The sequence below is a fragment of the Haliotis cracherodii genome, unplaced genomic scaffold, assembly GCF_022045235.1.
Source record: "Haliotis cracherodii isolate W230 unplaced genomic scaffold, xgHalCrac1.p SCAF_20, whole genome shotgun sequence".
Lineage (NCBI taxonomy): Eukaryota > Metazoa > Mollusca > Gastropoda > Lepetellida > Haliotidae > Haliotis > Haliotis cracherodii.
In genome coordinates, this window is record NW_027266276.1 from 4,181,870 (window position 1) to 4,320,066 (window position 138,197).

At 39.7% G+C, this 138,197-nt stretch overlaps 1 protein-coding gene and 1 pseudogene across 1 annotated transcript; one reads left to right on the forward strand and one right to left on the reverse strand.

Annotated features, from left to right (window-relative positions):
• The first annotated feature begins 4,511 nt into the window (after window positions 1-4,511).
• On the forward strand, window positions 4,512-20,517 carry LOC139470303 (sodium- and chloride-dependent glycine transporter 1-like; annotated as a pseudogene).
• A 24,501-nt stretch (window positions 20,518-45,018) lies between these two features.
• LOC139470271 (sodium- and chloride-dependent glycine transporter 1-like) lies at window positions 45,019-59,457 on the reverse strand. Its single transcript, XM_071252618.1, has 13 exons — window positions 59,256-59,457; window positions 58,104-58,235; window positions 57,050-57,329; window positions 56,375-56,507; window positions 54,285-54,419; window positions 52,211-52,314; window positions 51,242-51,366; window positions 48,463-48,575; window positions 48,188-48,319; window positions 47,067-47,166; window positions 46,650-46,750; window positions 45,975-46,148; window positions 45,019-45,150 (listed from the first exon to the last, which is right to left on the reverse strand). Exons 1-13 carry the CDS (start codon window positions 59,455-59,457, stop codon window positions 45,019-45,021), a joined length of 1,863 nt encoding a protein of 620 aa, XP_071108719.1.
• Window positions 59,458-138,197: the final 78,740 nt, after the last annotated feature.

Below are 138,197 nucleotides of genomic sequence, written 5' to 3' on the forward strand. Positions count from 1 at the left end.
TGTCATAAGTGTTTCGTAATTGATTGTATTCGTGTTTATAAATTAGTGGATTTGTATCAGATTTCTTAAGTCTATTTAATGTGAGGTCTACATTTGGCCTACCATTTGCCAAGGAGGAGATGAAAAAAGTTGTGTGGGAGCTATATCTTGAAAGTTAATGTTCGCGTCAGAAACGACGGATTTAATTCTTATTCCAAGTAGTGTAACAAGAGATGTTTTCTTATTGTAAATATCTTCGTAAAGAGGATTAAATACGCAATTAAAAGCTGGATTTGACTGATTGGAATATAATTTAGTGAAGATAGTTTCAGACGGCGTAGTTTAAGAGAAGGTTCATCCGCTTCTACATACAGACTTTGAATCGGAGAAGTGCGAAAGGCTCCAAGGCAAAGCCTAGTCCTTGGTGATTGATAGTATTTAGTTTTTAAAAATTACTTTTACAGGCTCCATCATAGACCATCAAGTTTTGAACGGATCAGTGACCTGTATAAGTGTAAGAGGTTTGTCTGATCCCCTCCCAACTTTGAATTAGATACAACTTTCAACAAATCGAGTGCCTTCAGACATTTAATTTAGCTTTAAGTGATTTAACGTGTGGTAAGAAAGTTAAATGGCTATCAAAGATGAGTCCCAAGAATTTGGCCTCCTTTACAACTTTGATAGGGATACCATTCAAAAATAATTCAGGGTCTTTATGCGGCTTATATTTTCTGCAGAAGTGTATACAGTTGGTTTTAGGTTTAGAAAATGTAAACCCGTTTTCGAGAGACCACTTTAGATTTAGACTTTATTTAGATAGATTTGTAGTTGCCTCTCTATGGTATGCATATTTTTACCTTGACAAGATATATTAAAATCATCCATGAACAGTGATCACTCCACTGAATCACTTAAAACCTTCGACAGTCTATTTTAATACTTAACAAGGTAACAGATAAAATACTGCCTTGTGGGACACCTGGTTCTGATTATAATGGTCAGAAAGGGTTGAACCCACTCGGACTTGAAATTGTCTGTCTGTTAAAAATTGAGATATCAAATGAGGCAAACGGCCTCTCAAACCAAAATCATGTAAATCCTTTAGAATAACATGCTTCCAAGTAGTATCATAGGCCTTCTCAAGATCGATAAAGACTGACACTACATGTTGTTTGTTTACAATAGCATTTTTCACAAAGGATTCTAATCGTACTAAATGGCCGATAGTACTTCGATTTTTTTCGGAAACCACATTTGAATTTTGTAATTAGATTATTGGTTTCCAGATACCAAATTAATCTATTTTTCACCATTCGTTCCATGGTTTTACATACGCAAGTTGTTAAGGATATAGGTCGATAGTAAGAGGGATTTATGTGATCCAGGCCAGGCTTTGGTATTTGGACTACTATGGTACTATGCCAATAAGGAGGAGAAATCCCGGATGTCCATAATTGACCAAATATATCTAAAATGTCTCTAGACACGATTCAGGTAAATTGTTTTAAAAGCTGGTAGTGTATGTTATCAGCTCTCGTTGTTGTGTCATGAACTTTCCCAAGGGTGGTATGTAGCTCATGTAATGAGGAGACTTCAGTATAGTCTTCACCATTATATTGACCAAGCAATATTGACTTTTATCTTTTCCTGTTGTTTCTTAAATTTTTGAAACTCTGGGACATAATTAGATGTTGAAGAATGTTTTGCTAACGTTTCTCTAAGCATATTTGCAATATCAGTTTTATCCGTTAAAAACGTGTCACCTTCCTTAAGATGGTAAACAGATGATTTTGAACCTTTGCCTTTTATTTTTTGTATCATATTCCACACCTTGGATATGGGCGTGCGGGAATATATTTTAGAGACGCAGTTCCTCCAAGACTGATGCTTATTTTGTTTAAAAGCACGTCGTGCCTTGGCATTTGTAATTTTAACCTTATCTAGATTATGGATGGGGGGGGGGGGAAATATTTTTCTGCTCTCTTCCTATATTTTAGTACCTGTTTCCATTCGTTGTTTAACCATGGTTTAAGAATATGTGGAATTGCAGAGAACTTTGGAATTGCTTCATCAGCAATTTCATTCAGCATGTCCGAAAACAACTGTATCGGATCTTGAAGATGTTGAATAATGTCAGATGTTAATTTTTAAGTGGATAATAATTCCTATAATGACCAATCAACCTTTGTAAAATTCCACCGTGTTGTTGGTGGACGGATGGTAGGGAAATGGTCACTTCCACAAAGGTCATCATGAACTGACCAATCAAATTCGTTGTAAAGGTTTGAATCTGTGATTGGCAGATCCAGTGCTGAATATGTACCTGTAGCAGGATGTAAATAAGTGTTTGAATCGTCATTAAATATGCAGAGATTGAAGTCCGAAATAATGTCTTCAAGCACTTTTCCCTTACAGTTGTATTTGGACTTCCCCATAGAGGGTTATGTCCATCTAAATCACCCATGATGATAAAGGGCTTTGGTAGCTGATCAAGAGATTCTGAATATCAGCCTGCTGAAGTGTATTCGAAGGAGGAATATACAAGGAGCAGAAGTAAGTGCAATGAGCAAAGTAAGTCAGACAGCTACAGCTTGAAGATTTGTATTGAGGGAAACAGTGCTATAGATGATGCCTTGCCTGATCAATATATAGTAGAACCTCCAGTAGCTTTCTCACCTGGAGGTGAAAATGAATGATAGCAATTGTATTGCTGTAAATTAAATTCATCGCTGAATTAGCAATTGTATCTGATCAAAACTTTTCCTGAGTCCTCTGCAACTCCACTGAATCAAATGAGGGGTTTGAGTCATGGCGGCTCACACGTGAGCGTTAAGAAGATGAACTCCTGACAGTGGCCTTTGAAGATGGAGTCACCTCCATATCCAAAGGTCTAAAGGAGTTATGGACAGGCACCTCTGAAGGAGAGGGTGTCTTAAGATGTTGTCTATTTAGTTTGTTTTCTTTCTGTCTTTGACATGTGAACATTTCCTGGTTTTTCAATTACTGGTATACATGATGAATAAGTCTGTGATTCTGAAGATGATGTAGTGCGCTGACAATCTGATTTGTTGGGCTGAATGTTGTTTCTACTGGTTGATCCGAGTGTCAACGCAGTCTGACATTCGATTGATGAAGTGGAAACAGAGCGAGACAGTACTACAGAATAAGTAGTAGTTGATGGTAACTGGTTACTTTTTGTTTTTTGGCTTCCAGATACGAAATATTGTTGTTGTGTTTCAGTTTCAATATCTGTGACACATATAGTTTTCCATACAGGGCAGGACTTTGACCAGGATCATGTTGGCCATTACAGTTGACACACTTGGCAACTGCACTACATTCGTTGCTGTCATGTTTAGCACCACAACGCTGGCAAACCGCTGGGCGATCACAGAATTTGGAACCATGGCCAAACTTTTCACAAATATAACATCGGAGTGGATTTGGGACATACACCTCCACTCCAATGTTAACATAACCAGCTTTAATTGAATGAGGAATTGTTATTCGATCTAAAGTGAACAGGTGATAGGTGTTCAGGGGAGTGATAACACCATTTGTTTTTTTAAAAAACGTTTTACAGCTGTCACAGCTTGATCCTTCAACTCTGTAACAATTTCTTGTTCTGACATGTCAGAAAGGCATCGAGCTCTGTCACAAACAATGCCTCGATTGGAGTTTAGAGTCTTATGGCTGAAACAGATTCAGAGATTGCTGCTTCTTCATACATTCAACAAGAATGGAACCACCACGATTCAAGTTACATATTTCACTTCTCCACAATGTCCGTTAATAGCCTTTGAGATAGCTAATGGGCTCAGTTTTATAGGTTGTTTGTCAGCAGCCTCTATTACCAGGAATCCAGCCCATGAATCATATTTGTTGGGAATGTTCCCAGAATTATTATCTTCAAGAAACTGGAGACAAACAGAGTACTGGAGACATGCAGATGTTGAATACAGGTCAACATCACCAGATTGGACCATTAGCCAACGCCTTCTGGCATAAGAATCTAGCCAATTTATTCAATCAAAATTGTGAATTCATACAAGTTATGCATGACCAAGACAAAAATAAACATTCAAATACAACACAGGTGTGCATATACAATGTTACGCACAGGGCTTGGCATGACCAGCTGCTTGGCATGACCAGCTGATTGATAAGGCCGGGCTCATCCTACCACCCGTCTAGGCAAAGTAAGGGTCGAAGTAGTGTGTTAGGCAAAGGAACACAGTTCCAGGAACCAGTGCCCTCAACTGCCAGACTCCCTTCCTCTGCCAACATAGGGATGCAACCCACGGCATACAGGCTGCCCAATTTGGTCGCCTCTTAGGACCTGCGATGGGGTGCTGTGCACACATTCTACCCTGGTTCCACACGGGGGAAGAGCTATCAGCATTACCCACCACATCACGGGGAGGTTGCCCTTCACGAGTGCCTCAAAGCTAAAAAAAGAATGCCTGAATAAAATCTAGGAATATCAGTCTATCAGATTACTTGTACCGTTTCAGATATCACTCAGCCTGACCATGACCAGCCACGAGGAAGACATATCTGATCCAGGAATCCCTATGACAGGGATACACTATGAAGAAGGAGATAGACCTAAAGCACTAAAACAAAGAGAATCATGGGGCAGGCATCTAGATTACATGCTAACTATGGTGGGCTATTGTGTTGGATAAGGTAACCTGCTTAGGTTCCCCTACATCTGCAACAGGAACGGTGGAGGTAGGAATTCTATAAAGTAACGTACAAAAAATATACCTGAAAGATTCACTGAAGATGAACTAGTACAAAGAGTTCAACCGATACAAGCCCAAATTCTCATTAATTGATCAAGTAAATTGAGAGAACTTGATATTCATCTATCTTATCAGGTCACTTTAATGATAGCTTTGGAGGAGTAAATACATATCATATGGGTTGTTTTCATTAACTTTGACAATTTGATTTTGAGTTGTATTGCAATAATCACAATCATTTGTACAATTTGCGATAAACAGACTGAAGATGTCGTATTGACTGTAACATGACTAGTTTTGTAATAATCTCACTTCCCTTGAGATCCAATCAGTGTTGTTCAAGTATCCCAGTCTGTACTTAGACATTTCAAAGCAACAATATGAAACTGTTGTATTTACCCCTGAGATGTTTAGTTGCAACAATTTAATCTTCTTATGTAGGGTTGGGGTTGGGGATGGTAGATAATGCATTCCTGTATATTAAAGTGAGTGAGTGAGTTTGGTTTAAATCTGCTATGAACAGTATTCCAGTTATATCACAGCACTGGTTTGATTATCAAATCGTTTCTCTCTAAATACATGTTTGTGGGTAGGTGAGTTGGTTATATGGTATCTTAGGGTCTTCTATTTTATTAAAAACCCATGAACCCATAATCAGGTCGAATGTTGGATTCGAACCTATGATCAGAGGATCTGGTTTGCCATGCATGCCCCACAAAATGTACCATGTTTGACTGAACGTATCTTGTCAAAACTATAGCATCATTTCGCTATAGTGATTAATACACCATCCCACTGACACAAGTTCGGACTTACTTGAGCAAAGAGATCACTAAAATTAATTTGATGGTTTGACTCAGCTGATTGTTTGACGTTGCTCATGACACGAACTACTGGATTGTCTGGACCAGATTTAAGTTGGAATGGCGCTACATCATTAAATAAGAAATAGATATAACGAATTAAACAACACAAAGTCACTACTTCTTACTGCCAAAAATATGTCTACTTTCTTTCAGGAGCGTTTTTGATCCCTTTCATCCTTTGTCTTCTGATCACTGGGTTCCCAATGTTTTTCCTTGAGTCTTCAATCTCTCAGTTCTCGGGAAAGGCTGCCAAGCATGTCTGGAGCTTTTGTCCAATGTTTAAAGGTCAGAGGTCGATACTTTATTTCTAAATATACTCTTAAAAAAGAAACGCAAAGCCAGATTTATGTCAGGTAGGAAAATACATTTACCCGAGGAATCGTACCACATTTGGGCCAAAATGTTCAACTCAGTTATTGGTACATAGGAAAAGTCCAATGTGACGGTCAGCTACCATCAAAAACGCGTGTGTCCCCTTTGGAATCTATAGCGGTCTGACATTCCCTGCCTATGGAAGAGACAACTTTGTGAATCACATATTGGGGAATGGTAGCAACGCTAAAGGCAACTGCTGCAACGTCTGTGATTGGCGTAGCCATCTATCCAATTCATCCCACAGGTGCTCTTTTGGGTTCAAATCCGGGGATCTGAAGGGCCAGGGGAGAACCTCAACGTTGTTGTTGTGTAGACAGGCTCTTGTGATCCGTGCTGTATGTGGTATCATAACGCTACCCCTGAAAACCTGTCCACTTCCTGTAAGCAGTTTCCGGCGTAATATTCTCCCTGACGTTTGTAGACCCGTTCTCTTCAATTCCCTCGACGGAGGATAAATCTTGTCACCATAACTCATTAAACCTCCTCCTTTTGGACCTCTTGTTTCTTATAGCGTTTTGATCAAATTGACCACAATGATATGTTTATTTTCAAATCAAGGGTTAAAATGTTACATAATTAGGTAAATGATAATGTGTTTATTTGAACTAATTATTATAGAGTATACATAAATATATAAAGAAATATCACTAAAAACATAAAAAATACTCTCAATCATTATTGAGAAAAACATGTGAAACATGGTTGAAAAGTTTGACAAACATTTGATGTTATTTTATGTTACGTAACCATGAACATCTATCATCCTGTTTAAGAAGAATGTGACTGAGATATTGTCTGCCATTAATAAAAATATACGTTGATTGTTAACATGTTAAAATTTGTTTTTACAATGAGTAGGTATTGGTATTGGTAGCGTAATATTTACATCAATCTTCACGACCTATTACACCCTCTATCTGGCCTTGCCCATCTACTACATGGTGAAGTCCTGCTCCAGCGTCCTGCCCTGGACAACTTGTGGCAACAGCTGGAACTACGATCTGTGTGTGGAAGGTGTGACTACAGCCAACAACAGTAACATGACAGCCCTGTCAGTCAATAGTACAGATACAACCATGGCGGCTGAGTCGTGGGAAAATGTGACTTTGGCGCACACATCCGCAGAGGAATTCTGGCAGTAAGACATCAACCGTGTTACATTCAATTCAGACAAACATAGAAGACCCATTTTACTTTTAATATAAAAATTTCAATCAGGAAGATTCTTAAGTCAAGTCTGTGAGTATTGGCAGTAGCCTATCACCTATCACAGGACTCGCGAACAAAGCTTTTGGAATAGAGGCTGAGGGTGACGGGGACACTCACGTTTGTATTGCGGCAGTGCAGGTATCGTGATGTTTATATAAACTTTTAAAGCACCACTGATTAAATCGAATCATCACTAGAACATTTATCTCCACGTCTACATACGACAATGTATTGACATGAGAGTAGTCCCCCTTTGGCAAAGAAGACGTTATCTGGAACGTCAACTGTTGAAAGCTTATGCCGAAAGTACATTCATGCATTTCAATATGCTTTCGCTCGTTAGATACGTTATGATATAAACTCGTTGTTATAGAAATGCTATCAATACTGGACTCGAAATCTGTACAACTGTCACTTGAATAATATCTACATATAATATCCAGTGACATGTATTGTGGAAAATTAATTCACACTTTCAGCTATTTTGTTTGACTTTCAGGTACAACGTCCTGGGTGTATCGACCGGATTGGAGGACGTGGGGTCTGTGCAGTGGCCCATAGCTGGATGTCTGTTTGGCTCCATTGTAATTATCTTTCTGTGTCTTTTCCGTGGAATCAGGTCTTCCGGCAAAGTAAGTTGACATAACTAATTCCATGTAATATAGGAACTATGTTATCATCGTATTGTCCGAATCATGAAGATCCGGGTTAGAATAGTTCTTCAGCAATCCATGCTTGCCGTAAAAGGCTACTATCCTAACGGGATCGGATGGTCGGGCTCGCTGACTTGGTTGATGCACATCATCGATCCCAATTGCATGGATCGGTGTCCCCGATGTCAATCACTGGATTGTCTGGTCCAGACTCGATTATTTACAGACCGCCATCATATACCTGGAATATTGCTTAGTGTGGCGTTAAACGATAAACCAACCAAACCATTTGTGTTGTCCATACACACTTACTGTATTGTTATTACATGAAACGATAGTTAATGCATACATCGAACCTCTGCATAATGATCATACTCATAGGTAAAGACGATTCTTTGCCGTCCGACACACAAGTTAAATGTCAACTTTTTAAGTAAGAGTCCCTTGTCAGCTCGGCCGAACACCGAGCCATTCTCTGGCCATTCTGAACAACACAACTAAGATTTGTTAATCCAACTGGGTTTTCTTTACATACTTATGTAACAGTCGTAACATTGCCATTTATTCCTGGATAATCGGATACGTATATAGACTGGGTGTTAAATTTAGAAATGAACACACCTGTTTTGACCAAATTCCTTATCTACGCATTTTCATAGTCAATATACAGTTTCAAAAATGAAATCAATATGCCATACAGTCCCACAAATGGACACCTTCATGACGGGAGCCACCGATGGGAAATGATACGCTCACCTTTTCATGAACACCTGGTATGATCACTGTTTTACAGTGATTCATGAATACATGCCTATGACATAGTCAATATCGTACAATGTACGTTTCTCTTGTTATCATTATAGAAAGAGTTTTGACGGTTTTACTCCCATGGAACCACACAACATCTAAGTATATGTTGGCCACATTGAACACCTCAAAAGCGTTCATTGTACAAACTTCACTATACCACGCAAAACAGGTATGGGATAGTTTGTCTGAGATGATACTACAGAAAAATACAGTCTGGCAATGAAAGAAAGTTATATATTTGGCAAGAACATCTCCGAAGACATCAAGCTCCCTGACAACAACATTGTGACAGTTTTGAAGCACGTGATTTCGGACAGCACGGGCAAGGGGTGGTATGCCAGATTTACCATTGACACTCAAACTCGGTTGTGAGTAGATGCATGTTGTTTTATTCGAACCAGACACTTTATTCAACACATGTGGTCATTAAGGAAGCAGGATCATGCGACGTTTGCAAAGTGCTGAATCTTTAAGTGTCATGGCATGTTACAGGTGGGCGCACGTCAGAATATCATTGCCCAAACGCTGCATGTTTCTTAATCAGAAGATTGTGGGCCTGACACCAACAAACAAGCATCGTTGATGATCGACGCCGCTCTGGACGCCCAAGAGCAACATTTGGCGGCCAAGGGCAGATTATTCAGAACAATGGCATAAACAAATCGGTTGCAAACTGCAACTCAGATAAGGGGCCGGTTGCGACAGGCAACTGTTGTGAGAGTACATACCCAGATGGTGCGAAATAGTCTGCACAAGTGACAATTGCGTGCATGTGTCATCCCACAACGTGCTGCACGTCATTTGAATCACAGACGTCAGTGGTGCAAGGAACGTCAGCACTGGAATAATCGACGTTTGGCATATAATGACGTTTTCTGACGAATGGCGATTCACTCTCGACTTCCATGACCGACGGAATAGAGTTTGGAGAAGTCCTTATGAGCGTTTTATGGACGTTAACGTCCTACAGCATGATCGTGTTAGGGTTGAGTCCATGATGGTATGGGGTGGTATCACAATTGCTGGCTGAACTTAGCGCCATATTGTCCATGGTCAGAGTCACAGGTCAAGGCTGTCGGGAAAACTTACAACAGATGTACCCATGTTTTGATTATTGTAATACAAATGTATATGAAATGTTTTCACGCATTACCACCACAGTGTATTCTCCACAAATTCGAAATTTGGAAGCCAAAACATATATTCAAAATTCCAATATGATTGCCATCACATTACCCTCTTTACCGTATCATTTTTTGTTATGTAGCTCTCAGACTAAGTCCATAAAAAAAGCATGAGAGTTCCAGTTTGCGAAACGGTAAGCGGATCCTGCCCAACCGGTAGCACCCGTCACATACGCATTTAAAGGTGATTCAAGTGTTCACCTAAAAAAATATACAGGGACATTAGTCAAAATAGGGATTTGCAGCGGACATCAATTTTGTCATTTCAAATTTATTAATGTCCATCACGTGCATATCTACCACAAAAGGTTTTGAAAGATCTTCCGAGGCCTTGAATGTTGTGGCATTGAGCAAGAGTCGTATGACGCTGTTTGAATAACTTGCATTCAGGTCCAGTTACGTTTTTCTTCCATTTTCTATTCATTTAGAAAGTATGGGAGCCAGGGAATGATAAGATCACTTGATTACCATGCATTGCGCGACGTATTAATTACACTGATAGTGCGCACAGGTAACAAAGGAAAACCGTTGCATTAAATGATGATATTTGGTTTTGATATTGACAACAGGTTGTGTATCTGACTGCGCTTCTGCCGTACTTTCTCCTTACTTCAATCTTCATTGTGACACTGCTTCAACCAGGTGCTCTAAATGGCATAATCTACTACGTCGTACCTGATTTCTCAAAATTGCTTGACACAGAGGTGAGATACAAAAGATGACACTTCTTTCATTGATTTAAACATTTGCTTCTTTACATTCACTCCTTACATTCACGACTTTTCTCATTTTTACGTTAATTATCCTTAAAATATTACCACTGACTCATTGCAAGCATCATTCAATGTCACAAACCATTAAACAGAGAAACTCAAATAATGATTGTCTGAATCTACCTTAAAGGCGCTTTGGCATGAACTACGTCAGTGGTATCATGGAACTTAAGAATCTACACATCAGCAACAGCACAATCCCGAGAGACGAAACATTTATCACAATAACCATTTTTTAAACACCTTTTTTTCCATTTTGTTTCCCATGCCTCTTTTCTTTCAACACTAAGTACTCTTTTACTGGATGTCTGTGAGTGAGTTTGATGTGCTGGGGCTCTTCATAATATCATTGTTTTGTGCACTTTTGCACACATTTATTTGTCTGATGATCCTCTTGTGAAGGATGTCAAGACTCACGATGAAAACAAGGCATTCCACGCATTTTCTTAAACGAGCCATGGATTTTGGACATAATCTCAATATCAGTGTTGAATTTGTTGAATGTTCTGTACTGCTGGACGCTACAGAAATGAGTGTCAACCAAGCGAAGTGCCATATAAAGTCGGCCCAGATTTTCAAGGAGAGACTATCTTAACGACCACTGCATAGAGTTGATATGCAGTGTGTTGAGAAGATCAGCAACCCTGCAGAGTCCTTCACTTGGATGAGGTCGTCTTTCTGTTTGCTGCTCAGGATTGGTCACTTCCCAATCGAAACCGTCAATGTGTGATTTTGCATCAAAATGTTAAAATGAAATGTAGATTATGTAATGAATTTAATGAGACTGTCCAACATATTGTCAGTGGATGCCCAACTTTGCCACAAACACAGTATCTTAAGCGACATGATGGAGTGGCTCCAATTTTTTATTACCGTCTTCACCGTGCATGTGGTTTGGACACAGACGTCCACCCATGGTACGACCCGGATTTATGTAGAGGGCGTCATGTAAAATGATAAATACAAAGTTCATCATGTCATTTGTGATGGATCCAATGAAATCATTCATATAATTGATTTTTCTGTCCCTTTAGACAGTAATGTGATTGACAAGATTGAGGAAAAGCATGGCAAATATCCGACCTCGCTTTCGAAATGTCACGCTTGCATCCCAAGTACCAAGTTGTCCGAGTCCCTATTGCTCTCAGTGCCTTAGGTTTGATACCTCCCAATCTGTTGACTGACATTGGGAGAGTACCCGGGTTTTCCACCAGGAATACAGCCCTTCTGACAATCTGGGTAATGCAGAAGGCTGCAGTGTTGAGGACTCTTCACATTCTGGGTCGGTTTGACTAGTGACTGGACTGCGCTTCCTGGGAGAAGTTTCATTCAATGTCTTTGCTGCGTGTAGATGGCGCAAGGGCCCTGAGCTGATGATGAGCCTAACCAGCCTGACTGTGCCAGGATCACCCAAACCCTCTTTGCTTCATTTTGTTATTTTAATCTGTACATAATAATAATAATACATCCAATTGCTTCATGGGTGAGAAACAGCACAGGCGAAGCAAAGGTTACTTAGATAGGTTTAGACATCAAGTGCATTTGTGCTTACTTCTTTAATGCAAATAAAACAATTTCCAGAGTTGGTTATGCATATTTGATTCAGGTATGGCTAGAAGCGTGTCTGCAGGTGTTTTACTCACTGGGGCCTGGCTACGGAGCAGTTGGAACTGCTGCAAGCTACAATGCTTTCAATCAACCATGTATCAGGTGAGCATTGGAGTGCATAAAAATTCTGCATAAGAAACGCCACTTCAAACAGTTGTCATTTACATCATGGATGTAATACAAGTATGAAACGAGACCATCATATTGAGTACGTTGTTAACACAAATCATGGATCATCTTGAGAGGCAGCTATGCTCAGCCATTTGAGGTGTATAAGAATGGCTCACCCATGACCCTCACTGGAAATGAGTATTGTTAAAGCCGCTTCAAGTAACATTCCAGTAATTTCATGAATACCAGAAATGGGCTTCACACATTGTTCCCATGTGGGGAACCCTATCCGGTCCTTCGTATTGATGAGCAAACACTTTCACTACTAGACTACCAACACTCTCAGTGGAAATGAGGTACACTCAAGATGCATAATTGTTTATAATTACAACGTATATGTAGTATCGTATTTTCCGCGTTTCTAATAAAAATGATTGGATGGTGTGGAATCAAATTAAATGCTATGTTTCAATAACTGCATGAGAGACTTACGATCCATAACTTCTTTCTCAAAAGGGATTCCGTGACCTGGCGTTAATGCACCAACTTGCAACATCTAAAATAATAGCGAGAGCTCTGATGTATCAGTCTGCCAAAAGATTATGAGTGAGTGAGTGAGTATGATTTTACGCGGGGGACACCAGAAATGGCTTCACACATTGTATCCATGTCGGGAATTGAACCCGGGTCTTTGGCGTGACGAGCGAACACTTTGACCACAAGGCTACCCGACCGCCTCCAAAAGAGTATGAAGGCCCTGTTATGAAGTATCACGATATCAGTTGAACAAACGCTTCAACGGTGAATAATGTATTACAGTGAAACGATACACCGATATTCCGATGCATCGCGATACATGACCCACAATACGATACACAATACACGAGGGAGTTTATATCGACCCGCCACGATACGGAACGCAAATCTTAAGTAGAGTTCCCTTGCTTCCCTCGTAACGCATTTCTCCCAAAACGCACATACATTTTTAATAAACTCTGATACGATGTTTCCCTCCACTCCCCCTACACTAGGAAACATAAACAACTAATATTCTAATATTTTTTCAAACACTGAAACGTAGATCGTGTAAGGTAGGCAGAACATGTTGTGTTGTCTCTTCCGGGTTTACGTTACCTTGCGATTGACTGCTCCGTGTGCTCGCTGAGTGTATTAACCTATCAAACAGGTCGTATGCAAATCTGAATGTATCCTATTGTTTCATTGGTTGACATTCACTGAGCAGCCAACCAGAAGGCTTTAGCGCGTGTCACGATGACTGGCACGTGCTTCAAACGACTTGAAAACATGGCAGCAGCCGAGTTTATTAGCGAGAAATGCGAGTTGGAAAAGCCCCCCAGTTCATTTAAGTCATCTGTGTGGGACAATTTTGAATTTCCCGTATTATATCAGGATGGAGTGCAAACTGTCAATAAGGAAAAAACGGCTTGTCGCCATTGCTTCACTCGTTTGAAATACACGAGTAGTACCACAAACATGTCCACTCATCTTCGTAGTCATCACTCGGACATAGATAAATGCGGTCGCAAGGTTCCGTCTTCTATTCAAGGTACGCAGTCATGTGTTGTTGATTTCACCAAACCCTTGTCAGGCAGTCAACCTTATCTCAATGATGTAATTAAATCAAAATTACCGGCTGCATTGTCCCGCGCTGGGGCGATCACAAATAGCATTGGTGTTTTCATTGCTTTGTATATGCGACCGTATTCCGTTGTGGAGAATGTGGGATTTAGGCGTCTTGTCAACACACTCGAGTAAAGGTATCAGATTCCCTCCCGTACACATTTTACAAATACTGTTATGCCTAAACTGTACGAGAACACGAAACGTGAGGTCTTGAAACGAATTGAAAGTGCTTCGTCTGCTGCTATCACAACTGATGGATGGACGTCACGTGCGACCGAGGGTATGCTACCATAACTGCACATTTTGTTAGCGAAGAATGGCAAATAGAAAATCCTGTGTTGCAAACACGACCCCTTCACGAGATCCACACTGAAACTAACCTAGCTTTATCAGAATTGAAGACTGACAGGTTTGAAAATATTGCTATATCCAATGTCAATGGAAGCAACATTGTTAAAGCTGTCAAGCAGTCACCAAGTCTCAACCCACACATTAGGTGTGTTGCACACACTAAAAACTTAGCAAGTCAAAGGGCAATGCAAGTCAGAGTTAGAAGAGTCGTGTCCTTCTTTCACAGAAGCTCTCATGCTGCATCTGTTCTCAGAACCAAACAGTTGCTTCTTGAACTTCCCTATCACACACTCATACAAGATGATTCCACAAGATGGAATTCAAGCTATGACATGTTGGAACGTTATCTGGAGCATCAAGCCGCAATATTTGCTACAGTAACAGTCAAGGATGTCAGAAAAAATGCTGATTCACTTGTCACACTGTCGGATGAGGATGTGGGCTGTGTGGAGGACGCTACACGTGTCCTGAAGCCACTGAAAACAATCACAACTATCATGTGCAGTGAGAAGACACCAACAGTGTCACTGATTTTTCCACTCAAGGAACTGATTTTGAAAGCTATGGCTGATGTGGAATCTGATTCAGTTCTCATCAAAAGTGTGAAAGCTGCTCTTACAAAGGACCTAAAGGACAAATACACTGATCCTGATGTCAACCAGTTCCTGCAGGAGGCTACAGCCCTAGATCCCAGGTTCAGGTCCCTGCCTTACCATGATGAACTGGACTTCAGGTTTTTACTGGACTGACAGTGAAAGCAGTGGCATGTGTATCAAAGTTGAAGGTACTTATTTGTATATTAAATGTTTTGTCTGAAATTCTAAATATTAGTGCAGTAAACTAAATGTTTGAGAGCTTATATTTAGCCTAGGAAATGAAACAAGCATACATGTTTAGATTACAATTTCCTTCAAAACACTTCTTTAGAAGAAAAACAGCATTGATATTTTCTATGACTATTTTCTTCAGAAACAAAAAATTAAAAACTGACATTTAATATAGAAGATTTTTTATATCTGAATTCTGAAAACTTGTTTCAGACTGAGTGAAAGTGGAACCTGGTGAACCTCTCTACATGCTGAACCTGAAAGCCCACCACTACCAGCATTACTGTCTGTGTCTGACACTGAAAGGGAGGGGAAATCTGAGAGTGGGTCTCACGAACCTGACGAACCATGTAAAAAGAAAGTCAAAACTGCCATGGAGGACATTTTTTGAGAGGTGTTTATCACACATATTCAGGCGGCAAGACCACTATCAGCGTGTGTGGACAATGAGATACAACGATATGAAACCGAAGACTGTATTCCATTAACTGCAAATCCCCTGGAATTGTGGAAGGGCAATGAATGTCGCTTCCCTAACTTGGCTCTTATGGTCAGACATTATCTTGGAGTCCCAGCCACCTCTGTTCCCAGTGAGAGAGTGTTCTCCACTGCAGGAGACATTGTCAGTGGCCAGAGGGCATCACTGTCCCCCGACAATGTTGACATTTTGATATTTCTAAAGAAAACCCTCAAGCTGAACCATTCAGGCTAAACATTGATCATTTCTGGTGTTTGAACTCCATTGTTTGAACCAAATAAAAGTAATGTTTTCTGTTCATGTTTTTTTCAATAAAGTTGCGTATCGAGATATGTATCGTATCGTGACCAGAATATCGAGATTCTTATCGTATCTTGACCTTCCTGTATCGCTGCAGCCCTAGTGTATAGTACTATACAGTACATGCTTTCTTCATATAGCATCCGAACAGCGTTTCTGTTTGGCTGCAAGGTGTAAATCCGGAAAAAACATATACCGTGGTATAGTGTACACATTGACTATAATATCAGAGGGAACCAGCATCTTTTCTGGCCTGGTGACATTTGCTGTAAATAATTAAATGTCCCGAGCTACCGAAGGTAACCTGGCGAATTCTCATTTCTGGAAGTTTTTCAATTGCTGTTTCTCCTGAATTTGCAAAAGGATAAAGGGGTAATGGAATGTATAAAATTGAAGAACATGTGCAAGGCAACCCACCAATGTCAAACTTAACCTACATTTATAATTAATGAGGAAATAACTATACCACCAACAAGAAAAACAAGAGAACTGATGAAAGTGAAGGTGTCATGATTATAAATAAATGTGAAATAGATTTCAGCCGTGTAGATCAATATCAGTAAGGATAAGCTTCATGGATGACTCTTCTTTATTACAATTAGAAGCGACGTTTCGGTAACCTACACCGAAACATCGCTCCTAATTGTAATAAAGAAGTTGTTCATCTATGTATCTTATCCTTACTAAGTACTTCAACTTCTGAATGCCTCTCAAAGGCTGGTTCTCAATTCAAAAATGCTCAATGGGCCAGTCGAATTTCCATATGCCTTCATGTCGACGGTAATCAGTGACGACCTGGGCACGTCATTGTAATTGTCATCTTGCTATTAAAACTTTCTGCCAATAATTCTTGCAAATGGAACAGCATGACGCAATATTTCGTCAACACATTGCTGGTCAGTCAAATGTCCATTTAAAATGATCAAATCAGTTCGCATGTCAAGCGGGATATCGTCTTGCATATCGATCATGGTCTAGAATTGTTGCCCTGGCATGCCACTAGGTCGCCAACAACGTTTTCTGCCATCTGTCAATCGGAGGCAAATGTTGATTGACACAAAGCCGTTCCTGGTGTTGTCTAGCTCACCCTAGACTTTGGCAAGCTGTTGGTGGGGGTGGGGGGGTGGGGGGTGGTCACAGACTAGCTTTCAGGCGAGCTGCATTGAGCTGGTATTTAACCATAGATGTGGATATTCGCCTTCCCCTTATTGTACATAATTCTCTATTGATAAGTTGAGCAGATTTGAATCTAATGCAGCGTATTCCAGCGCCGTTTTATCTAAAGGTTAGGCAAATCTCGTATAAAATACGTTCATTCGTGATTTGAAATTTGAATAAACACTCGTCACCAGGACAGAACAAACTGTTTGCATCCGCTGTTTATAGTAGGACTCTCGCCATAAACGTCAAAAAAGTAACCGCGCCATTTCGCTAGGTACAGGCATAAAGCTTGATTGAATCGGATGTCAGTCCGGAAACAGACTTGTTTTCATGCAGTTGTACAACATTGGTGAGACATTAAAATATGGATGAATATATTAGCTGTTTCTGTTGAAGGTCCAGGTTTGGGATTTGTAACTTACCCAGAAGCTCTGGCCCAACTTCCGCTTCCTCAGCTTTGGTCATTCCTGTTCTTTCTGATGTTGTTGATGGTTGGTTTAGATTCACAGGTATGTCATGGCTTCATGTTTTCCTGAAGAATAATGGACTCGCCAATGTGAAAAAGCTATTATTAGGACAAAAGTAAATTAAATCGAGTGACAAACATGTATATATCACGTAATGCATATTAAAGAGGTTTTACTTCTTCTAGTTCCTGAATATGGAGGTAGTTGTTACTGCTCTGGTTGATCAGTATCCACGACAGCTGGGAAAGAGGAGGATGCTGGTAACAGGAAGCTGTTCTCTAATAGTGTTTCTTCTTGGAATTATTTTCTGTACACAGGTGATTTTTATTTATACAGCACTCAATTTTACAAGCCATGCCAAGCTTCATTTGTGTACTGGATATATAATATGCAGTAATATTATTGATAATAATGATAATATTAATCTCTATCAAATAGCAATGTTCAAAAATGATCAATGCCACTACCGTGGATAGCACGATTTAGCTCGATCTTGTTCCAATGTTGAAATCGAACAATGGACCTTGGTTCTATTAACACAAAACTTCAGCGATAGGTCTACTCCAACACGTCCGAATTGTTAGTAGACGATGGTCTGTAAATAATTGAGTGTGGATCAAACAACCCAGTGATTGACATCATGAGCATTGATCCCCGCAATTGGGATACGAAGACATGCGTCCACCAAAATTGTACTCCAAAACAAGAAGCAGTATTGTTAGTGGTAAGAGTAGTAGCAGATTTAGAAGAGGAAGTAATGATAGTAATAACAGTAGTGTTAGTAGTAGCACTAGCTGTTGTGGTATTCACATCAGTAGCGGCATCAACCATACCTGAGATGCAACAGCAGCAGCAGCAACAATTATAATATACAGTTTCACCCAGTCATCACACATGCCTCACTGTATTGCAGGGAGGGCCGTACATGTTCCAGCTGCTAGACTGGTATGTTGCCGCTTTGGGGCCCCTGTTGTTCTGCACACTGGAGTGTGTTGCTGTGATGTGGATATATGGTTAGTGTACATAGCATCAAACGATATTACTAATATTCCTGTCTTTGATAGGCATTTAAAAGGCATTGAGAAGTTGGGAGAACATGAATACATGATATTATAACGACGAAGCCAATGAGATTAACAGGAGAGGATTAATAAAGTACATTAAACATATCCAAGAAGTAAAGGTAAAGTTAAATATCATCGTGGCCAAGTCGGAGACAATCTAACCAAATATGGTCATAACATAACAAGGTCAATATGTTTCTTTCAGGGACAAAACAAATGAGTAGGGACGTAGAGATGATGACTGGAAAACCACTATGGCCACCAGTAAAGATCCTGTTGGCATTTGTGACACCAGCAATCTTGATGGTAAGTAATTAGTCATGTTTCACATTTGCCTCAATATGAGCCGACACAATAGTACCAATAACACTATACATTTTCCTCTTGTATTAATCCAAGAATATTGTGATAATAGATATGTACTATGAGAAAGAAGCATTCACAAGTTCTGGATGGTGACACGAAACTGAAGCAATGCATAAACAGTATACGTTTTGTATGATTTATTTTACACATAAGGTGCATTTTTTATTCATACATTTACAAATATTGAGATAGTTTTCTATTATCTCTGAAACTTCAATGCCAGAGGACAATCAGTCCACGGTCTCGATCATCCGCGTAAACAGATCCCACAGGACGTAAAAGGCAAATTAGTGGTGAAAAATATCAGGTTTGACCAGTGAAAATCAGTGAAGACATTTGACGTCTACGAACAAAACAATACAGGTGCTTACAATATACTTAACAATGTCACACGAGACAATAACAACCTGACTGAATTTGTTCTTGATATGTATGTTTCAGGCTGTGTTAATCCTTACACTTATAAGCTACCAGCCACCGACCTACGGCAAGTACGAGTTTCCCAGCTACGCCAGTATCATTGGCTGGTGTTTCGCTGCTATTCCACTTCTCACTCTTCCGGTCTACTCTATCATTGCTGTCAGAAAACACATGACAACACATTCTCTGAAGAAGGTAAACTTTGATTTCACTTTATCTGGACCGAAGGATGAACTATATTTCTGGGCTTATTTCAGAAGCAAACGCAGAATAGTCAAGATAAAATAAAAGAAGATCAGATAATTTTTCATAGGAAATTTTGGTTACATTAGAACAAGGTTTTAGCTTCTTGATGAACACATGTAGAATTATTTTTCTTGAAACTGATTACAGTAACTGGTACCAGTTTGTAAATTGCGTAAGCAGTACAGCTTCAGCTGACCCTTGTGAGTTTGGAATCAATGACAGTGCCCAGATATTGATAATGATCTTCAACTATAACCACGGGATTAAAACCTGACTTAATAAGTCTTAACTCTAAAACCATTTCTTTTGTTTTGGTTTGTTTTTACATTTTAACACAATAGTTATCTTTACACCGGAATTATTGTTTAGAAATCTCCTTCCAGTTGTGGAGTTCGGACTATTTGCTCGTACAACGTCATATGTACACTAAACAGTAAAACAATTAACAGTTAACAACTGAGATATAAAATGCGCGAGATGACACATCCAACACCCCAGCATAAAGCCAATGCATGAAGTCTGTTCTAGGAGTCCCTCTCATAAATTAATACATGTACAAAAGCAGCTTGAAACAAGATATGTACTGACTAACATTTCAATAAACGTATGGTTCGAACTATATATTTGATTAAGAATTACATGCACTTTGGAAATGAAACCATGCTAAGCAGGGAACAACCAACTGCTCTATCAATTTGCCTCGCCAAAGCCTCCATATTAGTAAAAACGTTTGTTTACCTTTCAGAGTGTAAAACTCGCCTTGAAGCCTGATGACGACTGGTATCCTGCAAATGACAGATACAGGGAGGCCTTCAGGAGGAATCAACAGACAGAAAGGCCCTCCCTCAAGGCCAACATCATGGACATGTTTAAATGATAAACCTGTAATGTTCTAACCTACACCGTAGAGTAGTCTACTGAGTATCATCTGCAAAAAACGAAACGCAATAGTGAATTTAGATGCATATTTTATATAAGTTATATAAATAATTAACATATGGTAATCAAATGTTCAAGATTGGCACACATCATTGTCATTTACCCAGGTTCCATATGGCATACATGAAACAGTAGATGTCCAAGGTGAAGGTCATCTGTTCTCGTGCATTGTCTTGTTGGAAAATGACGTTTGCTTGTTGCATTTTGTGATGCAATGAATCTAAATATGGGGTAGCAATAAGTTTGTTTGTTTGTTGTTGAACGCCGCACTCATCAATATTCCACCTGTGTATGACGGCGGTCTGTAAAGTATCGAGCCTGGGCCAGACAATCCAGTGATTGACATCATGAGATCATCCACGCACTTTGCATACGATGACATGCATCAACCGATCCCGTTAGTCACCTCTTACGACAAGCACTCATGTTTTATGGCAAACATGGTTAGCTGAAGACTTCTTCTGATCCCGATCATGGATGTCCAGTATTTGTCACACTGGAAAATGTTTAATGAAGCACGTGGTCCGTTCTTGAATCGAGGAATCATTATGATGTTTAAGGGAAAATTCCAATCCATCCAAAATATACAATCGTATGTTTGTATGTAATTAGTGACTGAATGATTTAATAAAATGTCATTCGGGATCACGTTATTCTATTTTTAGAGGGAAATCAGAATGTAAATTTTAATGCAGTGGATACCAGAGAGAAATAAATTTGAAACATTCCAGACACGTGACATCAGAATAAACTATTTGTCTTCTTTCTGGATTTTGAAACAATTTTTACATCATCCTTGTAAAATGACTTTTCAATATTTGTATTTATTCTTCAAGTGGCTGAAAAAAGGTTTCAATATAATTTTCGGGATAACAGTAAAAAAATTGTTAAACTTAAAAATAAATGATTGAAGAACTTAAGAAAGGGTCTGTTTCCTATATTTAGGCTAGACTATTCACAAACTGGAAAAAGCATACGTACATATTTATACAGCTATATTTACGTACTTGACACAAAGATTCACATCAAATCACAATTTTGTTTGTTAATTCATGCCATTCGTTGTTATCATTATCCTGAGGATACATTATGTATTTGAGATGCATTTATGTAACTGTTTGCGCTTCATTACCAAATCAAACGCTTGCTGTGAGAATGGGAGCAATTAATATTCCAGCATTATCACGTCGGGGACACAAGAAATGGGCTGCATATATTGAACCCATGTCGGGAATCGAGTCTGGGTCTTCGGCGTGACGAGCGAACGCTTCAACCACAAGACTACCCGACCGTCCCTCGTGCTCTGAATAAAAATATGTTTTAGCCATATACATATTGGGAGAGGTGGGGGAAATATTGCATATATCCTCAGCAAATTGGCGTCAGCGATTTTGCCTAATTGAAAAGAAGACTGCCAGTGACTAAACGGATTTGTGGGAAACACTAACCAGACAAATGTTAAATATAAACTGACAGCGTTCTTGTCATAGTCCTCGTCAAATTTGAAACAAGATTATTCATTCACGCGTAAGGTGCGGATGCATTAATGTAACGCCCGGTAATATGAATGGATCATATTTCAAAATACAGCTTCAATCAATGTTTCTTCTCACTTGTACATGACTCACAAGCAATATGCATAGTGTTACGTGTCGATTCCCAAATTTTGAAAAATATGTTTACCCAGAAAACTGTACGTAAAAGACCTTAGTGTGAAACCAACAAATAATCAACAAGTGGTATACAATAAACAAATGTATAAAAATTCACTAGGTGTACAAATCAATACAAATTGATCTTGTCCAACTATATATACAGCGTAACAAGCAACTGGAAATATGACACTCTCCCCTTCGGTGAAGGAAAGTCTGAAAACACAGTGAGACTTTCTGTGCTCATGAAAGTACAAAAACTACAAAGTACATTGTATAGTAAATAATCAACATTATGCATGATGATCAAGAGAAACGTTTAAAAAAATGGAAATCATGTTTGTCGTCAGAACTGATCCCTTTCAACCAACCTGAGACAATGCAACCGCAATAACGTTGTCTCTTTGCGTTTGATACGCTTGATGTCTCAATCAATTATAGCAAATCAGGCAAAGACAGGCATAAGACGTTGTTTTTTTCCTAATTTTATGAAGGAAAGACAGTGGAGTGTGATCAGTGAATAGGAAACAAAATAGTCCCTAAGTACACTTCAAATTGTTTCAAACCTAACAACAGAGTAAGAGTTTCTTTTTCAATGGTGGGATAACTGTACTGATGTTTGTGAAATTTTCGTGAACAATAACAAAACAGGATGATCAAAGCCTGATGCATCTTTATGCAACGGAAAAGCTCCAGAACCAATGTTCTGCCAATTTCTAAGATTTTGTACTTGGAGAACAAGAGAATTCATGAGAATGGCTTTGATTGTCTCAAATTGTCCCAAACAATGCCCAGAACATTAGTGAGAGGGGCTATCACGTGATTACGGTAGTAACAAGCCATACGTTTAGTTTATTTTGGTTTTGATGAACTTGGAAATAAATTCCACCTTTGCTTGTATAGGCTGTACCAGACTTTGGCATATTACATGACATAAACATTGTACATGTCCCTGTGCAAATTAACCTTTCACTAAATTTACTGTCAACATGAAGAAGGTACGGGTCGACTTCAGGTGTTCGTCCTACTCCATGGAATGATAGATGACATCGTCAACGTTGGCTTTGACACCCCCGAGATGTAATGTCATTAGGAAGGGAACTTATGTATGTCAACTTCTTTATTACGAGGAACACAACGTTTCGGAGTGAATGCTATGAGGCAGAATTACCCCCTACCTCCCGTTTGCCCATTGTCCAGTCAGTGATTATATAAGTCCTGGCTTCCAGTTGTTCATCACCATCAGCGCAAATTATCTGTCGGCTTCCCTTGTTAAGTTTCCACCATTTGTTATCTTATTATTTTTGTTGTTCTTACATGAACATATATGGCCAATGGGCAAACGGGAGGCCTAGGGTAGTTCTGCCTCACAACATTCATTCACCTGATGACAAAGGGCCGACATTAGCATCCAAGTTAGCTTAACTTCGGAAGCGTTCTGCTTAGGGCTAGCATAATCATGAAGGACATCTAACTTGACAAAGTCACATCAGTATCACAATCTGATTCACCGTGTATGAGAAATTAAAGAGTGGCAACACGCAGAGTAGGTACATTGTTATTTCTTTCATGATGCTCTCTTATCATATTGGCATGACAAAGATTTTTCTTTTTTGTATGGACTGGTGATTATTACAACAAGTCAGTATCGCTGATTTTTTTCTGTCAATCCCTTACTGACCATGGTACCTAGCAGGTAATGGTTGACCAGTGATTGACATAAACACTATAACTTTATCACCAGGACTGAATATTCTCTCTTACTTTCATTTTGTAATGGGATTCCTTCAAGTCGCCCCCAGCAACTTCACATGCTTTTGAAAGCATGTCCAAAAATGATGAGAACTAATCCAACGAACTCATTTCAAGATTCTCATGGATCCATCGGGTACATGGGCAAAGCTGCTATGATGACTTATCCTCGCCAATCATATTGGATTAAAGGAGTGGGAAAATCGTATTAAGCGGATTACTTCTAGATGTGTAAAATGTAGAAAGTGCAATGTTCAGAGAACATTGAACTGAAAACTTACCTGTAGAAAGGCTGACATCTGACGAACTACCCATCTCGAGGTAGTCTTCAGTGAATCGTCAGTTGGCTGCTTCCCTCCGTACAAGCTCTGGCATAAATGCATTCAGACGATTCTTTGCTGGAGGATAACATCCCAAGAAAGTCTAATCTGGCAGTGGAACGAATCCAGTAGGCTGTGAAAGAGGAATTCCAATCCTCCATCGGCCTCTCATCAATGGAGCACATGATACGTACCATAATGAGGATCTTGTACTCTCTTTTTCAGTCATGTTATACATTCAGATGATAATGGTCTCCAGACGCTCTTCTGCGAGGTGGGGGGCACAGGTGGCCCATTCGTCTAAGGCGCTGCATTCGCTGTGCAGAGTTGCGTCCCTTGGGCACGCCAGAAACCTATGATTGTGGGTTCGATTCCCGGTTCGCCCCAATTATGTTTCTAGGTTTATCAGCGCAATAATATATGGACTGAGCAGAGAAATGGGCCTGTTCATTCTAATTTTAGATGTACATCTAGACAATCAGCAGATAGGAAAACAGCGGGAACAAGTAGTTTATTTACCACTTCGCATCGGTTTCGGTGAGTCGGTCCCAAACATCGCAACTTGTCACTTTGGTCAAAACGGCTCTCATTCAGAGAGGCCCAATATCCAGGAGATATGAGGGGTAAGTTGTTCTTTGGACTAAGACTTCTGCATGAACAAGCTGACGAAGTAGTATATTCAATTTGAATTTTAGAAATCACCCTGACACTTTAAAAGATCTGAGATGATTATTATAATATATGAATATTTATGTATCTAGGCCTATATATTGTGAAAACAACATACACTTACCCATTGTACAGAAACAGGCCTATTAATTCTAATATTTCAACCAAACCAAGGTACCAGCTGTAGGTCTCAAAAGTTGGGTGCAAAATGTCCGCTTGGGAATTGTTTTACCAGAGCAAAAGCAAAAACTACCAAGATACACGCATAAAACGATCTGATCATGCATACACTAAAGTGGAGAGAAGCTTTAATAGTTACTCAAACATAAAAATTAGTAGGAATGTGTGCATTGTCTGAAGTGCGACCATTTAGCGCCTTGAAATGTAATCATGGAGTTTGATTGTTTTTTGTCAATGAACAAAATATCACGTGACTTAACAAAGGTTCGGGTAGATCTAGTACTGTGGAGTACTCGAGTCCTACTTATGACCCGCCCGAGTTGCCCATCCCAGCGCCAGTTAACATGTTGTGAGTTAGAAATATGAATATTTATTATTTAATTCAACATATTTAAAGCAGTCAAATATTTCATGATGTTTCACCAGACCATGTTGACAGACACACATTTTTGCAGACACACCTAGACATGTTATTGGAAGGCCAACTTGGACCCTTATCTCCACGCAGGGATATATTATTGGCATATAAAACTGTAATTCTGTTCAAATTGGGATTTTCTTACATTCCGTTCTCTCTTAAATACATCCAAAGCAAAAATGCAAACACTAAGCATTAAAGGGGCACTAATCTCTGGCTTCTTCCGGGCTGTCTAATACTACCTGCTAGTCGTTGTTAATACGCATTTCTGAACACTGACTTGTTACCTGTTATCTATGAAGATTCTGATGTTACAGAGGGCGCCTGTTAATGAAGATTCTGATGTTACAGAGGGCGCCTGTTAATTGATAACTTCAACCTAAAGAAACCGACAAAAAGAATGCTGGTGGCTCAAAAGATGTCGGTCGTATGGAAATACCCTTGATGGTTTTAGTTAACAAAAAAATGTATCCCTGCAGTGAAAGCATGTTTTTATTTTGGATTGTATGGATAATACAATTACTACTCTCTTGTCGGTAGCTCAACTCAGATTACCTGCCATGTTCCCATTTGGCCTTTCTTGTGTCGGGGGTAGTTATTCAATCTAAATCCAGGTTTGAAGTGGGGCGAAATGTATGTTATGTAATATGCACGCCCGGTACAGCGAAGCAAGAGGGGAATGATCAGCTGAGTTTTTAAAAAAAACAAACCCATCAAAGGATTAATGGAAAATAAGTTGATTATTCACTTTCATCTTTGTCAAAATTAAGTGTTAACATGTGAAGGTTTTCTAAATCAGAAGGATTACACCCATATGTGGGCATGAAGTGCCTCTGTATAATCAACATACATTTTTTAAAGGATTAGCCAATAATACGTTGATTGATTGATCATTGTTAAATATCTCAATAGATTTATTTCAAGAACGGTGGACATCATGAAAATAGCTGTCACGTGTACTATCTCAGCTGAGCAGTGAGACTGGACACCTTTGTGAAACACCAGAAACAAACGTAAGTGATCAGTTGTGTGAGACTATTCCTTACTTTTCCACTCAACAACAAACTTTGAACACATCTTCAAACTGTGGGAACTTCAAGATTATGTGCACATCCTCTTATGTTTTACAGCAAGATTTATGTAAAAATATTATGTCACCAGACACCAACGATGTACTTATTCAGTTATTCAATGTTTCATCTTTGGTAAATCAATAGGACAAGAGTACAACTTTATTTTGTATGGTGCAACTAGGTTTTCATGTCAACATGCACCTGGAGCAATTTAAGTGAAGTTCTTTAACTCCCATCAGGCTACCCTTCCTTGGCAATGAAGGTTTGCTCAGGCCTTAGAGGCCAGAGGATATGGTAAACATTTGATGCATATTGTTACGATTTTCCATGTGTCCTTTTCTCATAATATGTATATGAACGTTGCCTTGTTTTGTGGTCGACAAGAGGAGAACCCCCTCCAGGAATTCGAAGATTGTACCTCAAGTCAAGATCACTTGCCTTCTGAATTTGTTGAAACTGATGAATTTGACAACTAATTAGGATAAAGTCACCACTGCCACAACCATTTGTGTGTCTGTGTTAATCACCTGCTGGCCAAGTCACGTGATATTGATATCATGAGTATGGAGCGTGTACACTACTGACAGCAGAACATATCACAAACCCTTCTATATAGTGCAGGCAATATAGAATTCCGGCAAGTCTTTCTGCGAGGGGCTCAACATTCCTGATTCCCTGCCTAGCCCATCTTGGAAGCTTAACCACCGTCGACGCTAGGTGAATATGTATTACTATCACTGACTTTTGCTATCACCACTGTAATTTTGTATTTGATACTGACCACTGCCATCATATTATTTACTGCCATTGAATATTGTACTACCACTCTATTGTTTACTGCTTTTGTAATTGCTGTGTAGTAATTTGTTTTGATTTATACACTTAATGAATTTTGTAATACATTTGTTTATTGTATACCACTTGTTGGCTGTGTAATGTTTGTTGGTTTCACACTAAGGTCTTTTACGTACAGATTTCTGGGTTAACATGGGTTTCAATTTGGGAATTGACCTGTAACAATATACATATTGCTTCTTGCATGAAATATAATCCATTCATAATGACGGGCGTTACATTAATGAAACCGCACCTGACGCGTGAATGAATAATCCAAATGTTGTCCCCAACAATTGGGGGGGGGGGGGGGGGGGGGGGGGGGGGTGTTCAAATTTTTCAATTATTTATTTTTCAGTATTTATTTTAGTAATTTCACCCCCAAACAAAAGTTTTACTGCTATTCACAAAAGTATATACAAACATAAATCTTTAGACACTTGCTTAAATATGAATTACTAAAAGTTACGATACACAGATTATATATAAGTTGTTACAAAAGGCAAAGAGAAGACAAATGGAATTTTCCCTTGTGCGTCAGGATGATTCCTCGATGCAAGGACGGGCCACGTGTTTTATTCAGCATTTTCCAGTTTTGACAAATACTGGACATCCATGATCGGGGTCAGAAGGGGTCTTTAGCAACCCAGGCTTGCCGTAAAACATGACTATGCTTGTCGTAAGAGGCGACCAACGTGATCGGATGGTCAGGCTCGCTGACTTGGTTGATGCATGTCATCGTATCCCAATTGCGTGGATCGATGCTCATGATGTCAATAACTGGATTGTCTGGGTGTGGCGTTAAACAACAAACAAACACTGGCCCTATTGTTTTTGTCTATTATTGCTACCCCATATTTTGACTCACTGTTTCACATGTGCTAGTCATTGTATTGCCTTGTGTGTAAACAATAACCGGTGCATTTCAATATATACAATTGTTTTTATTATTCATTGGTCTCGTTTGGTTATTCAGTGATTTCACAATCTAGTTCTCTATGAACCGATTTCTGGTCCAATCTTCACGTTTGAAATTGGTGAATCTTCATATACCAATTGGAATGATTGTTATTTCAACCTGGGACGCAATTGTTAGCTTTTAAATGTACTGACAGTAATTTGAAGAAACAAATGCATGCCTTTAATAGAAATATGATTTGGTCATTGCATCGTGAATTTGTAAGGTCTTCAGGCCCACATAACCTGCAACATAGGTGTACGAATACGAAGACGTTTACTTGACAGAGACACGATTGCAATGGAAATCAGATCACGCGTCAGCCTGGCTCCACGTGCAGGCACACACACACACCACGGTCGGCGACCGTTGCGTTTGGGCAAAGCTGGCCAATACAGAGAACAACCTCACAAATTCAACATCAATGTACCTACATGTATGTATGTACATATTGATAATCATAATTATAAATAATCTGGTTGAGAAAAAGAATAATGGTAAAAACGATGCAATATCAGATTATCAATCACCCACACTTAAACACAAACACACATATCCGTACACACAATGTGCATTATAACAAACACACATAACATATACACACGGATGCATTATACACCATTAGAACCTAGTGATCTAAATAATAAACTCGTAACAAACTATATGTATACTCTGCAATAAATGAAGAAAAGAAAAGTATTAAAATCATAAATATCTGACAGAGTGATGCCGACATGCATAGATTTATAATACTAATCATGAATTTATCATTTCTGCATGGCTTGACTGCATGACTGATTTGTGTGGAGAGAATGAGGTACTGCAGAAATGTGAAAAGATGGAAAAATCGCAAAAGCACAACCACGTAAGAGCCTGTCGCCGAAACACACCAACATCACATGCACGTGCAACGTGCATAAAAACATTGGATCTTCATTTACATGTCAGATTATAAATAACCCACGCATAAACACAAACACACATATCCATACACACACATGTACACGTATGTGCATTATAGAATATTAGATCCCTTGTGATCAGAACAATATACTTGTGTAAACTCTGCAATACAAAAAAGCAAACGTGTTGAAATCATAAATAGCTGACAGAGTTTTGCGGACATACATAGAATTTTAATTGAATTGATTGCATAAAAACGTTGGATCTTCATTTACATGCCATCGCAGTCTTAGAGCAAGTGAACAACGACTGACAAAGCCCAACGACCACTTTTCACTACTTGAGCACGGGACAAATTCATACGGCTACGTCACTTACGTGAACGAACCACCACGGCCACTTCAACAACTACGGCAATAGCCTGATTCGTTGGCTGCTACGTCAGTGGTGTTAAGGTCACAGAGTATGGCCACAGCTTCGATGGAGACAAGTTTAGTTCAGGGCCGAGTCACGTCTTTGGCTTCGCCGTGCGGATGGTAGACGTCGTGATTACGTGTTTACAGGCATTATGTAAGAAACTGCATACAGGAAGGTGACAGATTTGTTGGTAGAAGAGTGATTATGTGTGCAGCCATCTCCTACACTGGTAGAACAGACTTGATGCACGTTCTGGAGAATAAACGGCACAACATTTCACGGATGAGATTCTTCGGCGAACGTCCTTTTCTGACAAGACAATGCCCGACCTTACACGTCAAGACTGACAACAGCCTTCTTCACAAATCCAAAATCCAAATCCTGCCATGGCCCACAAGGTTTCCAGATTTAAACCCAATAGGACATTTAAGGGATGAACTGGATCAACGACTGCGAGCACGTCAGCAACAACCACAGAACCTGCGACAGTTGGCACAAGAACAACATATAGAGTGGGAGAAGATTCCCCAGGCCACCTTTCGCGATCTGATTGCTTCCATGACACGACAATGCCAGTCAGTTATGCCTTACAAGATAGTGGGAACAGATTACCTTCACCTTGGAAATCTACTGTTCCATTTATGCCCTATGGAACTTCGGTCAATGACAATGATGTGTGCCAATCGTGAAATTAATGCGTCTCGAAAGGAATGCGACTGCTTTTCCCTAGCCAAATATGTGACTCAATGTGAATGCGACGCCCCCATCCTTTTACTTACTTATATTGGAGATTTAACGTGCGTTTTCCGACTGCAAGCGTATGTCGCACACAGGCCCGCCAGGCCATTTAATGTGTTTCCGAAAGGGGGAAAAGGAAGTGGTGGGTTGCTTGTATAGTAAACACTAAAAACCGCCCCAAACTAATAAATCAAATACTCAAAAGCTCAAACAACTTAACTAAGACAGGTAAACAAATAGAGTTCATTTGGATCCCCGTCCACGTAGGAATCTTTGGAAATGAAAACGCAGATAAAGCAGCAAAATTATCCCTTAATCTTCCAGAAATAAGCTAAAACGTACCCAGCTCAAAATCAGAAATCAAATCACTAAACAAAAAAATCATCAAAAAATGGCAAAATATATACCAAAACTCAAATAGCCAAATCAGGAAAGTACTCAAAAAAACCTAACTAAACCAAAAATACTACACCCATCCAAAACACTCGACAGAAAAATTACTTAACTACAAACAAGCCACACCATACTAAATAATCACCGTAAAATAGCTAATCTACACACAACAGGAAACTGCCCACATTGCAAACAAGAAACACCAGAACACATACTCATTCACTGCACACACTACCAAACACACCGAACAACACTACAGACCACCCTTAATCTTAAAACCGCACTTACACTAGAATCAATCCTAAATCCATAAAATAAATTAGAAAAATTCGAAGCCTTAGGCATATACCTAATTAAAACAGGACTAATTAGTCGCATTTAAACCCCAAATAAAATATTAAAACCAAAACTACCTAATCTAACAACCACCCAACACACACAGCTCCCTTAGTTCATCCTCCACACACTCTTGGCATTCATTCCAAATCTCAAAATTACTATATAAGCAACCCCTAAAGCCCCCCTCCTGGGTTGCACAAACTCACTTTTCCTCTTTTCGGAAACACATTAAATGTCCTGTCCGGGCCCGTGTGCGACATACGCTTGCAGTTGGAAAGCTCACGTTAAATCTCCAATATAAGTAAGTAAGTAAGTAAGTAAGTAACCTCAATAAACGGTGATGTGGAATACACAATTTGTTTGTTTTCAGCGTATGTCTAAGTTGGTATTTCTGCTATCCAAACTGTCTTATTGTTGATATAAATGCGATGTTTAATAATGCGAACAAAGACCACTCGCATTTTTCGCATTTAATTCACGCACGCGTTAATATTAAGATTTACACAGTATAACGTATACATCTAAAATCTCTTTTGCGGTCTATTTTGCAGATCATATTTAGTTAACTGTTCTACTGTGCAGGTTAGAACATTACAGGTTTATTATTTAAACATGTCCGTGATGTTGGCCTTCGGGGAAGGCCTTTCTGTCTGTTGATTCCTCTTGTAGGCTACCCTGAATCTGGCATTTGCAGGATACCAGTCGTCATCAGGCTTCAAGGCGAGTTTTACACTCTGAAAAGTGAACAAACGTATTTACTAATGTGGAGGCATGGATGAGGCCAATTGAAAGAGCAGTTGGTTGTCCCCTGCCTAGCATGGTTCCATTTCCTAATTAATTAATTATTTTTTAATCCAATAGTTCGTCAGCGCATATCTTGTTTTAAGCTGCTTTTGTACATATATTAATTTCTAGGAGGGACTCCGTGAACAGACTTCATGCCATGGCTTTATAATGGGGAGTCGCATGTGTCCTCTCGCCCATAAAATATGTGTTGTGCCCATATCACTGTCTCAGCTGTTTTGTTCATTGTTTCACTGTCAAGTGTACATACAGATGATGCTGTTCGATCAAATATTCCGAACTCGACTACAGGAACGAACTTTTTTTAAATATATTATTCTAATGTCAGGATAACTATTGTTTTGAAATGGTTATAGATTTTAGGAATGTTAAGTCATCTTTTAATCCAGTATTTTTTTTGATAATATAGAAAAAGAAGTTGTAGATCATTATCAATATCTGGGTAGTATCATTGATTCCAAACTCACAAGGGTCAGCTGAAGCTGTACTGCTTATGCAATTTACAAATTGGTACCAGTTTCTATAATCAGTTTCAAGACGAATAATTGTTAGTTCCACATGTGTTCATCAACTCTGAGCTGAAAACCTTGTTCTACTGTAACCCAAATTTCCAATGAAAAAGTCTTGTCTTATGTTTTCTAATCTGCATTTGCTCGGAAATAAGCCCAGAAATGTAGTTCATCCATCGGTCCCGATAAAGTGAAATTATATTTTACCTTCTTCAGAGAACGTGTTGCTGTGTGTTTTCCGATAGCAATAATCGAGTAGACTGGAAGAGGGAGAAGTGGAATTGCAGCGAAACACCAGCCAATGATACTGGCGTAGCTGGGAAACTCGTACTTGCCGTAGGTCGGTGGCTGGTAGCTGTAAGGATTAAAACTGAAACATAAATATCAAGAACAAATTCATTCAGGTAACATAATTGTCATATGTGACATTGTTTAGTATAATGTGAGCACTTGTATTGCTTTCTTCATGGACGCCCAGTGTATCCACTGATTTTCAGTGGTCCATTCATATATTTTTCACCACTACTTTGCTTTTTACGTCCTGTAGGATCTGTTTTCGCGGATGCTCAAGACTGATTGTTCTCTGGCATCGACGTTTTAGTGAACTAGAATATTATCCCAATGTTAGTAGATCTATACTTCAATAATGCACCTTAGCTTACGTGTAAAATAAATGTTAAAAACGTATACTGTTTATGCATTGCTACAGTTTCGTGTCACCAATCAGAACCTGTAAATTCTCCTCCATCTTAGTACATATCAGACAGACAGACAGACAGACAGATTTATTTCTATATGAATAATTAACAATTTAATTAAGTGATAATTACGACAACATACCGAGACCTCGTAGAAAAGCCAGTTTCTTGACAGTGTGTTTTCTTTGATGAGAAGTGTTTGGCTTGTGTTCATTCCGACTTGGCCCGGGCTGTCAAAATCGCAAATAGACATGTCAGATTTTTCCTCACCCGTTAAGCTGGCACACCGTAATATAACTGGAAGGGTTGCGGGGTAGCCCAGTGGTTAAAGTGTCCGTTCGTCATGCTGAAAGCCCGAATTCGATTACCCATTTGGGTAAAATGTGTGAAGTCCATTCCTGGGGGATTACGTGGGATGTAGTAAAGTAAATGCCTAAAACTAGTTTTATATCAGGTTCACGTACCAAGTTGGGGCGTGCACATATGTTCTAAATGTGCATATCGATGTATTTTGCAGGGATTCCGAGTTGGTGCCTATGTTGTTCGCAAGAGGCGATTGTAAAGAACGGGTGATCCTGGTTTGTTGCTCAGACTTCGCTGTCATAAGCTGCAATGTTGTTCAGTGCAGCATTTAACAACAAACAAACATGTTTGCAGGCAAGCAGGCAGGCAGGTTGTGGTTTGTGGCTCTGACAATGTTGTCGTGGTCCGTGGCTCTGACAGCTATGTTGTGGTCCGTGTCTCTGACAGCTATGTCGTGGTTCGTGGCTCTGACAACTATGTCGTGGTCCGTGTCTCTGACAGCTATGTCGTGGTTCGTGGCTCTGACAGCTATGTCGTGGTTCGTGGCTCTGACAACTATGTCGTGGTCCGTGTCTCTGACAGCTATGTCGTGGTTCGTGGCTCTGACAGCTATGTCGTGGTCCGTGTCTCTGACAGCTATGTCGTGGTTCGTGGCTCTGACAACTATGTCGTGGTTCGTGGCTCTGACAGCTATGTCGTGGTTCGTGGCTCTGACAACTATGTCGTGGTTCGTGGCTCTGACAGCTATGTCGTGGTCCGTGGCTCTGACAGCTATGTTGTGGTTCGTGGCTCTGACAACTATGTCGTGGTTCGTGGCTCTGACAGCTATGTCGTGGTTCGTGGCTCTGACAACTAAGTCGTGGTTCGTGGCTCTGACAGCTATGTCGTGGTCCGTGGCTCTGACAGCTATGTTGTGGTTCGTGGCTCTGACAACTATTTCGTGGTCCGTGGTTTTGACAATTTTGTCGTGGTCCATAGCTCTGACAGCTATGTTGTGGTTCGTGGCTCTGACAGCTAATACAGTAAGTGCCAAACCTATTTATATTCACACTATCGAAGAGATTCATACATGTCGGACATTGGAATAATAATGTCATAGCGGGCTGTTTACCAGTGATTTGGCGATTGCTCTGGCATGTAAGTGGGATCATCAGTCAGTCGGAAAGTAAAACCACAGGTACACGCAAGTGAAACACGGTAATTTAATGTAGGACTCATTCATGTCATTGTGTTTCATAATGAACTAAGTGACAATTGAGTACAGATAGACACTGTAAAACCTCTCACTGTTTACTATTTACATTGTTATTTGATTGGTACTGTGTTAGATGAAAATGAGAGCCCGAGTTCGGATCTCTACGCAGTGCTTCCTCACTTTGTAAAACACAAAACACAAAACAAACACAGTCATGTTAAAACATCTTTTCTAATTGAGCCAGTTTCCGTCTACTGACAAACGTTTGTGAAAGACACGTTCATGGTATGGTGAAGAGTCTGGTGACAAATGTTTGTGAAAGACACGTACATGGTTAGGTTCTGAGGCTGAAGACAAACGTTTGTGGAAGATACTTGTGCGGTTAGATACCGAGTCTGGAGACAAACGTTTGTAAAAAAACATGTACACTCTTAGGGACTGGTGATGAACGTATTTTTTTAATGTAGATGATAAATGTAATATTCATTTTACTTTCACAGTAATTGAATAACATATTCCAATACTCTAAGTATATGTTCTACCATGACACTGAAGAATGCTTGATTTTGATTGGTTACAAAGAGGTTTATTTTTTCTACGGAAACCCCTTTTAAATACAGTAAGCCTTTTCACACAAAAAAACGTTTGCATGAATATATCGATAGCCTACATATTCATAAAAAAAATGGCTCCCGATCGATCACCTTTAGGAACTGTAAAACGTATCGATATTTCCTCCATAACACGCTTGGTCTCTAATACAAGTCAGGTCTCTAGTACATGCCAATATCTTTTGCATACACAATGAAATGTTTATGAAACTGTCAGGGACATGTTTGAAGTGAACAGACTCAGGTCCTCATTGAAACAACAGACAATGAAAGTAAACTATAACATTACAAAAATGTTTTTGAAGAAACTTTATTTATGACAACCTGTTGTTTACAAACCTTTTTGAGCTTGATATTCATTGTCATCTCCATCGACCACCACCGTAAGGATTTGGCAGTATGGGATTTGAAAATCCGTCAGAAAACACTCCTCCCTTCGAACGGCCATGAAAACAATTTCACAGCTTATCAAACTTGATGAGTTACAGAGAATGTAAACACATGATTGTCAGCCATTGCCAGTTGTGAGGTGTGAGTAACTGTGATGTAGGTCAAGTTCGGCTACATCCAAGTTCGGGGATGAGAGGCATTTATTTTTATTCTTTATTATTTAGTGTGGGTAATTGCTAACTAACTGATAAGATTTACACATGTTAAATAAATATATAATGTTAATTCATCAAGTTTGTTTTGACATATATTTGTTTAGCATTTTAAAAACTATTTCTACAACCTGTCACCCCTAGAATGGAAATGGCATGTTCGATTTCCAAGAAATGACCTCTCTCGCATATCTCCAAAATATGACATGGCCAGTGCAAACAGTGCAGAACAGGTTGATAGAAATTAGAACATCTGTCTTTGGATTAAGTTTGGGGGATTATTTGACAACTTCTTTTTGAAAAAAACTATGTGTTTTGAACACTTATTTTGAACTAACTAAGACTATGGTGTTTTTAAACTTGAACTTTAGTAACATTTAGAAATATGTGTTACATGTATCACTACGTGTGACCACTTTTCTGAATGTTCTAAGATTGCAGACCTTTGTATCATTCTACCATTTATTGTAATTTGGAAACTTACGCTAAAGCGAGACAACATCAAATTTCAAAACACAGTAGGTTTATCTCCTAAACATCTTCTGTATGCCGAAGGGGCAGTGGGAAAGCCAGGCTGTTAAAGCTTTGACCGGTCAAATCGAGGGAGATTATGGGAACAATGTTTTATGTTCCCCATCGTGGTAAGACGGGAAAATGTTGATAACCATGTTAAACTAATATCACTCGCTCATTCACTTAGTACAAATAATGCAGCATCAGGATTAAATGTCTCTTGCAACAGTATAAATGTTGATGCTATAAAAAAAACGTTATGCCTTAATATTAGAGACATACTCCAACACAGACATTAATATTTCGCAGTGAAAATGAATTTAATCTCGTATTTCCTTCGCTAGTAATAAAATATAACTTGTCAATGCAAGAGAATAACCAATCTAGATTATCTGCCGAAACAGATGATCATATTAACGCTGGAATTAATTTACAGATCATCTGTGGAGCAGTCTGGGGTACAAATCATTGGAAGTTATATCATGAAACTAAACTTAAATCACTGTCTGCGAGATGAAAAGTTTTTAGATAAATAATGTTTTATAAAATTATGCATAACTTGGTACCAAATTACTTAAGGAAACTTATTCCTGAAACCGTTTGACAAACATCTTCCTATAATCTGAGAAACTAATATAACTTGCAAGACGACATTCTTCCACATACTTTAAGACTATTGAACTTATTACCCGATGAAACTAGATTTGCTCAATGGTTTCAGCCTTTAAGAAACTACAAATTCAAACGTTTGAACAAAGCTTTTACTGTGATGTTAATAATGAAACCCGTTTTGTCTAGTCATACATGCTCGTCTCAGACTCGGGTATAACAATTCAACTCGATATCTATTGCCTCAATCTAATTATCTCTGTGGTCAGCAGTGTGAAGATTCTGTCCACTGCTTTTTGTTTACCCTTTATATGAACATATCAGACAGAATATGTATTATTATCTGAATGGAAACGATCTAACTCGGTTTTGTATGGCAACCCACATAAATCTTAAGAAACTAACATACAATTATTCAATCTCTGCATGATATATTGTTTTCAGGCAGATTTAAACTACCATCATTTGATTTTTATTCACAGCACACACTGACTATTTCATTGTATTCCTTGACTTTATGGCATGCACCAAGCTAACCATGTTATCCGGAGAGGCATTGAAATACGCCACAAAGCTTGTTTGCCGATCCGTCCATGTATATTCTCATGGAATACATACGCTTAAACCAAACTGCTTTATGATGTGTATTTTTAATATATACTACCTGAATCAAATATTTATGAGAAAACGGACCTCATAAATTCAAACAAGTGCCACACATGCAAGGCCTATATTCTGTTAACCGCTGGCAGAATAAACATTGTTCTAACGTCCGTTCAGGTAAGAGGGAATGTGGACTTAAATTATATCTGTTTTTGACGAAAGGGTTACCAATTACTGCTCCACAGGCTGTGGTACATGTACATGATGTGTATGAATAATATGAATTGCCAATGTAAAAAACAGGTTTCTAGCCCGGTATTTCAAGACATGTAGATGAAGTACATGCCTGTAACATGCATTTGGCCCGTTGGGATTCGGAGTTGCTATCCATCAACCTATATATCTGTTGTTCGCAAGAGGCGACTGTAAGGAACGGTTGGTCTTGTTGGTTGCATGTTATATTGTCCCGGTTGCGTGGATCGTTGTTCAGACTTCGCCGCCATAAGCAGCCAAGCCAGCGGGTAATACTATAAATGGATTGCAGAATAATAAAACAAACGTGCATATCTAGTCACATCTCAAATGTCCACAAACGTATAATTTTGCTCAGTTGATTGAGTTTGAATCAATATGTATAATCAACAATTTGATACAGTGATAATTACGACAACATACCGAGCCAGTTTCTTGACTGTGTGTTTTCTTTTAAGAGACGGTTTCACACCTCGGCAGGAAATGACAGAGTTTTGACTACTAATTATTTAACGTGTTATGCCTCCCTACTTAACCTTTACTCATTCTTGTTGAACCAACAGAGGATGTTTTCTGGGAGGTTTCTAAAATTGCGAATAATACGTCACGTCTATTGACTAATATTATACCTACCCCATATACCCCTTTCAGATCACACTAGTTAAAAAACACGGTGCTCAAAATGAAGTCCTTTTCCCTCTACATTCTCAACATAGTCTCTGTCAGAAGTGTTTGGCTTTTGTTCGGTCCGACTAGATACATATAAATACCAGTTTGTTACATATTTCTGCCATAATAATATTGAAATGAATATTTGATTTATGATCAACTTGCACCGTGTCACTTGTCTTGTACAAATCCACATGTATACATTTATGTACTTATCTATGGTATTTACTTATTTATGGTTTGAGAAATACTTGTGCCACTTTGACACTGGTTAGATCAAAGCTGATGTATACACATGGACATGTACGTGGTTAAAAAAAACAAAAACACTTACACTATAATTATAACTTCAAAGAATTTTGATACAATGATCTTGATACAGTGTATATAGCATTTGGGGATATCATTACCAGTCTCCGTCTGTTAACCGTCAAAATTAGTTATGCATGGAGTTACTGCTGACATTATATACTGAACGGCATTGAAAACGCACCAGCAATAAATCTTGAAATATTACAAAAACAACTTTTGCAATGACCGATTTTGATTAGAACAGACATAGACGGATTATTAAGAAAGACGACAAAGGAAACAGGAATACCACACAGTAATTACAATTACGTCATCAGTGTATGGAAGACACATAGGGTTAAAATGAAAAGTCAGTATCTGGTATGTCCGCCATTGACAGCAACAGAGGCCATGCAACATCTTCTCATTGATCGAATAAGTCTGCGAATAGTGTTCTAGGGCATTCCACTCTTGACGTAGTGTATCTTCAAGTTCTCTCAGGTTCTGTACTTGCGGACGACGTGAGAGGCGTTGACCCAGGTAATCCCATAGATGTTCAATTGGCGATAATCGGGTGACATGGCTGGCCATGGAAGCAGAGGCACATTATTGTTCGCTAGGTACTGTGTGGAAACACGTGCTGTGTGCGCTCTTGCACTATCTTGCTGGAAGGTGTGCATATCCTGGTGCTGATGAAAGAATGGGATGACGTGATTTGCCAATATGTTATTCCTGTAGTAAAGGGCATTAACTCTTCCATGACAAACATGGAGCTCTGTTCGATGGTTTTGACTAATGCCGCCCCACGCCATGACACTCCCCCACCCCAGCCCTCCCCCCATCGATCTGTCTGTACAACGCAGTCATTGTGGTAACGTTCTCCACGTCGACGCCACACTTGCAGTCGACCATCAGCATTCCATAAATGAAAACGGGACTCGTCAGAGAACAGCATACCATGCCACTGCCGCAATCTCCAATGACGTTGCCTTTTGGCCCAACTCAGACGTTCATTTCGATGTCGATCAGTGAGTATGGGTCCAACATATGGACGTCGAGCACATAGCCCTGCTGAGCGGAGACGTCGACGTACGGTGTCAGCACTGAGCAATTCTGTCGGCCTTGTACGGTTGCTGCAGTCCTGGTAGCCGATCACGAAGATGCCAACGAACAATATGCGATCCTAACGTGGTATAGTTGCACGACGTTGACCCGATCTCTGTTGGTGCTTGTCTGCTGGTATCTGCTCAGTAGCCTGAGGACTGTTGAGTGATGGCATTGAAACCGTTGTGCAACGACTCTACTTGACGTACCATCTTGAAGCATGCCAAAGGCACGTTCAAGTTGCTCTGCTGTTAATCTTGGCATTTCTTGTGTCAGTACCCTTTACGTCTGCAGCAACAAGTGATGTGGCTTTTAAAAGTCTGTCTTTTATAGCCCTATTCTGCATGCTTTACGTGAAACAAAACACTTTTTCCATGATGTGCACCCAATTTGTTGCGTTTTGGCGATTTCGCTCACAAAAAAAATAGGAATGAGTTTAGACGAGCTGTTCTTCTTCATGCTTCGTCCAGAACGTCGTATATTACTCATTCACTTATATATTTTCATATGACTTACGCCCGGATAAAAATACATCCATTTTCATGGTGGTGCGTTTTCAATGCTGTTCAGTATATAATTGAGCTATATCCATATACAATGTCTACCGATGGATCGAGGGTCCCAATGAGCGTGACGCACCCGACCACTTTCGCCACTTTTAATTTGATTAAACCTAAAAGGCTAAAACAAGATAGACACAATTTTATGGATAACAACTTCTTTAATACTGTGAAAAGCGACGTTTCGGTATAGATCCTTATACCTTTGTCAAGCAAAAATGAATATATACATGTATAATACTTACTTACTTACTTTGGAGATTTAACGTGCGCTTCCCGACTGATGCGTATTTCGCATACGGGCCCGGCCAGGCCATTTAATGTGTTTCCGAAAGGGGCGGAAGTGGTCTGTGCAACTCAAGAGGGGGGTTTAGGGGCTGCTTATATAGAATTTGGGAATTCTGAGATTTGGAATAGATGCCGATGGGGTTGGGGAGGAGAACTAAGGGAGCTGGGTATGGTGGATGTTTGTTTGTTTATGTGATTTTGATTTGGTAGGTTATTGTGTTTTTAGATGCGTTTTATTAGTTCCGTTTTTGTTAGGAATACGCCTAAGGCCTTGAAGTTTTCTTGTTTATTTTGTGGGTTTAGTATTGCTTCTAGAGTGAGAGCCTTGTTTAGATTGAGGGTGGTTTGTAATGCGGTTTGATGTGTTAGGTAGTGTGTGCAGTGGATGAGTGCGTGTTCTGGGGTTTCTGGTTGTTTGCACTGTGGGCAGTTACCTGTAGTGCGTTTTTTTAATTTTTTAGGTGGTTATTTAGGTTGGTGTGTCCTGTTTGGAGTTTTGATTTGGCTATTTGAGTTTAGATATAGGTTATGCCATTTTTTGTTTGATTTTGTGCTTGTTTACACTTTTAATTTCTGATTTTTTGAGATGGGTAAGTTAAAGCTTATTTCTGGGATTTTGAGGGATAGTTTAGCTGCTTTATCGGCGTTTTCATTACCGTATATTCCTACGTGGGCGGGTATCCTCAAGAAGGTTATTTGTTTGCCTGCCTTAGTTAGGTCGTTGGAGCTTTTAAGTATTTGATTTATTAATTTAGGTCGGTTTTGGGTATTTTTGTTTTGGAGGGCTTGCAGTCCACTTAGGGAGTCGGTAAGTATTAGGATTTTTTTGTGTTTTTTTATTCTTGATTATGGAGGGCTGAGGCCATGCCCATTAGTTCTGTCGTGAATATTGATTGGTTGTTTGGGAGTCGGAAGGATTGTGTGGTTTTAGTTGGTTGTGTGGTATGGACTCCCAAACCTGTGTGTTTGGAGGTCGGATCTGAGGATCCGTCCGTGTAAATGTGACACCAATTTGGCCAATTTTCGTGTATGTATGCTAGTGTGGTAGTTTTAGCTATGTTTGGGTCGGTTTGTTTATTTATTTGGCTAGCTAGTGTTGTGTGTATTTTGGGTATTTTAAGTTTAGGGGTGAGGATATTTGATTGTTTGCAGTTTTGTTTAAGATTTTTAATTTGGTGTTCATTTAGGTAGTTTGTTATTTTTTGGGATATTGGGGTAAGTAAGGGGTGTTTACGAGCTAGAGCTTGGTTTTTGGGGCTGATGTTTTGGTTTATTACGTTTTGGATGAGAGGGTTTGATTAGGACGCGGCCCAGAAATTTAAGCTTAGCTGTTCCCTGCGTAGATTTAGTGGCATTTCTCCTGTTAAGGCCTGAAGTGAGGTGTAGGAGGTGCCATGTTGGGTGCGTGTAATTAGTTTGAGAGCCTGATATTGTATTGAGTCAAGTTTTTTAGATAGAGAGTTGTTTAGGGTGTTGTATATGGCGCAGCTTTGGAGGCTCCTCAGTTAGAGTTAGAGTTAGGCATCTTAGGGTGTTTAGGTCTTTACTGCATTTAGCTGTTAGGTTTTGGATGTGAGCATCCCAGGTGAGATGTTCATCGAAAATAAGCCCTAAGAATTTGGTTTGTTTTTTAAATTTGATTGTTTGATTGTTTAGCTGGAGGATTGGGGAGGCGGGTTTCATGTTTTTATGTTTGAATACTATTCCTGTTGTTTTTTCTGAGTTAAGGGAGAAGCTCCATTTGTCAGCCCATTGTTTTACTTTATTAAGAGATTTTTGGAGTAAATTTTGCTTTTAGTGCGGATCCAGATGGCTCCATCCATCATATATAATATAGTAGGTGGATATATATATAGTAGGTGGAGGATTTACAGTAGAGGATTAACAGTAACAACAATTGCATACATGAGTGGATAACATTGGTGGGTGTTGACAACAAAGGGATGATGCTGTCACAACACGATGGACAGAGAACACACAGGTGGAAGCCAATACGGACATGATAAGTGATTATTGTTTGATGAGTTCATAGTAGGCGGGTGGGATGAAATTGCCTTGATCTCTGTTGATTGATGGCTTGTGGCGGCAAATGTGGACTGCTTCTGTTAGTTTGCTTTTAGTGAAATCATGGAGGTTGTTGGCGAGGATTTGGACGTTGTCCCAGTTGATGATGTGGTTGGGACAGTTGCTGATATGGTCCGAGATGGCTGATTTGCTGTCGGACTTAATGGTGGAGGTTTTTTGTTCTTTCATTCTGATGTTGATTTGGAGGGATGTTTCACCTACGTAAGATTGTCCACACCTAGTTTGCTAATGTGAAGGTTGTTGTTTCTGCACACCAGAACTCTTGCCGTGGCATTGTCCGTGACAGGACACCTTCATTGTCGGATATGTCAGAAGCTGAAATTGTTTCAGAGCTTCAAAATCAAGGAGTTCAGTCAGTCAAACATTTCACCCGAAAGGATGAAAAATCAAATATCGTTAAAACGAACACATATCTGTTCAATTTTGACCGTTCAACGGTTCAGAACTCAATTAAAGCTGGTTATGTCAACATCGCAGTGGAGGTGTATGTCCCGAATCCACTCCGATGCATATGTCTTTAATAGAAATATGATTTTGTCACTGCATCGTGAATTTGTAATGTCTACAGGCCCCACACAACGTGCAACACAGGGGTACGAATACAAAGACGTTTACTTGAAAGAGACAACAACGAGAATGACTACAATGGAAATCAGATCACGTGTCACAGTCACACTCACACATAAACACACACACACATAACATATACACACGGGTGCATTATGGACTATTAGAACCTAGTGATCAGATCAATAAACTCGTAACAAACTACATGTATACTCTGCAATAAAAGAAAAGCAAAAGTATTAATATCATAAATATCTGACATAGTGTTACCGACATACAAACAATTTGATACCAAACATAAATTAGTCTTTTCTTCATGGGTTGGGATTGATTTGTGTGGAAACAATGAGGTACTGCAGAAATGTGGTGAAAAGATGGACAAATCGCAAAAACACTACCACGTGAGAGCCTGGCGCCGAAACTCACCAACACCGCACGCACGTGCAATGTGCATCAAAACGTTGGGTCTTCATTTACATGCATGCCAGCACAATCTTGTTGCAAGTAAACAGCGACAACATGCCACGACTTGCGGAAGCCCAACGCAACAACGCCATCGGCCTACTGCAAACAAGAGAATCATATTCATCTGCAGCCAGGTTTTTCCTTGTAGCCCCAAGTATCATTACAAGACTGTGAAACATACTGGACAACTGATTTTCCGAGATCCGGTCGACCACTACTAGTGCACGGGACAGATTCATACGGCTACGTCACTTACGTGGAAGAACCACCGCGGCCACTTCTACAACTACGGCAATAGCAACCCAGGCAGTGTGGAACCGTGAAGGTATTCGCACTAGACGACCAGTCATTTTGACGGACCTGTATCGTCCGCTATCACGTCAGTTGTGTTAAGGACACAGAGTATGGCCACAACTGCGATGGAGACAAGTTTAGTTAAATGATGAGTCACTTGTTACGGTTCGCCGTGAAGATAGTAGGCCTCGTGTTTACAGGCGTCGCGGGGGACGTTATGCAAGAAACTGGAGACAGGAAGTGGACAGATTTGGTGGTGATAGTGTGATGATGTGGCAGCCATCACCTACAGTAGTAGAACAGACCTGAATCAGGTTCTGTGGAAATTAACGACACAACGTTACACGGATGAGATTCTTCGACCGCACGTCCTTCACATTATGCAACAAGCAAACGTCATTTTCCAATAAGACAATGCCCGACCTCACAAGGCAGGACTAACAGCAACATTGAGGGAACATTCCCAAGGCCACAGTTCAGGATCTGGTTGGTTCAATGACACGACGATGCCAGTCAGTTTGGGACTCGTAATGGTTGCCATACAGATGAGAACAGATGACCTTCACCTTTGACATCTACTGTTCCTTGTATGCCATATGGAACCTGGGTTAATGACAATGTTGTGTGCCATTCTTGAACAGTTGATAACCATATGTTGATTATTTATATAACATATATAAAATATGCATCTAAATTCACTTTTGCAGGTTTTTTTTGCAGATGATATTCAGTAGACTATTCTACGGTGTAGGTTAGAACATTACAGGTTTATCATTTAAACATGTTCATGATGTTGGCCTTGAGGGAAGGCCTTTCTGTCTGTTGATTCCTCCTGAAGGCCTCCCTGTATCTGGCATTTGCAGGATACCAGTCGTCATCAGGGTTCAAGGCGAGTTTTACACTCTGAAAGGTAAACAAACGTTTTTACTAATATGGAGGCTTTGGCGAGGCCAACTGACAGAGCAGTTGGTAGTTCCCTGCTTAGCATGGTTTCAATTCCAAAGTGCATGTAATTCTTAATCAAATATATAGTTCGAACCATACGTTTACTGAAATGTTAGTCAGTACATATCTTGTTTCAAGCTGCTTTTGTACATGTATTAATTTATGAGAGGGACTCCTAGAACAGACTTCATGCAATGGCTTTATGATGGGGAGTTTGATGTGTCATCTCGCCAATTTTATATCTCAGTTGTTAACTGTTAATTGTTTCACTGTCAAGTGTACAGATGATGCTGTACGAGCAAATATTCCGAACTCCACAACTGGAAGGAGTTTTTTAAACGATAATTCCGGTGTAAAGATAACTATTGTGTTAAAATGTAAAAACAAACCAAAACAAGAGGAATGGTTATAGATTTTAGAATGGTTATGTTTTAATCCAGTAGTTACTTGATAAGGAAGAAGGAGAAGTTGTAGATCATTATCAATATCTGGGCACTATCATTGATTCCAAACTCACAAGGGTTAGCTGAAGCTGTACTGCTTACGCAAGTTACAAACTGGTACCAGTTTCTATAGTAATCAGTTTCCAGAAAATTAATTGTTAGTTCTACATGTTTTCATCAAGAAACTGAAACCTTGTTCTAATGTAACCAAACGTTCCTAAGGAAAAGGAGTTATCTGATCTTGTCTTATTTTATCTTGTCTATTCTGCGTTTGCTTCTGAAATAAGCCCAGTAATATAGTTCATCCTTCGGTCCAGATAAAGTGAAATCAAATTTTACCTTCTTCAGAGAATTTGTTGTCATGTGTTTTCTGACAGCAATGATAGAGTAGACCGGAAGAGGGAGAAGTGGAATTGCAGCGAAACACCAGCCTATGATACTGGCGTAGCTGGGAAACTCGTACTTGCCGTAGGTCGGTGGCTGGTAGCTTATAAGTGTAAGGATTAACACAGTCTGAAACATGCATATCAAGAACACAATTCAGTAAGGTTATTATTGTCTTGTATGACATTGTTTAGTATATTGTAAGCACCTGTATTATTTTATTCGTTGACGCCAAATGTCTTCACTGATTTTCGCTGGTCCAACCTTATACTTTTCACCACTAATTTGCCTTTTACGTCCTGTAGGATCTGTTTACACGGATGACCGAGACCGTGGACTGATTGCTCTCTGGCATTGACGTTTCAGATATAATAGGAAACTATCTTCATGTTTATAAATGTATACATAAAAATGCACTTTCATTGTAAAATAAATCCTGCAAAACGTATACTGTTTATGCATTGCTTCAGTTTCGTGTCACCAATCAGAACTTGTGAATGCTTCTTTCTCTTAGTACATATCTATTATCACAATATTCTTGGATTAATACAAGAGGAAAATGTATAGTGTTATTGGTACTATTGTGTCGGCTCACATTGATGCAAATGTGAAACGTGACTAATTACTTACCATCAAGATTGCTGGTGTCACACATGCCAACAGGATTTTTACTGGTGGCGATAGTGGTTTTCCAGTCATCATCTCTACGTCCCTACTCATTTGTTTTGTCCCTGAAAGAAACATATCGGCCTTGTTATGTTATGATGATATTTGGTCAGGCATTGTCTCCGACTAGGCCTCGATGCTATTTAACTTTACCTTTACTTCTTGGATATGTTCAATGTACTTAATTAATCCTCTCCTGTTAATCTGATTGGCTTCGTCGTTATAATGTCATGTATTCATGTTCTCCCAACTTCTAAATGCCTTCTAAATGCCTATCAAAGACAGGAGTATGTTTTGCTTGTGGTAAGGATACAGCTGCTGGAAATTAAGATTGTTCTTTGGCCTATATTAGTAATATCGTTTGATTCTATGTACACTAACCATATATCCACATCACAGCAACACACTCCAGTGTGCAGAACAACAGGGGCCCCAAAGCGGCAACATACCAGTCTAGCAGCTGGAACATGTACGGCCCTCCCTGCAATACGGTGAGGCCTGTGTGATGACTGGGTGAAACTGTATATTATAATTATTGCTGCTGCTGCTGTTGCATCTCAGGTATGGTTGATACCACTACTGATGTAAATACCACAATAGCTAGTAGTAGTAGAAGTAGTACTACTACTACTTCTACTACTACTACTACTACTACTACTACTTGTCAGAACGGCAAACGACAGATATGTACAACACACAATACAACACCTATTCAGATTCACATCTCCTCATCCCGCCCTAAATATATCCAGGAGGTATGAACTACGCTTGTGACTTGACATCAGCACCTCATCGTTTGCGATTGTCTCGCCAAATCCTCCTCGATGTTGAGGATTACACAATTACAGTGACTCACATACTACTACATTTACGTTTACTAATAGCACCACTAATACTGTGCTAAATCCTCTGCTTCTGATAGTATTGCCCCTGCTGTTTCTCCTGCTACTTCTACCACCACCACTGCCACTACCACTGATGTTAATACCGCTCTTACTGGCACCACTACTACAAACACTACTGCTATTACTATCATTACTTCCTCTTATGAATCTGCTACTACTCTAACCACAACCAACACTCCTCCTTGTATCGGAATACAATGTTTCCCAATCTACTGCAGGCTCACTGACTTGGTTGACGCATGTCTTCGTATCCCAATTGTGCGGATCAATGCTCATGATGTCAATCACTGCATTGTCTTGTCCAGACTCGATTATTTACAGCCCGTCGTCTACTAATCATTCGTACGTGTTGGAGTAGACCTACCGCTGAAGTATTGTGTTAATAGAACCAAGGTCCATTGTTCAATTTCAACATTGGAACACCATTGAGCTAAATTGTGCTATCCACGGTAGTGGTATTGCTCTTTTTTTACATTGCTATTTGATAGAGATTAATATTTTTATTATTATCAATTATATTACTGCATATTATATATCCAGTACACAAATGAAGCTTGGCATGGCTTGTAAAATTGAGTGCTGTATAAATAAAGTCACCTGTGTACAGAAAACGATTCCAAGAAGAAAGAATACGAGAGAACAGCCTCCTGTTACCAACATCCTCCTCTTTCCCAGCTGTCGTGGATACTGATCAACCAGAGCAGTAACAAGTACCTCCACACCCAGGAGCTAGAAGAAGTAAAACTTCTTTAATATGCATTACGGGATATATACATGTTTGTCACTCGATTTAATTGACTTTTGTCCTAATAATAGCTTTGTCACATTGGCGAGTCCATTATTCTTCAGGAAAACATGAAGCCATGACATACCTGTGAATCTAAACCAACCATCAACAACATCAGAAAGAACAGGAATGACCAAAGCTGAGGAAGCGGAAGTTGGGCCAGAGCTTCTGGGTAAGTTACAAATCCCAAACCTGGACCTTCAACAGAAACATCCAATATATTCATCCATATCATAATGTCTCACCAATGTTGTACAACTGCATGAAAACAAGTCTGTTTCCAGACTGACACCCGAATCGATCAAAGCTTTATGCCTTTACCTGCGAAATGGCGCGGTTCCTTCAACTTTTTTGACGTTTATGGGGAGAGTCCTACTATAAACACTATAAACAGCGGTGTGTTGAGTGTGTTGAGTCCTGGTGACGAGTGTTTGTTTTTACAACATAAACACTTTGGTTGCGCACGTATTCCGTGTTTTACAACACCAAATCACTGAACGTATTTTTGTCACTTAAATCCGAGCAGAAATCAAAGACGTACTATAATGTACGTTCGTGCAGAAATCAAGAGGAAAAAAGACAATCACGGATAAAGTTCCAAAACACAAGCACATTACTATCTTGGAATGACAACAACAAAATACTAAATGAATATACCTACAACTCCTGCTCAATAATAACATTCAAATTTCAAATAACGAACGATGGTATTTTAGATGAGATTCGCCTAGCCTTTAGATACACGGCACTGGTGGAAGTATTCATGAACGTACCCTCGTGCAACAATGGCCATTGTGCGTGAATTACGTATTTTGAACTATTTCTAGTGGCCAAACAGCAAGTTGGAGTTGTTAGAATATGCCACGATACGTTTGCGTCCAGATTTGTCCATAAAATATGAAAGCTGTGACTCAATAATTCAAATTTAACTCTTCAACATCAAGAATGTCAACAGTTTTTTCAACTTCCTGTTTCTCGCAAACACGCCGCCTTCTGCATGAAACAAATTACTAAATTGTTGCTAATTAAACAAAAGGAAGAACATGGAGCAATGGTCATTGTATAATAAACTGCCGCTTCTAATTTATCGAAAAGTCCATATTGATAAGATGTCATTTGATCAGAAACCCGGTCTCTGATACCGTACACACTACAGACGGAAAAAACACAGCGAAATAGACGAAAGCACTTGAATGTAAGTAATATATGTTTTGCCAACAAACTGTAACAACATTTACAACAGTCGCTAATTCATGTCATCACTTTGAATATATTAAACTACTATCTAAACACACATTGTCCAAGACCCAGAAATTTGATAACTGCAGATTGTTGTCTCCTGTATGCCAAGGAAATGAACAGCTGGTGGTGTTAAAATGCCTCCTAAACGATCTACAATTGTCCTCACGAATAAATTCCTACTAAAGTCCACAATCAACAGAAATACATAAATATTAATGCAATTACTCCTAAAGTAGACAGTGAACAAAAATATAAATACAGATGTAATTTTAATGTTAATACTAATGCTAATATTTTTGAAAATTCGCAGTGGAATAATAAATGGTCGAAAATATGATATCTGAGGATATATCTATATAATCTGGTATCATTATTTCCAACATAATTCGAGTCACAAAAACCGAAAATCAAATACATTTTCCACTGTGTGGAGACGAAACATCACCGAAAATTAGCAAATTCTCACCACACGACAAAAATATCTTTGTTTTTCCACCAGCGGTAACTTTCTCTCATACAAAAAATAAGCACTTCTCATTTGCATTAGATTCAAATCTGCTCAAGTTATCAATAATAATAGGAAGGCGAATATCCACATCTCTGTTTAAATACCGGCTCAAAGCAGCTCGCCTGAAAGCTAGGCTGTGAAGAGTGAGAACCCAACAGCTTGCCAAAGTCTGGGGCGAGCTAAACAACACCAGGAGCGGCCTTGTGCCAATCAAGATTTGCCTCCGATTGACAGGTGGTAGAAAACCTTGTTGGCGACCTAGTGGTATGCCAGGGCAACAATTCTAGACTATGATCGATATTCGAGACGATATCACGCATGACATGCGAACTGATTTGATCATTGTAAGTGGACATTTGACTGGCCAGCGATGTGTTGACGAAATATTGCGTCATGTTGTTCCATTCGCAAGAATTATTGGCAGAAAGTTTTAATTGCAAGATGACAATTACAATGACGTGCCCAGGTCGTCACTGATTACCGTCGACATGAAGGCATATGGAAATTCGACTGGCCCATTGAGCATGTGTGAAAAGAGAACCAGCAACTTGTCACAGCTATTCAGGCGGAAAGGCGATATTGACCTAACTTCTTTGAGAGGCATTTAGAAGTTGGAGTACTAAGTAAGTTTAAGATTCATGGATGAACAACTTCTTTATCACAATTAGGAGCGACGTTTCAGTGTAGGTTCTAACACCTTCGGAAGCTCGGGCAATTTGATTAACAACTTTCGCAAGTCAATAACCAGTAACGTGAGCTTCATAATTTGTTCTCTATATTTGAATGAACTCCACGGTGTCAGTGATGGTGATTTAGGGGGCAGCCATGTTTGTTTTAATAAGTATCCACATATCGGTAAACACATATTGTATTTAACATCGTATGTCGATCTTTTAATGGTTACCCATTCTAAGAGGGTGAAGTTGCATATGTATCAGATCAGTTAATTGCGTCTATATATAACACTATCCATTAAATAAAATGACATATCATATATCCCCAAGGTACAAAGGTATATATTTGTATGTAACAATTGACTAGATAAATTATGTGACATTACAAATGAAAACTGTAAATATATGTAGACTTTAAACATGCTAAATAAATCCCCTACCTGTCGAAACTACTTTTGCAATAGGAACACCAATTTTCTGTGCCATCGACCCAAGAACAGCAAATGTCACCAGGCCAGAAAAGATGCTGGTTCCCTCTGATATTATCGTCAATATCAAGCAATCTCTGTAAACATATAATAATCCAATCAACATGCAATAATTTGTCTGTATCAAAAACCTCCACATGCCATTTGTCAAAGAATCAAGGCTTTTTCTACAAATGTGTACAATATACCATGCTCTTATGTTTTTTCCAGATTTACACCTTGCAGCGAAACAGAAAAGCTAATTGGATGCTATATGACTGCTAAGAAAGCATGTACTGTATAGTACTATACACTTTTACTGCAATACATTATTCACCGTTGAAGCGTTCGTTCAATTGATATATTGATACTTCATAACAGTGCTTTCAAATTCTTTTGGCAGACTGATACATCAGAGTTCTCGCTATTATTTTAGATGTTGCAAGTTGGTGCATCAACGCGAGGTCACGGGAATCCCTTATGAGAAAGTAGTTCTGGATCGTAAGTCTTTCCTGCAGTTATCGAAAAATAGCATTTCTATTAGAATTTCGGAAAATAGGATACAACACATCCGTTGTAATTATAAACAATTATACATTATGAGTTTACCTCATTTAGCCTAGTGGTGAAAGCGTTCGCTCATCAAGACGAAGGACCGGACAGGGTTCCCCACATGGAAAAAATGTGTGAAGCCCATTTCTGGTATTCGTGAAATAACTGGAATGTTACTTGAAGCAGCGTAAAACAATACTCGCTCACTCATTTCAAGTGAGGGTCATGGGTGAGCCACCTCAAATGGCTGAGCACAGCTGCCTGTCAAGATGATTCATGATTTGTGTTAACAACATACACAACATGTGGATCTCGTTTTATACTTGTATTACATCCATGATGTAAGTGACAACTGTTTGAAGTGGCGTTAAACAGAATTCCAATGCTCACCTGAGACATGGTTGATTGAAAGCTTTGTAGCTTGCAGCAGTTCCAACTGCTCCATAGCCAGGCCCCAGTGAGTAAAACACCTGCAGACACGCTTCTAACCATACCTGAATTAAATATGCATAACCAAATCTGGAAATTGTTTTATTTGCATAAAAGGAGTAAGCACAATATACTTGATGTCTAACCTTCGCCTGTGCTGTTTCTAAACCACGAAGCAATTGGGGGGTTATTATTATGTGCAGATTAAAATAACAAAATGCAGCAAAGAGGATTTGGGTGATCCTGGCACAGTCAGGCTGGTTAGGCTCATCATCAGCTTAGGGCCCTTGCTCCATCTGCACGCAGCCAAGACAGTGAATGAGACTTTCCCGGGGAAGCGCAGCCCAGTCACTAGTCAAACCGACCCAGAATGTGAAGAGTCCTCAACACTGCAGCCTTCTGCATTACCCAGATTGTCAGAAGGGCTGTATTCCTGGTAGAAAACCCGGGTACTCTCCCAATGTCAGTCAACAGATTGGGAGGTATCAAACCTAAGGCACTGAGAGCAATAGGGAGTCGGACAACTTGGTACTTGGGATGCAAGCGTGACATTTCGAATGCGAGGTCCGCATATTTGCCATGTTTTTTCCTGAATCTTGCCAATCACATGGTGTCAAAAGGGACAGTAAATAAAATAATGTGAATGATTTCATTGGATTTATCAAAAAAGACATGATCAGGTTTGTTGGCCTGGTGGTTGTATACAGGGCTATTCCAATGAATTTTGTATTTATTCTTATGCCCTCTACATATTCCGGGTCGTACCATGGGTGGACCTCCGTGTCCAAAAAACAAGCCTGGCGAAGACGGTAATAAAATGATGGAGCCATTCCATCATGTCACTTAAGATACTGTGTTTGTGCCAAAGTTGGGCATCCACTGACAATATGTTTGACATTAAATTCTAATAATATGTCTCATTAAATTCATTACATAATCTACATTTCATATTTACATTTTGATGCAAAATCACACATTGACGGTTCCGAGTGGGAAGTGACCGATCCTGAGCAGCAAACAGAAAGCCTTCTGTTTCACTTTTCAGACCAGCCGACCTCATGCAAGCAAAGGACTCTATGCAGTGGTTGGGACACGGGTGGCCCAGTCGTCTAAGGCGCCGCGATTCGCTGTGCAGAGTTGCGTCCCTTGGGCATGCCAGAAACCTATGATTGTGGGTTCGAATCCCGGTTCGCCCCGATTATGTTTCTAGGTTTGTCAGCACCATACCCGTGCTCGTGGGTTTCACCGAAGTGGTAAACGTCTGAGACCTGCATCACTTTAGGCTTTCCTCCCACATTAAGCTGACACGCCGCCGCGATATAACTGGAATACTGTTAAAAGCGGCGTTAAGCCCAACTCACTCACTCACTAACTATGCAGTGGTCATTTAGATAGCCTCTCCTTGAAAATCTGGGCCGATTTTATATGGCACTTCGCTTGGTAGACACTCATTTCTGTACCGTCCAGCAGTACAGAACATTTAACAAAATCAACACTGATATTGTGATTATGTCCCACATCCTTGGCTCGTTTAAGAAAACTGTGGAATGCCTTGTTTTCATCATGTGTTTTGACATCCTTCACAAGAGGATCAACAGACAAATAAATGTCTGCACAAGTGCACAAAACAATGATATTATGAAGAGCCCCAGCAAATCAAACTCACTCACTGACATCCAGTAAACGAGTACTTAGTGTTGAAAGAAAGGAGGCATTGGGAAAAAAGTGTTTCAAAAACATGGTTATGGTGGTAAATGTTTGGTTTCTCGGGACTGTGCTGTTGCTGATATGTAGATTCTTAAGTACCATGATACCACTGACGTAGTTCATGCCAAAGCGCCTGTAAGGTAGCTTCAGACAATCATTATTTGAATTGCTCTGTGTGAAGATTGAATGTTGAATGTTTTGTGACATTGAAGGATGCTTGAAATGAGTCAATGGTAATATTTTAAGGATAATTAACGTAAAAATGAGAATAGTCGTGAATGTAAGGAGTGAATGTTTAATAAAAGAAGTGTCATCTTTTGTATCTCACCTGTGTGTCAAGCAATTTTGAGAAATCAGGTACGACGTAGTAGATTATGCCATGTAGAGCACCTGGTTGAAGCAGTGTCATAATGAAGATAGCGGTAAGGAGAACATACGGCAGAAGTGCAGTCACATACACAACCTGTTGTCAGGGGAAAAACATCATTTAATGCAAGGGTTTTCCTTTGTTACCTGTGCACACTATCTATGTCATCAATACATCGTGTAATAATAATAGAAAAAGGAAGAAAAACGTAACTGAAGGCAAGTTATTTCAACAGCGTCATACGACTCTTGCTCAATGCCACAACATTCAAGGCCTCGGAAGATCTTTCAAAACCTTTTATGGTAGATATGCATTTGGAGGATATTTATAAATTTGAAATTACAAAATTGATTTCCGCTGCAAATCCCTATTTCGACTTATGTCACTGTATATGTTTTTTAGCTGAACACTTTCATCGCCTTTAAATGTGTGTGTGACGGGTGCCACCGGTGGGGCAGGATCCGCTTATCGTTTCGCAATGTGGAGCATTTTGTATAAACTGAGTTTGAGAGCTACATAACAAAAAATGGTATATTAAAGAGGGTAATGTGACGCCAATTATATTGGAATTTCAAAATATGTTTTAGCTTCCAAATTTCGAATTTGTGGAGAATACACTATGGTGATGCGTGAAAACATTGCGTATACATGTGTATTACAATGTTCAAAACATGAGTACATCTTTTCTAAGTTTTCCCGACAGCCCTGACCTGTGACTCTGACCATGGACAATATAGAGCCAGTAATTGTGATACCCTCCCATACCGTCATGGACTCACCCCAAACACGATCGTTCTGTAGGACGTTAACGTCCACAAAACGCTCATAAGGACTTCTCCAAACTCTATACCGTCGGTAATGGAAGTCGAGAGGGAATCTCAATTCGTCAGAAAACATGACATTAGATATTATCTCTCCATATCAGCTCTACGGGATCGGGTGGTCAGACTCGCTGACTTTGTTGATGCATGTGGATCAATGCTCATTATATTAATCACTGGATTGTCTGGTCCAGGCTCGATTATTTACAGACCACCGTCATATAGCTGGAATATTGCTGAGTGCGGCGTTAAACAACAAACTAACCAACCAACCATATCAGCTCTTGTCTACTCCTCCCTGGCAGCTGGTGAGGCCATAAGTTGACGTCTCCCTAATCCGTTTTGTTAATTCTGACACTAATCAACTAATCTATCAACAGGAATATGTCCAATTAAGAAATAAATATGACACTCACACTTGTTGAAATAGTGCCGATGTGACTTTAAATCTTAACTCACTCACTCACTCCTCTCCTTGAAGATATATCGCCTTATATGCAAGTCGGTTAAAATACGGAATTGAACAAAATATACGAAAGCAGACATCGCGTATCACATTCTTGGACCTTGCAAATGCACGAGAAAAAAAGGTTAAGACTTAATTTAGCTAGATTAGTGTTTGTCTTACATGGGACGTTATAAGGTACAAGTAGTATGTACCATGTCAGGAATGTTCTTTATGAAGGTTATATAAGTATGTGTAAAATAACAGTTTGATTAACAAATCTAAGTTGTGTTGTTCAGAATGGTCCGAGATCGGTGTTCGGCCGAGCTGACAAGGGACTTTTACTATAAAAGTTAACATTTAACTTGTGTATCGGACGTCAAAGAATCGTCTTTACATGTGAGTATGATTATTATGCAGAGGTTCCATGTATGCATTAACTATTTTTTCATGTAATAACAAGACAGTAATTGTGTATGGACAATACGATTGATTTGGTTGGTTTGTTGTTTAACGCCGCTCTCAGGAATATTCCAGCTATATGACGGCGGTCTGTAAATAATCGAGTCCAGTGATTGACATCATGAGCATCGACCCACGCAATTGGGATCGATGACATTCATCAACCAAGTCAGCGAGCCTAACCACCCAATCCCGTTAGGATAGTCGCCTTTTACGCCAAGCATGGATTACTGAAGACCTATTCTAACCCGGATCTTCACGGGTCGGACACTACGATGAAAACATAGTCAATATATTACACGGAATGAGTTATGTCAACTAACCTTGCCGGAAGACTTGACTCCACGGATAAGACACAGAAAGATCATAACAACGGAGCCAAACAGACATCCAGCTATGGACCACTGCACAGACCCCACGTACTCCAAGCCGGTCGATACACCTAGGACGTTGTACCTGAAAGTCAAACAAAATAGTTGAAAGTGTGAAATCATCTTCCACCATACACGTCACAGGATATTATATGTGTCTCAAGTGACAGTTTTCGAGTCCAATATTAATAACGTTTCTATTACAACGAGTGTATATCATAACGTATCTAACGAGCGAAAACGTAATGAAATGCACGAATGTACTTTCGGCACACTTTCAACAATTGACGTTCCAACTAACTAACTTTGCCAAAGGAGGAACTACTCTCATGTCAATACAATATCGTATGTAGACGTGGAGATAAATGTTCCAGTAATGATTCGATTAAATCAGTGGTGCTTTCAAAGTGTATATAAACACCATGATACCTGCACTGCCGCACTACAAACGTGAGAGTCCTCATTACCCTCACTCTCCATTTCAAAAGCATCCTGTGATAGGTCATAGGCTACTGCCAATACTCACAGACTTGACTTAAGAATCTTCCTGATTGAATTTTTTTTATTAAAAGTAAAATGGGTCTTCTATGTTTGTCTGAATTGTATGTAACACGGTTGATGTCTTACTGCCAGAATTCCTCTGCAGATGTGTGCGCCAAAGTCACATTTTCCCACGACTCAGCCGCCATGGTTGTATCTGTACTATTGACTGACAGGGCTGTCATGTTACTGTTGTAGGCTGTATTCACACCTTCCACACACAGGTCGGTGTTCCAACTGTTGCCACAAGTTGTCCAGGGCAGGACGCTGGAGCAGGACTTCACCATGTAGTAGATGGGCCAGGCCAGATAGAGGTTGTAATAGGTCGTGAAGATGAATGTAAGTATTACGCCGCCAATACCAATACCTACTCATTGTAAAAACACATTTTAACATGTTAACAATCAACGCATATTTTTTAATTGGCAGACAATATCACATTCTTCTAAAATAGGATGATAGATGTTCATGGTTACTTTACATAAATAACATCACAATGAACATCAAATATTTGTCAAACTTTTAAAACATGTTTCACATATGTTTTTCTCAATAATGATTGAGAGTACTTTTTATCAACTTGTTTCTATTATCTTTATATATTTAAGTATACTCTATATTAATTAGTCAAGCAAACATATACATATTATCATTTACTTAATTATGTAACATTTTAACCCTTGATTTAAAATAAACATAACATTGTAGTCAATTTGATCAAAACGCTATAAGAAACAAGAGGTGCAGAAGGAAGAGGGGATGGAAGAGAACGGGTCTACAGACGTCAGGGAGAACATTACGCCGGAAACTGCGTACAGGAAGTGGACAGGTTTTCAGGGGTAGCGTTATGATACCACATACAGCACGGATCACAAGAGCCTGTCTACACAACAACAACGTTGATGTTCTCCCCTGACCCTCCAGATCCCATCAGTTATTGATGGTAGCTGACCATCACCTTAGACTTTTCCTATGAACCAATAACTGAGTTGACTACAATCACCAAGTGTTCTCTCCACAACATTTTGGCTCAATACCTGGTACGGTTCCCCGTATAAATGTATTTTCCTACCTCACACAGATCTGGCTTTGCATTTCTTTTTTTAAGAGTATATTAAGAAATAAAATATTGACCACTGACCTTTAAACATTGGACAAAAGCTCCAGACTTGCTTGGCAGCCTTTCCCGAGAACTGAGAGATTGCCGACTCAAGGAAAAACATTGGGAACCCAGTGATCAGAAGACAAAGGATGAAAGGGATCAAGAACGCTCCTGAAAGAAAGTAGACATATTTTTGGCAGTAAGAAGTAGTGACTTAGTGTTGTTTAATTCGTTATATCCATTTCTTATTTAATAATGTAGCGCCATTCCAACTTAAATCTGGCCCAGACAATCCAGTAGTTCGTGTTAAGAGCAACGTCAAACAATCAGCAAAGTCAAACCATCAAATTAATTTTTGTGATCTCTTTGCTCAAGTAAGTCCGAACTTGGGGTCAGTGGGATGGTGTATTAAAAGTACAATAGAGAACTGATGCTATAGTTTGGACAAGATATGTTTGGTTGGCAAAACGGATGCTCTGATCGAAGGATCGAATCCATCATTCGACCTGATTATGATCCGTGCTTCTCATACATGAGATAAGTTAAAAAGCCCCTAAGATACCATTCATGACGTAGTTAAAACCAACCCACCTACCCACAAACATGTATTTAGCGAGCAACAATTTGATAATCAAACCCATGCCGTGATATAACTGGAAAACTGTTCAAAGCAGAATTAAACCAAACTCACTCACACACTTTTATATACACGAATGCATTATCCACCATCCCCAACCCCAACCCCACACACGAAAAGTAAATTATTGCACCTAAACATCTTAGGGGTAAATACTACAGTTTCTTATTATTGCTTTCAAATGTCTAAGTACAGACTGGGATACTGGAACAACACCGAATTGATGTCAAGGGAATATTACCAAACTAGTCATGTTAAGCTCGATACAACATCTACAGCCTGTTTAGTGCAAATTGTACAAACGATCGTGATTATCGCAATACAACACAAAATCAAATGGTCAAAGTTAACGAAAACAACCCAAATGATATGTTTTTACTCCTCCAAAGCTATCATTAAAGTGACCAAAAAAACCAGACCAATATCAAGTTTTCTCAATTTACTTAATTAATTAACGAACATTTCGGCTTGTATTGGTTGAACTCTTTGTACTAGCTCATCTTCAGTGATTCTTTCAGGTATATTTTTTGTAAGTTACTTTAGAGCATTCCTACCTCCACCGTTCCTGTTGCAGATGTAGGGGAACCTAAGCAGGTTACCTAATCCAACACAATAGCCCACCATAGTTAGCATGTAATCTAGATGCCTGCCCCATGATTCTCTTTGTTTTAGTGCTTTAGGTCTATCTCCTTCCTCAGAATGTATCCCTGTCATAGGGATTCCTGGATCAGATACGTCTTCCTCGTGGCTGGTCATGGTTAGGCTGAGTGATATCTGAAACGGTACAAGTAATCTGATAGATCACAATACTGATATTCCTAGATTTTATTCAGGCATTCTTTAGCTTTGAAAACATCTACTTTGAACGTGTTGCGTTGATGACGCTCACATTTAACATGAATTATTCGAACAGACCATTATTATCCTTATAAACACAAACAATATTTCATGAAATAGAATAGAATGTTCTGAAAAGGTCAAATGTTGTAGAAGGATTTAGTGTTGTGTGTAACATGTAATTTAAAATATTTTACTAGAGAGTGTTCTGTTGCCTTCTCCTAGACATTGTCCATTTCATAAAAAAAAAACCTTTTCACTCACTTCAAATTTTCTTTTCTAGTCGGGTGAGGGTGTTATGTGCCAGGGGAGACTTCTACTTTTATTTGTAGTAATTCTAAGTAATTGAAGGTTTGTCAAAATATCCAGTGTTGTGGCAGCAGATTTAAGCGGAACTCAGACAGAAACATGAACGTGGCAGGGTTTTCTAAAACATCTTTCCCATCATATTTTACATTTTAATGTCATACATAGAATGTGCATGGATTAGTAGTTACATTAGCATAATAATTAAATCGAGATACAGTTTTTTGCATATAGACCAAAGGCCAGATGAAAGAATAATAACAAAAATATAGTATGTAGCATGGACAGATCACATGTCGTAGTTTATACAGGATGGAGTTAAAGGTATAAAAGACCAGAAGGCAATGAACTTACATAATTACAATTTGGATATGGAATTTATTTTATAATTTCATAATATCTAATTATATATTTTTCAATTTGAAAACAAAATGGTTTACTTTTTTTCTGTTGAATGTGTAAAGCATAGATTTTGTTTCCGTAATTAATGCATTGAGTGAGTTATTCATCTTCTCTCAAAATCGAGACAACATGCTCATTACTAAATTTAACTTCTGCATAGTTCCCAAGTCTATCTGAAAGTTTCGTCCATACATCAGCAGCATAGTGACAATTACACAATACATGAGTTTAAATCAAACATATTTTCCAAATCATTATAAAGATCTATACCTAATGACCTAAACTGACTTTGTGAGCAATCCAAATTTAATACATAAATTGTATCTTGATTTTGTTCTGACCCTGTCCATAACCAACGTTTCAGTGGGGTTTTTTTTCAATCTTGAAAATTGGGCAAAAAAATTTAATGTACTCATTGTGTTATAGAGGCTTTTTCCAGATCCATCTAAGCTTAATGTAGTATCATCTGCAAATTGTGTAAGCAGAAATTTAATATTACCCATTGGTATTGATTTGATTATTATGTCTTATCATTATTTTTAAGATTTCTGCACAAGGAATAGAGATATATGGTGATATCGGATCCCCACTGTGCGACAACCCCTTTGAACCTTAAAAAGAGGCTAGCATATCCATTTACCAATCCACTTGTTTTATTATTTTGAAAACAGACTTTTAACCACTGTTGAAAACTTGGTTCAAATTGTAAAAACAAAAAATACATTATGCATATATTTTCTTTCCGCAGAATCAAATGCTATGTCAAAATTAATTAACCTGGAATTTGGTAAGATTCAGTACATTCCTTCACATCATAAATCATTCCTGTATCCTCACCTATATATCTACCAGCTACAAAACGTTTTTGAGCCTCATGAACATTTCAAGGCAAAACATGTTTTATTTTGTATGTAATTAATGCTGCAGCTAACTTATAACATGTGTTTTGAAGGGGGAGAGAGCTCCAATTCTTTAAAATAATTCTGGTTTATTTTCATTTTGATCAATCATTGTTTTGGGGATACTGATAGAGATCCATTTCTGTGCGTGTAATTTAGAGCATTTGTCAAATATCTATGAAGATCCACACAACAGAATTTGACAAATTCTGCTGAAACCCATGCGGGAGAGGATTTCATTATTTATCTTTTTTTTAAGGGTTTTTCCACCTTGTTCCATGTAGCGTTTTATCTAATAAAAGATCCTTCAGTTCTTATTGTAAGCAGAATTTACAATTTACAATTCTAATATAGCTGCTTTTAATTATTACTTCTCCCATCTCTCTCTGTATTTTGTTTTCCTAACTTCTTTTTCAAGCCGATTTAAGTCTTGTTCAAATCTGGATTCCAAAGCTATACAATATATAGTGTTAATGTGAATAATATTGAGCTTCGAGAAATATTTAAAAGTATCATTTCCCCAAGTAATTGGTCATCAATTGTAAATACTCTCTCAGGTTTAGCTTCATATTGATCTAGAATATCATTTTTTTCCTTTAACCAATGCAACAAAGTGTTTTCTTTGAAAATGAGTTATTCAATTTCCAAAAGCCTTTTCCCGTTTTGTATATCTGACAGTGAAACAAAGTTATTTAATACATTCTTCAAAAAAAGAGTGAGTGAGTTAGTATTTCCGCCATATCATGACGAGCTTCAAAAGAAGAAACACACAAGTAGTATGTTGTTCATTGAACCTGACTAAACAACAAATCCTGTATATAAATTGGATATATGTTATTAGAAAATGTAGGCGGCCTGATATTCGACCACCAGTGCGTCAAAACGCATCTATTGTCGATTTGCAATGTCTGAAAGGGCATTGTTTTCACACTTCTCATGGAGGAAAACAGTAAAGCAAAATGCACGTGCAAGTTATGGCATTCGTAACTCGTGGTAGTGGCTATAAAAAGGCAAGCATAAGCCAATAATTGGTCATTCAATTGTCAACATTAAGTTCGAAAATGCCGAGACGCAGTGCAGCCGATTGGAATATGGCCATGGGAGGTATCCAAAGAGGGGAATTGCAATCCTCTGTTGCACACCACTTCAACGTCCACAACAGCGCCATTTTCCGCCTTTTTGACTAATACACAGTTCAGTTCCACTGCAGACCGTCCGGGAACCAGCCCACCAAGAGTTAATACCCCTGCACAGGATCGCTACATTCGACTATTCCACCTACGTCATGGCATTGCTACAGCTACGGAGACTGCAGGATGCATCCCTGGTTTGAGGAGGATATCGGACCAGACTGTCAAGAACCATCTTCACGAGGCTGAAATCCCACCAGAAGACCAGTTATGGTCCCTGTTGTGCAACAGATACATCCACAACGACACTTGCATTGGTGCCATACCTTACAGCCTTGGAATTTGAGAAACTGGAGACGAGAGTGGTTTAGCTATGAATCACGATTTCTTCTTCACCGGCGAGATGGAAGACAATGTGTTTATCGTCGTCGAAATGAGCATTGTGTACGTGAATTCGACAATTTCGGTGGCGGTATTGTGATGATGTTGTGGGCCATATCCTACACACCGGAAATTTGACAGCAAATCGCTACATGAATCAAATTCGTATAAAACATCCTCTGTTGGTTTAAATTGAATGAATGAAAGGTTAAGTAGGGAGGCTCAACACGTTAAATAATTAGTAGTCAAAACACTGTCTTTCCTGCCCAGGCCATCACAACTCTACATGCCATGGTCGGTGTGAAACCGTCTCATAAAAGAAAACACACAGTCAAGAAACTGGCTTTTCTACGAGGACTCTCGGTATGTTGTCATAATTATCACTTTATAACATTGTTGAATATACATTTTGATTCAAACTCAATTAACTGAGCAAAAGTATACGCTTGTGGACATTTGAGATCTGACTAGATATGCACGTTTCGTTTTATTATTCTGCAATCCATCTTTAGTATTACCCGCTGGCCCGGCTGCTGTTGACGGCGAAGTCTGAGCAACGATCCACGCAACTAGCACACGATAACATGCAACCAACCAGGACCAACCGTTCCTTACAGTCGGCACTTGCGAACAACATAGTTAGATGGATACCAACTCCGATTCCCAACGTGCAAAATGCATCGAGTACAAGTAGTTATAAGCATGTACATCAACTTTATGCTTCATGTCTCATAATACCGGCTAGAAAGCTGTGTTTTACTTTGACAATTAATATTATTCATACACATCATGTGCATGTACCACAGCCTATTGAGCAGTAATTGGTAACCCTTTCACCGAAAACAGATATCATTTAAGTCCACATCCAATATCAACTGAACGGACGTGAGAACGATGTTTATTTTGTCCGAGGTTAACACAATATAGGCCTTACAGGTGTGGCACTTGTATGAATTTATGAGGTCCGTTTTCTCTTAAATATTTGATTCAAACACGTGTACAGATAAGCATAATTTAACAATACGCATCATAAAGCTCAGGGAGCAATTTGAAACAGCCGAAATCGTCATATGTTAACTCTTGATATATTTCAGTTGTGGATTCATCTAAATTTCGCTATTTTGCCCTTTACGAAATGTTATTTTCTGGTTTAAGCACATATCATGTATTCCATGAGATTATACATGGACGGATCAGCAGACAAGCTTTACTGGCTTATTTCAATGCTGCTCCGGATAACATGGTTAGCTTGGAATACAATGATATAGTCAGTGTGTGCTCTGAAACCAAAACCTAGTTAGATCATTTCCATTCAGATAATAATACGTATTCTGTCTGATATGTTCATATAAAGGATAAACAAAAAGTACTGACCAGAATCTTCACACTGATGACGACAGAGACAATTAGATTGAGAAAATAGTGATCGAGTGAACCCGACCCAGTTTAAATCGCTACACACGAGTCTGAGGTGAGCATGTATGACTTGACAAAAACGTGTTGGCTGAAACAATTGAGCAAATCTAGTTTCATCGGGTAATAAGGTCCATAGTGTTAAAGTATGAAGAAGAAAGGTCTTGGCATAAAATGCCATCTTGCAGTTGATAATTTGCAAATTATGTGGGTTCTCAGATTATAGGAAGATGCTTGTGAAACGGTTTCAGGAATAAGTTCCCTTAAGTCATTTGGTGCCAAGTTATGCATAATTTTATAATCCATTGTTTATTTAAAAGCTTTTCATCTCGCAGACAATGATTTAAGTTTGGTTTTATGATATAACTTACAATGATTTGTACCCAAGACTGCTCCACAGATGATTTGTAAATTAATTCGAGCATTTTTATGATCATCTGTTTTGACGGGTAATCTAGACTGGTTATTCTCTTGCATTGACAAGTTATATTTTATTACTAGGGGAGGTAATACGAGATAAAATTCACATGAGTATTGGTGACGGTGTACTTCCACACACCCTGTCGTGCAATGCTTTCATAAACTTTATGGTCTCTGTTCATTGTGCTCTGCACGTCTGAAGCATGACAACATTTGTCACCGCGAAATATTAATGTCTGTGTTGGAGTATGTCTCAAATCTTAAGGCATAACGTGTTCATAGCATCGCCATTTATACTGCTGCAAGAGACATTTAATCCTGATGCTGAATTATTTGTACTTAGTGAATAAGTGAGTGATATTGGTTTAACATGGCTATCAACATTTTTCAGCCTTACCACCATGGGGAACATAACACATTGTTCCCATGTCTCCTTCATTTTGACCGGTCAAAGCTTTAGCAACCTGGCTTTCCCACCACTCATTCTGCATACAGAAGATGTTTAGGAGATAAACCGACTGTGTTTTGAAATGTAGTCTCGCTTGAGCGTGAGGTTCCAAATTAAAATAAATGGTAGAATGGTTTATCTCCGGCAACAACGCTTTGAAAAAGGTGCTCTCTTGCAACGTGTAACAACACAGGGTACTGCAATCTTCAGAAAAGTGGTCATGTAACAAATATTACTAAATGTTACTAAAGTTCAAGATTAAAAACACCATGTATTAGAGACCAGGTGTGTTATGGAGGAAATATCGATACGTTTTACAGTTCCTAAAGGTGATCGATCGAAAGCCATTTTTTATGAATCGATATGTAGGCTATCGATGTATTCATGCAAACGTTTTTTGTGTGAAAAGGCTTACTTATTTAAGAGGGATTTCTGTAAATAAAATAAACCTCTTTGTAACCAATCAGAATCAAGCATTCTTCAGTGTCATGGTAGAACATATACTTAGAGTATTGGAATATGTTATTCATTGACTGTGAAAATAAAATGAATATTACATTTAGCTTCTACATTAAAAAATATGTTCATCACCAGGTCCCAGTACCTTACCGTGCACGCGTCTTTCACAAACGTTTGTCTCCAGTCTCAGTATCTATCCGCACACGTGTCTTTCACAAACGTTTGTCACCAGACTCAGTATCTAACCGTGCATGTGTCTTTCACAAATGTTTATGAGTAGACTCAGTACCTCACTGTGCGCTTGTCTTTCACAAACATCTGTCTCCAGTCACAGTATCTAACTGCACATGTGTCTTTCACAAACTTTTGTCTTCAGCCTCAGAACCTAACCGTGTACGTGTCTTTCACAAACGTTTTTTTTCACCAGACTCAGCACCATACTGTGAACGTGGCCTCCACCAACGTATGTCAGTAGACTTAGCCCCTAACCGAGCACGTGTCTTTCACAAACGTTTGTCAGTAGACTCAAACCAAAAAACTGGCTCGATTAGAAAAGATGTTGTAACATGACTGTGTTTGTTATCTTTGTGTTTTACAAAGTGAGGAAGCACTGCGTAGAGATCCGAACTCGGGCTCTCATTTTCATCTGACACAGTCCCAATCAAATAACAATGTAAATAGTAAACAGTGAGAGGTTTTACAGTGTCTTTCTGTACTCAATTGTCACTGAGTTGAATTATAAAACACAATGGTATGAATGAGTCCTACCTTAAATTGCCGTGTTTCACTTGCGTGTCCCTCTGGTGTTACTTTCCAACTGATTGATGATCCCACTCACATGTCAGAGCAGTCCCCAAATCACAGGTAAACAGCCCGCTATGAAATTATTCTCCGCATGTCCGACACGTATGAATCTCTTCGTTAGTGTGAATATTGATAGGTTTGGCACTAACTGTATTAGCTGTGAAGCCACGAAGCACGACATAGCTGTCAGAAACACGAACCACAACATAGCTGTCAGAGCAACGGACCACGACATAGCTGTCAATAGTCAAATGCCCAAGGACAGCACGAGTGGTCCTGTCTAAGGCACAGCAATTTGTTGTCCAGAGTTGCCCTATATGCTTTGATGGTTTGTTTGGGTTCCAGGTTTGTCAGCTCAAAACCTGATAACGTTGGTTTCACTGAAGGTGGTAAATGTCCAAAACATGCATTACTTTCCTCCATGGTCTTTCCTGACAAATCAAGCTGACACGCCATATAAATGAGGTCTGAGACCAACTCCCCCACATTCGAATATTGTCAGCAATATTCTGAATTTTAGAACCATGTGATAGATCCAGAAAAAATATCTCACAAGCAGGTTTTCAGAAATTTAGCATCAAGTCACTGAATAATGTTTTGTTTGTGAAAGGCTGTGCTCGGAAAATGGAGTGCGTGCACCTAGTGACTCCGGGTTTTAACACTAGATTTGACCTGTCTAATTCCCAACTGACAGATGACCTGCTTCAACAGCCCTGACATGATAAGACCCTTGATCCGCCTGAATTATATGGTTATTATTTTGCGTAACCCAAACATAGTTTAGAACTTTCTCAAAGCATTAACGCTGGCTGACACAATATGTTTACTCAAATGAAGGGCTTCGCGAGAGTCTCGTTGAAGCGCACATACTTGTCAACAAATACCAACTACCAGACGTTGTCCATATCGCTTAAAACAAAAGTGCACACAGTGAATTATGACCCTGCTGAATGGCTCTTCAAATGCTGGTGTTGGTTTCAAAGGGGAAATTTCTGATGAGGTTTTAGCGAACATTCGGTATCATCACATGCTCATGGTATAGTCGGAATCGTACTATCAACTCTGCTTTTACCGGAATAGGATGGACTTTTATCGAAAAACATAAATTGGCTAAGAAGATTCTTGAAATAAATGGTAAAGCTTCGGACTGTTGGAAATAAGTGACTGCCACAGCCACAAATTTGTCACAGTTGCATGTACTGAATGTATCTCGTGTATTGTTCTTGAATATAGGAAACATTTTGGAAGCAGGTGATGACTAAATAAAGGCAGCAGTAAGCCTTTCCCTGAGCATGAGACATTTCTGCAAACAGCTAAAACACTTGTATGGCCTTATATTGGGTATTATAGTGAGTAATATACACAGACTTTGCAAACATTATTCGTTTATATTTTCTTTCTTATGTAACCAGGAGTTGCACTCCCGGTTATAATTATATATAAATAATTAAGATAAATGCAAGTATATTTGTGTACATGAAATATATATTGATATGAAAGTGTTAAATTGACTATGATATGAAATGATGTGAAGGAATTAATATGTACCAACTACGTGGTTTGATAATGTTCTCACGTTGTATAACTATATGTACCAGGAGCGCAGGTGGCGACCAATTATATTTAATTAATTATTTTTTTTATTGAGAATGACAGGGTGCAGAGTACGGGGAGGAATATGACATCTCGGAGTCAAGTAGAGAGTTAAGGTTGTCACGAAACAGCCATGGTGATTTAAGAGAAATTATTAGATAGCATTAACTATACGAATTGTACGAGGAGGGAACTGGTCCAACCCCTTAGTTGTAGGTTAGCATATATATCAAGGACTTAATAGAAGAGATTAACCTGAGAGTACGAGGTCAAAACCTCGGATAAGTCACTAAGAAGCTGTTTAACTACTCAGTCTTCATAGTAATAAATAGTTTTAAAGCATGAGAACCAGCAAAGACTCACTTGCGGGTCAATCTCGTGACATCATAGTATTTTATCATTAGAATGACGTTACGGTAGAAAAGTTTAAGGATAAAACGAGGTGGAAAATCGTCATTCGGGGAAAACGGTTTGCGGGACGCAAGTAGATAGGTCAGAGGTCACTGCGCTCCTAAGTAACTCAGATTGCTGCCAGCACGTTTGTGCGGTGTCTGTTTTACCTTATTCCAAACCGTTTAAATAAAACTTATCTCAACTTGAAACAAGTCGTTGTGTTCCTGCTGTGGTGTCTCCTGATTGTGAAGATCAAAAAAAAGGTTACACTTAATTCTGGCCACCTTGGCTTTTCACAAACGGCAACAAAACTGTATTATCCGAAATGGTGTGTGCTAGACCCCATATACACGTAGTGTCATGGGAAAGTGTCATGTGGCCTGACTCCATGTTCTCCCAACGTATTATCCTAATCATTGATTGATTAACTGCGGCTTTCACTCACACACTCCCCCACGCACACATTCACTCGCGAAGTGAATATGACACACTCGGTAACTGTTATGTAACTGTAAATCCGTGAGATGGACTGAAGGTCGAAACTGAGACAGAAGGCAACAGTGTGGCATGTTTTGAATAACTGTGACAAGCTAAATACATACGACAGAAGGTTGACACTGACCATCAATAAATCTACGCAGCAAATACTTTTATGTTCGAGTCTACGTGTGGAGGGATGTTGAGGTTTGGCATGTAAATATGTACGAGCTATCTGAAATGTACTTGTCACATTTTGCAGCTAAGCACTTTCTGTATGTCCATGCCATGTAGTAAGTCTGGGTCAGATACAACCAATGAATGTAAAGTTTTCTTTTTTCTGCAGCTAATACTAGAACTGACTTTTAATTCCCGAAGGAAATCAAAGTCAGGTGTTGTTGATCTGTCTACCAAGACCGACAACATGGCATGCGAACACAGAAAGTGCTTGTAAGTAAACACCAAACAAGCATAGCTGATGTAGACCTGTGAAAAGTGTTTAAGCATTTAATCCTTACAGCCTCACTTTAGTCTAGTTTGTGTCGCAAAATCTGATAAATATTATTGGTATCTGTATTGCTACACGCAATTTACTTGGAGAACAGCATCAGTTAAATGTACTCTTAAAAGGTAGGGGGTACTCGAGAGTAACTTCAAATTTCCAAAGTTATAAAAGTTGTTTGTATAAGAGTTGTTTGATAATAATGAACGAATTTTTAACACATTAGAACCGATTGTAAAGTATGACAGTCGATGTTATGACCGCATACGATCTTGGAGGACTACTTTGAGAGGCCTATGGAAAGCCTATAGAAGTGCTATGTAAGGAGAATATACATGGATTAACGTTAACGAGTGACGTTTGGGTGTATGATCATGGTTGATTGATGGTTGGAGTCTTTGCATGTGGAATGTTTCTTGGAGTTTTTAGTTTTTGAAGTCTTTGTTTTTTTCTTTTTTTATTTGTTGTTTAACGCCGTACACAGCAGCATCCCAGCTATATGACGGCGGTCTTTATATAATCGAGTTTGGGCCAGACAATCCAGCGACTGACACCTTTAACATCGATCCACGCATTTGGAATACGATGACATGCACCAACGAACACTGCAAACACGAACACGTCGGTTTTTTTCGTATTTTGAAAGACGACTAAAAAGTACTAAAATTGATTAATTTGTGAGCGTCAAGAAAGTGTCCGGAAAAGCGTCAAGTTTTTTAAGCGTAAAATGGACGGACAGAAAAACGATGCTTTCTGCTCCACCTTGTAGAACTATTAACGGCCGTGCAGCGAGATTTGCTGCTAAGCACATCCAAACTATCGTAGTGACAGTCTACATCAATCAATGAATTTATATTAGTATCTATTTGACATACCTTTACAATCACCTTTCAATAATCGGCCAATTCATATGTGATGACAAACGCGGAAAATCTCACCCGTCACGTTTATCGTGTCGGCCATTTTTACGTCTTGTACTAGATGTAAATGTATTACGACGATCTGCCATTGTGATTGACTTACTGAGGTAGTTCTTGACAGACCTTTCTCATCTAATAATAATATTATTGGTATACATGTCTTGTAAACAAACTAAAGCAGATGTTGCTGAAAAGCAATTTCAGGTTACATACGCTCATGTGACCTCTTTTGGGAAACTACTTTATTCCTGGATGGCCTATTAAAGCTAGAAGAAAGTCAAGGCACCATGCGTTTATATGATCTGTTATTATATGTGTTTAACAAAAGGTTAAAATAAGGTTTGGGGAGAGAATAAGATACACTGACGCAAATAAATTCTAATCCAATCAACTGGATAACTGAATATGCTTTCTTTACATATTACAAAACGTCACTACACATAATTTGGACAGTTGCAGTAACACAATACGATGAGCGGACTAAACACCACTTTGAACATTATTTCAGTTTTATCACGGCGAATCAGACTGACGGGGATAAAAATCCGAAGTGGTTCAGGCCATCCAACGGCTGTTCGCGAAAAGGAGGGCGTATCCTGCCACACAGGTGGCACCCGTCACAGACTCATGCGAGAACAAGTCAATTGTTCACCTGAACAAAGCACGGAAACACAATGATGCCCGTCCTTACTTTTACTGAGCATGCGTAGCATTTTGTCCGTCAAAAACATGGACGTGTATCAACAATATGTCCCTACAGGTAATACATTTGGCAAAATGTATTGACTCAGGGCACTATTGTTAATCAAAACGTATAGTCTCGGCATGCAGTTGAACTTATCACCCATCACATTATTGATAATCCTTTTTGAAATAAGTAGCTGCAATCGCGCATTTTTACACTTTATCTTAAATTGGCATGTTAGGCTTCTATTTCATGACTCAGTTTTATTGTCACGGATTACTATGGAATATGGAATTCAGACAAAAGCGTTGTTTCTGATCATTTAGACCCTTTATTTGTGAACTTAGCGTCTTAACATACATTGGAATAAGTCAAAGAGACTGATTGCATGCCCGTTCAAGGATACCCTCTCTACCTTTCGCGTTGTCACATTGTCGCATTGACGCCCTTACAAAAACAAGTAAAACGTGTCCAAAATAACCAAAACGCGACAATTCGACAACATGACATTTTGGCCTTTTCTCGCATTGTCGCATTGTCGCTCTTTGAATAATCTTTTTTTCATAATTTACCTAAAGTCGACCATGCCGTAACGCGTCATTTTCAAGGTCCAAATATGTCTCGTTGTCGCATTGTCGCCCAATCACAAATGTGAAAAAAAAAGGCATCAGTTCAGTTAATGGTACACTTAGGAAGCAGTAACCAAATTATATCTGCCGTAGACGTTCTACCTGATACATGTACGTCTTGTATTGAAAACATAAGCCAGTCCGCGGGTCCATAACGTTTTGACCGCCTCCATGGTCTAGTGGTAGAGCGTCCACCCGGAGAGCTGAAGGTCCGGGGTTCGATCCCCGACCGCGTCATACCAAAAGACGTTAAAAGATGGTACTTGTTGTTTCCCAGTCTGGCGCTCGGCATTAAGGGGCTAAAACAAGGACTGGTCTGCTCGGAGTCAGTATACTGTGTCTGAGTGGGGTATTCATGTTAAACTGCGGCATGGTATCTCAGTGAGCTAGCACTATAAATCGGCATCAGTCCGGACTAGTACAAGCAGCCACACACACACGTGCATGCACGTCGCTATATAAGTGCAATAATCTTGGACGCGACGTTAAACCCCATTTCACCTCACCTCACCTCACCATAACGTTTTATATTGTGAGCTCTTCTTTATAAGAGCTTAGCGTTCAACTACCAGTTCCAAACTTTCCCGCTCGAGCTGGTTTACATGTATATAGCTTCTAAAAGTGTTGATCATATTCTAAAACTGGTAATATGGCCAGACAACGTTGTACCTCATACGCACTCCACATACCTCTAGTGCAGTGGTCACCGGAAGATCTTACTCTTGACAATATGAGACAACTGACAAGTGCACGCCTGACCTGTAACCTCGTTACATCCCCCAAAAGGTGTTTGCCTAAGGGAGAGGGTTAGAAAATGTGTGCTCTTGCCCAGTTCAGAGCTCGCGAAACTGTACAGTGCATGTTGCGTACAGTATGTTGCAGTTGATATACTGTATACTGCATGTGATACTTAATTGCGAAAAGATACAACTTTTAGGATTCAGGATTCAAGTTCTTTTATTTTGTATGCAACAGACCGCCGTCATATATCAGTCGAATACTGCTGAGAACGGCGTTAAACAGCAAACACAACTTGTTTTCAAATGAAGGGATGCAGTCATTTTACGTAGAACCATATACATATGTAGTACCAGCTCACTCACTCTGTTTCGAATATTCAGCAGAAAATATAAACTGACGTCCAAAAGAAACTTTACCAACTGAAAATATAAATTTCAGACAAAGTATAATTTTCGATGAAGTCTATCTAAAACACATAACCTAAATACAACAATAGTGTATGCAGAAAATGTTAATAGTCTGTTACATGTTTGCGAGATAACACGCGAAAAAGTGAAAAACGCGTGCACCACGGACAGCTGCAAATGCACGTGCGAGTAAGGGTATAAAACGATTGCAACGACAAGTCAGACATCCACAGTGATAAAAAAACACAAAAGAAATGCCACGATTCACAGTCGAACAACGTGAACGAGCCTTGGGTATGGTACAGATGGGAGTCACCCACGCCCATATTGCTCGAGCCTTCGGTTGCTCCCGTGTTGCCGTTACCAACTTGATGCAACGTTACAGACAGACAGGGCGGACCGCTGACAGACCAAGAACAGTCAGACCAAGGGTGACCACGCCCCATGATGACCGGTTCTTGCGTACCTTGCACCTCCGAAATCGCTTCCAGACAGTGACGTCATCGGCGACAAATGCCTTAGGTCACAGGGTTAGTCGACAGACAGAGGCCAGGAGACTAAGGGCTGATGGAATCAGGGCTTTTAGACCATACAGAGGACAGCTATTAGCAGCGCAACATCGTCGTCTGCGATTGGGATGGGCCCGGACTGTACGACGTTGGCAACGACGTGACTGGCAGAGGGTTGTCTTCAATGACGAAAGTCGATTCTGTACGTTTAGGGCTGATTGAAGACAACGTGTTTACCGCCGAAGGGGTGAACGAACGGCGGCGTGTTGCGTGCAGGAGGTCGTACCATATGGTGGAGGGACTGTCATGGTGTGGGGAGGGATCTGTGAGCAGGAGAGGACACCGCTGGTCATCGTTGACGGAAACTTGACAGCTCAGCCTCACATGGACAACATTCTTCGTCCAGTTGTCCTACCATTTCTCCAACAGCAGCCACGTGGTGTCATTTATCAGCATGACAACGCTGGAGCCCAAACAGCCAGAATTGTCACTAACTTCCTCGCAGCCAACAACGTCAACGTCCTGCCGTTGCCTGCACGCTCACAAGGGTTCACGAACAAGGGGACAGTGTAGAGATGAAAGCATTACCACCTCACACAAGTCTGTTTATATCCTATATGCTATAGGGATTTGAAACCTCTTTTTGAACAATTGCGAGTACTTGTTTACTCTGTATTCTTTCGTCATGGTAGAATAAATATTTTCTATGCTGCTTTTAAAATTATCCACAAATGATGAGAACTCGCATGTGAACATCCATCTGGAGATATACAATATTACTACTGAATCGCATATCTACTAAATGGGACTAATCAACTAATATTTCCTTCTTTAACAATGCCCGTTACAGGCATTCTAATCATTATATTATACTATGTACAGTTTAAAAGTTGAGAAATATTGGATTTCAAATAATGGCAAATTGTGTATCTTTCTACATTTTGAATTCATTATAATTTCTGCAATAAAAGCTTAACATCAGATAGTGATATAAACGGATATGATCCATACTGTGAAAAGTGAATGATTAATTCCTTATTATCAATTAAATAAACTGAAATAAGAAAAGATAGTACTAACAATTCAGTTTAATTTGTTTGTGTTAGTAGGTAACCAGAGATCAAGGCAACTGACTAACCTAACCATTTGTGAAAAATCAGATATTCAAAGTTTAGGGGTTTCAATATGTGTATTTTACGACAGACAAGAAATCAGTGCAACGAATAAAGTATTAATCCAATTATTTAATAACTAAAAAGATTAATTTCTCATTGGTGGAAGGTGTTTAGTAATAGTTTGTGTTTGATTGCTGTTGTTAAATGCCGGACTCAGCAATATACCAGCTATATGACTGTGCTTTGTAAATAATCGAATCTGGTCCAGACAATTCAGTTATTGACATCAAGAACATCGATCTACGCAATTGGGAAACGATGGCATGCATCAAACAAGTCAGCGATCCTGACAACCCGATTATGTGAGTGGGCCCGTACAAACATGGCCTATTCTAACCCGTATCATCACGATTAAATTTTGGAATAACAAGGTACAATGCAATTCTGGATATGTTTAGAATAAGTGTGTATGAAATGATGGATAATGTATCGGTACACACGAATCAAATGGGTTCGACTGTATATGGTTCAACAACATATAGTTTTACAAGTCCATATTTCAATACATGTATTTGATATTTAGAAAAACAAAAGCTACACAATGGCGACAGAAACTGTACCAGGATCACAGATACCAATAATACATTTTTGAACATGAGATACATATAATTACTTTAAAGTTAAAACATGTATCTAAATAGTAAATTGGAGGGATTTGAAATATACACTTCCGACATTTTTCGTATTAGTTTTCGTTTGGAGAGAGAAGTAGTGACAGTAGTGACTGGTATCTGATGGGTGTCGAGTCAAATTTCGTAGCTCTGAAGATCACGACGGCGATACTGACCGTGAAGTAGTTTGTCTCACAGTCCCTGAAACATATCATTTTTCCTTCCGCCCAGGCCTTACTGTAATGCTACAGCCCCAAATAAAACAGGCCTAGATGTTCAACAGGTTCAGGCTGAAATGTCCATCCCTCTTGGGCTCCGTTTGAATTTAAATATAGTTTCTCCTTTTATCAAAATTGTATATTTTCAGAGACTAAGCGCTCTTCTTACCACGAAGTACTACTATCAAAAAGATCCCATCCAAGTCTATATTTCTTCAGACTCCACATATTCCTATCGATATATATCAAAAGACAATTAATATTTTTTATATAAATTCAAAGTATCTAAGATAAAATAGCGGCTTGCTAAAAATATCAGTTCGAATATTTTCTCGTATTTGTTTTACAGCACTGGTGAAAAGGTTATATTGGCTTGTTAGCTTCGATCATACAATATCCTTTTGCGCAAACCACATTTATACTCATTAATTAACGTAGTAATACTTAGCAAATGTATGTCCAGATTTATACACCAGTTTCATCTCGAGATCTTTATTCGTGCCTTTAGCTCTTTTTCTACAGGAGATGTTACATCACACCAGAAGGCCAGTCCTCATTTAAGTCATGTATTCATTGTCCACCTAACCAGATTACCCACACAATTATTCAATTTTCTTTATGCACGGTCCACAATCATCTACGAGCACTATATATAAGGGGGTATATCTATATTCATCCAAATATTCAAACCTATATGTCCACGTATATATGTATTCAGCAAGTCCTGCACTCTTCCTTAAAGATAAATGCTAAGCATTTCCTGTATGTATACTGAACAACAACAGTTCCTGTGACATTGAACAGTGAGTGAGTGAGTATGGTTTTACGCCGCTTTTAGCAATATTCCAGCAATATCACGGAGGACACCAGAAATGGGCTTCACACATTGTACCCATGTCGGGAATCGAACTCGGGTCTTCGGTGTGACGAGCGAACGCTTTAACCACTAGGCTACCCGACCGCCCCTGACATTGAATAAGATTTAATGCAAAGTTATGTTTTTTTACCAAATCTGAAACAGTTTCGGTTTGCAACAGATAAAAGACTCCTGTAAGTGTTCCAATGGTTTAATTTGCCATACTGACTTCAGAAAATACGTGATTTAATGAAAAAACATGAACATGACAAAATGTCAATTTACAAACCAATAGCGTGTGTGTCCACCTCTGGTTGCTATGCAAGCAACACATCTTCGTCTCATGGAATGGACCAGGCGTCCATATCTGCTGGAGCATGTTTCGAAGTTCCTGGAGTGTCTCTGGAACACTAGGTTGACGTCGAAGGCGCCGATCCATCTCATCCCACATGTGCTCGATTGCCAGGGGATGACATTCACGTTGTTTAGTTGAAGAGAACCCTGAACAAGTCGAGCAATATGATGCCGGGTGTTGTCATGTTAAAAGGTAATGCCTGTGCTGGCTGGCTGGAATCGATGTCGTAGGTGTGTTGTTCGAATCCAGTTGTCTTGTCGATTATTGGTTACGCGTGGCCTGCCACTCCGAGGATGGTATCTGACTGCATTCGTCTGTTGTTAACGTTGCTATAAACACCTAATGGTGTTTCTGCGGACGTTAAATTGTCTTGCAACATCACATTGACTCGATCCTATTTCAAACATACTCGCATGGCTCGCAGACGCTCATTTTCGGACAGGCGTTGCATTTCGTAATGTTGAATAATTGTGTAATTGTGTTGTTTTTCTGAGTGGTTGTTGTCAGCACGATGCTAAACAATGCATGTGGAATCCCGTTAACGAACATGTTTTTATACCCATTCCTTAGTAGTGAAATGCATGGGGCTTGCACAAAAGTCAACTTTTGCATGGAATGCATGCTTTTCTGTACTTATCACCCATCACATTATTGATAATCCTTTTTGAAATAAGTAGCTGCAATCGCGCATTTTTACATTTTATCTTAAATTGGCATGTTAGGCTTCTATTTCATGACTCAGTTTTATTGTCACGGATTACTATGGAATATGGAATTCAGACAAAAGCGTTGTTTCTGATCATTTAGACCCTTTATTTGTGAACTTAGCGTCTTAACATACATTGGAATAAGTCAAAGAGACTGATTGCATGCCCGTTCAAGGATACCCTCTCTACCTTTCGCGTTGTCACATTGTCGCATTGACGCCCTTACAAAAACAAGTAAAACGTGTCCAAAATAACCAAAACGCGACAATTCGACAACATGACATTTTGGCCTTTTCTCGCATTGTCGCATTGTCGCTCTTTGAATAATCTTTTTTTCATAATTTACCTAAAGTCGACCATGCCGTAACGCGTCATTTTCAAGGTCCAAATATGTCTCGTTGTCGCATTGTCGCCCAATCACAAATGTGAAAAAAAAAGGCATCAGTTCAGTTAATGGTACACTTAGGAAGCAGTAACCAAATTATATCTGCCGTAGACGTTCTACCTGATACATGTACGTCTTGTATTGAAAACATAAGCCAGTCCGCGGGTCCATAACGTTTTGACCGCCTCCATGGTCTAGTGGTAGAGCGTCCACCCGGAGAGCTGAAGGTCCGGGGTTCGATCCCCGACCGCGTCATACCAAAAGACGTTAAAAGATGGTACTTGTTGTTTCCCAGTCTGGCGCTCGGCATTAAGGGGCTAAAACAAGGACTGGTCTGCTCGGAGTCAGTATACTGTGTCTGAGTGGGGTATTCATGTTAAACTGCGGCATGGTATCTCAGTGAGCTAGCACTATAAATCGGCATCAGTCCGGACTAGTACAAGCAGCCACACACACACGTGCATGCACGTCGCTATATAAGTGCAATAATCTTGGACGCGACGTTAAACCCCATTTCACCTCACCTCACCTCACCATAACGTTTTATATTGTGAGCTCTTCTTTATAAGAGCTTAGCGTTCAACTACCAGTTCCAAACTTTCCCGCTCGAGCTGGTTTACATGTATATAGCTTCTAAAAGTGTTGATCATATTCTAAAACTGGTAATATGGCCAGACAACGTTGTACCTCATACGCACTCCACATACCTCTAGTGCAGTGGTCACCGGAAGATCTTACTCTTGACAATATGAGACAACTGACAAGTGCACGCCTGACCTGTAACCTCGTTACATCCCCCAAAAGGTGTTTGCCTAAGGGAGAGGGATAGAAAATGTGTGCTCTTGCCCAGTTCAGAGCTCGCGAAACTGTACAGTGCATGTTGCGTACAGTATGTTGCAGTTGATATACTGTATACTGCATGTGATACTTAATTGCGAAAAGATACAACTTTTAGGATTCAGGATTCAAGTTCTTTTATTTTGTATGCAACAGACCGCCGTCATATATCAGTCGAATACTGCTGAGAACGGCGTTAAACAGCAAACACAACTTGTTTTCAAATGAAGGGATGCAGTCATTTTACGTAGAACCATATACATATGTAGTACCAGCTCACTCACTCTGTTTCGAATATTCAGCAGAAAATATAAACTGACGTCCAAAAGAAACTTTACCAACTGAAAATATAAATTTCAGACAAATTATAATTTTCGATGAAGTCTATCTAAAACACATAACCTAAATACAACAATAGTGTATGCAGAAAATGTTAATAGTCTGTTACATGTTTGCGAGATAACACGCGAAAAAGTGAAAAACACGTGCACCACGGACAGCTGCAAATGCACGTGCGAGTAAGGGTATAAAACGATTGCAACGACAAGTCAGACATCCACAGTGATAAAAAAACACAAAAGAAATGCCACGATTCACAGTCGAACAACGTGAACGAGCCTTGGGTATGGTACAGATGGGAGTCACCCACGCCCATATTGCTCGAGCCTTCGGTTGCTCCCGTGTTGCCGTTACCAACTTGATGCAACGTTACAGACAGACAGGGCGGACCGCTGACAGACCAAGAACAGTCAGACCAAGGGTGACCACGCCCCATGATGACCGGTTCTTGCGTACCTTGCACCTCCGAAATCGCTTCCAGACAGTGACGTCATCGGCGACAAATGCCTTAGGTCACAGGGTTAGTCGACAGACAGAGGCCAGGAGACTAAGGGCTGATGGAATCAGGGCTTTTAGACCATACAGAGGACAGCTATTAGCAGCGCAACATCGTCGTCTGCGATTGGGATGGGCCCGGACTGTACGACGTTGGCAACGACGTGACTGGCAGAGGGTTGTCTTCAATGACGAAAGTCGATTCTGTACGTTTAGGGCTGATTGAAGACAACGTGTTTACCGCCGAAGGGGTGAACGAACGGCGGCGTGTTGCGTGCAGGAGGTCGTACCATATGGTGGAGGGACTGTCATGGTGTGGGGAGGGATCTGTGAGCAGGAGAGGACACCGCTGGTCATCGTTGACGGAAACTTGACAGCTCAGCCTCACATGGACAACATTCTTCGTCCAGTTGTCCTACCATTTCTCCAACAGCAGCCACGTGGTGTCATTTATCAGCATGACAACGCTGGAGCCCAAACAGCCAGAATTGTCACTAACTTCCTCGCAGCCAACAACGTCAACGTCCTGCCGTTGCCTGCACGCTCACAAGGGTTCACGAACAAGGGGACAGTGTAGAGATGAAAGCATTACCACCTCACACAAGTCTGTTTATATCCTATATGCTATAGGGATTTGAAACCTCTTTTTGAACAATTGCGAGTACTTGTTTACTCTGTATTCTTTCGTCATGGTAGAATAAATATTTTCTATGCTGCTTTTAAAATTATCCACAAATGATGAGAACTCGCATGTGAACATCCATCTGGAGATATACAATATTACTACTGAATCGCATATCTACTAAATGGGACTAATCAACTAATATTTCCTTCTTTAACAATGCCCGTTACAGGCATTCTAATCATTATATTATACTATGTACAGTTTAAAAGTTGAGAAATATTGGATTTCAAATAATGGCAAATTGTGTATCTTTCTACATTTTGAATTCATTATAATTTCTGCAATAAAAGCTTAACATCAGATAGTGATATAAACGGATATGATCCATACTGTGAAAAGTGAATGATTAATTCCTTATTATCAATTAAATAAACTGAAATAAGAAAAGATAGTACTAACAATTCAGTTTAATTTGTTTGTGTTAGTAGGTAACCAGAGATCAAGGCAACTGACTAACCTAACCATTTGTGAAAAATCAGATATTCAAAGTTTAGGGGTTTCAATATGTGTATTTTACGACAGACAAGAAATCAGTGCAACGAATAAAGTATTAATCCAATTATTTAATAACTAAAAAGATTAATTTCTCATTGGTGGAAGGTGTTTAGTAATAGTTTGTGTTTGATTGCTGTTGTTAAATGCCGGACTCAGCAATATACCAGCTATATGACTGTGCTTTGTAAATAATCGAATCTGGTCCAGACAATTCAGTTATTGACATCAAGAACATCGATCTACGCAATTGGGAAACGATGGCATGCATCAAACAAGTCAGCGATCCTGACAACCCGATTATGTGAGTGGGCCCGTACAAACATGGCCTATTCTAACCCGTATCATCACGATTAAATTTTGGAATAACAAGGTACAATGCAATTCTGGATATGTTTAGAATAAGTGTGTATGAAATGATGGATAATGTATCGGTACACACGAATCAAATGGGTTCGACTGTATATGGTTCAACAACATATAGTTTTACAAGTCCATATTTCAATACATGTATTTGATATTTAGAAAAACAAAAGCTACACAATGGCGACAGAAACTGTACCAGGATCACAGATACCAATAATACATTTTTGAACATGAGATACATATAATTACTTTAAAGTTAAAACATGTATCTAAATAGTAAATTGGAGGGATTTGAAATATACACTTCCGACATTTTTCGTATTAGTTTTCGTTTGGAGAGAGAAGTAGTGACAGTAGTGACTGGTATCTGATGGGTGTCGAGTCAAATTTCGTAGCTCTGAAGATCACGACGGCGATACTGACCGTGAAGTAGTTTGTCTCACAGTCCCTGAAACATATCATTTTTCCTTCCGCCCAGGCCTTACTGTAATGCTACAGCCCCAAATAAAACAGGCCTAGATGTTCAACAGGTTCAGGCTGAAATGTCCATCCCTCTTGGGCTCCGTTTGAATTTAAATATAGTTTCTCCTTTTATCAAAATTGTATATTTTCAGAGACTAAGCGCTCTTCTTACCACGAAGTACTACTATCAAAAAGATCCCATCCAAGTCTATATTTCTTCAGACTCCACATATTCCTATCGATATATATCAAAAGACAATTAATATTTTTTATATAAATTCAAAGTATCTAAGATAAAATAGCGGCTTGCTAAAAATATCAGTTCGAATATTTTCTCGTATTTGTTTTACAGCACTGGTGAAAAGGTTATATTGGCTTGTTAGCTTCGATCATACAATATCCTTTTGCGCAAACCACATTTATACTCATTAATTAACGTAGTAATACTTAGCAAATGTATGTCCAGATTTATACACCAGTTTCATCTCGAGATCTTTATTCGTGCCTTTAGCTCTTTTTCTACAGGAGATGTTACATCACACCAGAAGGCCAGTCCTCATTTAAGTCATGTATTCATTGTCCACCTAACCAGATTACCCACACAATTATTCAATTTTCTTTATGCACGGTCCACAATCATCTACGAGCACTATATATAAGGGGGTATATCTATATTCATCCAAATATTCAAACCTATATGTCCACGTATATATGTATTCAGCAAGTCCTGCACTCTTCCTTAAAGATAAATGCTAAGCATTTCCTGTATGTATACTGAACAACAACAGTTCCTGTGACATTGAACAGTGAGTGAGTGAGTATGGTTTTACGCCGCTTTTAGCAATATTCCAGCAATATCACGGAGGACACCAGAAATGGGCTTCACACATTGTACCCATGTCGGGAATCGAACTCGGGTCTTCGGTGTGACGAGCGAACGCTTTAACCACTAGGCTACCCGACCGCCCCTGACATTGAATAAGATTTAATGCAAAGTTATGTTTTTTTACCAAATCTGAAACAGTTTCGGTTTGCAACAGATAAAAGACTCCTGTAAGTGTTCCAATGGTTTAATTTGCCATACTGACTTCAGAAAATACGTGATTTAATGAAAAAACATGAACATGACAAAATGTCAATTTACAAACCAATAGCGTGTGTGTCCACCTCTGGTTGCTATGCAAGCAACACATCTTCGTCTCATGGAATGGACCAGGCGTCCATATCTGCTGGAGCATGTTTCGAAGTTCCTGGAGTGTCTCTGGAACACTAGGTTGACGTCGAAGGCGCCGATCCATCTCATCCCACATGTGCTCGATTGCCAGGGGATGACATTCACGTTGTTTAGTTGAAGAGAACCCTGAACAAGTCGAGCAATATGATGCCGGGTGTTGTCATGTTAAAAGGTAATGCCTGTGCTGGCTGGCTGGAATCGATGTCGTAGGTGTGTTGTTCGAATCCAGTTGTCTTGTCGATTATTGGTTACGCGTGGCCTGCCACTCCGAGGATGGTATCTGACTGCATTCGTCTGTTGTTAACGTTGCTATAAACACCTAATGGTGTTTCTGCGGACGTTAAATTGTCTTGCAACATCACATTGACTCGATCCTATTTCAAACATACTCGCATGGCTCGCAGACGCTCATTTTCGGACAGGCGTTGCATTTCGTAATGTTGAATAATTGTGTAATTGTGTTGTTTTTCTGAGTGGTTGTTGTCAGCACGATGCTAAACAATGCATGTGGAATCCCGTTAACGAACATGTTTTTATACCCATTCCTTAGTAGTGAAATGCATGGGGCTTGCACAAAAGTCAACTTTTGCATGGAATGCATGCTTTTCTGTACTTATCACCCATCACATTATTGATAATCCTTTTTGAAATAAGTAGCTGCAATCGCGCATTTTTACACTTTATCTTAAATTGGCATGTTAGGCTTCTATTTCATGACTCAGTTTTATTGTCACGGATTACTATGGAATATGGAATTCAGACAAAAGCGTTGTTTCTGATCATTTAGACCCTTTATTTGTGAACTTAGCGTCTTAACATACATTGGAATAAGTCAAAGAGACTGATTGCATGCCCGTTCAAGGATACCCTCTCTACCTTTCGCGTTGTCACATTGTCGCATTGACGCCCTTACAAAAACAAGTAAAACGTGTCCAAAATAACCAAAACGCGACAATTCGACAACATGACATTTTGGCCTTTTCTCGCATTGTCGCATTGTCGCTCTTTGAATAATCTTTTTTTCATAATTTACCTAAAGTCGACCATGCCGTAACGCGTCATTTTCAAGGTCCAAATATGTCTCGTTGTCGCATTGTCGCCCAATCACAAATGTGAAAAAAAAAGGCATCAGTTCAGTTAATGGTACACTTAGGAAGCAGTAACCAAATTATATCTGCCGTAGACGTTCTACCTGATACATGTACGTCTTGTATTGAAAACATAAGCCAGTCCGCGGGTCCATAACGTTTTGACCGCCTCCATGGTCTAGTGGTAGAGCGTCCACCCGGAGAGCTGAAGGTCCGGGGTTCGATCCCCGACCGCGTCATACCAAAAGACGTTAAAAGATGGTACTTGTTGTTTCCCAGTCTGGCGCTCGGCATTAAGGGGCTAAAACAAGGACTGGTCTGCTCGGAGTCAGTATACTGTGTCTGAGTGGGGTATTCATGTTAAACCCATTCCCATTCCTTAGTAGTGAAATGCATGGGGCTTGCACAAAAGTCAACTTTTGCATGGAATGCATGCTTTTCTGTAGCAGTTGCGTTTTAGTGACTTGATTAAATACATGTACTACAATATTGAAAACCAAACTTTACTTGTATGAAAAATACACATAAATATTGGTGTCACACGAACTTTTGTTGTTGAGTATATATATGTATGTAAATATCGTTTTAACGTCAACACTGATGCAATGAACGTACCACCGACCTGGTGCTAGAATAACATCTAATTTCTGAAATGAACATATTTTACAGAAAAAACAGTTGTTAAGTAATAGTTGTAAAATATGATAAAAAGGAGCCAAGAGACTTTCTTTATTTTGCCAAATATTGGGCTGTATTGTACAAATTTGTTTCAGGGTATTTTGTTCCTTCAGACAAAACTGATGCCTGAAGTATAATGACTGAGTAAATCTGGTTGAAACAAATTCTTCATATAACGTTTTCTGGTGAATGTACTGAGCCAAAATATGATTCATTGTACATCAAAATGGGCTGAAATGTATAAATGCATATGGGATGTGTCAGGTATGTTAATTGTTCAGTGAAACTAGCAGGGTCTTTTATTCAGAAATGGTCCTGTCATCAAATCAAAGATAAGTAAGCTGTTTTATCTATTCAAATATGTTTGTGATTAACCCAACCTTGAAAAATATTGAAAGATGAGTAGTAACAATTTATGTCATTATTTCAAATTAGAATTAGAAAGCATGGAACTTTAATAAACGTATCTTGTTACCCAGATAGATGTCTCATCACGCATTACTTTCAGAAAGTGTGCATATTCTGTTTATCGGTAAAAAATGTCATAAGAAGATTCATGAGGGTAAATACGATTCACTTCAGAACTAGTATAGATTATTTTAGGCAAGCGTCGTGCTCAGGGGGTTGTTTGGTCGGATTCGGGTCCTGGCTTGGGTTTTGTGTTGGACGTGTATACGGCATTTCCGGGTTTGACGTATCAATGACCAAAATGATGGCTGATGGAATTCTCTATTTTAACCGTGTGTTTCCCTGCTTTTTCGGGTGAACAATTGGCTTACCTTTGCATGTGTTTGTGGCTGTTGCCATGGTGAATCGGGATCCACGCAATTGGGATACGATGACATGCATCAACCAAGTCAGTGAGTCTGACCACCCGATCCCGTTAGTCGCCTTTAACGGCAAGCATGGGATGCTAAAGACCTATTCTACACCGGGTCTTCACGGTCGTAAGGTCATATAATTCTACACAAACGGCGGCGAGTGGGAGTTGTCTATTGTACGATAAACAACCACCACGGGTCGTTTATTTCTTATATGAGATATCAACATTACGTACAACATCTTTAAGGGTGTTAAATTAGTAAAGAAATACACGCTTTAAAAATATTTACCCGTACCTATCAGAACATTCGGATATACCTCAACAATATTACCTTTACTTCTTCTTTACTGTACTTCAAATCCACTGGGAAGTGATGAAAATCCTCAGGCTTTCCTCCAAGTCAATCTCGCACATGACTTACCCCAATACAGTTGTCCATTATGTTTGTATTATCGCAAGGATCATGTTTCCTGAACATTTAACAATATGTCTGTATGATGTAAAAGGACTCCAGTGACTATGGTCTTGTGACATTGCGGATCGTGTTTTCAGCTGGGATAGATACAAAGAATAAACGAGCCATAGCTATTCTACGTCACGTCCAGTGAACTGTTCTTAGCCATTTGCACGCTTGCAATTGTCACGATTCATGCATGTTGGGAGTTCTGAAGTATGGTTGCTGTCGCTGCGCTTATCACACTGACACATACGACGCATTCACTCTTGGTAAGGAACAAAACGTCGCAGTATAGATCGTACTGTCACCTTTTGTTCCTTACCTAAGAGTTGAATGCGTCACATGACCCAATAGAGTCAGTGTGATGTGCTCTGGTACATCATTGAGTCAGTGAGTAGGTTTTAGCAATATTCAAGCAATATCACGGCCGGGGACACCAGAAATGGGCGTCACACATTGTACCCATATCGGGAATCGAACTCGGGTCATCGGCGTGACCCGACCGCAGTGATGTACTGTAACGAAAGTTTAATACGGTGCTGTTTAAGAGATCCAATCTCATGTAGATATATCGGACGGACTTCAAGTTTATTATGATAAGGAATCGATCCTACTGTGCCACAGTTCAATACATGCAATGCTACATCCACCTTGATATCACAATACGTCCCTAAGTTACAAGCGTGCAGGTTTCATATCACATTCGATGTATCAATTGAATAGTAACCACGAGTAAACGGCAACATAATCATCAGGTTGTCAACCATTCATTTTGAAACTCGGCACCCCATTGCTGGTAAGAGGTGTTTAAATTGGGAACCCAGAGGAAATCCGGGTAAAAATTGGTCCCAAGAATCTATGTCTGGTGTGCGAGGCAACTGAGTGGAGCGTGTGGTCAGGTACGATGACGTTCAACGACGGTGCAGATCGTTGCGCAAAACATTAATCACTGGATTGTTTGGTCCAGACTCGATTATTAACAGGCCGCCGTCATGTGGCTGGAATATTCCTGTGTGGTGTTAAACAACACGCACGCAAGCACGCAAGCACGCAAACACGCAAACATTTTCAAACTGGATCGCTGTAGTTTCAATATTTGTTTAAGGTCTCTTTTTCAAAGGTTACAGGTGGCTCAGAAGTGTAAAACTTTGGTTTTACCAAATTGGCAAACGTCTAATGGCAACCACCGATTTGTGAACAGGAGCATTGTCTTGGTGGAACAGGACTCCTTTAGTGAGCATTCCCCGTCGCTTAGCTTTGATAGCGTCACGGCAACTGTCTCAGTAGGTCAGCATAATATCTTCCATTGATAGTCTGGCCTTTTTCAAGATAGTCAGTCAGCAGAATACCCTTGGAATCCCAAAAGACTGAAGCCATCACCTTCATCACCTTCATCACCTTTCCAGCAGAAGGAACCCACTTGGCTTTGGCGGGGGGGGGTTGGGGGGGGGGGGGGGGGGGGGGTTGGCTTGTGATTCCGGATGCTTCCATTGTTTAGACTGAATTTCTGGTTAAAAGTGATGAATCCAGGTGGTTACAAATCGGGCCAAAAAAATCATGGGGATCTGCTTCAAAACGGCATAAATTGTTTACGGGACGTCAGGAATCTGACACGTTTCTGATCCGCTGTCAAGAGCTTTGGCGCCCATCTTGCCGAAACTTTTGTCATTCCAAACTCGTTGGTGTTAATGTGCTCAACCCTCTCATGAGAGAAACTTATCAAGCAAAACTAACAGTAGTGCAGGGTGCTTTCTTACTTTGCACTGGAATTAAGAGGAAAAGAGTTCTCAAACTGGTCCTATCACGAATTGAAGCGGACTCTCCATTCGACACTGTTGAAAGAGCTATTGGTAACTACGCTTCATATCCATGCTCGTCCTTCAACTATCACTTCTCTAGGATTTCAGTCAAATGGTCAAAAGCTGATGATACAGATATTAAATTGTACAGCAGCGAAGTTGATAAGCTCCTGAACTTCACAATGGACAGTAACCAGCAGACAGACACGGTATCTATGATAGAGAGATACAACTCACGTGTAACAAACAGTCTCCTCTAAGCCTCGGTAACAACAACCCCTAATGGTGTATATCGACATTACCTGAGACCTTACTGGAAGTCGGATAAATTGGATGCCTAACATTATGAGATGTCACCACAGGGAGTGGAAACGGGCAGGTAGATCACGTGATGAGCAGTCAATGCTGTATAAAAAATACAAAAATGCTAAAAGAAACTTTCACAGGAACAAACTTCAAGCGGAATGTAGACTTGCAGAAGAGCTATTCAGAGATATAGAACAGAGTTGTGATGTAGATGTGGACTACTTTTACAGGAGATTAAAAAAAAGGAAATAGTCAACAATAAACACACGTGTACATAGTTACGCACAATCACATATGTACATAGTTACACCCAGTCACATATGTACATAGTTACGCACAATCACACACAGTCTCACTTGTATATAGTTACCGAAATCACATATGTACATAGTTACACACAGTCACACATGTACATAGTTACACACAGTCACACATGTACATAGTTTCACCCAGTCACACATGTACATAGTTACACCCAGTCACACATGTACATAATAAGTCACAGATGCACATAGTCACACATACTCAGACAGTCACACCTGTACATAATTACGCACAATCACACACTGTCACACATGTACATAGTTATGCACATTTACAAATGAACATAGTTAAAGACAGTCACATGTGCATGGTCACACACACTCAAACAGTCACACCTGTACATAGTTACACACAATCAATCACAGTCACACATGTAAATAGTTATACACAATCAATCAGTCACACATGTAAATAGTTATGCACAATCAATCACAGTCACACATGTAAATAGTTACGCACAATCACACACAGTCACACCTGTACATAGTTACGCACAATCACACATGTACATAGTTATGCACAATCACACAAAGTCACACTTGTACATAGTCACACATAATCAATCACAGTCACACATGTAAATAGTTATGCACAATCAATCACAGTCACACATGTAAAGAGTTATGCACAATCAATCACAGTCACACATGTAAATAGTTACGCACAATCACACACAGTCACACCTGTACATAGTTACGCACAATCGTACATGTACATAGTTACGCACAATCACACACAGTCACACTTGTATATAGTCACACACAATTAATCACAGTCACACATGTAAATAGTTACGCACAATCACAAATATATACATAGTTACATACAGTCACACATGTACTCACACAGTCACACATGTACATAGTCACAAACAATCGCGCACAAACACACATGTGCATAGTTACGCACAATCACACACAGTCACGTGTTCCTTGCTACACACAATCACACACCGTCACATGTGTATAGTCACAAAATCACACACATTCACATGTTCATTGTCCATTGTCATAATCCCACACAGTGACACATGTACATTGTAGTTACACAAAGTCACACAGTCACATGTACATAGTAACACACATTCGCACATGTACATAGTCACACACATTCACACATGTACATAGTCACACAATCACACACATCCACATGTCTATAGTCACACACAATGACACGCAGACACACGATCACATACATGCAGCTACACAAATTCACACGGTCACATGAACATCGTCACATACGGTGACACATGTACATAGTAACACACATTCATACATGTACATAGTCACACACAATCACACACAGTCACACCTGTACATCGTTACACACACTCAAACACGGTCACGTGTCCTTTGCTACACGCAATCACACACCGTCACATGTGCATAGTCACAAAATCACACACATTCACATGTCCATTGTCACTCATAATCACACACAGTGACCCATGTACACAGCTACACACAGTCACGCATGTAAAGTCTCACATTTATCATACCTGCTTGTCAGAATGATGAGATCTGATTGGTCCATGTGATATTGATAAAATACTGTGTCTCCCGCATTGGAAGGAGAATAAATTTCTCCGCGAGGAAATACATCTCTGTTCCCCCCGCCATGAGCAAGTCAGGTTGCACGTGGATTTCTAAGAGGCAGAATAAATCCCTCATACCCCGGTTTAAAGCAAAAAGGGTGCACGCTCAATGGAAGTTACGTCACATAGCGCAAGTTAACCTCAGCTCAATCGATTAGCTGCTTTCATTCAATTTTGTTTGAAGCATTTTTCAATGTCATATCAAAACATGTCGGTAAGATAAATACGTTGTAGCAGGATCACTCGGGGTACACAGGGGTACACCTCCGATTCGTGCTATAAAACCTAATTAACACGACGCATAAAATCCTATGTACCCCGAGTGATCCTGCTACAACTTATAATATATGACCTGAAGTCACAGTTATAAAATAGACATTCATTTCATCGGTGCAAGTCCTTATCAAGGTAAAATACAGCTTATAAACCAAATTTAACCGCATGTCTTTATCACCGGAATTTATTAATGTTAACGGTACTCATATCCTGCAGCATTTCTGATGCCTTTCATCCTCGCTTATAACATTGTTTATTGTGTTCACTACATGTACTTATCTATATATCAGTACAGGTTAATATCCTCACCATATCATTATGGCGAGAAAGTTTATTACAAAAATAATTTGATGCTTTCAAAAATAGCTAGCGTATTAGCATGGTGTGCGTTTCCTGTATAGTGAGAGGTCTAATGTGCCGATATGAGAGATGCCATAGAATAGCTAGATATTGTCGATAACAACATTCGTATTTAAGGCGAGTAATATCGAGACACATTATAGGAGGGAATATCCAGGTGATGGCGACGTCAAAGAGGTAAGTCTCGAAGGCATGGTGTTGTTTGTATTAACATTATTTTATATGTTTCAGACTCAAGGATGACATTTCACTATTGCGTTATGCTGTCTGTGTGAAGGATATGGAACCATTAATGATTGTATCAATTCTTTACTATTTCTTAAGGGGTTGTTTGTTGTATGTCGCAAGATTATGTAAGTAATTATTAGTGGATAGTCAACACTAGCAAGTAGAGGATTAATTGTTTATGTATATATATTAATTGTTTATGTATATATATATTTGTGTAAGTTGTGATAATAAGTAGGTATAAGCCGCTTCGGACACGCAGTATCCAAGTTTGTTAATGTATCTCGCATCTAAATTAAAACTCTTTGACGTACAGATGAACTTTGTGATAGCTGTCCCTTCAGCTAGAATGTACACAATGTATTTGCTCTCCCATTGGTTACGTGGTTGCTTTCCACTCTAAGGTTGAGTGTTGAGTGTGTCCCTGACACTGCATAGTTGCTCTGATAGTGTAGCTTCACTAAGAGTATATCGTTGTCCATACCTTCCAGTACCACGTGGGCCCTTGGCGCTGTACTGTATATTGCTGTTTTACATCTCGCCTATTCTCACGAACTATCGCGAGATGTCCCGTTAAAGGTGAGAACGATTCTGAAATCTGGATGTGTTGAACTGCACTTTGAATAGCTCTTTGATTAGTTTGTCAAGGACCTAACCCAATGGATGACATAACATGGCGGGGGGCGGGCAGTAGCTGAGAAACACGAATATTTTGTCAACATGAATTGTTTGTACTTTCACTGTTGCTGCTAGTCTTCCATAATCATGTTTCCTATCATCTCCTAATTTGCTGAGTAAAGGACAGAGCATCCTATATATCATTCCGAAACGCTGAACACACTATCGGAACATAAATAACCGTTTAGTCTCCTATATAATGTGTAATGACATATAAGCTTTAATTTATTACAGAGTAATGCACAATGCTTTAGTAAGCGTGCATAATAACGGCAGCGTGTCAATAGCGGCAGCTTGTAGACTCCTGATCTAAAATTACCATAAGTATGTGACCCGCATGGATTACGGGTAAGACGATTGGTCCCCAGCAACCTTTGCTTGTCGAAAGAGGCGATCAAATGGGTCGGGTGGTCAGGCATCATTATTGTGTCCTTTTTGTGTAGGTCAATGTCAATAAGTGGACTGTCTGGTACAGAGTTGAATCTTTACAGACCGCCGTCATTAACTGGAATATTGCTGCGTGTGGTGGTACACAACAAACCAAACAAATAATTGTCATGTACGTACACTGTATATTCAGCTCCGGGAAGTAGTCGACACTGGCGAGAATGACGCTGGCTGTGACAGGGGTCCTGTCGGTGATGGAGGGAGTGATGATGATGATGGTGACGAAGATGTTGATGACTCACATGTTGTAAACCACAGTGGCGTTCCTCATGTATACCAGACGCCAGAGGTCTGTATAAAATCAGTTTATGACGTGTCAACTGATTACAAATACAAGAAGGGTCATGACATCCGCTCTTTGGTCGATTTGTTAGGACGCGGTAGTTACAGCTTTGAATTATGACTTGATTAATTAGGAATGGATAAAGTTAGATTCACTGCGAAGAGGTGCATTACAGATTCGTTCAACAAAACCCGGTTCATTGTGGCTCGATAAACTTACGAATAAGTTGACAAGGTCAGATTACTACGACGTCTCGTTACATTACGATTCTATTACAATGACGTTATTTATTTGGGTTTCTTTAATTGTGTAAATCTTGGTTTGTTCAGGCGCAGGCTCAAAGGGTTCGGTTCTTTATGATGTCGTATATTCAATTTCGTTTGAAAATGACTCAGCATATTACAACTCTGTCCATGGCAGGTACTGAACTCGGTTCACTTTGGGTTGGCTCATTAACACTGAGTTAACTACGTTTATGGTTACGTCAATTACATCGTGTTTAATGACGACTTGACTATTGTACTTTAATGTGTCCTGTGTTCAAGGGTTCGGATTCAAAGGCCTGGTTAAATAACTCAAGAATTAACTAAATGTGACGTGTCGCTTGGTACGAATGGTAGAGGAGGACACGAGTTTCTTCAGGTGCACATCGGGTGTCATCACTGATTTCGTATGACCCATTCATAAAACATAAAATACGGATCATTAATCTCAGAGATAGCAATGATCATGAAAAGTTCATCACTGTTAATTCAGTGTTAGCTGATAACCACGACATTGAATATATTTCATCAAGTATAGCGAATCAATAACTATGTATAGTAATTAATTCAGCGTCTGCAACAAAGTTTGTGCACTGATAACATTGTTTACAATGCTCTCCTCAAACTTTCCCTGATTCCTCTCGGTGAATCTCAATGATGAAGACTCGAGAGAAGACGCAGCATGTAATTATCCGTATTTGTCAAAATAACGACACCCAGTAACTTCAAGAAGAATAAAAGATAATTATTTCTTACGACGAATAATACCTTAGCTTTACTGTACCAATGTAGAACATATTGAGACATAGAGAACCTGTACTCTAGGCTGCCGACGTCCACCAGACCAGCTATGAACAAGAGATGCAGGCGGAACAGAGGGAGAAGGAACTCCGTCAGCGGATCAAGGAGTACCAGGCGCAGCACCCTGGTGCACCACCGCCAGATATGACCACCATAGATGTGAGAAACATTATGTTTATACAGTGGGACTGTGTTAACTCGAAGCAAACTACTCGATATGAGGTTTGAGAAGATTAAACGTCAGTGTCCTCTGATAATCTCAATCTGCTACACTGGAACTACTGGTGACACCATCATTCTTCCTTCATAGGTTGAACGAGATTTTACGTTAGCTACATTAACAGTGATGCTTCTACATTTCTAAATGTACATGTATATTCTAGCATACATTCATGTTGTAGTCGGACTCAATCCAGGAGGGAAGCCAGAGTACAAGGAAGCGTTTTGTTGAAGGGTCGTCGAAGAAGCGTTGGACCAAGGGTGTAGTCCCATACATATTCACTGCAGATATCAGTGAGTTGTTAGCCAACTAGATGAATATCATAGTCGTTATCAGTCACGAGGGTAATATTCCATGCTTCCAACATGTGTTGATGTAATAGATATATTTGGTGATTTGATAACGAAGTGACCGTAGATGATGACGTCACATTATTCACGGCATCATGCTACGTGTACCAGCATCTCAGATTAAATTACAAAATACAACATAACACACCAACGAAAGAGAATAACTCCATTATTCGCTGAAACATATTCCACTGGGCGTAAAATGCAAAGTAACCGTAACAGTTATATTAATGGATCATTGAAATGGCAACAGGTGTTCACTAAAAGGACAATGGTGTCCTATGTGTAGGCATGAAACATTGCTTCTATACTGCTCACAATCACAATCTATTAATACATCACATTGTTGCATATTCCCCCTCGATAGTGTTCTTGGACTACAACACGTCATCCCAACAGTTTGACACAGTCATGCAGTACAATCCTTCTCTTTTCTAGTTATATTCATAACTACACAGAAACAAACATACATCTGGAAACAAACATACAGGTTAACGGAATACTTCAGAATTCAAGATTGTCTCAGATGAGCTTTAATAACAGATGAATAATGTCTACACATATATTTATCCGGTTGTAAGTGTTTGACATCTGTAAAACATATGTATTTACCAATTTAGCAATTTTACAATTGGTAAGAACAACTATTGTTCGTTCTATAGAGCACAGTGCATGATTTCAGGCCTAAATCCTTTAGGCTGTGCACACTGGTCGTATGTTCACATATCTTTTATAAAGATGTGGGGCTCCAGCTATGCAGTGATATACGTATGTTGTAAGCATAGTCTTCTTGATAATTCAATCACACTTTGGTCTGAAAGCTGTCATTATGACTGCATGGAAACCAACTTAATGTGTTACTTATTGATTCATGTAATAGCTAGTTTTATCATTCAAACACAGGCATGTTTTTTGGGACAATATTAGAAACGTATGTAGATTGTACTTCAAATGGTATCACCTCATACAGTAACGATGTATTCATCCATTTGTTAATGTTTGACATCTGTTAAACGTATGTATGTATCAATTTAGCAATTTAGTAATTGATAAGAACAACTATAGTTCTCACTGAATGATTTCAGCATGAATTCAGCCTATATCCTTTATGCTGTCCATACTGATCGTATGTTCACATAACTTGTATAAAGATTTTGGGCCCCAGCTATGCAGTGATAGCATAGTCTTCTTGTCAATTCAATCACACTATGGTCTGAAAGCTGTCATTATGACTGCATGGAAACCAACTTAATTGATAAGAACAACTATAGTTCTCACTGAATGATTTCAGCATTATTTCAGCATATATCCTTTATGCTGTCCATACTGATCGTATGTTCACATAACTTGTATAAAGATTTTGGGCCCCAGCTATGCAGTGATAGCATAGTCTTCTTGTCAATTCAATCACACTTTGGTCTGAAAGCTGTCATTATGACTGCATGGAAACCTACTTAATGTGTTACTTATTGATTCATGTAATAGCTAGTTTTATCATTCAAACACAGGCATGTGTTTTGGGACAATATTAGAAACGTATGTAGATTGTACTTCAAATAGTATCACCTCATACAAAAACGATGTATTCATCCATTTGTAAATGTTTGACATCTGTTAAACGTATGTATGTATCAATTTAGCAATTTAGTAATTGATAAGATCAACTATAGTTTGCACTGAAGAGCACCATGCATGATTTCAGCCTATATCCTTTATGCTGTCCATACTGATCGTATGTTCACATAACTTGTATAAAGATTTTGGGCTCCAGCTATGCAGTGATAGCATAGTCCCCTGTCAATTCAATCACACTTTGGTCTGAAAGCTGTCATTATGACTGTACGGAAACCAACTTAATACATGTATGTTACTTATTGATTCATGTAAACGTGTGTAGACTGTACCTCACATGGTATCACCTCATACAGTAACGATATGAAAACAACAATAAAAAACTTTCAAATACTAATTTAACGTATTTTAGAAACACGATAATGCGTATGGTCAACTTAGAATATTTTGTCATATCTGTAAATCTTGGAATTACTGCCAGCATGAATTAAATGCGAAAATGCGAGTGGTTTTTGTTCGCATTAATGAAACATCGCAAATTGTAACTAATTACACAGCAGCGAGCAAAGGACACGAGATTCAAGTGGCGATGACCCGGATCGAGAAGTACACGTGCATCCGATTTGTCCCTTGGAATGACGGTACAGCCAGAGCCACATACGGTCTCGATCATGATGGATATGTAAAGTTTGTGTCAAGAAACGGGTAAGGACTTTATTTATAATGACTCATGTGGATATTGCCATTTAATGTATATTATGGTCACGTGACCAGTTGCACGTGAAAAACAACTTTTGCCACTATAGTGCTGTGCACATGATTTTGATCGATTCACCTGCACAAAAACGGGTGTTATCTGAAGACAATACGTGGCCATTACTGTTTAAATACACAATAAGGGCCAACAATGATGACTCGTCAAAATCTTAAAATTTTAGGATTGTGAAGTTTTTAATTTGGTTCAGTATAGATCGATGTAAACTAATTCTTGCACATCGTCCTGAGAAATACATCGTTGCTATGGAATTGCATCACAATGCTTTGCAGACTGACCATTGTGACATCATTGGTTACCATCACTCGTGGCTCTGGTACTGAAGCTTGTAGCAGTAATTGTTCACATTTACGACACTGCTTATTATTGTTTACAAACTGAAACAAATTGGAAGTATAATAATCGTTGATAAAAGTGGGAAAACACCCCAGCAAGCCTCGGATTTTTTCCAATTTTATCAACTCGTGTTGATATTTTTTATATCAAAAGACACGGGTGAGGTGATGTATGGTTACGTTCATACATTTCTCTACATGGTCACAGGTGGTCAAGTCCTCTAAGCCGTCGCAAATCGCTTTGCAAAGTTGCGTCCCTTCATCTGTGATAGTGGGTTCGAATCACAGAATCGCCCTATTATGTTGCTCAGTTCGTCAGCACCATACGCCTGCTGGTAGATCTCAGCCAAAGCGGTAAACGTCTCACACCTGCATGACATCGTCAAGGTGACACGTCTTGATAGACCCGAAATTATGTTCAAAGCGGCGTTACCCCAACTGACTAGCACTTTCTCTTCCTTGCAGATGTTGGGCTGTACAGGGGAACAATCGAAATAAGAAAGGACAAAGTGTATCTTGATGCAGCCGGGTGAGTTTGTTTGTTGTTTAACACCGCTCTCAGCAATATTCAAGCTAGTTGACGACGGTCTGTAAGTAAAGTGCGAGCAATTTAGAGCATTCAGTCAGTCAGTACTTACCTGTAGGTTATGCGATATCTGTGTTATCACTTCAAGTCAGAACATGAAGAAAAACGAAAAATTTTGGAAATGACAGCCCTACAGAGAAACTTCACAGAAGTCAGCCTAATTTACTGATATAGGGTTCTAAGTTTGTTATGTGTTGAACAATAGGTGAAGTCGTATCATATTGTTCTGTAATGTGCCGTCATAGCTCTTCACCTGTCCAACAAGGATCACGAATGGCAATTAATGAACATTTGCAGATATCGGACAGTTATAGGACACTCAATCTTGATATGCATAGTGGTATTATTTCAATGAAAGGATTCATGTGACATTGAAACCTCTTTCGGTTGTAATTATTAAAAGTACTCTATACGATGTTTGAAATTTGGGTTTGGTTTGGTGACGAGGTTTAACAACCTCCGGGCGTGTGTGTGTGTGTGTGTGTGTGTGTGTGTGTGTGTGTGTGTGTGCTTGCGAGTGTGGCTACTTGTTATTGTCCCGATTGAGGCCAGAGCAAAGAATCTCCGAACGTACGATCTCCAGGAAGACGTTGTAACCACTACACCACGGGGCGGGTTTTAAATAGACTCTACGATGTAACATGTAACATGACCATTTAAAAAATCCTCGACTTTCGGTATTAAGTGTTCTAGTCTATACGATATTAACTAGATATCAGACGGGTAAATAGTGCAATGTTGATTGAGCTTTCCGTTTCCAAATATTGAAGGGACCTTGTACACACGAACTTGGCCATGTTCTTTGAGTGTTTCATGAGCATCAAAATCCGGAAAGTTTCGGCTGGATTCGAGTCAACTGGGAGAACATCCTACTCAGTGAGTTTCCTTGAACTTATATCCTCTCAAAATGTGGCAAATGTGTGTGATATGTTATTTGTTGATTCGAGGGACTGTTTTCCACGGGAACTCAAACATGTATGAAGACTTACGCCTTTTATCCACTGGACAATGGGTGAGTGAATACAAGGGACAAAAGCTTTTTTCATAATCATAAAGTTTACTGAGACATCACCTTATACTCGCTGATACATCACATTATGCCCGCCGATACATCAACTTATGTCCGCTAATACATCACCTTATACCCGTGGACACATCACCTTAAGCCCGCTAATACATCACCTTTTGTCCGCTAATACATCACCTTATGTCCACTGATACATCACCTTATACCCGCTGATACATCACCTTATATCCGCTGACACATCACCTTATACCCGCTGATACATCACCTTTTGTCCGTAGAGACATCACCTTATAACCGCCGATACATCACTTTTTCCCATAGAGACATCACCTTATACCCGCTGATACATCACCTTATAACCGCTGACACATCACCTTATATCCGCTGACACATCACCTTATACCCGCTGATACATCACCTTATGTCCGTAGAGACATCACCTTATAACCGCCGATACATCACTTTTTCCCATAGAGACATCACCTTATACCCGCTGATACATCACCTTATACCCGCCGAGATGTTACCTGATACCTACATGTTGATTATATGGTGTCTTCCAGATAAACAGAAGTGGTACACCATCAAATCTCCCAAGAACGTAATCACCTACGGCTACGACATCTCTTCAATTATGCACTACAGTGACGGGGTGAGTGCAGACATATGCCTGTATATGAACACTGCCTATTCCTCGACCTGTTGGCGTAAATTATTACCCTTCTCCATGTTGATGTAAATTACGACCCTATTCAATGTTGATGTAAACCATTGCCTGCCTCTATGTGTCGATGTAACCCATGGTCCTTCTCTATGTTAATGTAAACCATGGTCCTTCGCTATGTTGATGTAAACCATGGTCCTTCTCTATGTTGATGTAACCCATGGCCCTTCTCTATGTTGATGTAACTCATGGTCCTTCTTTATGTTGATGTAAACCATGTTCCTTCTCTATGTTGATGTAACCCATGGTCCTTCTCTATGTTGATGTAACTCATGGTCCTTCTTTATGTTGATGTAAACCATGGTCCTTCTTTATGTTGATGTAAACCATGGTCCTTCTCTATGTTGATGTAACCCATGGCCCTCCTCTATGTTGATGTAACTCATGGTCCTTCTTTATGTTGATGTAAACCATGGTCCTTCTCTATGTTGATGTAAACCGTGGCCCTTCTCTATGTTGATGTAAACCATGTAAACCATGGTCTTTCTCTATGTTATTTCTCATGGCCCTTCTCTATGTTAATGTTAACCATGGTCCTTCTCCCTGAAACTACGTTGATGTAAATCATGGCCTGAAACTACATGTACGTTGATGTAAACCATGGTCCTTCTCTATGTTGATGTAAACCATGGTCCTTCTCTATGTTGATGTAAACCATGGTCCTTCTCTATGTTGATGTAAACCATGGCCCTTATCTGACAGTAATGGGAGGCACAGTTGGCCCAGCCGTCTAAAAAGCCACAATACGTAAACTTCTATCCGTCAGACGTGCTGGGATGCAATGTTCTTGGGTTCGAATGCACCATAGTGGTAAACGTCTAGCACCTGCATCAATTCCGGCTTTCCTCCCATATAAACCATGACCCTCATCAGACAGTAACAAACTTTTATCCCATAAGACGTACTTGGAAGTCGTGTTCTTGTTTCAAAATTGTAAACGTCTAATTCCTGCAAGAATTCCGTCTTCCGTCCCATATCATGATGCCAACTACAACTTAAATGATGTTCAAATTGGCTTTAAACGAAACACACTTACTATATTAGTTATGTTATCTCGCAGACAAATCATGATAAACATTTTTTTGTATCTCAATCCATAATACTTTCCTGAACTTTATGGGGAGCGTTTTAATCGCACCACAACGACTTACCCCGCATTATAATATCATTCTTTGGTCTTGTACGTCATCATTTGTCTACAGGCCTTCAACAGAAATGGTTGGGAAGACGTTCACGCTTCTGTTTCCTGAACTGAGAATAGGTTCAAACTACTTCTACCAGTTCCAAGATATGGTTGAATCACATAGCTGTAAAGGTGAGGTGTTAGGTCTTTTCTGAATGACGACAGTCACTTGATCATTTCCATAGATGGAAAATAACCCGATCCAATAAATAAAACTACAATCACTAGTTTTATATCTCACCCCACGGGAACTCATCCTTGACCTCCCTGTGTCATGTCTCCGTTCTGTTGTGATAAATACCCTCGACCATTCGCTGCAACATCTTGGAACCGATTCGAATGACGAATGCTAAATATAGCCGCCCAAACAAACTACTCTGTTGAGCGAGATAACGTATGTGCTATGTTAGAGAAAGATTGGAGATGGTGATGCCACTTCTGGAAAGAAATCAGAGAGGCGAATGGGTTGATGGTATTATCATAATTAATATATAATACCCTGGATAAACATTTCCTCCAAAATATTCCTCATAGTTTGGTACTCTGTCATTTTTGCCATTTCTACTTTCGGGGCACGTTAAACAGGTAATAATTACTAATGCACTCAACCTTACCTAATCCCGGTATAAGCTGTCTGACAATTGGTCCGTCTGAAAATCCGGCCGTCTGACAAATGGAGCGTCTGTCAAATGGGAGGTGTCCCTGGAGCATGGAACCCAAGTCAGAATCTGTCCCAAGCCCTTACTGACGACTCAATTCAATTGGGTGGTCAGACTCGGTGAGATGATGGATTGCCTGTCATGGTATCCCGACGCTGTGACCATTGCTCTTTATATCAATCACTGGTTTGTCTGGTTAATATTGTTTACACGTCACCGTCATATAGATTGGATACTGTGACGTAGGTTAACCAGCACACAACACACATGACATTACTGTGAGCCCATTAAGCCAGGATTTATTATTACCAGTGACATCGTACAGATTGATTAACACACTTTTCCTGATTGAGAAATGTCACTTTATGTGCACATGTGAACGTCCATAGGAATAATTATGCGAGCAAAGATCTTGGATAACGAGTTTTTACTGTTTCACTGATTGTTTTTAGCTTTAAGGTGTCCTGACTTCACCATGGAGTGCGAGAACGAGGGTTACGTGACCGTCATCAACAACCAGTGTTCCTGTATGTGCCCCTATGGTTTAGAGAGAACTACCGGCTGCACCACTACCGTCACCCAGGGTAGGCAATCACGGTTGTTTAGGATTACATGCAGACAAGAGTGAATAATGCAGAGATTGAGAATTTCATTTTAAGTGGTATCCCATTTTCGATGAAAAGCTAGACTTTGCAATAAGTGGCATGATACAGTCTACGAATTATACAGGCCACCATGACCTGTTCGCTTGATAAAGTGATGACTGCCAGCTTACCCGAGCCGAGTTCCGCTTTAAATCTGCTTTAATGTGCATAAAACGTCATTTGGATGTCCAAAAGAGACTTATGTGTCAATACGTGACTAAATATCATATCCGGAGAGAATATGGGATTCGAACCCTGGAACCGGTTGACAGAAGTACGTGTTTTCCTTGTTTAGCGACACTGTGTTGCTATCACTTTGTAGCTCGGGCTTGTCACTGCTACGAGAAGCGTGAACGTAAAATTTAAAGGCCAATGGTAGTGTTTTGAAGATGTAGTTAGCCTGGATATATTATGATCATCAGTTTGACAGGGTTGCGAAGCGAACGCTGTTTAAATATAGTTCCCAAATTTCGTTTTCAGATGGAAAGCATTACATAGAAAACCTGTTCTAAAAGCGAACACATGAACTGAATGGGAAAATGTCACTGTGTCATTTTTTTAAACATCTGCATATATATTTTATACAGTCGAACACTGTTGTGTCAAAGTTGCAGGAACTTACACGTATACTTCGAATTATCCGGAAAGTTTGACACAACCGGAAAATAACTTGGCATACATCTACCGATTTACATAAAGAATGAATAACAAAAGATATGCCACAAACAAACAACGAGAAAATGAAATAAATTGCCAACATTACACTTATTATTCCTCATAATGTATTATGTAAATTATGGTGATAGTGATGTATTTTCTCAGCAACAACAACTGACTCTTGGGCTGGAAATTTCGCCATGCTGGCACCGACTGACGGTTGCCCTGGTGACGTATTCAACGAGGGGGAGGTAACCCACTGGAGTAGAGGAGGGTCATCAGAGTCCTCCAGTTTCCATCTCAAGGGGAACTACAACTCAGAGAGCACGAACATGCATTTCTGTGTGATGGAAAATAACTCCAACTCGGCCACATGGCCCGAAGGCAGATACTGCATACACCGGGCTGGAGGGCAATGTCCCAGCGGTAAGTATCATGATTTCAGTGCGACTGAGTGAGGGAGTGAGCAAGGTTTTACCACATTTTGGTAGTGTTCCAGCCATATCATGATGGCGGACACCAGAAATGGGCTTCACACAATTGTACCATGTAAGGAATCGAAACTGGACCTTCGTCGTGGCGAGCGAACGTTTTTTCCCAAAAACCTACATATTCATCCCACTGACCCTAGTCGATGGGAACAGAGTGGCTACAATGAGTCATGTACACCGACTGTACACATCGCTGTCTGTGTGGTCCAGGTATCAAATGCGAAATCAGTCGTAAAGGAATTACTAGAATATCATCAAGTGCAGAACGGAGCCACTCCCAACATCCCTTCAACTTTTGAACACGCGCCAGATCTTTGAACCCATAATACATACCTTTGTGTGTTCAGATGCTCATTTCTAAGTATTTACAAGGTCTATGTTCAGTATACTTTGCCAGTTTCGTGTTTAACTTTAATATGCAGCCGTTACTGTGTTATATTCACTATATACACTGTTAGCTATTGTTTTATATAATTATAGTTCGCCACACGCGGTTCTTCTTGACAAAATGTGCACAGTATTATATCTTATGAATTGTGAAGTGATATCCTCCGTTAATGCGGCTTCAGGCTTGACTTTGTCGCTGGTTTGGTTAAGTGTGTCTGAAGTGTACATTACTAACACCACGGTGACCAACTCTGTTGATGTGGTTCGCAGGTTTCGAGGAAGGGTATGTCCAGTTTGATGATGTGATCCGGTCAGCTGAGAAGAACAACAGCAACACTGGTACCATCCCCGATGGTGTCTACAACAAAGCTTCCTCTATTACTTCTGTTGCCGTGACGACGGGTTTAGGAGCGAGCCAATGGAGATACCCAACAAACATCCCCTGGTTCTGTATCGATACAACGATGACTGTCAGGAAGTCAAAGGTAGAGCTGAGTTATTTGTAATGTTAAATCTTACAAACATAAATCACTCTCACAGAAACCCTGTCCACATTTCTCACTGCCAATATCCGAGTGTCGTGGTTTCAAAAACAAGACATGCCCATTTTTTATCATTTCTGATGATTCCAATTCACACCCGTCCTTCTGTGTGTTGCACCAAAGTCATAAACCTCTTTTCTCTTCTTTGATCATATCTCCAACTAGAATACTGCCCCCAGCGGCGTTTATCCCAACTCATCCCAGTATTCCCCTATATCTGTACATGTAATGACCTGAGGATCAATGGACCAGTAATGTTGCTTTACGTATCTCACTCCATACTTATAAAAGGCCTAGAAATAAATATAAACTTAGTTTGAAACTCTTCCATTCGGGTACCAAACTGTATCTGCTGATCCAAGTTCAAATGGTAGATTCACAAAGATTTATGACTGGTATGAAGTGAGGCTTGTAAGTCAATCACAGCGCTGTGCTTGTTTCTGTGCTTGTTTCAGGTATGATCCATGTGTCTGAATACTACGTCTTCAAGAACTACAATGGTGGCGATGCCAATGTCATATCCTTTGGTGCCGTCCCAAAGTACTGGAAAGGCAGTGATCAGAGATATTACACCTACTTCTGCTATTACAGACCAGTAACCATGGGTAAACAGCTATCACCGTTCCTCTAATCCTCAACATTTAATTTATAGCCAATGTCTTTTAGGTACAGACTGGTCTCCTGAATAATAAGTTTGTCCCCGAGTAACAATTATTTCCCCGAGGAACACGTATTTATCTTGAGTTGCAAGTATTTCCTCGAGTAACACGTCTTTCTCTTGACCAGCAAATATTCCCCCGAGTAAGAAATATTTTTCTTGTAACACGTATGTACCCTTGTAACAAGTATTTCACTAAGAAACAAGTGTTTCTTTAAAACGGCATTAAATCAACTCTTCACAGCCCCATCACTTACTCATTAACCATCACTCACTCCCCCAAACCCTGTTCTTGTAGACTGTGGCGGCGTCTATGAGCTGAATGACGACAATCCGTCTGTGACCATTGTGTCCCCCAACTACCCTAACCTGTATGCATCTGACATGGAGTGTAACTGGCTCATCAAGGTATGCCAAGGCTTAGGGAAACCACACTTCAGAGAGGATGACAAGCTCAAACAAATTAAATGATAAAGTAACGGGATTATTATTTATTTATGCATGTTGGATGTGATGACAGTTTTTTTTAAAAACAAGTGAGTGGCGGTTGTGTGCTACCGGAAAGGGTTGGACATGCTTACCCCTTTAGCATAAACCTGGTGTGATCACAGATTTTAGGTAGACCATTCATATAGTTATTTGCCGTTATTTTGCCTTTTGCGTCCAACGAAATATGTTGCGATGGATCGTCGAGACTGCTCATCCTTTAGCTTTCACTTTTCATATTCAGATAAAGGATCAAGAAGCACTAATTCAAAACGTCAACGTCAGAGAATAACCAGTCTCGATGATCCGTCGTAACAGATTTCATTGGACGTAAAAAGCAGAACACTGACTCTAATGATGAACCGACCTGGATGTCACGTAGACATGAGGCTTAACTTATACTTTTAATTAGCTTCTACCATACAGTCCACGTTTATTTCCTGATGATGTTCATTGATGTTTTAAGACTTCAAGGCAGTCACTAGCCAAACTTCAATTTCATGTAAAGACCCCGAAAAATGCCACAATTCTGGTGAACTTCGATACCTTGGACATTGAACAGAGTGGAACTACATGTAAAGACAGCCTGGAAGTCCGACACAGCCGTATTGGCCAGAACGGCATCAAGTAGGTACACACTGAACAATCTAACCATGGCGTGTATCCAAAGACAAAGTTAGGTGAGAGGTATTTATTGCTTGTAAGGCCTCCAGCCCAAATACAAAGGTGTTACATATAAGTAGTTTTACATATTTGGATCTATACTCATGTTTAACATTTTGTTTCTGAAGGAAATTGCATTTTCAACATATATCGCCAGTTTTAATCCAAACACACCAAATTGATTAAGGTGTCGCAACGCTCTGTACACACGTGCGCCCCTTTGCCGTGCCAGGATATTTAGGTCCTTTGTTCAAATCCGATGTTCAACCAAATGAGTATCGTTGGTCTGTCCAAACCATACCTGTGTACCATACCAAAGCGGTACATTCTTACGACCTGTGTGATCTGGAGATTTCCTCCAACATCAAGAGGTCAGGCTTTGATATAACTGGGATACAAATCAATGTTTCACTCCTTCAGGTACTGTGGAGAGGATATGAAGGAGAGTATTCGAAGCATTTACAACATGGTCTCCATGACCTTCAGAAGCAACAGTCAGAATAACAAGAAAGGATTCAATCTTACAGCTTCATACATAAATCTTAAGCCTGAATAGTTTCTTATTTCATATATCCCATAACAACACAATCTTCGCAGACATGTTCTATGGTCCACTGTGGGTGTACTAATGATGGTCCAGTCGTCTGACTATGGGTCGCACAGTCAGGGTGGTTGCTTGGTTCGAATCCGAGATGACGGACTTTATTTTGTCAGCATAAAAGTCTGCTTATTTCACAAGCGACTCAGTTTATTCCTTCCAAATTAATCTGAAACTCGGCAATATTCCTGAAATGCTTTTCAACGCGGCGTTAAAATCTTCACCCACACACTAACATAATGTTTTGATCGTTGGTGCCAAAGTAACTCAACATGCATCTGTGCCACCATCTGGTTGGCCTATTTGTCATTGTCCGCATATAGCATGTGTACATTCGTACACATATGAGTAAAAGATCCTCGGGCCGATACAGCATGGGGCATTTACGGTACCGGGCAACTAACAGAAGAGTTCACGTTACTATTGTTGTCCCTCAGCCGAGGACCACTGCTATGATATTGCGGACTACGGGCGTACGTACCGAGGCCAGGTCAACTTCACCCGAGACATGCAGCCGTGTCTCCCATGGGCAGAGGTGCCAAGCTGTCCATACCACGCCTTTGATACACGGTATGGATCCCAGAGTACACTCACAGAGCTTAACTAACACCGTGATGGAGAAAACATTCTTCTTGTTCTATGTAAACGCCGATTTATAGAAATAACGTTTCTCGAACTCAAAGCGGGTTTATGATGCTTAAAATTATTGACATTAGTTGTAAATGACCTATAACTATACAGCAAAGTTTTAAGGAGATAAATGTTTGTTTTTGAGAAAGGTTTCATAAAGAGCAGGGGATCGGGTCACTTCCCAAGATTAAATCACTCTAGGGAGAGATTTCATTCTAGGATAAAATCACTACCCTTTGGATCCAAACACTCCGATTCTCCCTACGTTTCTAATGTTTGATATTGCACCCCCACCTTTACTATATGGTATATAACCTTAAGTATACATATATATTAATATTCAACTAAATCAAAATTCAGAATAATACCAACTGCTTGCAACAACGAAGGTTATTAAAATGTATTTAATCCATATGTAAGTATATTTTCAATTAGTCATAACTCCCTTTTCTCATAATTATTTTGATGTAATAAGCAATAGTTAACTGAAGTATTTGTCTCTTGCCTTATACCCTATGTTAGAAGTATATCAGCCCAAGTAGATCATTTAAGAATAAATTGTTAGACGTTTCATTTCTGTACCAACATGACAATGTATTAAAATGAAATACACAACATTATTGACACCGTATTTAACAAAATCATGTTTGTGGCACAAATATATCTGCACATCTCAAAACAATGTGCTTGTTCGACTTCTTGTAATCCTGCCATGGTATGGTATGATTCGTGAGAGGTTTTATCTAGAATTTGGTTCAGGCATCAAAGAGAAAATTGTAACAATGGCTTGTGATGTTACAACAAGCAAATGTGTTTCTCTAACATATAAAGTCACTTTAAAACAGGATCTCCCACTTATTTAAGATCATTAGGGGGTAACTGTATTTTTCTCAAATGTGCAAGACTGTAATTTATTGTCTTTTATTTGTTTACTGTCTTGAAAGTGGAGTGTTACAATGATAACGGCAATATATGTCTAGCTAAGCAAATCTTCTCATATTTAGGTATATGTGTAAATATTTTAGACGGGTTATGTTTTACATATTTCCAAAGAATGCAACTTTAATGTGATATATAATAAAATATATATATGGTAAATATGGATTAACGAAAAAAAATTAAGCACAACGTCATTGCTTATATTTAATATTTTCAAATAATGTGCATTTTGCATTTCCGGGGAGAATCATTTGATCCTCAGGGGGATTGATTGTATCCTGAAGGGAGCGTTTTGATCCTCAGAGAGGAGTGACTTGATCCCAGGACGGAGAGAACTTTATAAGGAGTGTTTTAAGACTACCACACCGGCTTGGTCGCATGTTTAAGAAACGCGATATCAGATTATGCTGTAAACGAACGGTTCACATTCAGGTGTAAATGAAGTAGATTATTACAAAAGGAGCTGATTCATACCCTGCCATCCGTGTTAGAATAGACTGTAAGCGTATAATATATTCAGTGGATTTACTGGTCCAAACTCGTGTATTTTCCTTCCACCGTGGTGTAATTCGAATAGTGCTGACTGTGACGTTATACAACAATAAACGATGAATGTGGCATGCATTCGATATTAATAACTTGTGGTTATATCAACACATCACTCCTGTGTAGCTCTCTTTTGTGTGTAGCCCAATGTTGTCGGTGTAGCCCTGCGTTGTAAGTGTTGCCTTTTGTTGTATGGTGCTGTATGTGTAGCCATGTGTTGTATTTGTAGCCCAATGTTGTATTTGTAGTTATATCGACGACGGTCTGGATGGAAACTTCTGTCGAAATCCAGGAAGCGGACTGAGACCATGGTGCTATACTGGGGTCGATGCCAAGAAGGGTTGTGTCAGAAACTACTGTGATGTGTGCCTGAAAGGTACCTGTTCTAAATCACGTTCCTATATTATCATTCAATGATTATGTTAACGTTGCTGCATCGCACTGTGTGGGACACAAAGACTTTACCTTAAAACATCGACAGAAACATTTGTTTTTCTAGATGTTTCATAAAATATGGAACATTGATGAAGAAAATGCATCCAAAATCCATTGCAGATGACAAATAAAGTGTCCATCCTTCCATTTCGTTTTGTATGTGTTCATCCCTTCTGAAACAAAACATAAACTCTATATTTAGTTTGTCACAGTCTTGGAAGGAAATGGTGTGTTTTAGTTATAACAGTTAATAAACATAAACTTAAATCTCTGACAGAGAACAGATATGACCACTTTGATGACTGTGAAGATATCAAAACCAACGACAACTTCTGTTCGGAGGACCCACAAGCCTTTAAAGGATGCGCATTGACATGTTCAGATGTGCTTCCCTCTATCCCACAACCAACACAAGGTATCGTGACACAAAATGTCCAATGTTGCAAAACTATCTTAACCCAATTGTAAAACTTAATCAATAAAACTACAAAAATGTGACTGCTTTAGATAAATAATATAGATGAAGATAGTAGGTCTGGAGTCACTGTCGTGATTTTCAGGTCCCGTGATTATCCGGTAGATTATTACGCTTTACATAGCTGTGCTTAATCCAATATTCCTAGGCACTTACTTTTCCTGACACAAGAAAATATATTTTCAGCTTTCTCGCAAATAACCTGTGTGTCTCCGACTATCCCGTCCGATGGGGTGCAGGTGACCCCGACAAAGACATCCTACAAGCTGGGTGATACGGTGCAGGTCCGGTGTTCCGTGTCAAACGAGACCGTGAAGGGCACCTGTCTCACGGATGGCAGCTGGTCCCTTGGGAACTATATATGTGGAGGTATGCAAAAATTCAACCCAAATGCATTTCAGTTAATTTCCGGTTAATACTGGTGGTGGCAAGTCCCATTTCCTTTCTCTTTATCTCGACGTTTCATTGGTCAGTTAACTCTTAATCGAGGTGGGTAATTTGATATCGCAAGAACAATGAGAATGGATCTTTGGGTCAGTGTAAGTGGAATATCCTCGAAGCCTTTTTCTGATGTAACCGCCATTATAGTGCTGGAATATTGCTGAGAGTGACGAAAGACAACATTCACTCACTCAACCACTCACTCAACCACTCACTCACTCTTATTCAGTCTGTCCAGAAGGTTGGAATGCACACGACGGCCACTGCTTCAAGTACTTCACGGAGAATCTGAATTACGATCAAGCTACGGCCCGATGTGGAGAGTTCGGGAGTATCTTAGCTCCTACAAAGACCGCTGAAGAAATGAACTATGTGCTTTCACTCAGGTGAAAATTTACTGAAGCATGCTAGTCTTCACTTATATATGCATATTTATTTGAACGTTTAGATTTATATCTTTATTTACACTATGCGTTGTATCAAAATAAAAATCATTAATACAATCGATCATGAATAGAAGAAAGTATTTATTTTTCCAGGTTATTGTACCCTTACTTCTATACCCTTACATCCATATACACCACATGTCATGTTCCTGTTGTACAGAACGCATTTGAAGGTGATCTGGCTTGGTGCTGATGACAAGCAGACAGAGGGCGTGTGGGTGTGGCAGGATGGTACCAACGTCACGTGGTCTAACTGGAATGACAGTAAGGAGATTATGGTGTTTTGAAACTACTTCATTTTTTAATTATGCAGATACTTCTAAGATCTAGTTACCTATAAAGAGTGATTGAATTGATGTGAATCAGTTACCTTGGTTGCAATAGAGAGGACTATTCCTTTAATATTCTTGATACAGGGAGTGAGAGGCATTGGGATTTTGTCGAAACAATGAATTCCAGAGAAAACTGGAAAAACAATTTCACCTTAAAAATGTTTGTGGAACATGTTCGATGGCCTTTCTTGAATACAAATGTGTTTTGAGAGAAAATATAACAAACAGCCATAGAATGGTCTGGTATAGCCAACATTCTCCCCGATCATGATTTAATGTGGGTCAGCATCATACATGTTTCTTTCACCTGCGCCATGATGAGTGGTACGCCATGTTATACTGTTCGATATATGCGTTGAACCAAGGTCACCAACATTCCCTTTCATGCCTGAACATTTCACTGTTTAGTGTGTGTGTTCTGTATTTAGAGCAACCTGACTACAAGAACAACGAAGACTGTGCCTTCATCGACAGAGAGGACGCCTTGAGTTTGTGGAATGATGTTTACTGTACTTGGTACAATAACCATAACTTTGTGTGTCGGAAGAAACGTGAAGGTAAGGTTTAATCATTGAAATAAATGTACTTGAGAGAGTGTGTAGGAGAAACGTGTAGGTAACTGGTTGTGTGTTCAAGGCTCAATCCTTGCAGTAAATGTTCCTGAGAGAGAGTGTAGTAAGAAACATGTAGGTAACTGGTGGTGTGTTCGAGGCTCAATCCTTGCAGTAAATGTACCTGAGAGAGTGTGTAGAAGTATATGTGTAGGTAACTAGTGATGTACACGGAGTATGACGTGTCGGAAATGTTCTACCAAACGTTTGCAGTGTTCCGGTTGATATTCTGTAATTATTTGATTGAAAATAAATGTTCAATTTGTTTGTTATTTTACCAGAATCAACGACATGCATGGACCGTAAAGACGACTGTGTTGACCTCTTCAAAAACGATCCCCGGATTTGCAAGCAGCACCCTGACTTCGTCAGTCAGGAATGCCCTTTCACTTGCGGCCTGTGTGGGGACGTGACAGGTAATACGCATATACCTAAAGGTACTTAACACAGCAGCAAATAGCAATGAGACCCATCCCATTGGGACGGGGCCATAATATCAACATGTTAAAACGCTGTGCCATCTCATTCACTAAAAATCGCATCTTTAAGGGGTAACTAAGGAAGTCGTTCAAGTGCAAGTTGTTGTCTGCCAAGACAAAAAAAATATCATGTTAAGCTACAACAGTTTTTTGCTACATAGTTAAGTGTAGAAATAGTTAAGAAGAACTGCAGTGATTTATAAAAGAGTCGTTCAACAGAGGGTAGTAAAATCTGGCGGTTGACAGGAACCAATGCTAGGGTAATTTATGTGATGTTTCTTATTTTCCCCCACATGTTCTCGTGGTATAATAATTCTTCCGACCTAGTTGAAACCAACTGCACACAATTTCATTGCATTCATGTTTTGTAGATATTGTGATTGTAAATAGATGAAAACCCCATTCTACATGGTTATGTTTCGTTTATTTTTCTGGACTTTTTCGTAGACGCTACCTGTACTCCGACTACGGCAAATAACGCTGGTGTCACAACAGAAATGGGGCAAACTATGACACGAGGCGAAACTATCTCCTACGCATGCACATCCGGATACGTGCTGACGGAGGGAAACTTACACCGAGGATGTCAGTCGAACGGACAATTGACAGGCAACGCTCCAGTATGCAAAGGTACACTGGTCGGTTTGAATGTGTGCGCTTATTTATAGTTCAGTACGATAGGGGTCACTTCGTTGCTTTAATTTCAGTGAAGCATTCGTATTTCCATTCCCGACGAGAAAGAAACATGTTTTGCATCCAATCATCATATCACTGTTGTTTGAGGTTATTGTGGGCCTACAGTTACGTATTCCTATCATTTCATGCATACGGCTTAAACATCTGATTTCACGAAAATAAATAAGTATCCATTTAAATCCATCTGTATGGGTATGTGAGTTTGGTTTTAACGCCGCTACTAGCAGTAGTCCAGTTATATCACGGCGTGTCAGCTTAATATAGCTCGACAGCTCGAAGTGATACAACGTCTCAACTTTTACCACTTTGGTAAAATCCAGAGCACAGATATGGTGTTGTCATACCTGGAAACATAATCAGGGCGAATCGGGATTCGAACCCACGACCATAGGTTGTTGACGTTTCCAAGGGACGTAAGTCTTCACGCGAAAGTGCAGTGCCTGAAACGACTGTGCCACCCGAGAGCGCTCCTTCTCCCTCCACCACCCACTCCTGTATTGTGCTGATAGGGGGAGGTGCAGACGTGGATCCTAGCAACTTCATTGCACGGGTAAAATTACATCTGGAGCTGAAGCATTGTGAATGACATTTATGTTGCAGACATTAATGACATAGAGACGCCTAGTAACGATGTAGAACTCAAATCCCGGAACACAGTTGGGTCGAACAAGAGGACCTACATTGGCAACGTCACGGAATTTATCATCCCGAAGGCAGGGGAGATAACCCAGTGGAACTTTTACTCCAAATATGCCGGTGATATAGCTCTTCAAGTGTACAGACCCACAGGAGAAGAATTCAAGTAAATAAGTTTTATCACATCCCACTTATAATAAAAACTATCGGATATTTGAAAATATATTCTTTATCCTTCAATGTACCGCCGTACCAGTAACTATTGCCAGAACACCCTGACGGACTAACGTCCTATTTGGACAGCGATCTAGTTCTTCAGAGTGCTAGGAGAAGAATTTACGAGTATGGGTTTAATCACATCCTGTAAATAACGAAAACAATAAGATATTTGAAGATATGTAAGTTATTTTAGTTATCTTATTGCTTTAATCTTAACATTAAAGGTACAAGTTTATTGGCCAGAACGTCCTCAGGAGTCGTGACGAACGTGTTCAATACGCTAAGATTGTTACTGGAGAGAGGATACAGGTAGCAAGTGGTGACATTATCGGCGTCTACTATGGTTACTCACGAGGTGGTGGCCTTCCTTATGACGACTGTGACAACTCGAAGGGGTTGTCGTTCAAGACGTCGACCAGTTACAAAAACAGCGCTTTGTTCAAAATAGGGGGCAACTATACCTTCAGCAGCGGCTCAGCGAGATGCAGGGTGTTCTCTGTCACGGCGATCGTGGGCCCGGTGAGTGAGAGTACAAATGACCACATTAGTGAGTGAGGGTTTCAGGCTTACCACCGCTTGGACATGCTAACTTAATGTGGTAGGAAAACCCACACATTTGCAGGTTGTAGAAACGTTATACTTTGCTGGATCCAAAGCGCATGGGTAATCTTAATGTGGGAGAATTGAGAAAAAATTGAGACCCAATAACCAAATGTCGATACAGTGTGAGGAGACTACGTCATTACCCAGTGTTCTGACGGGCCTATGAAACTAATGAAACTCACCAATGTATTACTAATCGCTTTCTAACGTTAGGGTAGTTACATTCAGGTCTATCAATGGAAAAGCCTATGATGTGTCAAACAAGAGACGAATGTGCATTCCATTTAACAAACTTGAACACCAAAAGAATGAAGCACATATATAGTTATCGGGTTCGCATGAAAAGCTACTTATTGTGTCCCTTCTGAGACCAAACAATTAAACGACAACATGCCTTCCTTAAAACGCCTTCCAAGCAATGATCATGTTTCCTCCAATATTTGGTCCTCTCACATGAAGTTGTTTTGTGTATTTCATTTAAGGCAAATGTTCCAAATTGTTTTGTTTTTATTTATTTATCTATTCTTTTCCAGGTACAATCCTGAAGATCAGGAGTCAGTCAGATACCATGAGAGTTGTGTAAAAAGTAAATAAAAGCAAATGGAAGCACTATTTGTCTGCTTTGTTTCATCATATATCAACTTGCATCATTCAATGTATACTCAGCGTCATTATCGGGGTCACACAGATACTAAGATATAAAGTATTCAAAAAACGTCGCATGTTCAACTTCCAATAGTGAAGATCAGATTGTATTGTTTTTTATAGTCGTTGACAATTTATCATAAAACAAAAACATCCAATCAGTGTGAGATAGGCATAAGCAACATGTTCTTCAGGGGTTAAAATCTTTTGTCAAGATACTCAGACCTAATGACGCTTCGTGGCATACGTTCATGTTTGACACCCTACATACTTCGATGACCCTTCAATAATGCCACTGAGTATATATAGATTATATACGCTGGAGTGCTCATAAGTATTTCATGCATAAACGATATTAATTTTAGAAATATCGAACATGTAATTCATATCCACCAAGAGCATCAGACACGTGTGCATAGTCACACACAATCGCACACAGTGACACATGTACATAGTCACACATTCACACACATTCACATGTCTATAGTCACACACAATGACACACAGGCACACAAGTACACACATGTAGTTACACAAAGTCACACAGTCACATGTACATGTACATCGTCACACACAGTGACACATGTACATAGTAACACATATTCACACATGTACATAGTCACATACATTCACACATGTACAAAGTCATTTTGAAAGAAACCTGTCTCCCCGCCGCGAGTAAGTCAGGTTGCACGTGCATTTCTGAGGGACAGACTAAATCCCTCATACCCTACTTCAAAGCAAAAGGCCGCACGCTTTTTCGAGTCAATGGAAGTTACGTGACTAAGCACAAGCTAGTCTCAGCTGTTGCCTTTCAGTTTTAAATTTGTTTGAATTCTTTTTCAATTTCATATTAAAACATGTCGGTAAGATAAGTTCGTTGTAGCAGGATCACTCGGGGTACATGTGACTTCCGGCTTGTAGTATAAAACCTATAGCCGGACGCATAAAATCGCATATACCCCGAGTGATCCCGCTGCAACTAGTAATATATGACCTGAATTCACAGTTACAACATACACATTCATTTCATCGACGCAAAGCCTTATCAAGGAAAAATACAGCTAATAAATCTAATTGAACTGGATGTCTTTATTACCGGAATTAAGTCATGATAATGGAATAATATCCTGCAGCATTACTGATGCCTTTGATCGTTTTTGCTTTATTGAAATAAAATTCCAATATTTACTATTTTATTACTGTATTGTGTGCAATACTTATCATTTTATCAGCAATGGTTAATATACACCACATATCATTATGGCGAGAAAGTTTATTAAAGAAATAATCTGATGCTTTCACAAATAGCTGGTGTGTTAGCATCCTGTTCGTTTCCTGTGTAGTAACAGGTGTAATGTACCGATATGAGGGATGTCACAGAATAGCTAGATATTTTTTATATCACAGTTATTATATAAGGAGAGTAATATCGAGACACATTATAGGAGAGAATATCCAGGTGATGGCGACGTCAAAGAGGTAGGTCTCGAAGGCAGGGATCTGTTTGTATTAACATTGTTTTATATGTTTCAGACTCAAGGATGACATATCACTATTGCGTTATGCTGTCTGTGTGAAGGATATGGAACGATTATTGATTGTATCAATTCTTTACTCTTTCTTGACGTGTTGTTTGTTGTGTGTCACAAGATTATGTAAGTAATTATTAGTGAATAATCAACATTGGCAAGAAAGGGATTTATTGTTTATATATAGTCATTCATTCCTTGTATCAAAGTTGCATGGCAGTCATCAATGCACATGGCGGACACACGAGATACTGACTTGTGATGCCATTTTCTCAGAGACAAGTGTTGTATTTCACTTTAAGAATGTTTGACACTTAAATTTCAACCTTGATGACCAGTTCTGCCAAGTTCCATCTTTTTAATATGTCTCAAAGTATGTTTACAGTGTTTGGACAAATAAGGTTTCTCATATATCTATCCATGGTGACGTTTCTTTTGCAATTCAGTATATTTGTATAAGTATAAGCTTTGTGATAATGAGTAGGTATAAGCAGCTTTGAACATGCAGTATCAAAGTTTATTAATGTATCTCTTATCTAAATTCAAACTCTTTGACGTACAGATAGCTGTGATAGCTGTCCCTTCAGCTAGAATGTACACAACGTATTTTCTCTCCCATTGGTTACCTGGTTGCTTTCCACTCTAAGGTTGAGTGTTGAGTGTGCCCCTGGAACTGCATAGTTGCTCTGATAGTGTAGCTTCACTGAGAATATATCGTTGCCCATACCTTCCAGTACCACGTGGGTCCTTGGCGCTGTACTGTGTATTGCTGCTTTACATCTCGCCTACTCTCACGAACTATCGCGCGATGTCCCGTTAAAGGTGAGAACGATTCGGAAATCTGAATGTGTTGAACTGCTCTTTGATAAGTTTGTCAAGGACCTAACCCAATGGAAGACATGACATGTCAACATGTATTGTTTGTACTTTCACTGTAGCTGCTAGTCTTCCATAATCATGTTTCCTATCATCTCCTAAGTTGCTGAGTAAAGGACAGAGCATCCTATATTTTATTCCGAAACGCTGAAACCCGAACACACCATCGGAACATAAATAATCTTTTAGTTTCCTATATAATTTGTAATGACATATAAGCTTTAATTTATTACAGAGTGATGCACAATGCTTTAGTGAGCGTGCATAATAACGGCAGCGTGTAGACTCCTGATCTACAATTACCACAAGTATGTAACCAGTAGGGATTACGGATTAGACGATTGGTCCCCAGCAACCCAGCAATCAGGCTCAGGTTTAATTGCTGTGTCATTAAGTGGACTGTCTGGTACAGACTCGAATCTTTACAGACCGCCGTCATTTAGTTGGAATATTGCTGAGTGTGGCGGTACACAACGAACCAAACAAATAATTGTCATGTACGTACACTGTATATTCAGCTCCGGGAAGTAGTCGACCCTGGCGAGGATGGCACTGGTGGTGAGAATGACGCTGGCGGTGACGGGGGTCCTGTCGGTGATGGAGGGGATGATGGTGATGATGGTGACGAAGATGTTGATGACTCACATGTTGTAAACCACAGTGGTGTTCCTCATGTATTCAAGAAGGCAGAGGTCTGTATAAAATTAGTTAATAGCGTGTCAACTCATTATAAATACAAGAAGGGTCATGCCATCCGTTCATTGGTTCATTAATTTGGACGCAGTAGTCACAGCTCTGTGAATTATGTTTTGATTCATTAGGAATGGATACATTTTGATTCACAAGATTCAAGCACGACAACAGTATAAGCATCTATACGAAACGTCGCCTTTACAGTATTAAAGAAGTTGTTATCCATAAATTGTGTCCACTTTGTCCGTCAACTTCTAAATGATGCCTATCAAACAATTTAACTCGGTTAAGTGTGGCTCGATAAACATACGAATAAGTTCATAAGGTCAGGTGACTCTGACGTCTCGTTACATTACAATTCTATTACAATGACGTTATTTATTTTGGCTCAATTGGTCTCTTTAAAGTAAGTTGTTTCTGGTATGTAGTTCTTAGTTTGTTTTAGCGCAGGTTGAAAGGATTCGATTCTTTATGACTTTGTATATTCAATTTTGATTGATAATGACTCAGCATATTACAACTCTGTTCATGGAAGGTATTGAACTCGGTTCACTTGGGTTAGGCTCATTAGCACTGAGTTGACTACATATGGATTTAAGTCAATTTAATTAAGTGTTTACTTACGACTTGGTTATTGTACTTATGTATCCTATGTTTAGGATTTAAATGCCTCGTTAAGTAACTCCAGAATTTACTTAATATGTAGCTTGTCAACATGGTATGCTATCACATAACCTGATCTATAGGTGAACATGAGTGCCCTTCAGGGGAACACCGGGTGTCATCACTGATTTCATAAGATCCATTCATATAAATGTCACCCCTAGTGTGCCTCTTTACACTATCAAATCTATTTTGGCATGTCTTTGTGACTGATTATTCTCTAATTGATTACATTTGGTATTTCATTAAGTATAACGAATCCATAACTATATGTAGTAATTAATTCAGCGTCTGCAACAAAGTTGCTGCACTGATAACACTGTTAACAATGCCCTGCTCAAACGTCCCCTGCTTCCCCTTGGTTAATCTCAATGTTGAAGACTCAAAATAACATCGCCCAGTAAGATCAAGAAGAATAAAAAATAAAACTTTCTTCCAACGAATAATACCTTAGCTTTACTGTACCAATGTAGAAATCATTGAGACATAGAAAACCTGTACTCTAGGCTTCCGACGTCCACCAGACCAGCTATGAACAAGAGATGCAGGCGGAAGAGAAGGAGAAAGAACTCCTTCAGCGGATCAAGGAGTACCAGGCGCAGAACCCTGGAGCACCACCGCCAGATATCTCCACCCTCGATGTGAGAAACATAATGTTTATACAGTGAGACTGTGTTAACTCGAAGCAAACTACATCGATATGAGGTTTGAGAAGATTAAACGACAGTGTCCTCTAAGAATCTCTATCTGCTACATTCGAACTACGGGTGACGCCATATTTCTTCTTTCATAGGTTGAACGAGATCTTACGTTAGTTACATTAACAGTGATGCTACATGATTTGTGACATTTCCAAATGTACATATATATATTAGAATACATTCATGTTGTAGTCGGACTCAATCCAGGAGGGAACCCAGAGTACAAGGAAGCGTTTTGTTGAAGGGTCGTCGAAGAAGCGTTGGACCAAGGGTGTGGTCCCATACATATTCACTGCAGATATCAGTGAGTTGTTAGCCAACTAGATGAACATTATAGTTGTTGTCAGTCACGAGGGTAATAATCCACTCTTCCAACATGTGTTGATGTAATAAATATATTTGGTGATTTGATAACGAAGTGACCGTAGATGATGACTTCACATCATTCACGGCGTCATGATACGTGTACCAGCATCTCACGTTTATTACCAAATATAAATTTAAAACTTTTCTAGTTCATACCTCCACGAAAACAAACATACAAACAGATACAGGTCCAAGATTGTCCAAGATGAGCTTTAATAACAATGTCTTCACATGTATTCATCCATTTGTAAATGTTTGACATCTGTTAAACGTATGTATGTATCAATTTAGCAATTTAGTAATTGATAAGATCAACTATAGTTTGCACTGAAGAGCACCATGCATGATTTCAACCCATATCCTTTATGCTGTCCATACTGATCGTATGTTCACATAACTTGTATAAAGATTTTGGGCTCCAGCTATGCAGTGATAACATAGTCTTCTTGTCAATTCAATCACACTTTGGTCTGAAAGCTGTCATTATGACTGTACGGAAACCAACTTAATACATGTATGTTACTTATTGATTCACGTAAACGTGTGTAGATTGTACCTCACATGGTGTCTCTTCACACAGGAACGATATGAAAACAACAATGAAAACATATTTAATGCTAATAAAACGGATTTTAGAAACACGATATTACGTATGGTCAACGTACATGTATCGATATTTTGTCATTATCTTTTTGTACAGCAACCAGCAAAGGACACGAGATTCAAGTGGCAATGACCCGGATCGAGAAGTACACGTGCATCCGATTTGTCCCTTGGAATGACGGTACAGCCAGAGCCAAATACGGCCTCGACCATGATGGATATGTAAAGTTTGTGTCAAGAAACGGGTGAGGACTTCATTCATAATGTTTTTGTTTATTTGTTTGTTTGTTTGTTTGTTGTGTAACGCTGCACTTAGCAATATTCAAGCTTTATGACGGCGGTCTGTAAATTAATCGAGTCCGGACCAGACAATCCAGTTATTGACATCATGAGCATCGATCCACGCAATTTGGATCGCTGACATGTATGGACCAAGTCAGCGAGCCTGACCACGTGATCCCGTTAGTCGCCTTTTACGACAAGCATAGTCACCCGCCATACGACAAGCATGGGTTGCTGAAGACCTATTCTACCCCGGAATTTTCACGGGTCTCATTTATAATGACTCATGTGGACATTGCCATTTATTGTATAGCAGTGCACAATAGATCGATGTTAACTATTTCTTGCGCCTCGAGCTCAGAAAAATGCTATGCTGTATGGGCTCTTAAGAAGTGTGGTTTGTAAACAAAATCTATATGGTTACGTTCATACATTTCTCAATATGGTCACAGGTGGTCCAGTCCTCTAAGCCGTTGCAATTCGCTTTGCAAAGTTGCGTCCCATCATCTGTGATAGTGGGTTCGAATCACAGAACTGCCCTATTATGTTGCTCAGTTCGTCAGCACCATACGCCTGTTCGAAGGTCTCAGCCAAAGCGGTAAACGTCTCACACCTTCATGACGTCGTCAAGGTGACACGTCTTGATAGACCCGAAATTTTGTTCAAATTGGCGTTACCCCAACTGACTGGCTTTGTCCCTTCCCTACAGATGTTGGGCTGTACAGGGAAACAGTCGAAGTAAAAAAGGACAAAGTGTATCTTGCTGCAGCCGGGTGAGTGTTTGTTCGTTATCGCTGCGCTCGGCAATATTCAAGTTGAATGACGACGGCCTGTAAATAAAGTACGAGCAATTTAGAGTATTATTTCACAAGGGAAGACAATCAGTATTTACCTGTAGGTCATGCGATGTTTTTAGTCTTTGTTATCACTTCAAGTCAGAACATGAAGAAAAACGAAAAACTTTGGAAATGACCCTTCACAGAGGCTAGCCTATTTTACTGATGTAAGTTTCTAAGTTTCTTACGTCGTTAACAATAGGTGACGTCATGTCATATCGTTCTGTAATGTGCCGTCATAGCTCTTCACCTGACCAACAAGCAACACGAATGGCAATTAATGAACATTTGCAGATATCGGACAGTTACACTCAATCTTGATATGCATAGTGGTATTATTTCAATAGAAGGATTCCCATGACGTTGAAATCTCTTCGGTTGTAAGAAATGTATTCAATAAGATGTTTCAAATTTGGGTTTGGTAAGGTGACGGGGTTAACCTACCTCCGTGTGTATGTGTGTGCGTATGCGTGCTTATATACGTATGTATGCGTGTACGTAAATGTGTTTGGTTACTTGTTATTGTCCCGATTGAGGCCAGAGCAAAGAATCTCCGAACGTACGATCTCCAGGAAGACGTTGTAACCACCACACCACGGGGCGGCTTTTTAATGAACTCTACGATGTAACATGTAGTATGAATATTTAAACAATGCTCGACTTCCAGTATTCAGTGTTCTAGTCTATACGATATTAACGAGATATCAGACGGGTAAAAAGTGCAATGTTGATTGAGCTTTCCGTTTCCAAATATTGAAGGGAACCTGTACACACGAACTTGGCCATGTTCTTGGAGTGTATCATGAGCATCAAAATCCGGAAAGTTTCGGCTGGATTCGAGTCAACTGGGAGAACATCAAACTCGGTGAGTTTCCTTGACTTGCAACCTCTCAAAATGTGGCAATGGTGTGTGATATGTTATTTGTCGATTCGCAGTCATAACTTTTAATATAAATCGGAAATAATCAGTGACTTTGAGTTCTTCCATGGAGACGCACATGTATGAAGAGATACGCCTTTTTGATCCACACAACGGTACGTGAGTGAATACAAGTGGCAAAACCCTTTTTGCAAAATCATAATGTCCACTGAACATAACCTTATAGCAACTGATATATATAGCAAACTGATACATTACCTTTTGCCTACTGAGACTTGACCAACATGTGGATTATATGTTCCAGATTACCGGAAGTGGTACACTATGAAATCCCCCGACAATGTGATCAGCTACGGCTACGACATTACTTCAATCATGCACTACAGTGACTGGGTGAGTGCAGACGCAAAATACGTCTGAACATGAATACTACCTATTCCTCGACCTTCACGATGTAAATCCACAGTCCTTCTCTATGTTGATGTAACCATCGTCCCTTCTCTATATTGATGTAACCCACGTCCCTTCTCTATGTTGATGTAACCATCGTCCCTTCTCTATGTTGATGTAACCCACGTCCCTTCTCTATGTTTATGTAACCCACGTCCCTTCTCTATGTTTATGTAAATCAAGGCCCTTCTCTATGTTATTGTAGGCCCTTCTCTATGTTGATGTAACCCATGGCCCTTCTCCATGTGGATGTAATCCACGTCCCTTCTCTATGTTGATGTAACCCACGTCCGTTCTCTATGTTTATGTAACCCACGTCCCTTCTCTATGTTGATGTAACCGATGGTCCTTCTCTTTGTTGAAGTAATCCATGGTCCTTCTCTATGTTGATGTAACCCATGGTCCGTCTCTATGTTGATGTAACCCGTGGTCCTTCTCTCTGCTGATGTAACCCATGGTCCGTCTCTATGTTGATGTAACCCATGGTCCTTCTCTTTGTTGATGTAACCCATGGTCCTTCTCTATGTTGATGCAAACCATGGTCCTTCTCTACGTTGATGTAAACTATGGTTCTTCTATATGTTGATGTAAATCATGGCCCTTTTCTATGTTGATGTAGCCCATGGTCCTTCTCTACGTTGATGTAACCCATGGTCCTTCTCTGTGTTGATGTAACCCATGGTCTTACTCCATTTTGATGTAAATCATGGTCCTTCTCTGTGTTGATGTAACCCATGGTCTTTCTCTATGTTGATGTAAATCATGGCCCTTCTCTGTGTTGATGTAACCCATGGTCCTTCTCTATGTTGATGTAACCCATGGTCCTTCTCTATGTTGATGTAACCCATGGCCCTTCTCTATGTTGATTTAAATCATGGTCCTTCTCTATGTTGATGTAACCCATGGCCCTTCTCTATGTTGATGTAACCCATGGTCTCTCTCTACGTTGATGTAACCCATGGTCCTTCTCCATGTTGATGTAACCCATGGTCCTTCTCCATGTTGATGCAAACCATGGTCTTTCACTATGTTGATGTAACCCATGGTCTTCCTCCATGTTGATGTAACCCATGGTCCTTCTCTATGTTGATGTAAATCATGGCCCTTCTCTATGTTGATGTAAATCATGGTCCTTCTCTATTTTGATGTAACCCATGGTCCTTCTCTATGTTATTGTAACCCATGGCCCTTCTCTACGTTGATGTAACCCATGGTTCTTCTCTATGTTGATGTAACCCATGGCCCTTCTCTACGTTGATGTAACCCAGGGTCCTTCTCTATGTTGATGTAACCCATCGCCCTTCTCTATGTTGATGTAAATCATGACCCTTCTCTGTGTTGATGTAACCCATTGTCCTTCTCTGTGTTGATGTAACCCATGTTCCTTCTCTGTGTTGATGTAAACCCATGGTCCTTCTCTATGTTGATGTAACCCATGGTCCTTCACCATGCTGATTTAACCCATGGCCCTTCTCTATGTTATTGTAACCCATGGTCCTTCTCTATGTTGATGTAACCCATGGTCCTTCTCTATGTTGATGTAACCCATGGTCCTTCTCTTTGTTGATGTAATCCATGGTCCTTCTCCATGTTGATGTAACCCATGGTCCTTATCCATGTTGATGTAACCCATGGTCCTTCTCTATGTTGATGTATCCCATTGTCCTTCTCTATGTTGATGTAACCCTTGGTCCTTCTCTATGTTGATGTAACCCATGGTCCTTCCCCATGTTGATGTAACCGATGGTCCTTCTCTATGTTATTGTAACCCATGGCCCTTCTCTATGTTATTGTAACCCATGGTCCTTCTCTACGTTGATGTAACCCGTTGTCCTCCTCTATGTTGATGTAACCCATGGTCCTTCTCTATGTTGATGTAACCCATAGTCCTTCTCTATGTTGATGTAACCCGTGGTCCTTCTCCATGTTGATGTAACCCATGGTCCTTCTCTATGTTGATGTAACCCATGGTCCTTCTCTATGTTGATGTAAATCACGGCCCTCCTCTATGTTGATGTAACCAATTGTCCTCCTCTATGTTGATGTAACCCATGGTCCTTCTCTATATTGATGTAACCCATGGTCCTTCTCTATGTTGATGTAACCCATTGTCCTCCTCCATGTTGATGTAACCCATGGTCCCTCTCTATGTTGATGTAAATCATGGTCCTTCTCTATGTTGATGTAAATCATGGCCGTTCTCTATGTTGATGTAACTCATGGCCCTTCTCTATGTCGATGTAACCCATGGTCCTTCTCTGTGTTGCTGCAAACCATGGTCCTTCTCTATGTTAATGCAAACCATGGTCCTTCTCTACGTTGATGTAAACTATGGTTCTTCTATATGTTGATGTATTTCATGACCCTTCTCTATGTTGATGTAACCCATGGTCTTTCTCCATGTTGATGTAAATCATGGTCCTTCTCTGTGTTGATGTAACCCATGGCCCTTCTCTATGTTTATGTAACCCATTGTCCTCCTTTATGTTGATGTAACCCATGGTCCTTCTCTATGTTGATGTAAATCATGGCCCTTCTCTATGTTGATTTAAATCATGTCCCTTCTCTATGTTGATGTAACCTATGGCCCTTTCTCTATGTTGATGTAACCGATGGTCCTCCTCTTTGTTGCTGCAAACCATGGTCCTTCTCTATGTTGATGTAAACCAAGGTCCTTCTCTACGCTGATATAAACTATGGTTCTTCTATATGTTGATGTAACACATGACCCTTCTCTATGTTGATGCAAACCATGGTCCTTCTCTACGTTGATGTAAACTATGGTTCTTCAATATGTTGATGTAAATCATGGCCCTTCTCTATGTTGATGTAACTCACGTCCCTTCTCTATGTTGATGTAACCCATGGTCTTTCTCTATGTTGATGTAACACATGGCCCTTCTCTATGTTGATGTAACCCATTGTCCTCCTTTATGTTGATGTAAATCATGGCCCTTCTCTATGTTGATTTAAATCATGGCCCTTCTCTATGTTGATGTAACCTATGGCCCTTTCTCTATGTTGATGTAACCGATGGTCCTCCTCTTTGTTGCTGCAAACAATGGTCCCTCTCTATGTTGATGCAAACCAAGGTCCTTCTCTACGCTGATATAAACTATGGTTCTTCTATATGTTGATGTAACACATGACCCTTCTCTATGTTGATGTAACCCATGGTCCTTCTCTATGTTGATGCAAACCATGGTCATTCTCTACGTTGATGTAAACTATGGTTCTTCAATATGTTGATGTAAATCATGGCCCTTCTCTATGTTGATGTAACCCACGTCCCTTTTCTGTGTTGATGTAACCCATGGCCCTTCTCTATGTTTATGTAACCCATTGTCCTCCTTTATGTTGATGTAACCCATGGTCCTTCTCTATGTTGATGTAAATCATGGCCCTTCTCTATGTTGATTTAAATCATGGCCCTTCTCTATGTTGATGTAACCTATGGCCCTTTCTCTATGTTGATGTAACCGATGGTCCTCCTCTTTGTTGCTGCAAACCATGGTCCTTCTCTATGTTGATGCAAACCAAGGTCCTTCTCTACGCTGATATAAACTATGGTTCTTCTATATGTTGATGTAACACATGACCCTTCTCTATGTTGATGTAACCCATGGTCCTTCTCTATGTTGATGCAAACCATGGTCCTTCTCTACGTTGATGTAAACTATGGTTCTTCAATATGTTGATGTAAATCATGGCCCTTCTCTATGTTGATGTAACTCACGTCCCTTCTCTATGTTGATGTAACCCATGGTCTTTCTCTATGTTGATGTAACACATGGCCCTTCTCTATGTTGATGTAAATCATGGCCCTTCTCTATGTTGATGTAACCCATGGCCCTTCTCTATGTTGATGTAACCCATGGTCCTTCTCTATGTTGATGTAACCCATGGTCCTTCTCTATGTTGATGTAAACTATGGTTCTTCTATATGTTGATGTAAATCATGGCCCTTCTCTATGTTGATGTAAATCATGGCCCGTCTCTATGTTGATGTAAACCATGGTCCTTCTCTATGTTGATGTAAACCATGGCCCTTATCTGACAGTAATGGGAGGCACAGTTGGCAGTGCAGTGCAGTGCAGATTCTCGTACTTTTAGAATCTCGTACTCTCGTACTGGTAGTCTAGATCACGTGCCTCACTCTAGCAAGTGTGGGTTCGAATCCCGGACGGGACGAGAATATGTACTTTACTAAGAAAGGTTTATCCCAAATATAACATCGGTTACACTTTCTAAATGACATTGTGTATTCATAGCTTTCGGCCATGGGAGCCGTGCCAATTTACACTTGTCAGAGGGGAACTCAAAGTACGTGATCTAGACTACCAGTTGTCGGACTTTCATTTTGTGGAAGCCTCGGTGGCTGAGTGGGTTAGATCGCTGACTTTGTGTGCTGGCGATTAGGTGCATCATTATTTAGCGACGGGAGAGGAGGTCAAGGGAATTGGTCATTAAATAATGTTACCCAAAATGGGGGAGTGTCAGCAAAACTTGATTCAGTCCTGAGACCAACCTCGACCCCCTCTTAAAATAAATGACCAGTCCATAAATATCATTGGGCTTGCACGCCATTTTTTTTCTTCAGGCTTTCAACAGTAATGGCGGGAACACGCTCACGCTCCTGTTTCCCGAACTGAGAATAGGTGGAAACTATTTTTACATGTTCTACGAGATGGTTGAATCACATGGTTGTAAAGGTGAGGTGGATGACAACAACCAGTTGATCCTTACCCATTACCCATTATATATCCCTGCGGGAACCCACCCTTCACCTCCCTGTATCATGGCTCCAGTCTGTAGTGATGCATACCCTGGACCATTCGTTACTAGCTTTGAGTCGAATGCTAAATATAGCCGACGACGACGAAACTGCTCTGTTGCGCGAGGTAGCGTCTGTGCAACGTAAGAGATAGAGATGGAGATGCCACTTCTGGAAAGAAATCAGGGTGGCGAATTGGTCCATGGTATTTATCATCATGAAGATATAATACCCTGAATAAACAGATCCTCCAAAATATCTCATGGCTTCCTATCTTTTGTGTATGGTTTCCTATCTTTTGTGTTGTCTGTTCAACTTTTGGACTAAGGTAACAATTACTTGTGTAGTCAGCCTTACCTAATCCCGGTATGAGCCATCTGCCAATTGGACCATCTGAAAATAGAGCTGTCTGCCAATTGGACCGTCTGACAAATGGACCGTCTGAAAATTTGGAGATAACCCTTTAGGGTGGAACCCAGGTCCGAATCTGTCCCAAGCCCTTACTGACGCCTCACTTCAAGTGGGTGGTCATTTTCGTTGAATTGATGGATTTCCTGTCATGGTACCCCGACTGTGTTGGCCATTGATTTTAATATCAATCACTGGTTTGTCTGGTAAATATTGTTTACACGTCACCGTCATTAGGATCTGATTCTGTGGCGTAGGTAAAACAACACACAACACACAAGTCATTCTCTGTGAGCCCATTAAGCCAGGTTTTCCAGTACATCGTACAGATTTACACTTTTCCGGATTGAGAAATGTCGTTTTAAGTGCACATGTAAACGTTCGCAGGAGTGTGTGGTCCGGAATTACGAGTTTTTACTGTATTCCTCATTTCATTGTTTACAGCTTTGAGATGTCCTGACTTCACCATGGAGTGCGAGAACGAGGGTTACGTGACCGTCATCAACGACCAGTGTTCCTGTATGTGCCCCTATGGTTTGGAGAGAACTACTGGCTGCACCACTACCGTCACCCAGGGTAGGCAATCATGGTTCTTTAGGATGACATGCAGACAAGAGTGAATAATGCAGAGATTGGGGCCAGTTTGAAGGGTATTTCAGTTTAAGTGGTATCCCATTTTCGAAGAAAATCTAGACTTTGCATTAATAGGCATGATACAGTTTACGAATTATACAGGCCACCATGACCTGTTCGCTTGATGATAAAATGTGAGTAGATGACTGCCAGCTTACCCCCTTTCAATCTGTTCTAATGTGCATAAAAGAGCATGTGGGTGACCAAAAGAGACTTACATGTACGTGTCAATAACTGACTAAATATCATATCCGGAGAGAACATGGGATTCGAATCCTGAACCAGCTGACAAAAGTGTTTGCAATTACCGTGGAATCACTTTGTAGCTGGGCCTGGTCAATTTTTAAGGTCAATGGTAGTGTTTTGAAGATGATATTATCCTGGATATTATAATAGAGTAATCCGTTTGACAGGATTGAGAAGTGAACGCTGTTAAAATATAGTTCTCAAATTATGTTTTCGGATTAAAAGCATTACACAAAAAATATTTTACAAGCGAACACAACATACCTAACATCTATATGAGACAAGCAAATAACGAGAAAATGAAATACATTGTCAACGTTACTTTTATTATTACTCATTATAAATGTAAATTATAGTTATATGTTTTCTCAGCAACAACAAATGACTCTTGGGCTGGAAATTTCGCCATGCTGGCACCGACTGACGGTTGCCCTGGTGACGTATTCAGCGAGGGGGAAGTAACCCACTGGAGTAGAGGAGGGTCATGGGAGTCTTCCAGTTTCCATCTTAAGGGGACCTACAACTCAGAGAGCACGAACATGCATTTCTGTGTGATAGAAAATAACACCAACTCGACCACATGGCCTGAAGGCAGATACTGCATACACCGGGCTGGAGGGCAATGTCCCAGCGGTAAGTATCATGATTTCAGTGCGACTAAGTGAGTGAGTGAGTGAGAAAGATTTTAAGCCTTTTTTATCCATATTCCAGCAATATCATGACGGTAGAAACCAGAAATGGGCTTCACACAATTGTACCATGTAGGGAATCGAAACCGGACCTTCGTCGTCACGAGCGAATGTTTTTATCCACCAAGCTACAAATCTATCCCACTGACCCTAGTCGATGGGCACAGAGTGGCTACAATGAGTCATTTACAGCGACTGTTTACATCGTTGTCTGTTTGGTCCAGGTATCAAATGCGAAATCCGTCGTCAAGGAACTACTGGAAGCCCAACAACATTTGAACACACGGCAGATCTTTGAACCCATAAGACATACCTTTGTGTGTACAGATGCTCATTTCTACGGATTTACACGATCTATGTTCAGTGTACTTACCTAGTTTCGTGTATTATTGCACTTTAATATGCAGCCGTGACTGTATCATATTCACTATATACACTGTTAGCTATTGTTTGATTTAATTATAGCTCACCACGCGCGGTTCTTCTTGAAGACATGTGCAAATTAATATAACTTGTGACTGGTCTTTGTCGCTGGTTTGGTTAAGTGTGTCTGAAGTGTACATTACTAACACCACGGTGACCAACTCTGTTGATGTGGTTCGCAGGTTTCGAGGAAGGGTATGTCCAGTTTGACGATGTGATCCGGTCAGCTGAGAAGAACAACAGCAACACTGGTACCATCCCAGATGGTGTCTACAACAAAGATACCCTCTATTACTTCTGTTGCCGTGACGACGGGTTCAGGAGCGAGCCAATGGAGATACCCAACAAACATCCCCTGGTTCTGTATCGATACAAAGATAACTGTCAGGAAGTCAAAGGTAGAACTGAGTTATTTGTAATGCTGAACCTTATCAACATAAATCAGGCTCGCAGCAACGCTATCCACATTTGAGTTCCTCACTGCCTATATCCGACGGTCGTGTATTCGCCCATTTGTTGTTATTTTTGATGATTCCACATCACACCCGTCCTTCTGTGATGCATCAAAGTTATGAACCTCTCTTCTCTTCTTTGACCATATCTCCACCTGAAATATGGACCAGTAACGTTGCTTTACGCGTCTCACTTTATACACTATAAAAGGCCTAGAAGTAGATATATACTTAGTTTGAAACTCTTCCAATTGGGTACCAAACTGTATCTGCTGATCCAGGTTCAAATGGTAGATTCACAAAGATTTATGACTGGTATGAAGTGAGGCTTGTAAGTCAATCACAGCGCTGTGCTTGTTTCTGTGCTTGTTTCAGGTATGATCCATGTGTCTGAATACTACGTCTTCAAGAACTACAATGGTGGCGACGCAAATGTCACATCCTTTGGTGCCGTTCCAAAGTACTGGAAAGGCGGTGATCAGAGATATTACACCTACTTCTGCTATTACAGACCAGTAACAATGGGTAAACATCCTATAAAAAATCATTTATAGCCAATGTCTTTTAGGTACAGACTGGTTGAATAATAGGTATGTCCCCGAGTAACAACTATTTCCCCGAAAAACAAGTATTTATCTTGAGTAGCAAGTATTTCCCCGAGTAACACGTCTTTCTCTTGATCAACAAATATTTCACTAAGAAACAAGTGTTTCACCTGAGTAACAAAGCCAAGTGTCATTTGTACTGTTTAAAGCGGCATTAAATCAACACTTCACAGTTCAATCACTAACTCATTAACCATCTCTCACTCCCCCAAACCCTATTCTTGTAGACTGTGGCGGCGTCTATGAGCTGAATGACGACAATCCGTCTGTGACCATTGTGTCCCCCAACTACCCTAATCTGTACGCATCTGACACGGAGTGTAACTGGCTCATCAAGGTACGCCAAGGCTAAGGGAAACCACACTTTCATGGAGGGTGACAAGCTCAAACAAATTAAATGATACGGTATTGTTCTTTATTTATGATGCATGTTGGATTGATTCTACCACACAGTCCAATTTTGTTTCATGATGATGTTCATAAATGTTTGAAGATTTCATCTTACTACATGGCAATCACTAACCAAACTTCAATTTCATTTCAAGGCCCCGAAAAACACCACAATTCTGGTGAACTTCGATACCTTGGACATTGAGCAGAGTGGAACTACATGTAAAGACAGCTTGGAAGTCCGACACAGCCGTATTGGCCAGAACGGCATCAAGTAGGTACACTCTGAACAATCTAACCATGGCTTGTATCCAAAGACAGAGTTGTGAGAGGTATTTATTGCTTGTAAGGCCTCCAGCCCAAATACAAAGGTGTTACATATAAGTAGTTTTACATATTTGGATATATTCTCATGTTTAACAATTTGTTTCTGAAGGAAATTGCATTTTTAAAATATATCGCCAGTTTTAATCCAAACACACCAACTGGATTAAGGTGTCGCAATGCTCTGTACACACGTTCACCCCTTTGCCGTGCCAGGATATGTAGGACCTTTGTTCAAATCCGATGTTCAACCAAATGAGTGTCGTTGGTCTGTCCAAACCATACCTGTGTACCATACCAAAGTGGTACATTCTTACGACCTGTGTGATCTGGAGATTTCCTCCGACATCAAGAGGTCAGGCTTTCGTATAACTGGGATACAAATCAATGTTTCACTCCTTCAGGTACTGTGGAGAGGATATGAAGGAGAGTATTCGAAGCATTTACAACATGATCTCCATGACCTTCAGAAGCAACAGTCAGAATAACGAGAAAGGATTCAATCTTACAGCTTCATACATAAATCGTAAGCCTGAATAGTTTCTTATTATATATCCCATAACAACACAATCTTCGCAGACATGTTCTATGGTCCACTGTGGGTGTACTAATGAGGGCCCAGTCGTCTGACTAGGGGTCGCACAGTCACGGTGGTTGGTTTGGTTCGAATCCGAGATGATGGACTTTATTTTGTCAGCATAAAAGTCTGCTTATTTCACAAGCGACTCAGTTTATTCCTTCCAAATTAATCTGAAACTCGGCAATATTACTGAAATGCTTTTGAACGTGGCGTAAAAACCTTTACCCGCACACTAACATAATGTTAATAAGATTGTCCAAAAACGAACTTTCCACCTTTTGATCGTTGGTGCCAAAGTAACTCAACATGCATCTGTGCCACCATCTGGTGGGCCTATTTGTCATTGTCCGCATATAGCATGTGTACATTCGTACACATATGAGTAAAAGATCCTCGGGCCAATACAGCATGGGGCATTTACGGTACCAGGCAACTAACAGAAGAGTTCACGTTACTATTGTTGTCCCACAGCCGAGGACCACTGCTATGATATGGCGGACTACGGACGTACGTACCGAGGCCAGGTCAACTTCACCCGAGACATGCAGCCGTGTCTCCCATGGGCAGAGGTGCCAAGCTGTCAATACCACGCCTTTGATACACGGTATGGACCCCAGTGTACACTCACAGTGCTTAACTAACACCGTGATGGAGAAAACATTCTTCTTGTTCTATCTTAACGCCGATTTATAGAAATAACGTTGCTCAAACTCAAAGCGGGTTTATGATGCTTAAAATTATTGACATTAGTTGTAAATGACCTATAACTATACAGCAAAGTTTTAAGGAGATAAATGTTTGTTTTTGAGAAATGTTTCATAAAGAGCAGGGGATCGGGTCACTTCCCAGGATTAAATCACTCTAGGGAGAGATTTCATTCTAGGATAAAATCACTACCCTTTGGATCAAAACACTCCGATTCTCCCTACGTTTCTAATGTTTGATATTGCACCCCCACCTTTACTATATAGTATATAACCTTAAGTATATATATATATATATATATATATATATTAATATTCAACTAAATCAAAATTCAGAGTAATACCAACTGCTAGGAACAACGAAGGTTATTAAAATGTATTTAATCCATATGTAAGTATATTTTCAATTAGTCATAACTCCCTTTTCTCATAATTATTTTGATGTAATAAGCAATAGTTAACTGAATTTTTTGTCCCTTGCCTTATACCCTATGTTAGAAGTATATCAGCCCAAGTAGATCATTTAAGAATAAATTGTTAGACGTTCCATTTCTGTACCAACATGTCAATGTATTAAAATGAAATACACAACATTATTGACACCGTATTTAACAAAATCATGTTTGTGGCACAAATATATCTGCACATCTCATAACAATGTGCTTGTTCGACTTCTTGTAATCCTGCCATGGTATGGTATGATTTGTGAGAGGTTTATTGTACATCTAAAATTTGGTTCAGACATCGAAGAGAAAATTATAACAATACCTTGTGATGTTACAACAAGCAAATGTGTTTTTTAACTTATGAAGTCACTTTAAAACAGGATATCCCTATAATTTAAGATCATTAGGAGGTAACTGTATTTTTCTCAATTGTGCAAGACTGTAATTTCTTGTCTTTTATTAGTTTAACTGTTAAATACTGTATTGAAAGTAGAGTGTTACCATGATATCGGCAATATATGTCTAGCTAAGCAAATCTTATTATATTTAGGTATATGTGTAAATATTTTAGATGGGTTATGTTTTACATATTTCCAAAATATGCAATTTTAATATGGATTAACGAAAATAAGTTATTAAGTACAACGTCATTGCTGATATTATTTTCAAATAATGTGCATTTTGCATTTCCGGAGAGAATGATTTGATCCTCAGCGGGATTGATTGTATCCTGAAGGGAGCTTTTTGATCCTCAGAGAGGAGTGACTTGATCCCAGGACGGAATCACTCCAGAGAGAACTTTATGAGGAGTGTTTTAAGCCTACCACACCGGCTTGGTCGCATGTTTCAGAAACACGATATCAGATTATGCTGAAAACGAACGGTTGACATTCTGGTGTAAATGAAGTCGAATAGTGCTGACTGTGACGTTAAACAACAATAAACGATGAATTCATGGCATGCATTCTTATTAATAGTGACTTGTGGTTATATAAACACATCACTCCTGTGTAGCTCTCTTTTGTGTGTAGGCCAATGTTGTAGGTTTAGCCCTGCGTTGTAGGTGTTGCCTTGTGTTGTATGTGTAGCCATGTGTTGTATTTGTAGCCCTATGTTGTATTTGTAGTTATATCGACGACGGTCTGGATGGAAACTTCTGTCGAAATCCAGGAAGCGGACTGAGACCATGGTGCTATACTGGGATCGATGCCAAGAAGGGCTGTGTCAGAAACTACTGTGATGTATGCCTGAAAGGTACCTGTTCTAAATCACGTTCCTATATTATCATTCAATGATTATGTTAACGTTGCTGCATCGCACTGTGTGGTAAACAAAGACTTGACCTTAAAGCATCAACAGAAACATTTGTTTTTCTAGATGTTTCATAAAAAATGGAACATTGCTGAAGTGAATGCATCTAAAATCTATTGCAGATAAAAATAAAGTGTCCATCCTTCCATTACGTTTTGTATGTGTTCATCCCTCCTTAAACAAAACACAAACTCAATATTTCGTTTGTCACAGTCTTGAACAAAAATGCTAAAAAATGTTTTAGCTATAACAGTTAATAAACATAATCTTAAATCTCTGACAGAGAACAGATATGACCACTTTGATGACTGTGAAGATATCAAAACCAACGACAACTTCTGTTCGGAGGACCCACAAGCCTTTAAAGGATGCGCATTGACATGTTCAGATGTGCTTCCCTCTATCCCACAACCAACACAAGGTATCGTGACACAAAATGTCAAATGTTGCAAAACGATCTTAACCCGATTGTAAAACTTAATCAATAGAACTACAAAAAATGTGACTGCTTTAGATAAATAATATAGATGAAGATAGTAGGTCTGGAGTCACTGTCGTGAATTTCAGGTCCCGTGATTATCCGGTAGATTATTACGCTTTACATAGCTGTGCTTAATCCAATATTACTAGGCACTTACTTTTCCTGACACAAGAAAATATATTTTCAGCTTTCTCGCAAATAACCTGTGTGTCTCCGACTATCCCGTCCGATGGGGTGCAGGTGACCCCGACTAAGACATCCTACAAGCTGGGTGATACGGTACAGGTCCGGTGTTCCGTGTCAAACGAGACCGTGAAGGGCACCTGTCTCACGGATGGCAGCTGGTCCCTTGGGAACTATATATGTGGAGGTATGCAAAAAATCAACCAAAATGCATTTCAGTGCGATTTGGAGCAAAATTGATATATTGATATCTTTCTGAGAGTGGTGCCCTTTTTATAGCTGATACAACTTCATGTTTATATACATGATTAAGGACGCCTTCTACCTATCTTTCTTGTCAGGGAAAAAGTATTGTTCTTGTTACGCCTTAACTGCAATTGCACAGATAACATTGCAGTTATGCTATATTTGTACATAATGTTTGATTAATAAAAAATGATCAACGCATGCGCTGTAAATGCTTCGCCGTATGCATATTCCATATAAATTATGAACACTGCGCTCAGTATTTGTCCGTCTACTAGCGTTTCCGATTAAGGCAATGCTATAACAGTATTCCAGCCAACAGCCACACAATATTGATCTACTCTTAGTTCATCCTCTATATATCCACACAGAAACCTACACAAAATCCTGGATCTATTCCCATTACCCGCCTTTGAACAGACCAATCGAATTGCAAGTTAAAAAACAGCCTCGATGTTGTGTTGCCAATAGGAACAACATGGCGGAGTTTGCGAGAAATTCAACAATGAAAAATTAACTGACACGCAAGAAGCCTTCAAAAATCTCTTTGATCTTCATTAATACTGGTGGTGGCAAGTCCCATTTCCTTTCTTTTCATCTCGACGTTTCATTGGTCAGTCAACTGATAATCGAGGCGGGTAATTTGATATCGCAAGAACAATGAGAATGGATCTTTGGGTCAGTGTAAGTGGAATATCCTGGAAGCCTTTTTCTGATGTAACCGCCATTATAGTGCTGGAATATTGCTGAGAGTGACGAAAGACAACATTCACTCACTCAAGCACTCACTCAAGCACTCACTCAACCACTCACTCACTCTTATTCAGTCTGTCCCGATGGTTGGAATGCACACGACGGCTACTGCTTCAAGTACTTCACGGAGAATCTGAATTACGATCAAGCTACGGCCCGATGTGAAGAGTTCGGGAGTATCTTGGCTCCTACAAAGACCGCTGAAGAAATGAACTATGTGCTTTCACTCAGGTGAAAATTGACGGAAGCATGCTAGTCTTTGTTCATATATACATATTTAGTTGAACGTTTACATTTATATCTTTATTTACACTATGCGTTGTATCAAAATAAAACTCATTAAAACAATCGATGATGAACAGAAGAAAGTATGTATTTTTCCAGGTTATTGTACCCTTACTTCGGTAAGACATCCATATACACTACATGTCATGTTCCTGTTGTACAGAACGTATTTGAAGAAGATCTGGCTTGGTGCTGATGACAAGCAGACAGAGGGCGTGTGGGTGTGGCAGGATGGTACCAACGTCACGTGGTCTAACTGGAAGGACAGTAAGGAGATTTTGTTGTTTGGAAACTACTTCATTTGTTAATTATGCAGATAATTCTAAGATCTAGTTACCTATAAAAAGTGATTTAACTGGTGTGAATCAGTTACCTTGGTTGCAATAGAGAGGACTATTCCTTTAATATTCTGGATACAGGGAGTGAGAGGCAATGGGATTTTGTCGAAACAATGAATTCCAAATTCCAGAGAAAACTGGAAAAACAATTTTACTTTAAAAATGTTTGTGGAACATGTTCAATGGCCTTTCTTGAATACAAATGTGTTTTGAGAGAAAATATAACAAACAGCCATAGAAATGGTCTGGGATAGCCAACATTCTCCTTGATGAGGGTCAGCATCATACATTTTTCTGTCACCTGCGCCATGATGAGTGGTACGCCATGGTATACTGTTCGATATATGCGTTGAACCAAGGTCACCAACATTCCCTTTCATGTCTGAACATTTCACTGTTTAGTGTGTGTTCTGTATTTAGAGCAACCTGACAACTGGAACAACGAAGACTGTGCCGTCATCGACAGAGAGGACGCCTTGAGTATTTGGAATGATGTTTACTGTACTTGGTACAATAACCATAACTTTGTGTGTCGGAAGCAACGTGAAGGTAACTAGTGGTGTCTCCGTGGTTCAATCCTTGAAGTAAATGTACCTGAGAGAGTGTGTAGGAAGAAACGTGTAGGTAACTGGTGGTGTTCAAGGCTCAATCCTTGCAGTAAATGTACCTGAGAGAGTGTGTAGGAATAAACGTGTAGGTAACTAGTGGTGTACACGGAGTATGACGTGTCGCAAATGTTCTACCGAACGTTTGCAGTGTACCGGTTGATATTCAGAAAATAAATGTTCAATTTGTATGTTATTTTACCAGAATCAACGACATGCGTGGACCGTAAAGACGACTGTGTTGACCTCTTCAACAACGATCCCCGGATTTGCAAGCAGCACCCTGACTTCGTCAGTCAGGAATGCCCTTTCACTTGCGGCCTGTGTGGGGACGTGACAGGTAATACGCATGTACCTAAAGGTACTTAACACAGCAGCAAATAGCAATGAGACCCATCCCATTAGGACGGGGCCCAAATCTCAACATGTGAAGACGCCGAGCCATCTCATTTACTAAAAATCGCATCTTTAAGTGGTAAAGGAAAAGGAAGGAAAAAAATATTATGTTTAGCTACAACAGTTTTTTGTTACATAGTTAATAGTAATAGTTAAGAAGAACTGCAGTGATTTATAAAAGAGTCGTTCAACAAAGGGTAGTAAAACCTGGCGGTTGACAGGAACCAATTCTAGGGTAATTTATGTGATGTTTCTTATTTTTCCCCACATGTTCTCGTGGTATAATAATTCTTCCGGCCTAGTTGAAACCCACTGCACACAATTTCATTGCATTCATGTTTTGTAGATATTGTGATTGTAATGAGATGAAAACCCCATCCTAAATGGTTATGTTTCGTTTATTTTTCTGGATTTATTCGTAGACGCTACCTGTACTCCGACTACGGCAAACAACGCTGATATCACAACAGAAATGGGGCAAACTATGATACGAGGCGAAACTATCTCCTACGCATGCACATCTGAATACGTGCTGACGGAGGGAAACCTACACCGAGGATGTCAGTCGAAAGGACAACTGACAGGCAACGCTCCAGTATGCAAAGGTACAATGGTCGGTTTGAATGTGTGCGCTCATTTATAGTTCAGTACGATAGGGGTCACTTTTTTCGTTGCTTCAATTTCAGTGAAGCATTCGTATTTCCATTCCCGACGAGAAAAAAACATGTTTTGTATCTAATCATCATATCACTGTTGTTGAGGTTATTGTGGGCCTACAGTTACGTGTTCCTTTCATTTCGTGCATATGGCTTAAACATCTGATTTCACGAAAATAAATAATTATCCATTTAAATCCATCTGTATGGGTGTGTGAGTTTGGTTTAACGCCGGAACTAGCAGTAATCCAGTTATATCACGGCGTGTCAGCTTAATATAGCTCGACAGCTCGAAGTGATACAATGTCTCAAACTTTTACCACTTTGCTAAAATCCAGAGCACAGATATGGTGCTGACACACCTGGAAACATAATCAGGGCGAATCGGAATTCGAACCCACCACCCACTCCTGTATTGTGCATTGGTAAAGTTACGTCTGGAGCTGAAGCATTGTAAAACATTTATGTTGCAGACATTAATGACATAGAGACGCCTAGTAACGATGTAGAACTCAAATCCCGGAAAACAGTTGGGTCGAACAAGAGGACCTACATTGGGAACGTCACGGAATTTATCATCCCGAAGTCAGGGGAGATAACCCAGTGGAACTTTTACTCCAAATATGCCGGTGATGTAGCTCTTCAAGTGTACAGACCCACAGGAGAAGAATTCAAGTAAATAAGTTTTATCACATCCCACTGATAATGAAAACTATCGGATATTTGAAAATATATTCTTTATCCTTAAAGGTACCGCCGTACCAGTAACTATTGCCAGAACACCCTGACGGACTAACGTCCTATTGGGCCAGTGATCTAGTTCTGCAGACTGCTAGGAGAAGAATATACGAGTATGGGTTTAATCACATCCTGTAAATAACGAAAACAATAAGCTATTTGAAGATATGTAAGTTATTTTAGTTATCTTATTGCTTTAATCTGAACCATAAAGGTACCAGTTTATTGGCCAGAACGCCCTCAGGAGTCGTGACGAACGTGTTCAATACGCTAAGATTGTT

What these genes read in the sequence shown, in the direction of transcription:
- LOC139470271 (XM_071252618.1), bottom strand. Translation starts at nt 59,457, where the DNA reads ATGACCAGCCACGAGGAAGACGTATCTGATCCAGGAATCCCTATGACA. An exon ending in TGGTTGGTTTAGATTCACAG is followed by an intron (nt 48,320 to 48,462) that starts GTATGTCATGGC and finishes TACTTCTTCTAG; the next exon opens with CTCCTGGGTGTGGAGGTACT. An exon ending in CAACAAATTCTCTGAAGAAG is followed by an intron (nt 45,151 to 45,974) that starts GTAAAATTTGAT and finishes TTTACCTTTCAG; the next exon opens with AGTGTAAAACTCGCCTTGAA.